This window comes from Myotis yumanensis, unplaced genomic scaffold (genome assembly GCF_028538775.1).
Source record: "Myotis yumanensis isolate MYYU_CA2020_CCGP unplaced genomic scaffold, mMyoYum1.0.hap1 SCAF_10, whole genome shotgun sequence".
Classification (NCBI taxonomy): domain Eukaryota; kingdom Metazoa; phylum Chordata; class Mammalia; order Chiroptera; family Vespertilionidae; genus Myotis; species Myotis yumanensis.
In genome coordinates this window covers 51,577,541-51,706,337 of record NW_027223761.1, presented here as the reverse complement: position 1 = coordinate 51,706,337, position 128,797 = coordinate 51,577,541, and the positions used below count along the sequence as shown (strand labels likewise).

General features: G+C 39.3%; 2 protein-coding genes and 1 pseudogene across 4 annotated transcripts; 1 reads left to right on the top strand and 2 right to left on the bottom strand.

The window, feature by feature from the left end:
• Positions 1-16,658: 16,658 nt before the first annotated feature.
• DDIAS (DNA damage induced apoptosis suppressor) lies at positions 16,659-46,875 on the bottom strand. Its single transcript, XM_070425722.1, has 7 exons — positions 46,837-46,875; positions 46,497-46,726; positions 39,297-39,391; positions 28,576-28,704; positions 23,103-23,264; positions 20,503-20,620; positions 16,659-19,570 (listed from the first exon to the last, which is right to left on the bottom strand). Exons 3-7 carry the CDS (start codon positions 39,314-39,316, stop codon positions 16,949-16,951), a joined length of 3,051 nt encoding a protein of 1,016 aa, XP_070281823.1. The 5' UTR covers positions 39,317-39,391; positions 46,497-46,726; positions 46,837-46,875; the 3' UTR covers positions 16,659-16,948.
• Positions 46,876-46,995: 120 nt separating this feature from the next.
• On the top strand, positions 46,996-114,765 carry PRCP (prolylcarboxypeptidase). Of its 3 annotated transcripts, none has more exons than XM_070425721.1 (10): positions 46,996-47,051; positions 48,322-48,501; positions 83,866-84,006; positions 86,735-86,836; positions 90,299-90,480; positions 90,951-91,108; positions 91,826-91,998; positions 104,506-104,670; positions 105,382-105,569; positions 114,017-114,765. In XM_070425721.1, the coding sequence occupies exons 2-10, from the start codon at positions 48,337-48,339 to the stop codon at positions 114,231-114,233; spliced, it is 1,491 nt and encodes a 496-aa protein (XP_070281822.1). In that variant the 5' UTR covers positions 46,996-47,051; positions 48,322-48,336; the 3' UTR covers positions 114,234-114,765. The 3 variants fall into 3 exon arrangements, with proteins under 3 accessions (XP_070281822.1, XP_070281820.1, XP_070281821.1); XM_070425719.1 differs by having other exon boundaries at positions 47,021-47,086; XM_070425720.1 differs by having other exon boundaries at positions 47,021-47,095.
• A 2,737-nt stretch (positions 114,766-117,502) lies between these two features.
• LOC139019151 (small nucleolar RNA SNORA48) lies at positions 117,503-117,645 on the bottom strand (annotated as a pseudogene).
• Positions 117,646-128,797: the final 11,152 nt, after the last annotated feature.

Below are 128,797 nucleotides of genomic sequence, written 5' to 3'. Positions count from 1 at the left end.
ACAGATGAAAACTCTCATGAACTGTTTTTGTATCTTCAGTGATAACCTTAGAAAGTTTCTGCTTGCGGAAGCAGGTTCAGTTGTCATTTGTCACCTCCTTTGTGTAGTAATGTCACCTTCAGACCATACCTTCTTTCCTGTTTCTTTTCTCTTCTCCTCCCTGTCTTTTCTGGTCTCTCCCTTCTTTTCTTCTTTCTTCCTTCCCTCTTCCGAACTCCCTCCTTTCCTTATATGCATGTGTTACTGCAAATCTCCAATTCAAATGGAGGTGTATATGCCTTTACTTAGCCAATTTTAAACCAGGATTCAAAAATGGAAGACAGGCTGCTGAATATGTATTATGTCTTCAGTGCCATACTTTGATACCTTCCAATTTGTTCACTGATATAAATGCAAATTGGGAAAATAATTAAACCTGTATGTTGTTGATGCTGTCAGATGTTTATGTAGCTTGCTGCTTAGCATAACTGAGGGATGAGTAATGGGATAAGGATATAATATGCAATTCCACTGATTCTGTAAATGGGGCAGTCTCGGTCCTGATAGGTTGATGTTTGAAAGCTAATTTTAAAGAAATGAGTCATGTAGAGATGGTATTGATAAAGCATTTCTAGCATACTCTAGCCTGTTTCAGAGTGACCCACCTCTTGCACATGGGGACTACACATTATTCTTTAAGGGACTGGTACTTTTGGTTGGCCCCACTGTGTTTGTCCTGATTGTATGGGTAAGAGAGATCCCAGAAGTTTGAATGGTTTTTTATTTTAGAATCTCTCTCTACAAGAAAGAAAAATCATTTTAATATACACCAACCAAAATAATTTATAACTGCTGCCTTTCCGTCTCCGTCTTCCCCACTAAGCCAACAACTAAAGGTATTCAGAAAACAAGTTGATCAAGGTGGGCAGAACTTCTGTTTTTAAACTGTACGGAAATGTCCCTATATTTAGATTTATTATCTTTTAATTAGGGCAAACATCCAGTTACCATAGGACATCATGACCCAACTTTGTCTCACAGCAGCAAGTGTATTGAAAATAAAGTTGCTTTGTGAACTAAGAGGATAGGACCTTATTAGATTGGACACATTTATGTAAAATAACAGCTTCTAGTCATTCTAGCATCTGAAATTATTTTTTTCTTTATTGATTAAGGTATTACATATGTGTTCTTATTTCCCCCATTGCCCCCCCACACCCCTGCTCGTGCCCTCACCCCCCCTCAGTGTATGTGTCCATTGGTTATGCTTATATGCATGCATACAAGCCCTTTGGTTGATCTCTCCCCCTTACCCCCACCCTCCCCTGCCTTCCCTCTGGGGTTTGAAGGTCGGATCGATGCTTCTCTGTCTCTGGATCTGTTTTTGTTCATCAGTTTATGTTCATTAGCATCTGCAATTCTTATTCCCCAAAGCTCACCCTCCCCTATCTACCTTTGGCTGCACTTAGAAGGGGAGTAGAAAGCTCTGCTCTTGGCCTCTTTCTTCCCTGTTACACCTTCTAGCCTTTCTGTAATGTACAGTCACCCATCCATGGCCCATCAGCAGGACACATGAGAATGTAGGGCTTTCTTTTTTTTTTTATCTTTAGTTGTGTAAATTCTAGATTAGACCTTATGGACACTTATTCACTGATGTAGTTCAAGTTTGAGAATAATCCTTGATAAAATGGTAGGTGTTTAATAAGTGTAGCTGAATAAATAACTTAGTGCCAAGGGGACCTTTTTTGGTTAAATAGGAACTTCTCAGAAAGACCTTGAGAAAGGACCCTAATTAAATGTGGTCTTCTTAATCCAGGCCAGGGCCTAAACTTACTGGTTTGCCTTCTAGTTCTTACTGTCATGGCAATATTTGCTAAGATGAGTCTTCTTAAATGCAAATGAATTCTCATTTAGTGGTGAATGAAAAAGAGAGTTACTTGCTCATAAATCAGTTTGGCTTACTCGTAATTTGAAGACTATCAGATTCCATGTCTATTTCCATTTTTGGTGTGATCTTTTTCTTTTAATAAAGTTACTAAATACATCGCAATAAAAATGTATCCTATTCATGTCATGAAGTCAGGTTTGGGAACATCTGTGAAATCATACAGCTTACTGATATTAATGATTTATTATGGCTTTGTGTCGACTGCATCCTCAAAGGATTTTGTACTTTCTCTTTTACCTATGCAAGGATTTTTTCCCCTTTATATGCTTTTATTAGATGTATTGAATTATATTAACATTTAATTTTGATTATATAGGGCCAATTACCCTTTCTGTGGATTACTTAGATTAGCCTATTAGCTTTTCCTGGCCTTACTTTTTCCCCTTTAGTCTTTCACGTTCACAGCACTTCTTGAGTAAAGTGGCAAGAAAACGAAAAATGAAAGTCAAATGGATTGATTTGACGTCTTAATTTCTGATTTAGGATTTGGTAAAAGCCACTGGCCAAAGTTAGATATTTGGATTAGGATTATTTTAGCCAATAAAGACTTCTGAGAGGGTGGAGGGGGAATTTAATAGAAAACTGGATGCATTTTCTGTTCATGAATGTATGTCCTTGGAGGACACTGGTGACCTCCAGTGTTAGATTAATGATTTGCCTCGTTTCCCCTTTTAGCCATCTCATAATTCTTCCAGATGCAGCATCCACTTTCAGGTAATGAATCATTCTGAATAAATACCAGTTGTGATTTTGAATTGGTCTTCCAACTAAAACCCAAACATCTTTTTTTTTTTTATAAACCAGCCACATTAGCTCTGGAAGAGCTCCTCTGGGGTTTGCCCTTTCATCTACAATTGGTTACTTATTTTCCTCAACCATAGTCCAGACAGATGTTTATTTATTTTATTTTTATTGATTTCAGAGAGGAAGGGAGAGGGAGAGAGAGAAACATTCACGATGAGAGGGAATCATGGATTGGCTGCCTCCTGCACGCCCCACACTGGGGATTGAGCCCACAGCTGGGCATGTGCCTTGACTGGGAATCAAACTGTGACCTCCTGGTTCATAGATCGATGCTCAACTACTGAGCAACACTGGCCAGGCCAGACAGATGTGTTTTAATGCAAGTCTAATAATACTTCTAACACTTAACTAGAAAATCAAAAGCAGTGAAAAAACCATGTGTGTCCCAACCTTCAGTCATAGCAGTATAGTTGAACACTAATTTGGGGATAAGAGAGGGATGTTTTCTTTTCAGGTCTCATTTCTGTCACATGAGCCCGTGTTTGGAAGGAAAATTGAATTCTCTTATATTCTTCACATTGGGTAGGAAGTATACTGAATTAAGAACTTATCATCCCTTGAGGCAACTAATTAATGTAGTAATGTTAGACCAAGGGAGATGACACTTCATCTCCTTTCCTAAGATGTTGGAGTGTTATAAGCATTCCTGGAAGCCATACTTTGAAATAAGAAACAAATTGAGGCATAACAAAGATGTGAAGGAATTGAAAATTTAAGGCATTTGAATATTTGAAGGATTTTGGGAGATAGCTTGGGAAAGAGGGGGAATACAATTAGTGCATTAGAGCAAGGCTCTGGTTCAAAGGGGTGTATTGAGGCCCATTAAATAGAGGCAATAGGGCCACAGAGTTGGGCTCCATGTCTGAGAACATTCTATATAAGATGTTCACTGTGGAAGGGGCTGCTTCAGTAATAGTCTTTCAAGTAAAGGTTAGATACGAGCTCAGCAAAGATGATGTAGAAAGGATACCAGAAAGATTAGGGGTTGGACCAGATGACCTATTAATTTAAGATTCTATGTTCTAGTACTTTGTCCCTTATAACATGCTCAGTTAAATAACTGTTGACCCACAGCTAACAATTTGAAACAAAAAGGCTTTGCTCTTCTATCAAAAGTGAATCCTACCCTCCAGGAAGAATGTTGGTTACATGTTGTTAGGCCAAGATTACTTGCCATTATGCCCTAGGCTGGGGTTGCTTTGTCAGTCCATCCATTGATGTCCTGTTGAAATCACAAACTGGTTCTTGAATTAGACATTTTTAAAAAGGTATTGTTTTAGTAGAAGTTACATGAAATCATGAAAATTGTGTGTTTGTCACTTGCCAGAAATAAACCAGACTCAGGTTAGTAAATAAATGATGTCTCTACAGGATTTCAGGATAGGCCTTTTTAGTAGAGCAGCATCTTCAGCTGAAGGTCCCCTAAATATACCAACATGAAGTTTTGCATCTCCCATCAGAGATGGGCTGATGGATCACTGGCATAAACAATCCCCAAGTTCTATTTTGGAAAAATCTCAAATGACATTTGGTTTTATTCTCTTGAAAAAAACAACAACCATGATCTGAAAGTGATTTTAACAGAAAGGAGGCCAAATTGCTTCATATAGAATGTAACAAAACACAGTCTTTGAAAATCAGAAATAACTATAAGCAACATTTGCCAATAAATCCCATGACCCAAATAATTCCATCTGCAAAATAATATGCATCCTTGCTACGCTGATAGATTCATTGGCCTTTATTAAAAAGTCATTGGTTTCACCCAGTTGGTGTAGCTCAGTGGTTGAGTGTTGTCGACCTATGAACCAGGAGGTCTTGGTTTGATTCCTGGTCAGGGCACATGCCCAGCTTGCAGGCTCGATCCCCAGTGCAGGAGGCAGCAAACCAATGATTCTCTCTCATCATTGATATTTCTATCCTTCTGTCCCTCTCCCTTTCCCTCTGAAATCAATAAAAACAAATATTGTCTAAAAAAGTCATTGGTCTTGCATCAATAGGAACACTTGAGTTTGGGTGAAACCCTTTGATTACTTTGGCTAAGAGGACAGAACATAAAAGCTAGCCACCTCTTCATTAATTGACTTCCTGAGGTGCATGAGCCAAATTTTACTTTCCCACTGAGTTAAAGCAGATTTTTTGGAAATGTTGTATTCTAGTTCCTGATGGAATCCTTAGTGGGCTGTGATTCTGACACATAAGGGAGTGATGTAGGGAGCTGTATAGAAGGGGAAACACTAGGCTAGGTGTCAGGAGTCCTAGTACTGCCATGAGTTAGCTGTAACTTTATGCAAAGCACAATCTCTTGAGTGTCAGTTTCCTCATTGATGACAGACATATAATACCTGTTAGGATTATTATGAAAATTAGATAAATTGAAAGTATGATGCTTAGTAAACAGTAAGCACTCAAATATTAGGTTTCTCACCTTTGATTAAGAGCAGAATTTGGATGATCTCACGCAAGCATAGATCCTTTGGACAAAATAAGGAAACCTTTATGATTTCAAAGAAAAGAGCTCCATTTCTGAAAGGGTCTTAAAAAGAAGTCACTTATTTGATCCATCAGTTTGCTTTTGGGTATTACTGTTACCCAAGAGACTATTCATTTCTTTACATATTTCAGGAAAGGCATTCTCTCTTTCTCTCTCTCTCCCAATAGGTAATTCCAGGGTTGTAAACTCTTCTATCAGGAAACTTAACCTTATTACTGAAATACCTCACAGTGCAATTTGAACCTGTTTCTTCCTGATCCTATTCATGGGAAGAAAAATGGGTTGATCCTATCTTCTTTTTAAGGGGCCATGTTTGGCATTTATTATTGCCCCTTTGCCTCATTTTTTTAAAATGACAGTCAGAAAAGCTCATCAAGGTGATAATAATTATTCCTTGAGGGAATGTCAGGATAGGTATTTATAAACTCTTAGCTTCTTATTGGTATGATATTTAGATCATAATCTTACTGTTGGTTAACTTGAATTATCCATGTATTTTTCTTATGTAATGTAATTGATAACAAAGTGTGCTTCTGAAGAATTATTTTGGTTGTGTGGCTCTTGTTTCTTCCTCTTGGTAAAAATGGAGTCATAATTCCAGTGGTAATCTGCTTTTAGAATTTAATTTCATAAATGACATTGTTTGATGGATACACATACCAACATCGAAATTTAGCTGGGTTTCTTTCCTTTTTTATGTGTGCACTAAATTCTGAAATAAAAATTGGAATACCAAACGCCTAAATAAGCAAAAATTCATGTACAGAATAACAAAAGATAAGAATCTGGTTTGTTAGGATAATTTGTCACTAGTTGGTTGAATGGTGCATAGCTTTTGTTTAAGGTTACTTATGCCTGAGTTAGATAACAATAGCAAGACTTGATAAGCCTTCTGAAAAACAGCTGCTAAACCCATTGCTTTCTTAACTGTAATCATTAAGAATAAATATTCTCCTCTCCTATACAATTGCCGAATGCTGGTGGAACTTTCTTGTAGGCTATTTGACAATAAATGTTAATTCATTTAAATGAAAATTTTTAAAAAATCCTCTTATCCCTTTAAGGCATGTTGGGGCTTTCATATCCCTGTTGTAGAAAATTTCAAATCATTAGAATGCTGGCTTCTAATTTCTGCTCACTGAAGTGTCCTCTAGACATACCAGATTGTTGGAACTCCTTTGATAATATGTAAGGGAGCTACATAAATGTATTTGTCAATACATTTACATAAAGGTAAGTGTATAAAATTGCACACTTTCAGAAAAACACACACTAATAAACCCTCAAAATTTCAGATAATAAAAGGTTAAGAAGAGATTTTTGATAATCTAAAGGGAAAAGTGTGCCCCATATATATTGTTGCATACACTTTAATGCATGATTTTTTTTAGTACAGGGATGAAATAATATGCAAAATATATCATTCTGGAGGTCTTCTCAGCAGCTAGTAAAAATATTTAGAGAAACTGTTTTATGAAGACTTAAGAAATCCTTGACAGCCCCCCCCCCCCGCCTCCAATTTCCTATCTCGTTTCATTAAAACATGGATCTTAGCACACACACAGTTTGACAAACATGCTAGTCATCAGATCTTATGAACTCAATTCTTATATTTGGCTGTTGGTTTTAAGCATACGCTCTCAGTAATATCTGAATATACCAGTATATGAAATCTAACCATCAGCTTTAATGCAAACATAAGACTTGGTTTTAAATGTTAATATCAGATATTAGCAGTACACTGTACCATGTCTTATGTGATCATGTTCTTTTCCCCTTAATAAAAAGTCTGTTAGAAACATAAGCCTATAATGACCTGAGTACAATTAGCTACAAACATTCTGTAGAAAGGTGATTGTGTACGAAAACTTCAATCAATATTAAAAAGGAGGGATAGGAAACAGGAATCTAAACAAAATATTTTAAATTTTAAAATTAAGATATAATTCACAAACCATATAATTCTATGTATGGCATTTTTGCTGTAGACATCTTTGTTGTAGCATCTTACCTGGAAACATTTTTGCCACAAATGTTTTTGCCACAACTAATTGTTCATAAGGCAATTTTGCTGTAAATGATAAAAAACGTTTGTCTTTTGTTTAGTTTCATTTCTCCATTGATAAATCAGCCACTGTAAAAAAAGATAAAATAACTGGTTGACAGTTTTGTTTTGTTTGGTTGGTTTGGTTTCTTCATTGACGAATCAATTGCCTTAATGTATTTAAGACTTAATGTATTTAAGCTGGTCGTCAGTTTGGTTTTATATTCCCATTGATGAAGTTTTCTCAGTTTTGTATTATATATAAATCGTAGCTAGTCCTTATAAAGGCCTACACAGTGACGAGTAAAGATGCTTATAGTGAAAGTACTTAGAACCATAAAGTTCACCCCCTTAAAGTGTACAGTTCAGTGTTTTTTAGTAGTTTCACAAAGTTGTACAATCATTACCACTATCTCCAGAACCATCATCCCACAAAGAAACTCCATGCTCATTAGCAGTCACTCTCCTCCTCCTCCCCCTCCCAGGCTCCCCCCCCCCCCCCACCTCCCCCGCCAAAGCATCTGGGAAGCACTAATTTACTTTCTGTCTCTACAGATTTGCCTATCAATTTCATATAAATAGAATTATACAATATGTGGTCTTTTGTGTCTGACTTCTTTCTAAATTTAGCATACTGTTTTCAAGTTTCATGTAGCATGAATCAATACATTCATTTTATGTCATAGTCATTTAAAATAATACTTCATTATATGTATATACCACATTTTATTTGCCCATTCATCAGTAGATGGATACTGGGGTTGTTTCCACTTCGGGGCTATTATAGATAATGCTGCTATGGACATCATGTGCAAGTTTCCTGTGTGGGCATATGTTTTTACATCTCTCTTAAAAGCAATTAGTCTAGCAAATCTTGTCGTGTGTTCATTTAAGCAGAACTTCTTAAACTCCTATTTAGGGAATGCAACCTATAATCTTAAATCAATTGTTCAATTAGGAGACCCCTACATATGTCCATAAGAATTTTTTTACGAGCCTAATATTTAGATATGCTAATTTCATGAAGACCACTTCAGTCTTATAGAAACTGAGTTGTCATCATATGGAGAATTTCTAAAATCCTTTGCATTGTTTTAAAGGACAGCTATAGATCACGCCGGAGAGGAAAATACTCATTCAATCTTCTAGGACTCAATGAAGGAGTGCTTTTAACATACAATTTCCTTTATATATCAACTGTCTTTTAAAGTTTGGATTTTCCTTCTTGGAAAAAAAAGATTGTCAAATAGCCAAACCACCCGATTGTCCATTGTAGCTTAAGTGTTTATTATTAAGACATAATTCATACTGAGAGTCAAAGTAAAAAGAATGTATTTTGTGTGCAAAGGATGAATGTATCGGTAACTTATTTGTAACAGATTTTTTAAACAAGATGAATGGAAATTGCTCTCCCATGTACTTGTATATAAATAAACATTTCCTGTTGCCCACATTTGGAGGATGATATGTTATCAAAGTTTGTAAAAAGCAAATAAGCTTTAAGTACACTAATGTCTTTCAGCATGACATGGAATGTGCTCTGGATTTGGCCATCTGGAGGCCTGAGTTTGTCGATTCTCTGACTAACCTGGACAATTCATTTAAAATTTTGCACCATGGATTTCTCCCCTGTAAAACAAGGGGCTAGATGGAATAATCTTTAAGGCCTCTTAGAACACTAAGTAAGACTACTCTGCTATACTCAGGATGTGAAAGTAATGTGCTAATTATTTCTAATGGCGAGAAAGATGCTTTATCTGATGACATACTGGAAGGAGTATTATTACATTGAGAACGAGGAGTCATAAATTCTAGTTTCAGTCTGACACTGAGGAGCAGTGTTAAACTAGATTAGATAACTTTAAGATCCTTTCTAGCTAAAACACATTATATGGTTCTATATTCTCATTTGGGCAATTCCTGGGCAAATTGGAAATCGGTGTTTTGAAAAACCTTGAGGTTCACTATCATTAGTTGACTCAATTATTCCACATCTGCTACCCACAAACTATACCTGATATATGCTATCTCTATACCCTCAAGTACATCTGCAGCTGGAAGATAAAAACTAGAACTATATTTAAACCACACCCTGTGCCTGTGCCTGTGCTTTTGGCCAGGTGCTCACCTCTGAATATTTCAAGAACTGAAATATCTTATTTTCATTACTTGCAGGAAACCACATGTTAGTTACAGAAGATATCCCATCTAAATGTTCATATCTGGAATTTATTCAGGCTTCCCAGAGAATGGTTATGTTTTCACATGTAGGTAAAAATAAGCTTAAAGACACAGGCTAGCCTTTCTGACTTTGATCTTGGAGATGAAAGCATCAGAACTAACAACTGTATGTGGCCTAACATTCTACCAAGTTTATTGATGCTCAGAAGGGGTGAGAGAGCTCCCTGTGACCTTTTTATAACGGCACTAATCCTATTCATGAGGGCTTTGTCCTCATGACCTAAATCCTTCCAAATGGCCTCCCCTCCAAATATGATCATATTGGGGATTAGATTTCAACATAGGAATTTGGGGAGGGGAGCACAAACATTTAGTCAATAGCAGATGGTGTCTGATTAATCGGACCAATTGGCTACTCAGAGTTATAGGTTTAATAGCAGAGTAAGCATATCCACTTTCCCTTTGTTATATCTGAAATACCCCCAGATCAAGGAGTTATAACACACTGTCAACAGCATTTGACTCTAGTTAACTTAATCATGTCCATTTAGCTTGTTCAAATTAATATTTGTCCAAATGCTTTCAACCAATCCCTTCATCTGGTACCAGTTGGACTGCAAGCCTTGAGAAAAGTAATCTGGTTAAGGGTCTGCTGACTTATGACTATTTTGCTAATCACATAAACTTTAAGTTTAGATCTTCAAAGAGTGGAAAATGCTTTTCCAGCCAGTGCTAAATTTTGGGTTTCTGTTTTAACAATCTTGGGCAATATCTATTTTCATATTTCTGGTTGGTTTGTTTTGTAATTATAGATGTTCCTCAACTTACAATGGTAAGTTGGAAATATGCATTAATAAGTCAAAAATGCATTTCATACACTTAATCTATTGAACATCATAGCTTAGCCTAGCCTACTGTAAACATGCTCAGAGCACTTACATTAGCCTATGGTTGGGCAAAATCCTCTAACAGCCCATTTTGTAATAGTGTTGAATATCTCATGTACTTTATTGAATATAGTATCCAGGAAAAGCTGGCAACATAGTGCACGACGGAGTATTGGGCTGTTTACTCTCATGACTGCGGCTGACTAGGAGCTGGGGCTCGCTGCCACTGCTTGTCCTCACAAGAGTATCTTACAGCATATCTCTAGCCCAGGGAAAGATCAAAATTCAAAATTTGAGGTATTGTTTCTACTGAATATGTGTCACTTCCACACCATCTTAAAGTCAAAGTTACAAGTGGAAACATCATAAATAAGGGGTCATATGTATTTTGATAAGCTAAGCATATATGTTGTAATTTCTAGGGTAGAAAACAAAAAGAAACAGCACTTAACTTCCAAACCTAGGAGAAAAAAACCAAATAGAAATGGTAAAAAAATAAAAGGAAAAAAAAGAACAAAAACAACATTGAGTAGACAAGATAAACAGGAAGTATAAAGTACGATAAACCCAAATATATTTTAATCATTACATTAATTGTTAACAGACTAACATTCCAATAAGAGGACAAAGATTGTCAAACTGGACAACAAAACAAAACCCAACTATTCAAGCCTTCCAAGAAGCACATCTAAGACAAAAAAATACACATAGAAAAAGAAATGAACAAAAAAACCAAAAATCTCATGCGAATACTAACCAAAACAAAGCTAATGCAATACAGTGATAATTAGTTTTAAGGACAAAAACATTAATAGTAATGAAACGAGACTTCCATGTTTAAATTTTTAGTCCACTAGGAAGCTACAAGATTGAATTTGTACCTAATAATGGCCTCCAAATAAAATAAAAACTACAAAACTAAAATGAGAAATAATATGCATTCACAATCACAGAGATTTAAAAATTCCTCTTTCAGTAATGAATTGAATGGGGAAAATTAGTACATATATAATTTGAGCAACATGATTAACGTATCGAGTACACATAAAATTCTAGTACACATAAAATACTTAGGTATGTGCCCTGTCAGAGTGCATATGGGAGGCAATCAATCGATCCTTCTCTCTTTCTCTCTCTCTAAAACATCAAGAAAGCACATCCCTGGGTGAGGATTAAAAAAAAATTCTTTGCCCAATAACTGCAGAACACATGTTCTTTTCAAACACATGTGGGACATTTTAAAAAACTGACTACAGATTGGGCCACTAAACAAGTCTCAACAAATTTCAAAGGGCTGAAATAATATAAAATCCTTTTCTGTTTGGAAATTAAGGAGCACATTTGTAAAAAACTCATACATCAAAGAAACCACATGGAAATTATAAAATACTAGAGGCCTGGTGCACGAATTCATGCACCAGTGGGGTCCCTCAGCCTGGCCTACGGGATCGGGCCAAAACCAGCTGACATTCCTCAAGAGGTCCCAGATTGCGAGAGGGCATAGGCTAGGCGGAGGGACCCCACCGGTGCACGATCGGGGCCGGGGAGGGATGTGGGAGATTGAACAGCTGGGGAGGGATTATGGGAGGGCTCCAGGCATGTCTGGCTCTTCTTGCTCAGTCCCAATCATCGGGACCCCAGCTACAAGCTAACCTACCAATCAGCGCGTCTGCCCCTTGGTAGTCAGTGCACGTCATAGCAAGCAGTTGAGCAGCCTTAGCATATCATTAGCATATTATGCTTTGATTGAACAGCTGATTGCATGACCAGACACTTAGCATATTAGGCTTTTATTATATAGGATTTTGAACTGAACAATAACAAACACTAATGTACATGCTTGGTCTCAGGAGAAAGTCTAGGTCAGCGGTTCTCAACCTGTGGGTCACGGCCCCTTTGGGGGTTGAACCACCCTTTAACAGGAGTACATATTGTTTCTGTGATTAATCACTATGCTTTGATTATGTTCAATTTGTAACAATGAAATTGGGAGTCACCACAACATGAGGAACTGTATTAAAGGGTCGCGGCATTAGGAAGGTTGAGAACCACTGCTCTAGATAGAAGAGACTTCAAATTAAACAGCTTATGGGTGGTAAGTATAGATGAGTGAATGAATTCAACCAATGACTATATGTAGAAGGGACAATAATAGAACACTAAGTTAAGGCACCATCTTTTAAAAAGACAGGCAAATAGGAGGCAGTCAAGGATAATGAGGGGGGGAGGTTAGACAGTACATGTGAGATCTGAGTAAGTAGGGATCCTACCCCAGCCCCCCACACGTCAGGAATACTTGTGACTTAGATTGCCTTCTTCAAGATTTTGTAAAACCTCCTCCATTGCCTGGGACTGAGCAAGCCAACCTGAGCCTGGATTTGGTCCCATGGGGGACCTGGTTGTCAGAAGTACCTCTTGAGATTTTCTAAGTTTCACTTTGGTGTGTGAAATAGATGTCGTTTCTCTCCTTTGACCCAAATTTAGTGTGGACTGAATGCCAGGGGGAGCTCTGGGTCTTTTGCCTATAGAATTCTCCTGGGTCTGAAGAGTGGACCATTCTTACTAGCTGAGCAATATTTCTTTCACAGAACAGTACCAACTGTACAAGATTAGGCTGCCAGAATGGTATTGAATAGCTTTTAGGTGACTATTATATTGGAAGTAGTATAAATTCAGGGTTCGGGACTACTGAAGGTCACCTGGACCCCTGGGATTGTATTGTGTGTGTGTGTGTGTGTGTGTGGCGGGGCGGGGGGGGGTGTGTTCATTAGCTCTCACTTTTGTTTCACTTATGATGCTACCTCTAGTCTGTAGACCCCCAGGCTTGTGAGGTGGTGGCAGTGTTCTTTACCCTGTCCATTTGCACCAGGGAGATTACCCTACTCCTCTCAGCCGGTTATACACTGTGTTGGGCCAGACCTCTGTCATCTGAGGTCTTTCAAGGCTGTTGTCCCACAAAGCCAACTGGCCCCTTCCAATTAATGTCCTCTCTCATTTCCAATTGATAGTGACTGTTTTCTCCAGAATTTGGCTTAAGATATGCTGATGAAGGAATGACATCCTTACACAAATAAAACTGTTCTTCTTGTTCCACCCATGAGCCTTTTGCCTTTTCTTCTCAGTGTGGTGAAGAATACAGTAATTACAGCTTAAAACATTCAGGAGGCGACATGGCTGGAGTATGTGTTCTATGCTTATGCTATAAAAGTTCAAATGGTAAATATGACAAAAAAATAAATTACCCACACTTTCCTGCATACTCTGGGTAAGACTTGCATGTTTGGTGATTATCAATGAAGCACAGTAACAACCTTTGAGTCATTGGAAGCCAGTATTCACAGGCACAATGAATGCAGCATAATGAATAATGATGTCACCAGTACTAAAAAATGGTATTAAGGAACTGTAGAGGCAAGGTCTATATGGTTCAATACAAACAGTCATGGCATTGTGAGTAATAGCAGCATTACTACTCTTATTGTAGTGGGAGATTATGAAACTAGCTAGAAATGGCACATTTGATAATAAAGAACATTGAGACTATTTCCAAGGCTTGAAGAAGAAATGGTGCATGTATACTCTAAAAAATATTTACATGCATGGATCAGACAAGAAACATGCACTTTTTCTCTATCCATTATTCTATATCTTCATTGACAAGCCAGTTTTCCTTACTTGGGCTCATAAATTTTATAATAGATTTTAAAAATAAAATTGTTCACATATAGAGAGACAAGGGTCCTACAAAAAACATTTGCCTTGTAGGCAGCCGTGATCAAAGCAGAGCAAAACTAAAAAACCAGAAACCATGAAAATGGTATTTTGAACGTAGAGAAAAATACAGAAATAAAATAAGGAAAGACAAATTCATTAGACTTGAGTTAGAAAACCACTAACACTATAGCCACTAAAGGTGGGGGAGAAAGAACACATGGCAGCAGCTTGAATAATGAATGGTGCTCACATTGATAGGAACTATTTTTTAAAGGAGACTGGCTATGAACAAGAGTATTAGCAGGGAGGCAGCAGGGAGTATTAAAAAAGAACAAGTGTAACTGACTGAATCATTGAAAAAATTTCTTGAGTTAGTGAGAAGGAAAAGAAAACTCATTCAACACTACTGGTAGGAAAGTGTGATACTCTTTACTCTTAAAAAAACAAAAAACCCCACAAATGTACTTTTACAATGGTGAGATCTGATGGGCAACATCTTTTTGTTTTTTACTTTTATTTATGCATCTTTATTGTTGAAAGTATTACAAATGCACCCCTTCCCCCCCACTGCCAATGACCCCCTTCACCCTGCACTCCCTATGCCAGGCTACACTATTGTTTGTCCATGGGTTATGCATACATGCACATAAATTCTTTGGTTAATCTCTTCCCCCTGCCCCACCCTCTTTCCCTGAGATTTATCAATCTGTTCCATACTTCCATGTCTCTGGATCTATTCTGTTGGTCAGTTTATTTTGTTAATTAGATTCCACATAAAAGTTAGATCATGTGGTACTTGTCTTTCTGACTGGCTTATTTCACTTAGCATACTTTCCAGGTCCCTTCATGCTGTCTCAAAGGATAACAGATCCTTCTTTTTTACAGCTGCAAAGTATTCCATGGTATAAATGTACCACATCTTATGTTTTTTATTGATTTTTTACAGAGAGGAAGGGAGAGGGACAGAGAGCCAGAAACATCGATCAGCTGCCTCCTGCACACTCCCTACTGGAGATGTGGCCGCAACCAAGGTACGTGCCTTTGACCGGAATCGAACCTGGACCTTTCAGTCCACAGGCTGATGCTCTAACCACTGAGCAAACCAGTCAGGGCGCTATGAACATATTGTTGCATATATTCTTTTAGATTGGTGTTTTGGGATTCTTAGGATATATTGATGGGCAACATTTTATTTACAGGAAATACTGGGGGAAAGAGAGACAAGGTATGCATACTAAAATGAGGCAAATACGTAAATCTAAAATGTAGGACATTCTACAAAACAATGGTCTAATTTTCTCATAAAGTTAATGTAATAGAGAATAAGAGTTCCAGAAAAAGACAGGAGACATAACCATATATCATGGACAAACTAACAAAATCCTGGTTAAATAATATCAACTACAATTATAAGACAATTTAGGGACAAGTAGAAAAATTTGAATATGAGCTGAATATTAGATACTGGAGAACTATTGCTATTTTTCTTTGGTGTGATAATTATATTGTAGTTATGTAGTTAGTTTTTTTTAAGGAAATTTGTTGACGTACTTAGGGATGAAATGTCCTATCCACAGCTTAAATTCAAATGGCTCAGCAAAAACTATATAGATCTATAGATATATTGAAAGCAAATCCACATACATGCAAAAGGCAAAACATTAAACATAACTGGTTCTAAGTGGTATGTATACATGCTGTATCATTGTACTGTTCTATTCTTTCAACTCTTACGTGTTTGTAAATTTTCCAAAAAAGTGAAAAGTTAGGGAGAGGAAGAGAAACAAGACAGTGAGAAGGTAAAGATGGGTATACTGGTAATTGATTAACAGCCAAACACGAGAAAGATCAGCACTAAATAGAAGGTGTGCATCATTTTCTGAGATTAGAGGGAAGAAGCTGTGATGAGTACAGATATAGATGAGTAGGTATGGATGTGGAAAGGGGGGGAAACAACAGGTGATCTCAATCTTCTCCGTGAAGGAGGAAGCAAGAAGAGGAGCAGTAGGTTGGTGGCGTGAAGAGAATGAAGATTTGGAATAGATGCTGTGGGAAATGGCACAGGGAGCTGAACAGAGTACAGGTTTCACAGCTAAAGGTTTAGCTGAGGGGCTGCTGGGGACTTGAGTGTCTACAAACTTCTCCTGATTTTTGCTCTTATTAGCACTACAAGCTTATCTCCAATCACAGAACTTATCAGAGACTGTTTGTTTACTAAACCATGAGTTTCTTGAGGGAAAGAACTTGGCTTTCACCTTTGCGTTCCCAGTACCTGGAATGAAGCAAGCATATAATGAATATTTATTAAATAAAATAGATTTAACTCTAACTACTCAGTTTTTATTGACCTTTTTTCTTATACCCAGCCCAGATTCTGTTGGGTTAACTGCTTCTCTATCAGGATCCCATAGCAACATGAATGTTTCTAATAGCCATTAAAAACCTCTTTCATTGCATCTGCTGCATTGTAGTGAAACTGCCTGTAATATGTCTGTTACCTAGTGGGACAAAATCTTTTGAAATCAGTGATGTTGTAGGCTTGGTATCACAAACTTGACAGAGTAGTTGGCCTAATACACAACAGGCATTTTCCTGAGCTGAGCTGACCAATTAATAAGGATTTTAAGTTTTGCTTTGAAAAGGCTTTATTTCTGAATGTACATGTGAGTTTAACAAATAATTTTAACAGGCAAAACCAACAATATTACTAACATACAATCAAAAATATAAAGTGCCAAGTTATCCAGATCAGAATATTTTGGATAAAACACAGAAAAACAATTGCTTTATAAACATTTTTAAAAGACAGCACCTCTTTTCTATTTGTGTCTCTTCAAGTGTTCAAAATGGGAAGAATGCTTCCCATGCCAGTGGAGGCAAATTTTCCAAACAAACCTTTAAAGGTTCAGCCACTGGGTTGAGGTGACTTTCTGTGAAAACAATTCAGGAGACCATGCATTTTTAGTTTCAGGCACTGAAGGTGGCCAATTTTCTGAAAACGAAAGGCAACATCTGACTTCTGAACCACAACCAAGTCCCAACACTGACTCTTTGGAAATCCAGCCTGAGTGTGTACTGCTGTAGTTAGGAGTTTTCTGGTTTGCAACTACTGCTGTAAGCGTGTTCTTTAAATTTAACTCTTTCTTAATGAAACGTTTATTGCTTCTTTGTTTGACACGCTTCAGTTTCTTTCTCGGTAATGTGTTCTGATCAGGAGAATTACAGGCAGCAAGGCATTTTCTTAGACCCACGGCTTGGAATCCAAGCATATCGGGAAGAAACGCTTTTTTTGTGGTAGGAGGGACCCATTCATCAATGTCAGATTCAAAGCACTCAGCAATAGAACAGTTGTTGACAACCTCTGGTTGTGTAACACCAGGTATAACAGGGCTTTTGGATTTCTGGCTGGGTGTTTTTATATTTTTTTGAGACCTGGGAGTGGCTTGCTGTGCCTCATTTTCAGAGGAAATCCTTGTTTCTTTATAGTTAGTATCAAGATCCACATAAAAGGAAGGTAGTTTCTTGAAAGCTCCTTTCACCCCATGAATTCTTGTTTGGTGGAATCCTGCAACAGGAGTTGACTGTGAACATGGAACAAAGTCCTGACTATCTTCAACATCACTTTCTGAATCTGATGGAAAATGTGGTGAAGAGCATGTTTTTGGATTCATGGAGGCAGGCATGTTTGGCAAGGATAATTTTTGTGAAGATTGGCTGAAGTTTTCAGGCAGTGACCTCAGTGAAAAATCAGATTCTATATGATGACTTTCTGCCGAAGACTTTCCCCATTGTAACAAAACATCCTGTGACTCTTTGGTGGTTTCTGTTGCCATGTCCATTTCTTTAGCACTATCATCAAAGAGATCAGCAGAAGCATTGTAGCTGCTTTCATGACCAGGAACATAGGTCTGTGTTAAGTTATTTCTGATATGTCCATAAGGCATTTCTTTCAATGCATCTGTACTTCTACTTGGACTGCTGCAAAGAGCTTCTAAGGAATATGTAAGTTTCCTGCAAATTGTAAGACTGTCACCTTGGTTCTTTGGCCATCTCCTACATTGTTTATTTTCTAAGCTGCAAAGGTCAGAAACATCATTATACCTCCTGGAACACGTCATCCACTTTTCACTCATTTCCAAAGGTGATTTTTCTCCACATCCCTTAAAATACTTGCTACTGAGACAAGAATGGTCACTCTCTGAAGTACTGTGTGTATGTGAAATCGTAGCCCTACATGGTAGAATTCTGGTAGACTTCCTAAGAGTAGATGTTGTTCCTATACCCTTTGAAGCTGGAAACAGAGCTGACAGAGAAGCATTTGCTGGAAAACATTCAGAAATATCTCTTCCATTTCTACCTACAGAGACAGCCTCTGCTGTGTTATCTGGTTGTGACTCCTGAACACTAGCAGCTGGATTTGCTTCACAGTTGGAAAGGAAGTTACCTTTGCCAGAGTTTGCTTTGACTGTTGCTTGTGATGCTCTTAACGCTATAGGTGGTGTAAGCAAGGCTCCAGCAGTTCCCTGGGGAGTCACAGATAAACTGCTGAGGTCTGCATGTAATTCATCGATGCCATTATCTAGATGAGGCTTCCTACTGCTGGCATCCACCGGAGTTATAGCAATCTCACGTTCGATAACTGCCAGAAACTTGTTTAAGCTTTCAGAGAGTGGCAGATCATCCCAAATCTTAGGGTCATAATCCTGGGAACCACTAGCTATTTCTTCAAGTCTGAGTGATATAGGTGGACAACACACAGATCTTTCCTGAAGGCTGAAGGGAGTACCGGTATCATGACATGTTAGCTCATGCTGGGAATTTCTCTTTTTAATTTCTACTGCACTGTGGAAGGATTTTGTATTACTTGGCTCATGGGACTCTTGCATTTTCAAGAATAAATTAGAACCAGTAACTCCAATTTCATGATGACTGCTGTGTACTCCACTTGGCTGATTAGCTTGTAAGCCAAGTTCATCACCTAACTTTTGTGCTGTGCTCTTTTTATCCATATATGAAACAAGGCTCCATGAACACTGAATGGCATCATGGCAACCACCTGAACCAGTGGCCTCTGCCAAGGAAATGCACTTTCTGTTCTGGTGAAGAGTATCAAAGGCCTTGCTTTGTTCTGAAGCTGAAAAATTATCCTCATCTGTTAGCTGTGAAACAATGGAAGTGAGTTCAAGTGATGACTGCCAGGGCATTAGAAAGTTATCTCTGCCATGGGATTCCACAAAATCAGAGCTGCTGTCAAGGCTACACATGCTGCTGAGATCACTACTTGAGTGTTCTAAAGCAAGCAGGTGGCTCGTAGGTGCCTGGGAGCCACCATGGAGTTTCCTGAAATTGGAAAGCTGCAAAAGCTGCCGGAAATAGTCAATGACAGTGAAGCCTGTGACACTCGGGTCTGGTAGGACAATCTGGCAAGCTAGTAGCTCTTTCATTTCTCTCCTGCGGCCAAGGCACTGTTCTAAGAAGGTACTGGAATCTGAACCTTGCCCATGTTGTTTTTCAAAATTCTGCGAAAGAAGTTAATACATTTAAATGAGAATAAATTTTTCTTCCTTTGACTGGAATGTGAAACAGATTTAAAATAATTTCAATCATTTAGTGTTATAGACACAGTAGTATAATTAAGAGAAGCAAACCCTGGAGTAAAGAGACTTGTATTCAAATCCCAGTTCTAACATTTACTAGTGTTGTGACTTTGGACAACTTATTTAACCTTTTTGAGCCTTAGTTTTCTCATTTATAAGCTAGAGATTTAAAAAATGCAAGTTTACTGTATTTGCAATAACATGGAAAACTGCACTGCTTAGGAAATAGTAGTTGCTCAATAAATGATAGCTATTATATTTGTCATTAACTTCCATAAACTTTGAGTGCTTAAGGGAATGTTCTAACCTATTAAAAAAAAAAGATAAAGAACTGTCTAAGGTTTTAACAAAGAAAAGCTCTGTAGCTCCTGGCTTCACCTTCCCTTTGGTCTTTCTCACTGTGCAGTTAGGGAGTGCTTTGTTCTTATTTTAAAACCCTAATTCCAATGTGGATAAAATTTATATTTGTTCCCTTTAGCATAGATGAATCAGGAAAGGATTACTCCTTCAGAATTAGTACATTATTTTCAACTTCTATTGTCACTTTTATAATTATTTAAAACCATCCTTTCTAACCTATTAGTTATGAATATGCAGATAAACAAATATCTAACACTTTTGAATTTACATAAAGTTAGATTTTTAAAGCTCTGAAAACATTTAAACTAGACTCTTCTGACTTTTGAAAGAGGAAGTTGTCACACATGGTGTTTAACCTATAGCCTATTTTTACACAGTCTAAAGTGCTTCTACAGGATCTCACATTTATGAATCCTAGAAACTGTTCAGAGAATTAAAATCATTTCATTACAATGGAAACGTTAACAGAACAGAAGAAAGCTAGAAGCAATTACCGTCACTCCAAAAATAAAGCTCTGTCCAACAAAGCAAGTTTCCACTGCTTTAGTTAATAGGTTCTGAGTTGCATCCCTATCCAGTGCTCCTGGAATTTCACTGGAATCCTGAATGTATCTTGATTGGGGAAAAAAAAAAAAGTGTGGAGATAAACTTTGAAATTTTAACTTGCCATAAAGTCAGAATATATGAACAATTAGTTTGAAAATGCAGCATGAACCTTTTGAGTTACATATTTAAAAAAGTGACTTTAGCCCTGGCTGGTTTTGCTCAGTGGATAGAGCGTAGGCCTGCGGACTGAAGAGTCCCAGGTTTGATTCCGGTCAAGGGCACATGCCTGGGTTGTGGGCTTGACCCCAGTATCGGGGGAGGGGTGTAGGAGGCAGCCGATCAATGATTCTCTCTCATCATTGATGTTTCTCTCTCTCTCCCTTCTTCTCTGAATTTTTTTTTAAAAAAGTGACTTTAAAAGCTAGGCATTTTGTTCCCTCTAGTTTCCCATAGCTAGGAAGACAAAAACAATTGATCAAATGTGAATAAAATAGATGCCTGCCAAGAATCAGGCCCAGCAATTATTCTAGAAGCAGCAGTGGAAGTAGTAGTGGGATCTCTAGTCCTCATCAAAGCAGAGGGGAGTCTTTCCTCTTCCCTGGCGATCCTATGGTCCCTCTGCTGTCCCTTTCTTCAAATGAGTCTGTTCTCAACAATAAGGAGACAGACAGACATTTCTTCTGTTAGGGATTAGGGGAGGAGGGTAGAAGACTGCTTAAATATATCCTTGCATTTCAGGACAACATCATAAAAGGTCAAACTATGCAGGTGAAGTTGTAATGAGAGAAATAACAAAATTTCAACTTCTAATATGCAAATATTCCCACAAATGGCTTCTTCTGCCTCAAGGGATGTTGGCCACTTGAATGTAAATATCAACCTGTATAATCCCTCAGTTTGAAACAATTTTACTGCCCTAACCGGTCTGGCTCAGTGGATAGAGCATCAGCCTGCAGACTGAAGGGTCCCAGGTTTGATTCTGGTCAAGGGCATGTACTTTGGTTTCGGCCACATCCCCAGTGGGGGCTGTGCAGGGAGGTAGTTGATTGATGTTCTCTCTCATCGATGTTTCTAACTCTATTCCTCTCCCTTCCTCTCTGTAAAAAATCAACAAAATATGTTTTTAAAAAAAGAAACAATTTTACTTTCTTATTCTATGTCCTCTAACTTGGATTAGAGTTTTGTAATTTAGTATTATAATCACAGCTTAGTTGGCCTGGATAAAAGGAGCTTGGTTTAATATTATCACTATACTAGAGGCCCAGTGCACAAAAATTTGTGCACTTGGGGGGAGGGAGTCCCTCAGCCCGGCCTGTGACCTCTCGCAGTCTGGGACCCCTCGGGGGTGACCACTTGCTGGCTTAGGCCTGCTCCCCGGGGGATTGGGTCTAAGATGGCAATCAGACATGCCTCTGGTAGCCCGGCAGCCCTCGGGGGATGTCCATTTGCCAGTGGGGAGCAGACCTAAGCTGCAGTCAGACATGCTGAGGAGGCAGGAGAGGCTCCCACCACCACTGCTGTACTGGCAGCCATCAGCCTGGCTTGTGGCTGAGCAGAGCTCCCCTCTGTGAGAGCGCACTGACCACCAGAGCTCCTGCATTGAGTGTCTGCCCCTGGTGGTCAGTGTGTGTCATAGTGACCAGTCATTCCCAGTCTTTCTGCTGTAGGGTCAGTTTGCATATTACCCTTTTACTGTATAGGATAGAGGCCTGGTGCACGGGTGGGGGCCGGCTGGTTTGCCCTGAAGGGTGATCCGGATCAGGGTGGGGGCCCCTCTTGGGTGCCTGGCCAGCCTGGATGATGGGCTGATGGCTGTTTGCAGCTGGTCACACCCCCTTCAGGGTGGGGGTCCCCACTGGGGTGCCTGGCCAGTCTGGGTGAGGGGCTGAGGGCCGTTCTCAGGCTGCCGGGCGACTGAAGCGCCAGACTCTTTTTTTTTCTGGGATTTATTTACCTTCTATAGCTGTCACTGGGGCTGAGAGCCGGCTCCAGCTCTGAGGCCTGGCTCCAGCTCTGAGGCTGCGGCTGGCTGAAAGCAGGTATCTGGGTTTGTTTAGCTTCTATAATTGAAACTCTGTTGCCATCACTGGCGCTCTAAGCGCTGAGGCCGCAGCCAGCTGAAAGCAGGTATCTGGGGTTTGTTTAGCTTCTATAATTGAAACGTTGTTGCTTCCGGAGTTCAGAGCTGGGCCGCGGCAGGCGGGGAACCTTGGCTTCCTCCATCACTGGAGCAAGCAAGCCTCATGTTGGCTTCAGCTGCGTGGCTGCTGGCCACCATCTTTGTTGGCAGTTAATTTGCATATCCTGCTGACTAGCCAATGGGAAGCATAGCGGAGGTGTGGTCAATTACCATGTTTGTCTATTATTAGATAGGATATTCAGGAAATAAACATCTATTTCTTGATGATCATTTAAAGAAACTGATGATCTGAGGTTGAGTAGTCAATGAGGTCATCTTTTTTACTAAATGTTTATTACCTTAAAAACACATTATTTTAAAATTCTATTAATATACTAATAGGAAAAGGAATGATTTAAATAATCTTACCTATGCAAATTAGTGGCAGTAAGACCAAAAAATGCGTCTAAACAGCTTCCAAAAACAGTAATGCCAAATAATTTATTTGATTCTGCAACTTTTATGGAAAGTCTGTATCTGTAACTGGCATTTTCAGCTTCACCAATAGAACCACATTTTGGACAATTAGACCTGGAAAAGTGGAAGAAAAAAGTATAGAAATGTTCACTATTTTTTTTTTCATATAGTGAAAAAAAATCTGGAAAAGTAAAAATTAAAGTTTTGTGTACAAATGTTTCTATACAACTTACATTCATCTTAAACTATTTCAAATTAATCTCTTTTAAATTTCTTTACTCATAACAGCTGCTTTCACTGATTTAAATTAAGTAGCACCAAACTGACAGAAAAGTGAAGGGAATGTGTGTGTGTGTTTGGAGGGTTTAGGGGGGCGGTGAGAGAGATGTTCTTATTGGGTAGCTAAATCATCATGAACAAAGTGAGACACATTATAGTCTGGGGTTGGGGGTATGTGAAAACTAAATAATGAAGTAAACACCACACCAACAGAAGACCTGAAAATTAATGTCTATCTTCTATTAAAAAATAATTAATCATCTTGAAACAATTAATAAAAAATGTATATATAGAGAATCCAGTTACATTTTTCTCACCATTATAAAAATAACTTACTTTTTTAATTCTCTGTGATATGCTAAGAATTTATCAGATTACAAAGAGGTACAAAACATTGTATTTAACTTGTTTCTAAGGCAATGTGTAATTATGACCAACGTCTTTCTGGTGAAAAAAAAAAACTGTATTAAGTGTAACTTTACTGTCATGTACTAAATGTCTGGTCTTGGGATATTTTACTAAATAAACTGTGATTTCCTCATCAGTAAAATTCAGGGTTGAAGAAGGATAAAAGGAGACAAAACAGAAGAAAATAAAGTAAAGAAAACATCTATTGCCAATTAATAAGTTAGTCTGCTTCTTTCTAATAATTATATTAAATATTGTAATGATATTGTCACTTCTATGAAATGTTTCCCTCCTTTTTAATTGTTTGCAATAATGTCTTACAACTTACATTCTTAATTTAGCAAACTGACCAATGAAAACATCTTTTGGTAATGGATAACTGTTGTTTTTGTTCTTTTGTTGCTTAGCGATTATCAACCTTTTTTATTTCATGGCACACATAAAATAATTACTAAAATTCTGCAGCACATCAAAAAATATATACTTTGCCAATCTGACAAAAAAATAGGTATAATTTTGATTCATCCACACAAGATGGCTATTGTTGTATTGGGTGTTGCCATTTTTTATTTGACAATCTAAGGAAAAAGAGGTGAGTGCCCCTGACTAAATAGTCAGGCATTACATGTTTTAAAAATTCTTGTGGCACTCCAGTTGAAAATCACTGATCTAGCTTAAAAAAGCAAATAGAAAATAAAGATAAAGTGTAAATATTTGATTGCTGCCATATAGCCACCAGGGGAGCCTAAACTCCACAGGACCAAGGTGACTATTTTGAACAAAGGTTAATCCTTTATATAAGAAGTTACTGATTCAGTATTAGATTTGTGATAATTACTATTTTTTGCTACACTGAGGATGGATCTGTGCCATTCCATTCGTGTAATCCTACCCAAATCTGCTGGAGTTGTGTTGTAATTTGGCTATAAATATACCTTCTTTAAAAATTATATATTAATAATGCATTCAAGTCTAATGTAATATTTTTTTAAAAATATATTTTATTGATTTTTTACAGAGAGAAAAGGAGAGGGATAGAGAGTTAGAAACATCGATGAGAGAAACATCGATCAGCTGCCTCCTGCACACTCCCTACTGGGGATGTGTCCGCAACCAAGCCCTTGGCTGGAATTGAACCTGGGACCCTTGAGTCTGCAGGCCAACGCTCTATCCACTGAGCCAAACCGGTTAGGGCAAATGTAATATTCTTAGCAAATCTTAATAGGCATCAGCATTTTGCAGTTCATAAATGTTTGCAACATACATTCTTTCATTCTGATATGTAAACAAGGCCATTTATTCCCATTTATGTAAGGAACAACTGGGGTGAATTTTTGCCCAAGGTGACAGACAAAGTTAGTGAATTTTATGGCCCAGATCCAAGGCTTTAGATTTCTATCCTGGAGATATTTCTTGTATGATGCCTTATGATAACTATAAGGACAATATGGTTAGTAATGAACTATCTTTCAAGTAGAGTATCAATGATAGCCTAACAAAAACTAGGTTTACTCATATTTGGCAATGATACATCTGATAAAGGGTTAATATCCAAAATATATAAGGAACTCATACAGCTTAACAAAAGAAAGACAAACAATCCAATGAAAAAAATGGGCAAAGGACCTAAATAGACACTTCTCCAAAGAGAACATACTGATGGCCAAGAGACATAAGAAAAATGCTCAAAGTCACTGATCATCCAAGAGATGCAAATCAAAATCACAATGAGGTACCATCTCACACCTGTCAGAATGACTACTATTAACAAATGACAAGTGCTGGCGAGGATGTGGAGAAAAGGGAACCCTAGTACACTGCTGGTGGGAATGCAGACTGGTGCAACCATTATGGAAAACAGTAGGGAGTTTCCTCAAAAAATTAAATATGGAACTGCCATTTGACCCAGTGATCCCACTTCTAGTAATATATCCTAAGAAACCCAAAGTAACAGTCAGAAAAGTTGTATGCTCCCCTATGTTCATAGCAGCACAATTTACAATAGCTAAGATCTGGAAACAGCCCAAGTGCCCATCAGTAGATGAGTGGATAAAAAAGCTGTAGTACATTTATACCATGGAATACTATGCAGCAGCAAAAAAGAAGAATCTCTTACCCTTTGAGTCAGCATGGAGGGACCTGGAGGGTATCATGCTAAGTGAAATAAGTCAATCAAAGAAAGACAAGTATCACATGATCGCACTTATATGTGGAATGTAAGTAACAAAATAAAGTGATGAACAGTGTGGATCCAGAGCATGGAACAGAGTGTGGAATCTCAGAGGGAAGGTGGGGGAGGGTGAGTGGGTGGGAGGGAGGTAATCAACCAAAGATCTTGAATGCATATATATATAACCCATGGACAGAGACAATAGGGTGCTAAAGGCCTGTGGTGGTGGGGGCTGGGGGTGTCCTGGAGGGAGTCAATGGGAGAAGAATGGGGACATGTAATACTTTCAACAATAAAGAATTATTTAAAACAAAACAAAAAACTAAGTTTATTAATATGAATGCATATAAACACTAAATTATATATAGCTTTATACAGGGTGCCCCGAAAATATGTATACACAAAAAAATATAATTATAAAGCCAGTGTTTACATTTCATTTCATTTTAAAAATGTAATAGAATCTATAGACACCCCGTTTACATTTTTTTGGGATGCCCTGTATATGTAGATATTTATGTATATGATTTCCTTTAATCCTTTGGGAATAAGGCTGGATTGAAACAAATAAATGTTAGTGTGGAGTAATACACATCAGAGCTTGAACTTTAATATGTATACAAATCACTTGGAATCTAAGTCTGGGTCAAGGCCCCAAATCCTGCATTTTTAACAAGCTGCCCCGGCTTCTGGCTGAGCGGCACTCCCCCTGTGGGAGCTCACTGACCACCAGGGGGCAGCTCCTGCATTGAGCATCTGCCCCATGGTCAGTGCACGTCATAGTGACCAGTAGTTTGCCGACGGGCTGAAACCGGCTCTCCAACATTCCCAGAGGGGTCCCAGATTGCGAGAGGGCACAGGCCAGGCTGAGGGACCCCAAGGGTGCACGATCCCGAGCAGAGAGGAATGTGGGAGGTTGGCCAGCTGGGGAGGGACCACAGGAAGGCTGCAGGGCGTGTCTGGCCCATCTCACTCAGTCCCGGTTGGCCAGACCCCAGCAGCAACCTAACCTACTGGTCAGAGCGTCTGCCCCGTTGTGGTCAGTGCACATCATAGCGAGCAGTTGAGCAGCCTTAGCATATCATTAGCATATTATGCTTTGATTGGTTGAACGGCCAACTGGATGACTGGACACTTAGCATATTAGGCTTTTATTGTATAGGATACTACTCAGCCATAAAAAAGAATGAAACCTTACCATTTGTGACAGCATGGATGGACCTAGAGGCTATTATGCTAAGTGAAATAAGTCAGTGAGAGAAAGACAAATTCCATAGGATTTCACTTACATGTGGAACCTTAAGAACAATATAAATGAGCAAAGAAAACAGAAACAGGCTTATAGATACAAAAAAACAGACTGATGGTAGCCAGAGGGAAATGGGGTTTGGGTCAAAAAGATGAAAAGATTAAGTAGTACAAATTGGCAGTTACAAAATAGTCACAGGGATGTAAAGTACAGCAAATAGTCAATAATATTGTAATAACTCAGTATGGTGCCAGATGGGTACTAGAAATATAAGGGGAAACACTTTGTAAGGTATATGATTATCTAACTACTATGCTATACACCTGAAACTCTAAAACTAATACAAAATAATACTGAATGTGAACTGTAATTGAAAAAAAAAAGTACTTTAAGGCTTTACATACCACTTCCTCCCAATAGGAGAAAACTATGATCAATATGTGTGAAATTCAATTTGACTTGTTTAAATAAATAAAAACTTTTTGGGTGGCTGAGAAGTGGGGTGGGAAGGGATAGGAGAGAGGATAGATAGTGTCTGAGCTACAATTCATATTTTAAGACAGGAAAAGAAAGTTCTTAGTATCAGAGAAAGATTTCTAGACTAAAGAAACTATGGGTCCCATTAAGTAAGTTAGAAGGGCAATTCACATCTGTTTGGGTTAGGTGAATAGCTTATATGGATAAGTAAGTACCTCTCCTTACTCATAATTTTTGGAAGAGCGCACACATACACATACACAAATAAAGTTAATATGGTCCTTCATATAAAAAGAGTATTATATTCACATACGTGTGTGTGTGTGTGTGTATGTGTATATATGATAATTTTATATGAATGATCAAAAACTTCCCATTCATATATTTTTTTATATCTGTACATCTATGTGCCTGCATCTTTATATACATCATGGAACCTTTTCAAATGAAATCTTGGAACCCTAACAGAAGGATGAGAATGGAGGTCTTGCTGAAATGAAAGTGGGGGCCAGAGCCCATCCTACTTGTTAGCACTATCTATTATTCCTTCTCTAGTCCCCATCTCCCAGTCTAGAAGCATGAACCCTTAAGGCTCTACAGAATGTAATTTGAAAACCACCACTGCTCCAAATCTTGGAGGTTAAAACAAAGAAGAAAGTTAACCTTACTAAATACAAAGTACCTACTATAGTTTTTATCACTAAGGATTTGGAATTCAAAAAAAATCTTTAGGTGGAAATGAAATCTTTAGTGGAGAAATGAAAGTGGGGAATTTCTGTTTCCTGCAGCAGCTTGCAACTGATTTGTATTTCCTCTCTTGTGTTTACAGACTTTACTTTTACCTTTTGGAGACTAAGATTATCCGAGAGAAGCACTTTGGACATGAAGGATATATAAAACTTGAATTTTGGAGAGCAAGAACTGAGGCAAGAAGAAATTTTCTTCTTCTATTCATGTATTCACGTTGTGGCCTGAAAAATAAAATAGTCACTGGGGTGAGTGGCAAATCTTTAATTGTAGGTGCATAATGCATTTCTGAAGAAAAACTCTTAACCTCCACTGCAAAGCCAAGAGATGTCTTTTCTAGTAAATGTAAATGTACTGAAAAACTAATTTTCTTTTCATGCTTATTTAAAAGTATTAATAGAAAGAAAATAAAATTTAAAACAGAATAGTTCAAACAAACATTCTGTTTCTGAGTAAATATTTCATTCTCAATAATTAGCTCCACCTCTTTGACTTCACCTTGACCACTGCACTTCAAGCCACACTAGCCTTCTTTCTGCTCAACTACACCAAATGGTTTCTCTTCTCAGGCTTTTGTGCTTACATTTCTCTGTGCCAAAATGGCACACCTAAAGCTATATAGAACTTTATTGGATCTCAGTGTGTACATTTTTACACAGCTTAAAAAGAAATAAAATTCATATTTTGCAAGCAGAAAAAGCAAAATGTTATATGGTGAAATGAGAGTTCAAAGTGCTTTAAGATACTTGAATAAAGCATATTTGAGAAATCCTATATTATAAAAGCCTAATATGCTAAGTCTGATCATTCGTTTGACCATTAGACCAGTCATTATGATGCACACTAACCACTAGGGGGCAGACACTCCAACCAGTAGGTTAGTTTGCTGCTGGGGTCAGGCCAATTGGGACTGGGCGAGATGGGCTGGACATGCCCTGGAGCCCTCCCACAGTCCTTCCCTGGCCCCAATTGAGCACTGGTGGGGTCCCTCGGCCTGGCCTGCACTCTCTGGCAATCTGGGACCCCTTGGGGGATGTCGGAGAGCTGGTTTTGGTCTGATCCCTGCAGGCCAGGCCGAGAGATGCCACTGGTGCACGAATCCATGCACTAAGCCTCTAGTAAAAAAATAAAATAACAATATTCTACTCTTTTATACTCTTAAAAATTTCAAATGTTGGTTTGTTTACCAACATTTAAAACTGATTAGCTTAATTACAGTATAAAATAAATGTCTCTGCATATGTTCAAAATAAAGCTGTATCAATAAATTTTCATTTGTAAACACATGGCAAAAGCTTTCAATTTCTGAGTATGGGTGGAACTGTATCTGAGACTGGCATCCACAAACTTTGACAAAGTGAAAGTCACAGTTAAAAATCATAATAAAACTTTTAGGCATAACTCTTCAAGGGATAATCAGAAATTTAGAAATGTGGTGATGATGAAGGGAGATCTTAAAGTGATACTAATCTTGCCCATAATCAAAATGACATTGCTATGAAAATAAAATCTTGCCACCGAAGGCAGTAAGAAACTTGAAAAGATGAAAGATAAATCTATAATAATAAAAGTGTAATATGCTAATTAGACTGGACGTCCTCTCGGATGTCCTTCCAAACAAAGCTGGGGCTGCGAGGGAAGCCTGTGCCGGCAGCCAGGGGAAGGAAGGCCTACTCTTGCATGAATTTTGTGCATCGGGCCTCTAGTAGATTTATATAACTCACTGAGCTGCCTTATTAAAGGGAGCAGAAAAAAAGGCTGATATTGCCTAATTCTTTGTTGTTATCCTTACTTTGGGGTCCTTAAATATAAGACTAGTAAGGTCCTACCAAAAGCACATTTGTATTCCTAGATTTGGTTTTTATTTTAGGCCACATGGCAATCTCTAAGGACAAGGTAGAGAAGATGATATCGGATCAAGGGGAAGGCAAAAAGAAGGGTCACAAAAAAAGCATCTGCCTTCTACCTCTCCTCTAAAATCCAGTTTAGGGTATAGGGTGTAACACAATGGCACACCTACCTGTAAGCTATGAGACATAACATAGAGCAAAGCTCCCTCCTGAAAATGTCATCTCCTACCTGTTTAAAATCCTTCTATTTAGAATGAGGCCTCAATTCCTTACAATGGCCTATGAGGCCCTAGATCACTTAGCTCCACCTCCTTGACTTCACCTTGACCACTGCACTTCAAGCCACACTAGCCTTCTTTCTGCTCAACTACACCAAATGGTTTCTCTTCTCAGGCTTTTGTGCTTACATTTCTCTGTGCCTAAAATTTTCTTCCCTTTGTTCTTCAAATAGCTGGTTCATCCTCATCCTTCAATCTTTAACTCTAATGTTAACCCCTTTAGAGAGCCCCACTTTATCTCAAGTACACTTCTTAGTTTCTGTGACATGTATCACCTATCTTATTTCTTCATGGTGCCAATCATGCTCGTGACATAAGCAACCATGAGAATGCATCTATTCTACATATGCATTGTTTACTCATTTTGGTTTGTTCTTCCCCTGCTAGTCTGAAAGTTTCATAAAGACAGGGACCTGGTCTATCCTGTGCTCTACTGTATCCCCAGTGCTTAGCACACAGTGAATTCACTATAAATATTCAGTGAATACATAAAAAACTATAAGCAGAACCATGCAATTTAAGAAACTTTTATATGTCATATAATAGGATTTTCCTCCTTTTCATTAAAAGCTCTCTTCAGAGCCTTTCTTTATTAACAAAAAGAATGACTTTTCTTTTTTCCCACATCTTATACTACTGTACTTCTATAGTCTTACATGTTTTTTTCCTCTCTTTTATTTGGTTTATTCTCCCCAATGTATTCTCTCAAGTCTCTCTTCCTTGTTCTTTATGTGCTAGTAATTTATGCTAGAGAACACAAAATAGCACTATGAGTTGTGTTCCTTATTCCCTTCCCCACCTTCAAACACTCCCCTACTGCAATGTTTCACATTTCTTTGTGTGTGTGTTCTTCCCTCCTCTACCCTGCCCCTGCCCGGACTCCTTCCTCTGTCCAAAATGTTCTTTCACTCTCCCTACTAAGGCTTATTCTTCTTTAAAATTCTTTTCAGGGCTCTTCTTCTCCTGGAAGTTTTCCCAGGTTTAGTAATCCTACTTTATTTATTTAAAAAATATTTTATTGATTTCAGAGAAGAAGGGAGAGGGAGAGAGAGATAGAAACATCAATGATGAGAGAGAATCATTGATCAGCTGCCTCCTGCACACCCCATACTGGGGACTGAGCCCACAACCCGGGCATGTGCCCTTGACTTAAATTGAACCTAGGACCCTTCAATACACAGGCCGACACTCTATCCACTGAGTCAAACCAGCTAGGGTTAATCCTACTTTTTAATTTACCACTTACCAACTTATAGTAAATTTGTGTGCTTTTTAAATGTTTTTTTTTTCTTTTTTTAAATCCTCACCCAAGGACATTTTCATTGGTTTCTAGAGAGAGGGGATGGGAAAGGTGGGAGAAGGGGAGAGAGACACACACACACAGAGACAGAGACAGGGAGAGAGAGAAACTTCAATCCGTTTCCTCTCCCATGAGCTCCAACTGGGGCTGGGGATTGAAGCCACAACCTAGGCATGTGCCTTGACTGGGAATCAAACCCAAGACCTTTCAGTGTATGGGATGACACTCCTACCGACTGAGCCACAGCAAAAACTTGTTTAATATGTGTTTTTCAGGAACCAGAGCAAGGACCATCTTTTTATATCCCCATGCCTAGCTCAAAATTTGTCAATCTGATCTTTAGTTATTAAATTTTTTCCTGATTTTCAGTTTTCCTCTTCTTGAGCCAGTTCCAACAAATACCATTTGACATAAAACACCATTTTACCAAATCACAGAATAATTTTATATGTCTATATACATTACAGTTCACAGAATAGTTTCATATATGGTGCCTTAATTAAGACTTATTTTAACCATTGCTTACATTTTGTCCTCATTTTGGATTTATTTTCTTTAATTGTGGTCATATGAGCAGAGATGATTTTATTTAGAGTTCTAAAATAAAATTTTACATTGTACCAAAACTATATTGGCATGCATCAAATCATATTCTTCACAAAATTATTATCAAATTCAAATTTTAGGAAATGGATTAAACCTGTATGATGACTAGGACACTGTGCCAAGTGTTGTGGGGAAATTTAAAAAAATAAGACACTTCCTGTCCTAAAATGTTCACTGTCTAACTGGGCAGACAACTTACCAATAAATGAAAAACATACAAGCAGAAATATTTGGGAATTAATTTCTAAGTTAAATGTATAAGAACTAATTGCTATATTTTTAAAAGGAAGGTTGGTTAAACTGTCTTTAAGGATTTACTGCACTCTAGTGGATAAAGTAAGTATGTCTAGAAAATTATAACTAACAAATTTGAGAATTGAAATGAAAAAGGTTATCAAATATTTATGTTTTACCTTGTAAACCCCAGAAAATTGCAAAAAAACTTCCCATTGTCTGGTGGACAAAAATGTAATAATATCCTTTTAGATAGTTACTGTTAGTTATTCTTTGCTGTTTCCATAGTGTTTCCTTTATGATACTTGTCATCTAGTTTGCTTTGTCTCTCTCTCTCCTGCTTGACTTGCACTATAGTGAATCCAGGTTTGATGCATAAATGAATGAAGCATTGGGAATGAGTAAATACTAAAGTTAGGCAAGCACAATGATAGACTTAACAATTTCATATGTGGTATTTCTTGAAATTTATCTTTCTTTTTTATTTTATTAGGCAGGTTGGTAATATAGTATTACATTTATTTCAGCTCCATCATAGTCAGCAAACCATATTCCGGTGGGAGGCTAAGTAGGGGTGGTGTGGTGAGAGAGTGGAGCAGGTGCACAGGGGGCTGCAGCATAACAAGGCTAATGTATGGGGCACCTGAATTCTTGGTTTAAAAACCCCTTTATCTTGTTTCAACTATCAACTTATTATCAGGCACAAATCAACTGGGAGAAAGGGAGGCTCAAAGGATGAAAGACAAGTGCTTTCACTGAGCATCAGAGAATAATGCCAGTGTACTGAGGAAACACATCTACATTACTTCCCCTAAGGAACAGAATGTGGTACATTCTGTGGTACAGAATAAAAGCACTAAGAGAAAAAGAAGCTGATCCTGAACCAGAGGAAAAGAATTTCCAATTAAATAAATCTCTAAAGAGCAAGGTATACAATTAAATCTAGTAGAGCTTTATTTTATTATAATCATTCGCTAATTTTGTTACTTTATGAAAAAAAGTAATCAATTAATCCTCAATTTCTTATACCTACTTGTACTTTTAATGTAACTTTGTTCCATTACCATCAGGAAATCCTTTTACCATCTGGGGGAATAAATTCCCATTTACTTAGCAAATTCACAGAAACGGGTAGAGAAAGTTCCAAAGGATAGGCATTGCTTTGGAGAATAAGCTATCTTTCCATGCTGGTCTGTAGCTTTTGACCCTCTCTACCAACTCCCAGGTCTGATGACTTTTACTTATTGATTTCAGAGAGAGAAGAAGAGAGAGAGAGAAACATCAATTTGTTGTTCCACTTATTTATGCATTCAGTGGCTGATTCTTGTTTGTGTTCTGACTGGATAGAACCCGCAATCTTGGTGTATGGGGATGACGCCCTAACCAACTGAGCAACTTGGACAGTCTCGGGTCTGATGAATTTTGATAAAAGAAAAAGCTTGTTCCTCTTCCTAAAATGCTGAAACTTGGTAATTTTTTTCTGACTTTGAGCAAGAAAGGAATGGCAATTCAACTTAATTAAGTAAGCCTAATTGTCTTAAATCTCTTCTATTGTTTATGGCTTTATTTTATTTTTTTAATATATATTTTTTATTGATTTCAGAGAGGAAGGGAGAGGGAGAGAGAGATAGAAACATCAATGATGAGTGAGAATCATTGATCTGCTGCCTCCTGCACGCCCCCTACTGGGGATCGAGCCCGAAACCTGGGCATGTGCCCTAGACTGGAATCAAACCTGGGACCTTTCAGTCCACAGGCCGAAGCTCTATCCACTGAGCCAAACCGGCTAAGGCTATGGCTTTATTTTTAATTATAATTTGTCATTTTGTCTATCTTTCATTTAAACTGCCAAATATGTTCACATGCCTGAATTTTCTACAATATCGTTAACAAAAAGACTTAAAATAATAAGCACTGCATTTAGAAATGTCTTCCTTCCACAGTTTAATGAATGCCCAGTACATAAATATTAATTTATGGTCACACAGCTTTGAAGTTTCTTAGCTCTCTGGGCTGTCAGGAAAAACGTAAAACTTAACAGAGCACCAACTCATCTGGCCCACATGTGAGACTGAAAAAGCCTCAGATTATTTTGAAACAAATAAATTATCAGAAAACCAGTGCATGCCTTAGGAAGAAATGGAATTATTAATTAATTGCATTATCATATGTAATTATATCATTAATGTAACCCCCTTTTCACATGGTCAGTCATTAATTCCAACGCTGATGTATCCATATTTGTAACAGTTAGATCCTGTTTTATGTTAATAAAATGGCCCTATGGCTCTTAACTACTCATTATAAGACATATATTTATTTATTTTTATTGATTGTAGAGAGGGTAAGGGAGAGGGAGGGAAAGAGAAACAGAGATCTGAGAGAAACATCCATGGGTTGCCGTCTCTACCCTCCCCCATTGGGGTCCGAATCTGCAACCTGGGTATGTGCCCCATCCAGGAATCCAACCGGTGACTTTTTGGTGTACAGGATGACCAAGCCATACTGGCCAGGGCTAAGACACATATTTTTCACCCTGGGCCCAGGAATTAGTTCCAGTTTATCACAGGGCTTACTCAAGTTCAAATAGCACTTTGGATTCCCCACAAATTAAAGGGTCATGATACTCAGGACTTTTGCTACTGTAGGGCATTGCTCTGAAATCAGGAAGTCCACACACTGGGTACAAAGGTGTGTGCACCACAGGAAGTGCTATAGCAGCAGGGGACACCAATGTGCCCCACATTTCTAGGGTTTGTACTCCAGTCTGGCCAGGACAATCCCAATTTATGCCTCTTTCCTAATTTAATTCCTAATAGTCCCCTTCTCTCCTACTACCACTTTAAATGGCTCTTGGTTCGGGCTCTGAATTGCACGGTCCCTCAATGGTGTCAGGGTGACTGCTTAGGAGAGGGTATCAGCATCAGCCACACACTCTTCACCTTCCTGCAACAATATGGGTTTTTATGTTGAGTCCAGGTATCTGACCCCTTCCTTACTGTGAAAATCATTTGGGTTTTTTTTCTGTTGTCCTTTTCGGCCTGTTGGCCAGAGTGTTTAATAACTTTAGTCTTCAAAGAGAAATAATCTCTGTCCACTTTTCTATCTAGAAACCTCCCTGAAAAAACCTGATGATTCAAATAAATGAGTAACTGGTAAATATCTGGAACTTCACCTCCAAACAGTATTTAAACCTTTTCCCTGGCTGGGTGGCTCAGTTGGTTGGAGCATCCTCCCATACACCAAAAAGTTTGCAGGTTTGATTCCTGGTAGGGGCACATATCTAGGTTTCGAGTTCAGAAGGCAACTGATTGATGTTTCTCTCTCACATGATGTCTCTCTCTCTCCCTTTCCTCTTTCTCTAAAATCAATAAGCCTATCTCCAGGTCAGGATTAAATAAATAAGTAAATAAATAAACAAATAAATAAACCTTAAATTCTGAAAAGCCAAAAAATAAATTTTGTTTCTCACCCCCTATGCCCATGACAATGTGTGGATACTTCTTTGTTTTCTTTAACCAAAGGGTCCTTATTGCTAGAGGCTAAAACCAACAGTAGTTAGCATATGAATGCAAAAAGACCCACTGGAAGGCCAATGGACTTTGATATTCAGCAGGGCTGAAAGTCAGCATAATGTTGCCCTGCTGTGGGCTCAATGGCTCAAGGCAATTTCCTAACCTGATAATCCTTATACTGTTTACCAAACTTTACCTTTGACCTGCCTGTATGCATTGCTAAAGGACAAATGTTTATTCAAGTAAATAAATAGTGGACCAGACCAGGGAGCCAGGAACCAGTACCCTGATTCCTGGTTCCAGTCCATAGCATGCGTTCCTGAAAAGTGGCCCCACAGAAAGTGCTCATTTAAATTCGGCCAAAAAGGAAAAAAAGTCCCCAGGGAACCCTTCAGGAAGAAGTGCTCATAATTGCTCACTTAAACTGGGCAATGAGGACCTGTGCCCCAAAATCGGTCTGGAGAAAATGCTCAGGAGAAACCAGCCAGGACAAAGTGTGCACAGCACCGCACACCAGCTGGCTGAATTGCACCCCTCACCCAGGGACCCCTCTGCTCCTCAAACACTGGCTACACCTAGAATAGTGAATTTGCATTCAGGTCTCTCCGTGACCCTTAGAGGATCAGCCCTGACCTCACACAGTGCTGTGAAGCCACCAAAAATTAACTGAAAACAAACAAACAAAAATACCCCCCACACAGCAATTTCCCACAGCAATCCCTTCCACCAAAGTTTGCTAGAACCCCTGAAGACCGCCCCTGCCCCCTGAGCAGTCCTTGCATAGGAGACATCCCCTCACCTTTTCCTTCCAGTATGGCACCTCCTGGGATAGACACTGAGGAAAAGCAAGTTCTCTCAGAACAGAAGCAACCAAATGTCTGCAAGTGGCAGCAGGAGGATTCATGTGTTCCTTTTGCTCTGCACTCAGGTAAACTGGGATGGGAAGTAGTGTACTCCCAAATCTGGTCCAGAGGCAGTGCTCACAAAAAGTGGTCCCACAGGAGGTGCTCAATTTGAGCCTGGAGGATGTGCCCCCGGGAGACCAGCCTGGAAGCTGTGCTCACAAAAATGAAGCCGCACTGGAAGTTCTCACTTAAATTTGGGCCAAAGAACATGTCCTTAGTGAACTGGTCCATAAGATGTGCTCACAAAAGATGGTGTCAGGTGAAGTGCTCACTTAAATTGGGCCTGGAGGACATGTTCTAGGGCAGTGGTTCTCAACCTTCTGGCCCTTTAAATACAGTTCCCCATGTTGTGACCCAACCATAAAATTATCTTCGTTGCTACTTCATAACTGTAATGTTGCTACTGTTATGAATTGTAATATAAATATCTGATATGCAGGATAGTCTTAGGCGACCCCTGTGAAAGGGTTGTTCAACCGCCAAAGGGGTCTCAACCCACAGGTTGAGAACCGCTGTTCTAGGGGAAACTGGTCCAGAAAAAATGCTCATGTGAAAAGAGTGGAGAAAGTGTTTACAGAACTCTAGCCAGCTGAGTGCACCCCTTACCACAGGCATCCCCTCTGATCCTCAGATGGATGGAGAAACTGCCTTCAAGTTTCACCTTGCTCCTTACCCCAGGCACCCCCACTACCTCTCACAGGTTGGCTGGAAGTGGATGGAGCAATGCATTTAGGTCTCTTCTCATCCCTTTCCCCAAGCAGCCAGGCCTACTGTCCATCACAGGCTAGGCTAAATCTGAGATGAAGAATTTGACTCCAGGTCCCTCCTCAACCTTGACCTCAGGACACCCTCTGTCCATCAAATACTTGGTGGAGCTAGAAAAAACCCCATCAGCTCCAGGTCTCTCCTCACCTGTTTCCCCAGGCACTCTTCTGCCCATCATATTGAGAAGGCTAAAAAGGGCTAATTCAAATGTAACCCTGATATTTTGGGGGCTAGCAATTGGAATCCATGCCAGCAAGATTCTTGATAACCTATAATTAAGTCATTACCTCCTTCCCAGAAACTGGTCTTGCAGAACCTGTTACAGAGGCCATAAAACTGTGAACAGTGCACTGGCCTGGTGGGAGGGTTATTAACGCTGGTGCCAGGCCAAACCATTAGATATGGCCTGGAGACCCCAAACACTTGGGGGCCTTCTTGAAAGGCCCGTGAAAAGGACCACCGGAAGCATAATCCATATTTTCGGGACAAAAGACCACAGGGAGATATAAAAAGAAGCCCCCTGCATATTTTGGCAATCAGATTTGGAAAGCTATTCCCTGAGTCCGCTGGCGTAAACAGTGTCCCTCCATTTCTTTAAAGCGTCGCTTGGTTTTCTTGGGTCTTCTGCAACAACATGCTGGGCTGGTGTTAGGATGAATTATTTGCCTCTAGGTCTTGCCCTTTTCGCCTGGAAAACCTGGCTAGAGCCAAGATACAGAATTCAGCTTAAGGACTCTCCTGGCCCATTAATCTCAAGACACTCTTGGCCCTTCACACCATGGTTGGAGCCAGGAGAGAAAATTTGCCTCCAGGTTTCTCCTTGTCTTTTAACCTATGAACCCAGGACATAAAGCCATACCCAAAGACTCCAGACCCCAGACACATAGCTAAAAAGATTTGATACCAGACCACATGGCATGGATTCCAATTGCTAGCCCCCAAAATATCAGGGTTACATTTGAATTAGCCCTTTTTAGCCTTCTCAATGTGATGGGCAGAAGAGTGCCTGGGGAAACAGGTGAGGAGAGACCTGGAGCTGATGGGGTTTTTTCTGGCTCCACCAAGTATGTGATGGACAGACCCTGGGGATGGAACCCAGATCCATAACCAAGACGTTATAGCCAGACTCCAGAGTTGGAGGCGGACAATGGACTCCAGTTGCTGCCAGACGCAGAGGCTGAACCAGATCCTCATGATGTAAACAGACTCATGACTCAAAAAGAAAACTCATGACTCTCTAAGTTCATGCAGCTAGCCTCACAAATGCAGAAAAGAGGAAAATAACTCAAAGCACTTCTAAATTCTACCAAACACTGCAGAAATAGAACAGGAAGGTGGACAGAGTGAATAAAATAATGCCTACCTTTGCTGGCAGATGTTCATGATCCTTCAGGTGCAGCAGTTTCCAGAAGTTAGCAGTGTCTTTGCCATTAATTTCATATGGCCCGTTCATCAGTACTGTGGATAAAAAAAAAAATACTTGATTACCCTAGCTGGTTTGGCTCAGCTGGTTAGAGCATTGACCTGCGGACTGAAGGGTCCCAGGCTCAATTCCAGTGAAGGGCACACACCCAGGTTTCGGGTTCGATCCCCAGTGTGGGGGCATGCAGGAGGCAGCCGATCAATGATACTCTCTCATCATTGATGTTTCTATCTCTCTCTCCCTGTCTTTTCCTCTCTGAAATCAATAAAAATATATTTAAAAAAATTTTCCTCACACTTTGTAAGTTCTAACAGCTGGGCTAATAATCAAATTAACAAGCAATTTAAAGTTTAATACATGTTAAGGGGAGTTTGCATGCAAATGAATAGCAAAAACAATGAGGTAATATTGAGTATATAGGACATTTTGGAAAATGGGGGAACAGGGTCTTAGACTATAGGCGAAACGGGTTATAAGCAGGTAATTTTTAAAAAGTGCAAATAGCAAAAACAATGAGGTAATATTGAGTATATAGGACATTTTGGAAAATGGGGGAACAGGGTCTTAGACTATAGGTGAAACAGGCTATAAGCAGGTAATTTTTAAAAAGTGCAACATACGTGGCAGGATACTTTTTTTAAGGCAACCTCCAACGCAATAGTACATGGGGCGGGGGAAGTAAGGAGGTCAACAAACTCCTGCTTGGAGCCTGAATTTCTAAAGCTAAGGTGATATGCTAACATTCTCTTCCTAAACCAGATTTTTCTAACTAAATATCTTAGGAAAAAATGAGATGAGAACCATGGGTTCTTTCTCAGTCTTTTGTTTCCTAACAACCAGCTTAAAATCAACACTCCAGGCACAAAACTTTGGCTCTCTTCATTCCCACCTTTGAAACTTTAAATAAAAGTTTTACATCCACAAGCTAAATTACTAGATTGTTCCATATTTCACTGATATAATCACTCAGTCCTGAGAATAAGTTAGTTTAGTTAAATTGTTAAACCTTATTTCAGGAAACAGTGATGTTGATGTACTCTCAAAATTTACCTACTATGAAATGTCTGATTATTTGCTTATGTGGGAAAAGAACAAACTTCCCTCTAACCTCAAGGTTCTATTTCCTGCTCTAATCAAATATATATGAGACAAATTAGCAACAGAAAATAACCAAATTTAAGATATATATATGTATGAAAACCTCACATACATAAGAGAGTCAGAGACTCCAAATGCATAAGAGGATCAGAGATAGAAAGGAAACTTGGTTATATGACATTCTGAGCTAGGGATGATGTAAGGTACCTTCAAAGTGTCCTTGCAAAATTGTAAAAGCAGAGGCTTAGTAAACGGTGCTATTCCCAAAATGTACACTAGATGGCAGCAAAGAAGAATATTTACTGGCGGTCTCAACTCAGATTTTATTCCTAAAATCACACTAGCTGGCAGTATGCATCAGTTTTGAAAGGGGACCCACTCTGAGAGTAGAGGGTCCACTCACATCAGCTCTGGGCCATATTCATGTTGGGAAAATTATTTAAAGTCCTGTAACATGAGCTCAGTTCTGGATCCTGTGACTGTGGACAGAGGTCCCTGTCTGAGACAATAGTGGTTCCTGTCAAACCAGCTCTTGGTCTTGTTAGTTTGGTAAAAGTCCCACCTGAGAGAATAGTGGATCCTGTCACATGAGCTTTGGATCCTGTTACTATGGGAAGGAGTCCCACCTGAGAGAGTAGTGGGTCCTACCACATACGCTTTGGGACCTACTATTATGTGCAAATGCAACATTCTGAGGTAGGGATAATATAAGGTGCCTTGAGGAATTCATAGGGTCCTTGCAAAATGATAAGAGCAGATGCTTAGTGAATAAGCATCTAGTCCCAAGAAGTACACTAGATGACAGCAGAGAAGAGCACTTCCTGGCAGTGTGCACCTGAGTGTATGGAGCTCTTCCACTCTGAGAGCAGGGAGGGTCCTGACACATCAGCTCTGGATTCTGAGTGTTGGGAGGGGTCCCATCTGAGAGGAGGGAGTCCTGTCATGTCATCTCTGAGTCCTGTGAGTGTGGGGTGAGTTCCCTCATGCAAGAGTTGGGGGATCCTGGGAGCCTCTTAGGGCAGGACTGAGGACCAGCCATAGCTGTTTGCTCCGCCCTGTTGATTCCCTGAGACCCCGCCCCATCCAAGCTCCCAGCAGAGGCTTTTGCATATGAATGGGCTGGCCCTTTGAGATCTACAACTACCTAAAAAACTGCAGCTGGGTCAGAGATAACCAGAATATCCAAAAGAAGGCTCAAGGCCCCACGGCAGCTTGCATTGCTTCACAGCTGGGCCTCATCTGAGCACCTCCAAACCCCAAACAAGGAAGAGGAATCTGAAGATCCTCCATAGCTCCTGCTGGGTAGCCTCAGGCAGAGGCTAAATTAGCACCTCCTTAGAGATCCAAGAGCCAGTGTACCCAATGGTCAGAGTGGGACCATCCAGATTACAACTCCTCAGATCCATAAGGGACACACTCAGGGGGCAGACTCAGTGAGCACCAAAGCCCCACTGAAGCAAGTCTTGCCCCAGAAGGGTGTCTTCAGCACAGAAGTTCTCCCACTGTAGACATAGCTGATTCTCACAGCCAATTGTCCTGGAAGTCAATTCCTCCCAGGGATAACAACAACAATCAAGGCTTAACTACAACAAAACTGTGCACACAGCCCACAAAGGGGTGCACCAAGAGTGTCCACCTCAGGTAATTGGGGAGGCTGAGCCACTGGACCCTATAGGACACCTAGCACACAAAGCCACTCTATCAACACAGGGAAGCAGCCAAAATGCGGAGACAAAGAAACAGATCACAAATGACAGAAATGAAGAAAAGCAAACTATTGGATATAGAGTTCAAAACCACAGTTATAAGGTTTTTCAAGAATTTCTAGAAACCGCTGATAAATTTAGTGAGACCTCGAGGATATGAAAAAGGACCAACTAGAAATTAAGCATACACTGACTGAAATAAAGAATAATATACAGAGATCCAACAGCAGACAAGAAGACCCCAAGAATCAAGTCAAAGATTTGAAATACGAAGAAGCAAAAAATACCCAACCGGAAAAGCAAAAAGCAAAAAGAATCCAAAAATATCAAGATAGTGTAAGGAGCCTCTGGGACAACTTCAAGCAAACCAACATCCGAATTATAGGGGTGCCAGAAGAAGAGAGAGAGCAAGATATTGAAAACCTATTTGAAGAAATAATGACAGAAAACTTCCCCCACCTGGTGAAAGAAATAGACTTCCAAGTCCAGGAAGCGCAGAGAACCCCAAACAAAAGGAATCCAAAGAGGACCACACCAAGACACATCATAATTAAAATGCCAAGAGCAAAAGACAATGAGAGAATCTTAAAAGCAGCAAGAGAAAGAAACTCAGTTACCTACAAGGGAATACCCATACGACTGTCAGCTGATTTCTCAACAGAAACTATGCAGGCCAGAAGGGAGTGGCAAGAAATATTCAAAGTGATGAATACCAAGAACCTACAACCAAGATTACTTTATCCAGCAAAGCTATCATTCAGAATTGAAAGTCAGATAAAGAGCTTCACTGATAAGAAAAAGCTAAAGGACTTCATCACCACCAAACCAGTATTATATGAAATGCTGAAAGGTATCCTTTCAGAAGAGGAAGAAGAAAAAAAGGTAAAGATAAAAATTATGAACAACAATTACATATGTATCAACAAGTGAATCTAAAAATCAAGTGAATAAAAAAATCTTATGAACAGAGTAAACTGGAGAATATAATAGAATCAGGGGCATAGAAAGGGAGTGGACTGACAATTCTCGTGGGGGGGGGGGGTAAGGGCAGAGGGTGGGGTGGGAACTGGGTGGAGGGGAGTTATTGGGGGAAAAAGAGGAACAACTGTAATAATCTGAACAATAAAGACTTATTAAAAAAAAAAAAAAGAGTTGGGGGATCCTTACACATCAACCCTGGGTCTATTTAGTGTGGAACGTGGAGCCACCTGAGAGTATGGGGTCCTCTGACCTGTGAGTCATCTCTGGATCCTGTGAGTGTGAGGAGGAGCCCAACCTGAAAGGGTAGGGGATCTTAAGACATTAGCCCTGAGTTCTGTAAGTGTGGAGAGGGTCATACATGAGAGTGGAGTCCAGTCGCTATAGCTCTTGGTCCTGTGAGTGTTAGGAGGGGTCTCACCCTGTAAGAGTTGTGTGTCCTGTCACATGAGCTCTGTATCCTGTGAGTGTGAGGAAAGGTCTGTTCCTGAGACTTGGGGGTCATGTCACATCACCTCTGGGTCCTGTGAGTGTGGAAATTAGGTCATTTTCTGAAAGACTTGGGAGTCATGTCACATCAGCTCTGGGTCCTATGGGTTAGGGTTAGGGTGGTGGACTGGGGTCATACCTGAGACAGTAGGGAATCTGATAACTTTACAAATAATATTTACAACTATTTTCAAAAATGATCAGAGGGGAGAAATCACATAAGAGTGTTTTATGGAATAAACACTTAACCATGGAATACAAATAGGAATTAAGGTGTTATCTAATGGTTTCTTCAAGGGCACATACTTGGTCTAATTTTTCTAAAGGAAGTCATAAGATGTCCCTGAGAAATGATTTACTAACCTCATATGAAAACTCTAGAATGGGAAGAGAGAGGCAGGCAGGGGATGGAAAATTAAATAAACAAAAAACAAAGAGACAAAACCTCTTGCCTAAAGAGAAATATTGGTGAATAATATTTCGAAACATTATTCAGGAAAATCTTAGTGAGTATAACACACAGTTTGTCCACTGCAATTATGATAGTGTTAACATAAGCATTCAAACCTGTGAAGAATTTTTCTGAGTTTATTTGAGCCAAAGTGTTGACAATTGTTGGGAAGCAGAATCTCAATGGATTGAGATAATGCTCCAGAGAATGGCAGTTTTGGATCTTGTTTTATACATTACCATCAAAAGAGCGGATGTAAGTGGGTTACATGAAATCCACTGGTGATAGATTAGAGAGGTGGGAGAAAGCAAAGCGGGGAAACCTCTGGAATTGGATAAAAAGTAAAATGATAAGACACATACTCCCTTTACTTAGGTGAGTGCAGGATAGTTAATAGTCAACAATTATTAACTCAATAATAACGAGGGGATCTGTGGTCTCCCCAGAGTGGTGTCTGTGCTTTGAGGGGGTCTGGAAAAAGGAAAATTACTTTGACATTCCAACTATATGTTACTGTAAATGCAAAAAGACAGTAGACTCAGTTAAGGTAAAGACTGACCTTTGTCAGGGAAGATACCAGCCTAGGCTATGAGTACTCATCACAAACTGCTTTTTAATTTTAAAAGGTTTAATTTCAGACCATCCTTTGTAGTTACTTTAGGTCTCTGAGTTTGCAAGGCTTCCACACAGTCAGGTTAGCATGTGGCCCCTTTTCGTCCACAATAGGTAAAGTACTATTCTAGGGATAGGGAAGGGAACAGGGTTACAGACAGAAAAAACAGGCTTGTGTTCAAGGAATTTATAATCCATTGGCTAAGGCAATGTATAATTGCCAATGAAGTGACACAAAGGTGCACACAATATTTGCAAGCTCCAGACTTTCATATCTGTACTGCTTATCTGAGAGCCAACAGTATTTGGATGTCTCACAGACATCTCAAGTTTTAATACGCAAAATACCTGAATTCTTAGGGTCCTCTCAAACCTCTTTACTTGTAGTTTTCTCCATTTCAGTAAATGGCACTATTCTCCATCAGTAAGGCGTTAACCTAGGAGTCATCTTTCATTCCTGTTTGCCTCAAGTCCCACAATACACCCGCAGGTAAATGCTTGAGTCTATTTCCTTACCTAAAAACCATCATTCACTCTCCACTGCCCAACCCCATCTTAAGCTGCCACCACCTTAATGCAAACCACCATTATCTCCTGCTTACGTTGCTCCATTAACGTCCTAAGTGGTCTGATCTTTGCCAATCTCTCCAGATTCATCTCATACAACCGTTCTTTCTGAATATATTGCAGCAACACTGGTCATTTCTTAAGTTCTTGAACATGAAGATGCCAGGCTCTTTTTGGCCTCAGGGCCACTGTACAATCTATTCACTCTGGAATGTTCTTCCTTTTCTGTTCAACGCCCAGATTATTCTCATCTCATAGGCCTCGGTGTGTCAACTTCTCAGAGGCCTTCCCAGACCAACCTGATTCAGATAGGTTCCCTTGTTATTCCTCTAAAGTCCATCTACAGAAGGGTTAAGTTCCATGAGGGCAGGAATCTATCTTGTTAACCATTGGAATCCCAGCACCTCGCAGTTCTTGGCACAGAGGAGAGAATCACTTAAAAATTATCCGCAGAATGAATAACTAACTGGAGGTGAGGGAGATGGTGCATCTAAAGAACTCAAAAAGCCATTCTGTATGGCTGGAACTGTGCTAGGGTGAGGGACTGCGGCATGGAAGGGTTACGGAATGTGGGAGGGGGAGGGACTGCGGCCTGGAAAAGGTTACCGATTGTGCCAGGGTCAGGAACGGTGGCAGAGGAAAATTGCTAGATTGTCTTAGAAAACAATGTGTTATGATTAAATTCAGCCAGGTGAGACTCTGTTTACCTCCCCTCCGTTCTCATGAACTTTTTGTGAACTTCTAATGAAATGCTTTGTATTTTTTTAACACTGTTTTGCTATAAAGGATCATACTGTACCCTTGGTCTCTGCCACATGCTCCGAATCTCCCAGAGGGGGAGATAGGTGCTGTGGTCAGCTGGCCAGCTTAATAAAAGGCTTTTAAATTTAAATCCTGAGTCGGTGGTCTATCTCGTTGAGCCAAGCCATAACAGAACCTAGGGCTAGAGTGCTGAAAAACAAAGCTGGAGCGGTGGGCAGAGGCCCGACAAGAAGGGCCCCGTAAGCCATGTTAAGGAGTTCAGATTTCCATCCGAGGGAAGATCGGAGCGACGGGAGTGCTCAGACCAGATCTGGGCGTTACCCGCTTGGCAGTGTGGAGCCTGGCTTGGAAGGAAACAAGATTGAAAGGAGAACCAGCTGGGAGGCTCCGGTCATAGCGACTGGCTAGATGTGAGCGATAGGAAGGAAGCTAGAAAACTCGCACGTTTCTGGTTTGAGCCCACCGCTCATTACTCACTTTTCCCTCTGGGCCATCAGAGCAGTTTGGACAAGACCCCTTTGCAGCACGTATGTATCCCTGAACACCTCCAAAGCCGCAGTGTCCATTGTCCTTCCTGTATGTCCAGTTCCAGATGCTCACCCGTGTCTAGCTCGCTAGCACAGTAGGTAAATGCTCCATAAACGCCGGCCCAGCGACGGCAAGAGCACGGTCTAAAATGACCGCCCTTCCAAAGAAGAGGCGGACTCCTGGGAAAACAACAAGGAATGTTCTGAGTCTCACTCATAGTGAGGTTAAGGGGTTCGTTAGGAGTTTCGGGGCCCCGCCCTCCCGAGACCCTCTCCCCGCAGCCACTCACCGCAGGCCGAGGACGCGGACCCTGCCCGGGCAACACTCCCTGCGGCAGGCAGAGCCGACTCCAATCGAACCTCCCGCGCCTCCTTCCGCCGGAAGTGACGCTCCGGCCGTGGCTTCTGAGAGCCAATCAGCAGACGGCGCCGCCGAGGGTGGAGCTTAACCAGGATATGCTGTGAACGTTTGGGATCGACCCTTTTCGTCAAACTGGGAGTAGAGGTTTGACAAGGTTTTCCCCGGCAGGCGGAGCAGTGGTACTGCCTGTAAAGGGGGCGTGGGGCGGCGCTGAGCCCGCTGGACATGGGGGTGCCGGCGGGGTGGGGGTGGGGGGTGGGGGTGGGTGGAGCCTCCCCTCGGACCGGGCTTCGGCGAGGTGACTGCCGCAGGGTGACCGCTGGGTGAAGAAGGGGTGGGTGGGGCCGCGAAGTCCGGCGGGGGCTCTGCCCGAAGGGATGGCGCGGCCCGAGGACGGGGACAGAAGCGGGTGGCGGCGGGAGGCGGGAGGCGGGAGAGGGGCGTAAACGGAAGAAGGGACCGGGACCGAGCGGGATTCGGGGGCTGTGGGAGCCTCCCGCGACCTCTCTGAAGGGATGGGCGGTGTGGGCTGCCCGGAGGGTCGGGCTGCCCCACGGATAGGGCCCCGCAGGAGGGGGTTGGACTTACTGGGGGTGGAGCCGGGGAGCAGGGCCGAGCGCTCTGCGGAGCCGCGCTCCACTTCTGAGTGACCCAGTGCATCCCGCACCCGTCCGGACCTGTTTCTGTAATGGGAACAGCAGTCACACACACCCGTGATTCCCGTGATAGCCGAGCGAGAGGAGATCATGTGTGCGCTGCGTTATGCCCAGCGACATAGTGACATGTGGTGAACGATCCATAAGTTGCCACGGGAGCTGTTCTTATTACCAGTGCACAGTGGGGCCTTGACTTACGAGTGTCCCACTAACGAGTTTTTTGAGATACTAGCTGTCTCTCCGCCGATTTTTTGCTTTGAGTTGACAGAGTAATTTGATTTAACGAGCTCGGTCTCCGAACGAATTATAAGTCAAGGCCCCACTGTATTGGATTTATGGAGGGCAAGCGGTGTGGCAGTGGAAGTAAGACGGACAGGGTAGGGATGGGAGGTGACGATAAAGGCGAGGATATAGGGTGAGCAGGCGGAAAAGGGGCGATGTAGGTGAGGATGGGAGTCCGCGGCCAGGTAGTTTGGGGGCCCGGGATGATGAGAGCAGATTTGGAGTCACTGAAAGGCGGGTGGACTCTAAAGTGGAGATGGCACAAGAGGGAAATGAAATGTGGTGGCGCCCTTGGGCCGGGGCCGGGGCCAGGGCCAGTGTCAGTGTCTGTGTCTGTGTGACCCGGGTGATCCGGGATTGGGCCGGGCTGCGGAGGGGCGGGGCGGCTGTGGGTTTCCTGGGGGAGGAGCCAATGGGTGGTGGGCGGAGCCCCGGGCTGGGCGCATCTGCCGGTCTACCTCCCACCCGCACTGCAGCCGCCAGCCTGAGCCATGGGGCGCCTCGTCCTGTTTCTACTCCTGGCTTTCCTGATGCCCGGGCTCGCCATCCCCGTGCCGCCAGCACTAAAGGCCCTCAGCAACCTGCACTTGTCCACCAGCTTTACATCCCACCCCTCTGTAGTCATGAAGTACTCGATTCACTACATTGAGCAGAAGGTAAGGCTGGGTAAGGGGCTAGGAAAGACCTGGGGCTTGGCGGTCTCCCGCCCCACCGACGGTGCCCGAGGCACCGGAGCCCGCCCCGGAATTTCAGGCCCCTAATGCCTGTGACTTGCCCCATCTCTGGATCACGTTTTCTAGAGGGTGGCCCCAAGCCCAGTTCTGTTTAAAAATCTCTCCTCCCGGTACCAAGAGTTTACTCTCAGTCCTGGCTCCATACGCTTCTGTAATTGACCAGGACAGTCACTTCGAGTCCTTCTGCTCTCTGAGGATGCTCTAATTCAAATTCCCTTGACCTCCCGCCAAATCCAACTTATTTAATGCCAACTCTGCTCCCTACTCCGCCGTAGCAGTCATCCTTTATCACAAAGCTGCCCTTAAATATAAACTTCCAGTATCTTAATCGGTGATCCTATATAATCAAGAGCTAATATGCTAATTAGACAGAACAGCAGAACCACCCTCCCGACATTTTTCCGGACCACTGTCCAGACGACCTTCCAGTCCAAGCCGGGACTGCAAGGGCTGAGCCCCTTGCACCAGTTTCATGCATCGGACCTCTAGTATCTAATATTTAACCTAAAACACCAGCTTGTTATCCTATGCTCAGCTCAAAGTTGATTTTGTAGCCCTTTCATTAAGAGTTTTTAATCTTCCCCATTCTCCGTAGGAATGAACATATATGTAGCCCCTGCCTCTTCTTTTAAAGTCTTCAAATGTTGATCTAGGAGGGCTATTTCATTTCTTTTATTCAAAATAACTGAATCAGGAGACCAGACAAAGAATAGTTCATCACTTGGGCACATCAAGGCTCCTGGATACATGTGTTGTAAAAGACTCCTTGGGATGTATGACTTGTGGTTACAAGGCTTTCCTGCTTCTCACTACCATCTACCTCCCAGCTAGCTCCTCAAACTGGACTGTGAGTCCTGAGGGCATTTTACTGTGTGATATTGTGAGTAAAGAGAATCGGTCCACCTTGTGGGCATGGCTCAGTAGTTGAGCTTTGACCTGTGAACTAGGAGGTCACTGTTGGATTCCTGGTCAGGGCATGTGCCAGGGTTGTGGCTGGATCCCAAGTAGGGGTCATGCAGAGGCAGCTGATCAGTGATTCTCTCATCGATGTTTCTATCTCTCCCTCATCCTTCTTCTCTGAAATCAATAAAAAAATATATATATTTTTTTTTTAAAAAGAGAGAATGGATTATTTCAGGCTGTCATTTTCATGAGTGGTGACATAAAGAGCAATACCTACTGTATTAATCAGGGTTCTCTAGAGAAACAGAACTAATATTGTGTGTGTGTGTGTGTGTGTGTGTGTCCATAAAGAGAGATTGATTATTTTAAGCAATTGGCTCATATGATTGTGGAGATTTGGTAAGTCCAAAATTTGCAGGGAGAGCCAAGGAAGAGTTGCAGTTTGAGTCCAAAGGAAGTATGCTTGGAGACTTCCTTCTTGCTCAGGACAGGTCAGTCTTTTGTGATATTTAGGCTTTTACATGATTGGATGAGTCCCACCTGTATCATAAAGGGTAGATCTGCTTTACTCAAAAATCTGCTTCACTGATTGAAATGTTAATTCCAAACAAAAAAAAACACCTTCATAGAAACATCCAGAATAATGTTTGACACTGTGGACCAGCCAAGTTGACATGTAAAATTAACCGTCACATCTACCAAGGTTGTTGTGAGACTTAACACATGGAAGCATATGCACAGTGCCTGGAACATGGTAGGAACTTAATAGAGTAGTGCTGGCTCCTTAGCCATCCTGTCCTAAAAGTACACTCTCCATAGTATTACACATTTCAGATTGATCCAAATTCGTGCCAGTTGTGGAAATGCTTATTCTAGAAACCTAGTGGTTAGTCATCTATGCTCAATTGTTCCTATTTAACTACTGACCAGTATTTATGTTAGAATGCTGCAACTTAGCCCAGCATTGAGCTCACGGCCACTGACTCTTGTAGGCCTCTCCACAGCTTCCCCTTGTCTGCTGTGAGGCAGTATCAGTGGGCTTGATACAGTTCTCCTTTCAATTTCTATTGCAGTTCCCCTTTCCTACTCTTGTCACAGTGGCCCAGATGGCTAGTAAAATGTGTCTATGTCAGGCCCCTTGGAAGAGCCTATTGCTCTTGTCTTCTTATTCCCCCACCCCACCTTCTTGTCTTATTATTGGTTTATCTATTGATGGCCTTCTCCTTAGACCTATAGTGGCACAGATATTAGGTGAATTCTGAACTGATTTCTGTTTTTGCTCACAGAATCATTGTCAGAAGGGGTCATAGAGATCATGTAGCCCACCCCTTAGAAATGACGAATTGACCTTGATCTAAATTACTGAGGGTCAGGATTTGATAGAATTTGAATGCCATAGGGTTTGAGAATGAATTCTGTTTTTACCACTACCTGAGTAACTTTAGACAAATTACTCTGAGCTTCCATTTTTATAATCAAAATGGAGATAATTATATTACCCATTCTACCCATTTGTTGTGAAATGAGCTGGTATGTGTAAGGTACTTATTTAGCACAGTTTATGTCATTTAATAAACACTCAATGAATGGTAAATATTAGTTTATCTCATAGATTTTTGTTTGTTTGTTTGTTTTTTGAGAGAGACAGAGAGAGAGAGTGAGTTGTGTTGCTCCACTTATTTATGCATTCATTGGTTGATTCTTGTATGTGCCTTGACCAGGATCAAACCCACAACCGTGGCATATCAGGACAATGCTCTAACCAACTGAGCTACCCAGCCAGGGTCTATCTTGTAGTTTCTTAATGTACGTGGCTTTAACTTACTTCCTCTCCACTTAGAATAAAATATTTAAGTCATCCCTTTTCATGATCTAAAATAGTTACTCTGAAAAATATGAAAATCTGTGAACTCTTTTCTGTTACAAATACAGTACATACCAGTGGGATATAATTTAGTACACTTGTAAATAAGGCATAGAAATTGACATGTTTCCTTGCTTAAAATACTTTTCTTTTTCACAAGATTGATATATAAAGAAAGGCATATGAAACTTTCTATGTTATTTTGAATTTGGTAAATTATAGAGTAGAATATATGATAATGTATTCTTTTAGGTTTTTGCAGGTACCTTCTCTCCTTAATTACACTATCTTTTTGATATCTGAGTTTTGAATATTTTACCAGTTAATGCTAAAATGCACTTTCAGTAAAAATTAATTTTAGGTTTTGCATTGTTATGTTTATATCTCTATGTCAGCATATTATAGGACTTTATGCTTTAGGCACTTAAAGCATTTTCAAGTTTGGGTTCTGGTATCAGCTCATGTTATGACTTTGGGCAAGTTGCTTGACTCTAGATCTCACTGTACTAACATATAAGGAAAGAGGATCTGATGCCTGTAATTCTGTTCATTGTGGGCCTCTTGTCTATAGGGCACTGTATTAGGAGTAGTAAGGATGTGGACACAAGTCTATTTTTTGCCCTAGTATTGATTGCCTTTGGTAAATAAGACCTAAACAAATTTTTCCATCTCAATATTGAATAAAATCCAGACTCATATCATGTTAAGTGTTTGGTTGTTTTTTTAAAATTAACTCTGCCACTGACACTATTTATAACACAGAACATTGTATTTATGTTTATGATTTTAAAATTTGCTTGATTATGAGTGAATTGGAGAAGAAAGAAGAATTATAGGTAAGAAGAATCACTGATGATATGTCTTATCTTACTTGTTTTCATTCCTAATGTTTTGCATAGTGCCCTCTACATCAGTGATGGCGAACCTTTTGAACTCGGCATGCCAGCATTTTGAAAAACCCTAACTTAACTCTGGTGCCATGCCACATATAGAAATTTTTTGATATTTGCAACCATAGTAAAACAAAGACTTATATTTTTGATATTAATTTTATATACTTAAATGCCATTTAACAGAAAAATCAACCAAAAAAATGAGTTCCCGTGTCACCTCTGACACGTATGTCATAGGTTTGCCATCACTGCTCTACATAGTACTTCTTAATAAAGGATTTTTGAATAGAAAAAATTTGTTATAAATTAAAATGAATAAGGAATAAGAGGTGGGAGAGTAAAATGAAATATGCAGAACATAAATATCTAATGTATTAATAATAACAATCTGCTACCATTTATTGAAAGCTTTATATGTCCTAAGTATTCTGCTAAATACTTAATAGACATTCACTTATTTAATCCCTATACCTGCTCTATGAGGTAGATACTATTATTGTCCTACTAGTGGCCTGGTGCACGAAATTCGTGCACATTAAAAGGGAATTAATTAGAGGAAATATTTTAATATTGCTATTTGCTCTTTCTCTATAATAGAAGTATCAGAGATGAAAGAAAATTAGTAAAATGTATATAAAATCTTCCTCCTGTCCCATGGCATGGGACCGAGAGTCAAGTCCCTGCCCACCCGCGTGCACCCTGAAATCGTGCAAGACCCAGACCCAGCTAGCCCCACACCCATTGGGCAAGATTCAGACCCGGCCAACCCCACCCCCATCAAGCCCCGCCGGGCAGGCGGCGCAGCCTCAGGTCCCCCGGCCCAACGCCCGGCAGGGAGAACAGCCTCAGGTCCCCCATCAAGCCCTGCCAGGTGGGAGGGCGCAGCCTCAGGTCCCCCGGCCCAGTGCTGGGCGGGGGAGAGCAGCCTCAGGTCACTTGGCTCAGTGCCAGGGCAGAGGGCGCAGCCTCAGGTTCCCCAGCCTGTTTCCACACAGCCTCAAGTCCCTGCTGATCACACATAACAGCTCATTACGGGAACCCCGCCTCCCACTGTGGGCGCAGCCATCTTGTGATGGTGTGATGGAGTGAGGGTCAATTTGCATATCACCTCTTTATTATATAGGATTTTGTAGGTGAGAGACCTATCATATAGAGAGATTAATTTACATGTTCACAATAAATTGCTAAACTGTACAGTTTGGGTTTTTTGAAAATAAACTCCCACAAATTTCTCGTTTTAAAATAAATACTATCACCTCGGTTATTGCATAAGTCAGAACAGGCTAGATTATATTGCTGTAGCAAAACTCCAAAATTTTCATGACTTACCCCCCAAAAAATTTGATTCATACTGTCTTTTCATTGGGATAAGCAGTGGGTTCTGCTTATTATATTCTTTTGGAGACTGAGGGACTGATAGAAACTTCCTCTCAGTATTTGCTCTCATAATCATTGTAGCAGTGGAAAAAGAACCTGGAAGAATCTGTGGCAGCATATAAATGCTCCAGCATGAAAATGACACATGTCACTTCTTTTGACAATTCATTGGCCAGAACAGGTTATATTACTGCATCTAATCACAGGGTGGGAGACAAAAAGTATTGACTTTGGAGTGCCAAGAAGGAACAACTCAATTAGTCACTTACTCATCCACCTATCCACCTACACAGGATTCATCCAATCCTTTTACATGTCTGATACTGAGCTAGTTCTTAGGGAGGTCTTAGCATATCCTGACTTATATAACAAGGCAGGTTGATTACATCTTGAGAACCTGACATTGTATTTGTTGACCATTCCTGTAGCATATACTCAAACTTGTATCTGAAAAATATGGAAAAGCACTGATAAATGTGTAATGTATAGGCATATACTAGTATATGGCAACAACTTACAGATTTCTTCAAAGAATATTCCTGAAGTGAGGCTGGTCTACTCAATGTTTTCTTGCTCTAATCATTATCATAATTCACTGACCTGATATATATATATATATATATATATATATATATATATATATATATTGAAGCACATGACAAATAAATGAATCCATTTATTAATATTGTTATTTAGTAATTAAAAATAATTGTTTTACCTGTCTTTTTTAATAATAAAAGATACAAAATTGTTACAGATTTTTATTAAAAAATCTCAAGCATGCTTTGTAAGTATTCATTAATTGTTCATCAAAAAGTCAAATTCTGCATTGGTAATCTATATATTATTGGGGGATTTATAAAAATTTTTCTTCTTATGGTTCACAATTTAAGAAAAATCCTAGTTCTTATTTATGAGCAGTGAATAAATGAACATTTATTGATTTTTTAATCTGGGCCAGATATTATGATAAGCCCTTTTACATATTTGTTTTCAATTATCACAATCACGTTTTAAAAATAGATGTTATAATTGAGGTTAATAGAGATTAAGTGTTTTGAGCAAGTCATTAAGGACAATATTGTGAGTTCCATTTTAATCTAGGGTATGTCATTCAATTGACATCTAAGTAGTTGTAACAAAACTGATGTCTCTGTATTTATATTACACATTCAGTCTCTACAATGCTCCTGTGCAGTTGATACTATCCTCATTTTTAGAGATGAAACTACTGAGGTTCAGAAAGATCAAAGGAGGAAATTTCCAAAATTTCCCACTTGCAAATGTTCTGATTTCTCATTTCTAGATTGTAGATGATTTGTGGTCTATCTATAAAATGGAATATATTAGTCTGATACAAAGGATGGACTTGAATAGTCATGAATTGGTGGTAAATGAAAAAAGCAAAATAGAAAATTGATTGAACAATGTGTTCCAAACTCATTTACTCAGTTTTTATTAAGTGTCCACTGTGTGCTATGCACTATTCTAGGCACTGGGAGAAGAGCATTTAAGGCATGAGGAAGAGCAAGTAAAAATAAAAACCCTGAGGTTGGTGTGTGCTAGGCAGGCGCAACTTCACAGTGGTTAGTATGACTGGAGAGACATACCCATGGGAGAGAGTAGTAGGGAATGAGGACAGTGAGGAGGAGAGAGAGCGTAAATACTCCTCTATCAGAGAAGGATGTAAATGGACTAGGGAAATAGAATTTGATTGCAGGGCTGCCTTGAAGTCTCATGAAAGTTAGTAAGACCACTTGAAATGGCTGTACGTTTTTCTAGCTACATTCAGTTTCTTGGGTATGGGTATGAAGTTGGTGGAGTTATTTTTAACCAGTATTGCCCTTTGTTTCACAAAATGACTAAAACAAAATGAGGAAGAGACATGGGGACTGAGGGGTATATGCAAGGGAATGATTATGCTGAGTATGGAATTTAAGCTGAGTAAAGAGGGTATGAGGCTGAAACTGGTTTGGCTCAGTGGATAGAGCGTCGGCCTGCGGACTGAAAGGTCCCAGGTTCGATTCCGGTCAAGGGCATGTACCTGGGTTGCGGGCACATCCCTGGTGGGAGATGTGCAGGAGGCGGCTGATCGATGTTTCTCTCTCATCGATGTTTCTAACTCTCTATCCCTCTCCCTTCCTCTCTGTAAAAAATCAATAAAATATAGAAAAAAAAAAAGAGGGTATGAGGATGAGGTAAGGGACAGGGAAAAGGTGGATTACTGGTACTAATATATGAGATGGGAGGATTTGAGGAATCATAGTAGTAGAGGGAGTGAAGTGAAAAGATATGGGGAAGTAGTAGAATGTCTGCAATTAAGTGTATGGTGGGATTGCAGTTACTGGTAGTGACAGGATCTAGGATTTAACCATGACAGGTCATTGGAGTAGAGGATAAAAAGGAACCAAGAGTCTAGGAAATTGAAATCACTAAGAATTTTGAATGGCTTTATGTTGGAGTGACAGTGAACAGGAGATAAAATCTTCAAGGAATGAGGGAAAGTGAATGGGGGGCGGGTGATGATTCTAGCAAGAGGGGTAGTGGGGTAGTGCAGTTTTATTACATAATATTTAAAGGCAGTGAGTTAGGGAAAGGTGGGAAGAATTAGGAACAAGGAAGATAATCTATTTCACTTTCAGGCCCAGTGGTGGGAAAGGTTTGAGAGAGAAAAATCAGCTATCACTTGCGAGTCAAACATGTTTAAAAATATGTTTTTTTTAAAAATTAAATCTTTATTGTTCAGATTATTACGTTTGTTTCTCTTTTTCCCCCCATAACTCCCCTCCACCCAGTTCCCACCCCACCCTCTGCCCTCACTCCCCACCCACTGTCCTCATCCATAGGTGTACGATTTTTGTCCAGTCTCTTCCTGAATCCCCCACACCCCTTCCCCCCGCCCCAAGAATAGTCAGTCCATTCCCTTTCTATGTCCCTGATTCTATTATAATCACCAGTTCATTCTGTTCATCAGATTATTTATTCACTTGATTTTTAGATTCACTTGTTGATAGATATGTATTTGTTGTTCATAATTTGTATCTTTACCTTTTTCTTCTTCTTCCTCTTTTTAAAGGATACCTTTCAGCATTTCATATAATACTGGTTTGGTGGTGATGAAGTCCTTTAGGTTTTTCTTATCAGTGAAGCTCTTTATCTGACCTTCAATTCTGAATGATAGCTTTGCTGGATAAAGTAATCTTGGTTGTAGGTTCTTGGTATTCATCACTTTGAATATTTCTTGCCACTCCCTTCTGGCCTGCAAAGTTTCTGTTGAGAAATCAGCTGACAGTCGTATGGGTATTCCCTTGTAGGTAACTGAGTTTCTTTCTCTTGCTGCTTTTAAGATTCTCTCTTTGTCTTTTGCTCTTGGCATTTTAATTATGATGTGTCTTGGTGTGGTCCTCTTTGGATTCCTTTTGTTTGGGGTTCTCTGCGCTTCCTGGACTTGGAAGTCTATTTCTTTCACCAGGTGGGGGAAGTTTTCTGTCATTATTTCTTCAAATAGGTTTTCAATATCTTGCTCTCTCTCTTCTTCTGGCACCCCTGTAATTCTGATGTTGGTACGCTTGAAGCTGTCCCAGAGGCTCCTTACACTATCTTCATATTTTTGGATTCTTTTTCATTTTGCTTTTCCAGTTGGGTGTTTTTTGCTTCTTCATATTTCAAATCTTTGACTTGATTCTTGGGATCTTCTTGTCTGCTGTTGGGAGTCTGTATAATATTCTTTATTTCAGTCAGTGTATGCTTAATTTCTAGTTGGTCCTTTATCACAACATCGAGGGTCTCACTAGATTTCTTGAGGGTCTCATTGAGTTTATCAGCGGTTTCTAGAAAATTCTTGAAAAACCTTAAAAGTGTGGTTTTGAACTCTATATCCAGTAGTTTGCTTTCCTCCATTTCTGTCATTTGTGTCCTGTTTCTTTGGGCATTTTTTTATGCTTCGCTGTGTTGATAGAGTGGCTTTCTATGCTAAGTGTCTTATAGGGCCCAGTGCCTCAGCCTCCCCAATTACCTGAGGTAGACACTCTTGGTGCACCCCCTTGTGGGCTTTGTGCACAGTCTTGTTGTAGTTAAGCCTTGATTGTTTTGGGTAACACTGGGAGGATTTGACCTCCAGGCCAATTGGCTGTGAGAATCAGCTGTATCTACGGTGGGAGAACTTCTGTGCTGAAGACACCCTTCTGGGGCAAGATTTGCTTCAGTGGGGCTTTGGTGCTCACTGAGTCTGCCCCCTGAGTGTGTCCCTTATGGATCTGAGTTGTAATCTGGATGGTCCCACTCTGACCACTAGGTACACTGGCTCTTGGATCTAAGGAGGTGCTAATCTAGTCTCTGCCTGAGGCTACCCAGCAGAAGCCAGCTGTAAAGCAATGTAAGTTGCCTTGGGGCCTTGGGGCAGCTGCAGTTTGTTAAGTAATTTTCAGATTACAAAGGGTCAGGCCTTTCATATGCAAAAGCCTCCATGCACGGCTTGGGCGGGCCAGGGTCCCAGGGGATCAACAGGGCAGGCGGAGCAAACAGCTGCTCTCAGTCTTGCCTTCAGAGGCCCCGGCAATCGCTGCAAGTGCCTCCGAGAGAAAGCTGCCCTCGAGTTCCGACCGATGCCAGACAGTCCTGTTTCTCCCGTATGAGTCTGGGTTCCCAGAGACTCGCCCGTAACTGGAGCTCAGAGCCTGAGACTCCCTCCCGATTGAAAAAGACAATCGTGTCCTCAGCTGCCAGCCCTCTCCACATGCACCTCCGCACCTTTGTATTTTACTTCCGCACCGCACCTCCTCTGAGTCTCGGTATGCTTTTCTCTTTCCTTCTAGTTGTAGAATTTCCACTCAGCTAGCCTTCCTGTGGTTCTGGATGATGTCCATTCCATCTTTTAGTTGTATTTTTGAAGTGGTTGTGCAAGGCAGCAATCTCTGGTGTTTACCTATGCCGCCATCTTGGTTTCTCCTTAAAAATATGTTTATAGCTGCACAGAGAAAGAGTGGAAGAAAATATACTAAAATATTAACTGGGTGATGTTTCATTTTATTTTTATACTCTTCTGTATTTTTCAAATGATCTATTACGAACCTACATTACTTTATAATCCATTTTTTAAAAAGTGTTGTTAAAGGAGCATTTGACCTTTCTTGGCTCACATAGGCAGTATGGGCAGCATTTAGAAGCCCGCCTTCGGACTCCAGACTGTGCATCACCTAGCACCATGACTCTCGGTAAACATGTGGACTACGCTTGTTCCTCTTTTGCTTCCTAGCCATGGTTGCTTTGCATCTTTTTCTTAATTTTACACCCTTGTCTTCCATACACAACTGGGGGCAAAGATGAAGAACTCATTTGAGTGGAGATGGAGAGGAAAAAAGGACATTGTTTTTTTTCTACTTCATTTCAACCTGAGGTTTTACTGGATAAGAGAGGAGAAGAGGGGGAGAGGAAATAAAAAAAATGTTTTCCAGAGATATCAGTAGCTGTGTAAAAGAGAGGGGGAGGAATTAAGGTTACCTAAATAGGACTAGGGTGTGTATTTTCATGTCTCCAACCCCTCCTTTCTGTCTGCTTTTCACAGATAGGAGTTCATGGTTCCTCTCAGGGGTGCTTTGTGGATCATTCCCAAATCCATAGTTGTAGATTTCTCTCTATATCATGTGTTTTGACCCATTTCTCTAAGCCTAATCATAACAATAATAATATTTATTGAGCTCTTATTATGAAGTAGGCAGTGTTCTAAACTCTTTACACCTATTACCTCATTAATTCTCACAGTGACCTTATGAACTCTTGGTACTGCTATCCCTAGTTTATAGATGGGGAAACCAAGGCACCAAGTTTTCTGGGTTTTAATCACAACCTCAGTCTGCCTCCTGATATTTCTTCTTGGAGGTTTTGTAGGTCTGACTCAGAATCAGACTTATGATGACTTGCTCCAAGTTTCTCCTGGTGACACTGTTATCATCCTATATAATAAAGAGCTAATATACTAATTAGACTGAACAGCCCAATGACCATCTGGATGGCATTCCAGACGAAACTGGGGCTGCCAGGGTCAGCCGAGGCTGCAAAGGCTAGCTGAGGCTGTGAGGGCGGCCGATGCTGCGAGGGGCTGCGAGGGCCAGTCAATGCTGTGAGGGCTGGCCAAGGCAGCCGGGGCTGCGAGGGCTGTGAGGGACGAACACCTTCCACGAATTTCATGCATTGTGCCTCTAGTTAAAAAATATTTACTGAGGGTCTGTATATATGCCAGGCATGGTACTGGAGACAATAGATGGACTGCTCATGTGGAACTTATTTTCTGATTAGGAAATAAATAGACAATAAGCAAACAAACATTTAATAAGCAAATTATAGATTTGAATGATTGCCTTGAAGGAAATAAGCAAGCTGATATGTGCATGTAAATATGGTATCCAGTGGATGGGAAAGTCTTTATCTTAGGAAGGTTTCTCTCAGGAAGGGACACTAGATCAGAGAAGGATCCGAAAGTATAAAGTTCCTAAAAAGCTTGAAATGTCAGTTATTTTTGGCTCTTTCTTCTGCCATATTTCTTGTAATTATCAAGTTGGGTTGATTCCATCCTCAAAGTACACCTGTTATTTTCACTTCTACCACCCTCACCTTTATTGTGATCTCTATTACTGCCTTCCTGAGTCTTAACAGGTCCTCCTTGGTACCTGTAGTTCTCCTTCCACTGCAGTCTCCATGGGTCACAAATCAGCTCTCCTCTAGGCAAACCATTCTTCTGCTCAGAACTTACAATGGTTCCTTATTGTTTGCTTTATTAAGAACAAAATCCTGAAAGAAAAAAAAGAGAACAAAGTCCTATAGCATTCAAGACCTTCCACCCTACAGCCCCAACCCACCTTTTTAGTTTGCTAATCTATTCTGCACACATGTCCCTTCCTTTGTTTTTTTCTATGCTTTAGCCCACATTGTTCCCTTTGCCTGGAATGACTCTCTCATGCCCTTCCCTTCTTAATCCCATCTCAGACACTGCTTCCTGGGGCCACTTCTTTTTTCTTTTTTTTATTAATGAGTTTATTTGAGCCAAACTGATGACATATTCTGGAGAGCAAGATCTCGAATGCTCCCCTCCTGGAGCCTTTCCTTAATCTCCTAGAAAGTGTGTGATTGATAAGATCTTTCTTTGTCCTTCCCTTTTGGCATAGGTCGTACTCTAGCTTTATGTTAAAACCTTTTGTATCCTTGTTTTAATCCCCTTTTAAAGCAGGAACCCTGTCTTGTAAGTATCCATACTCCTTCATAGCATACTGCACATTGTTTTACTTAACAGTATCATCTTCATGAATGTTTATTGAATCTATATCTTTCCCCCTCTTCCTTTTCCTGCTTCCCTACACATTGAGGTAAGGAGAGTGCATGTGTAAAGAAAGAATATAAAAACTTGATTCCCAACTATTTTATTCCTTAGGGGAATAAAGCAGAATGTCATGTAAATAAAAATAGTGCTGCTTGTTTTCATTCTCTTATTTTGATGATCTGGAAGCTGTGGCTACTTGTCTGTGCTGACTCTTCTCACAAATATCTACAGAGAAAGAGTCATGGGAGGGAGTGCAGCAGTTCCTGTTTATTTGTTTTGTTTCGTGTATGAGTGAGGGTTAAGAGAAGGGTGAAGAATGAACACATTGGGAAAAATGTCTCCTTAAAGGCTACTTCTGTGGTAATTGTGTATGGCCCATATTTTTTAGAGAGAAAAAGTAAAGGCAGTTGTTTTTATGATTTTGGTTTTTCATTCACAAACAGAGGCCAGTTCACTACATATATTTGTAAATCCTTACTATCTATTATGTACACGTCAATTCCAAGTTGCCCTGTGGTCCTGCAACTGGAGAAGTCTTTTTCTTGCTGCTCATATTGGGAGAATTATCCATATGGGTTAGTAAAAGGCAGATTTGTTTGTCAGATTTCTTTAGGAGCTTTCTCTGACCTGTTCTGTAATTTTGTTATATAATAAAATGAAGTATCACTCTATTATAGCAGATGTGATATACATTTATAAAGAAGCATAGTTACATATTTATTTAATAAATATTTATCAAACTCTTCCTATGTGCTGTACATTGTGTTAATAGCTGTGTTAAAACAAAGATAGATTTCACGAAAGTTACAGTTTAGTGGGAAAGAGGATGGGGACAAGTAGTTATAAGAATGATGTGCTTTAAGGAAGTAGTTTGTGGTGGGATCTACAGTGGAGTCTTCAGTTTTGGGTATTAGGGAATATGCTAGGCAGCAGTGGTGTTAAAGCAGAAACCAGAAAGCTGAGCAGGAGTTAGCTAGGAGAAGGGAGATAACTGAAATTTCTGTCCAGGTAGAGGGTATATCATATATAAGATCATGAGTTAGTAAAGAGCAGGTCATGTTGGAGGAACTGAAGGGAGATCAGTAAGACTGAGACAGCAGGCCAGAGATGAGGAAGGAGGCTGAAGCCCTCAACACTGAGATCAGTATTGTCACTTTTTCCATTTGCACACTTGTGGTATGGCTATTCTTCTCTGAAGCATTCATTGACTTTAAGAACATAACTTGGTGTTGAAGTACCCATATGGGTTAGTGGGGCAGAGCATGCTCCACATGTTGAGCAGAGTACATGCATTCACCTTGTGGCAGGTACTGCATAAGTGCTCTTAATATATTTTTTCTTCAGGGAGGTACTACATCCTATATAATAAAGAGCTAATATGCTAATTAGACCGAACAGCAGAATGACCATCCGGATGACCTTCCAGACGAAGCCGGTTCTGTGAGGGCCGGCTGAGGATGACAGAGGCTGCAAGAGCCGGCCGAGGCTGTGAGGGGCTGCGAGGGCCGAGCCCATTGCATGAATTTCGTGCATCAGTCCTCTAGTTGTTTTATAGAGGGATAAAGGGCTCAGAGATGAAGTCATATATCCATAATCACATAGCTGATAAGTGATGGTGATAGCACCAGGGTTTAAACAGAGCTCTGTTGACATTAGAGCTTTTGCTCCATGTTGTCTCTGTACTAGCCATATATTTGGGATAGACAGAAGTTTTGTAATTCATGTCCTGATTTTAAGATAGTCGTGGAAGTCACATTTATTAAGGAAATCCAGATTAGACAATAATAAAGTTGAGGAATCTCAGTTGTCTTTCTAATACCAGGTTGGGTAATTTTGGAGACAGAAAAAAAAGGAGGTTTAAAAAACACAGAATTTTGTTCTCACTTTAGCTTTGTGTTATGGAAAGAAGAGCTTTTAATGAATGGCAACTATGTTAGCAGTCAAAAGGGACTATGAGACCTCAGATAAAACAGACTGAGATATTTTGGGGTGGCTCTGTACATTGTAGAGCAAAAGTTGTTAAGAGATCGCCATTGATGATCAACAAGGCACTCTCCAAGGGAATAAAGGAGGAGACTAAATTGGTGAGGCAGGAGTGATTTTACTACTTTATAACTTTGTCCTCTTAAGCTTACTCAGGGTAGTTTACCTTAATTCCATTAGCATATCCTTCATCTTAAGCTTTCCCTGTGTACAACAGTCTGTGTATAACAATTGGCTAGAATAAGTTAAATAAGAATTCATGTAAATGTCCCTAATCTATGCTGCTATATATTCATCTTTCACTCCACTTACAGAGGTGCTTGCATACCCCACCTTCTGTTCAGTAATTCAAAGGGACAGAGGTCACCTGTTTGGCACTCTGCTTTTGAAAGACTACCATTCCTTGGATTAGTAAATCAAATCCAATTGACTGTGTAGATATTTTGTTTTATTTAAGAGCCTGGATACTGGTCTCATCTTTTAATACCATGTATAGAATAATAGCACTATTCTTCTGTTTAATAAAGTATTATCATTTTACAGGACATTAGACTGAAATTTTAAGCTAATCTCTTTAACTTCTTTGATGAGAGACCTGGTTGTTGAACCATGATTGTAATGATATTATTCTGCCATGTAAGAGAACATAAGTAGTCCCTGAGATGTGGATTTATAATCTTCAGCATATGAAGTGATCAAAGTGTTATCACAAATTGTTTTAAAAATCTTTATAAATAGGATGTCCAAAGCACTCATGTTTTATTTCTGCTATATGTACCTTTCCTCAGAGCTACGTAATTTCTTCAGTGATGAATTTGTATTAATAGTATATTGCACTGTCACAGCACTGGTAATTGGACAGAAAGTCAAAAGCAAAGCATATCACATACCAGGACACATCATATTGGGTGTGTAAGAGAGGTCCTCCCTGTCACCAAGTCACTGCCCTGTCATCAGCTCCATGATAGGTGCGATTTTTTTTTCTTTTTTTTACTTTGCAAGGTCATGGTTTTTTAAGTGAACATTCAGAGCAAATTGTTAAAGTTTATGTCATAATTTCAATATTAAAATACAATATTATTGTATATGCTTGCATGTGTGTTTGGCAGTGATTTCACACTTGTAGTGCATGCTTATAATATGCTTCAAAAGTATATTAGTAATATATCAAGCTTTCTCTTCCAGGCCCTTGCTGGACACTTGCACACATGTATTATCCAACTTCATCATCACAAGACCCCTCTGGGATAGTTATTACTGTTTTCATTGTACATACAAGAAAACAAGCCAAAGACATGAAGTAACTTGTTCAAGTTTAAATAGATCTAATCGATGGCACAATGGACACTCAAACTCAAATCTCTCTTCAAATACCCTTCTCTTTTCACTGTATCACAGAATGTTTGTCGTTTTCAGAAGGAAAAAAACCCCAAAGTTTTTGAAAGATCCCCTTGGTACTGGTTAAATTTTAGTGTGTGTGTGCATATGTGTATTTAAGCTTTGACACAATTTGCATTTGTTCAGTTTTCCTGATGCTGTATAGCTAGCATGTTTGGCCAGTATCCTTGTGATTTAAACAAGGAACTACAGCCCAAACAATGGCTCTGATTCAGCAGATAGGAAAGTGAGGAAGTACTTGTTATTATTTGTCAGTGAATTTTTATTTTTATGCAGTTTGAGCCATGGGTCACACTGCAGACACTGTCTGTTTAAACTGTTGGAAACCTCTGCCACTTCCTGAGCACTAATGGCCTTTTCCTTTAAGGGAGCAGCTCATACAATAACTTTGGGAAGCAGTGGTGATGACTTTGGCATTTGATGTTTTCTTTCTCTTTAACAGTTGGCTTTAAAGACAATGACCAGTACAGCCCCAACAAACCAAAACAGACTTTTTGTTTGCCTTTTTATGTAGTCTAATTTCTAAAAAATGGTCACACTTTATTTATATTTTGAAAAATTTTAAGAGTTTATTTAAGCCAAACTGACAACATATGCCAGGGAGCAAGATCTCAGATGTTACCAGAAAATGACCACACCTTAACAGAGAAGGAATTCATATTTGCCAAGCACTTCTCTATAATCTCCTCAAGGACAGCAATCTTGGGTTTCATGTGTGGACCTGGGAGGCCACAGCACCAAGCTCTGTACATGTGGAGCTGAGATGAGGGGATGGCACTGCATATCATGCATGTCCTGTCTTACCGCAAATGTTAAGTGCAAAAGCCTTTGCTGTTACTTATATGCTCCCAGTGCTTTAGTCCATCTCTGAAGAACGTGAGTGTAACATGATGAAATGAATATTGGCTGAGATGCCAGGGGAGTTATTTGCCACAAAGTATGGGTTATGGTTTCCAGAAGGGCTTTTTGCAGTCAAATTAATATTTACTTAATATGAATTTATAATCATTTATTTATCTATAGTTTCTGTTTCCAGGTGATCATGTTTCTCTGCTTCACACCCTAGCCAAATATATACATCTTTTTACTCTTTTCTCTTGGTCTTCCTGCAATGTTTTATTCTTTAAATATATCTTTGATCTTCAAGGTCTCTGGCTTGTTTAGTGCTTTCTTGTTCTCTTCTGTTAAGAAATGTATAACAAATATTATCACTGATCATGCGGTTTGGGCCCCTGACCTTTCCTTCCTAGATAATATCTAGATCTCAGTTGTATTGCATCTCCAGGCCCAGAAAAGCAGCAAAACCAGATGAGTGATGCATCAGCTGACCTCAGGACCAGCTGCACTGAGTAATGAACCCCTACCCTGGTGCCAACCAGTCAATCAATGAAGACCCCAACCCTGAAAGGACATACCTGAAAAGCTGCTGAACATTCTATTGAGATCTTCCCCTGCGACCTTCCCTAAAATCTCTGCTCTTAAAACCCTTAGGATGAAAGACCCAGGCTGCTGTCTCTTCTGGGAACATGCCTGAAACTTTCTCCTCCCCCCTCCTCCACTCCATTCCCCTAGGTGTGACATCTTTATCGTCCTCACTTCTAAGATCCAAGGGCCCTTCCTTTGCCTCAATTACTTGTTTCCTAAGCCCATTTCTTCTATGAATTACTTCTTGTACCTCTATGATTTTCTAAATAAATGTTCTCTTATATATAAAAAAAAAGAGCCCTGACAGGTATTCTCAGTGGTTAGAGCATCAGCCTGCAGACCAAAAGGTTGCGTGTTTGATTCTTGGTCAAGCGCACATACCTGGGTTGTGGGTTCAATCTCTGGGGCAGTATGCAGGAGGCAACAGATTGATGTGTCTCTCAGGTCGAGTTCTCCCTCTCTCTCCCCCTCTCGCCTTTTCACTTTCTCTAAAAATCAATGGAAAAATATCCTAGAGTGAGGATTAACAACAACAACAAAAAAGAATAGGATGCTGCTTTTACTGCTTAGGATTCCTAATATAGATACCTAAATGCAACCCAGAGGATAAGTGTTCAAAGCAAGTTAAACTTTAATAACAAATATTATATGACACTCCCTTCTAAAACTCTTGATTTATTTCACATTACTCTGTGGTCCCTGAGAAAGAAGAAACCTACCAAGAAGAGCTCCTGGTAACTGACTAACTGGGTTTAAATTTAAAAAGCAGAACCCAGCGGATGTTTCTAATCAGGGGCTTTTCACACAAACCTCAAGCAGAAGCCTTCACTGAATTGCCTGTCTGCACTGTATTCCTGACAGCTGAGCCAACCCATAAAGGAGTTCCTGAAATTGTATTTTAACCCATAGGACTGAGATTTCTCTCAATCTAATCAGAGCTATTCAACTACATCCCCATCAGTATCTTCACTGACCAGAGCAGCTCCATTCTGGCCAATCAGGACAGTGCCTTTTGGGCCAATCAAACTTGGAGGATTTGGAGTCCTCATGTACATGAGGATGGACTAATCAGACCAGGGGTGGGGACTTTCTATATAAGCCAGCTTTCCCTTTCCACTGTGTTTCCTCAGCTGGAGCTGAAACACTGATGTCTCACTGGAGCAGACTGGTGTAGGATGTAGCAGAGCAAGCAGAGCAGAGCAGAGCAGAACTGTCTAGCCAGATAGGGGTCTTGCTTCAGGGCCTCCCCAGAGCTGTGCTTTATCAAAATTGAGCAGTTTGCACTGAACAAAGTTTCCTTCTCCACACCCCAAATTGGAGATTCCTGATGGCATTGGATTGGCACTGATGACTATTGGTTGACAACTGTTAATGATCACTATCTCCTCCTGGTTACCTAGGATAGGGTACTTTAGAATCATCTGATTTCCTCACCTTTACTTCTACACCCAAATCCAATTAATCACCAAGACCTTTTCAGGATTCCTTCCTAATTTCTGTCCCTTCCTTTATATTCCTGGGTTACCACCTAATACAGGCCCATATAATTCCAAGCTAAACTATTAAAATAACCTCTTCCATTGCCTCTGTTCTTTCAGCCTCCATCCAGGCCAGCTGGCACAATGTTTTTCCTCTCCTTTTTTCCAATGCAGGCTTCAGTGGGTCCTGCTTACACCCCACCTCCTCAGGAAACTTTTCCCACTGACGCAGCCTAGCATGAGCTATCCTTTGAGCTCCCCTAGTACTTATTGTCTGTAGCATTCATTTGGCTGTTAACTGTGCCCTGCTTTGTGAAATGGTTCTCGCTGCCCAAACTGTAATTATGTCTTAGTATGATTTCACAGGCACTTATCCTCAAGTAGAAAGCATATGTGTTTCAGAATTAATACACCCACAGGGGATTATGGTTCAGGATGTTTAGAGTTTTTAAATTTCCCGATAGACATAATTTTAAACTTTGTAGTTAGAGAAATACTATGACCCACTAAACTTAGTTTATAACCCACTACCTCCATTTATATAACATTAATCTAGAATATCCGGACCTTACAAAGATGAAAGTTTCTCCTGTAATGGAGAGGTAAGGCTTGGAAGCAAAAATATTTACTGCAGGGGTGAGTTGTAAAGTCTTGCAAGAGAAGTGTATAGCATGAGTTCAGTGGAGGGAGAATTGCATCGTGAAAATTAATTCCTGTTGTAGGAAGATGATTCTGTTTGGGGGAGAAAGGACTTGGGTATCACTTAACAATCATAGATTTTCCCTTGATAGTTAAGTGATTTCAAAGAGTTTTTTTGTTTGTTTATGATAAGGGCAGGTGGGAATAATATACATCCATTTTCTCTTTATTTATTCACTGTTTTGTTTTCTTTCTTGGTGTTTATGTGCTCATAGTAATAGCAGTGCTTGTAGTTGAGGTTTTCTGACTTTGATTGTATTTCTAAACACTAACAGGATACCGTAAGGGAGAAAATTTATTTCTTCTTTAATACTCATTTATTTGGGGGATGAACAAAAGGACTATTTTAAAAATGAGGAGCTCTAAGGGGTACTAGGCTATGGGACAAAAACATTATCACTTGTGAATAGTTATAAATACCTGTCATTGTAGGCTGCCTGGATTATAGTTTTCAAGTCAGGCAATATTCTGTAATAATGTTGGCAAACTTATTTTTTAAATTATTTTTTATTTTTCAATTACCGTTAACATACAATATAATATTAGGGCAGATTATTATTACTCCTGAGTAATTTTCCTCAGAATGTTTACTTTTTATTGATTTTTTTTTTAAAAATTAATTTTTAAGTGAAATGAGCCTTTGAGACAAAGCTCTTCTTCGTTCCATTCTTTGTGGTGGCTCATTTCCTTTATAGAAAATCCTTTATATAAAGGCTACCTTACATTATTTTTACTGCCTTAATGGAAAGAGTATCGTATCTGGGTAAAATGTATCATCAAACTGTGTTTTAGGTTCTCTAGGGTCAGATGCCAAATGTGAAAATATCGGTATAGTTGTAATGCACTTTTGTGCGTGTGCTTTTAATACCACAAGATAAAATTATTGATCAACCATCAGAGGGTATTTGGTATAAATTTTGAGCCTTTACTGAGATCAGGGATTTGTATACATACTACCTTGAATCAAGGAAAATATTAGTAGCCACTTACAGTTACTCAACTGAGGATCAGAGATGTGAAAAAATTGCTGGAATTCACCTAACTTGAAAGCAGCATGATCAGAATTTTAACCTAGAACTGTCAGGCTACAAAGCTGGGCATTTCCACTGGAGAAGGAGCACGTCCCTTGGGACCTGGGCTTGTCCTTGAAAGCTTTACTGAGGGGGCAGTGCTTGAGTGAACACTTGGCTGGATGGAGGGTGAAGTAGGAGTTTTCTGTAATGACATGGGAGGAGGATATTATAGGCAGGGGGAAATTCAAGGGCACCAGCCTGGGGACTTGAGCAAGCATATTATGTCCAGAGGATTTCTGAATTATGAAGTAGGAGAGAGGCAAGTGGTAGAAGATGAGGTTGGAAGAGGTGGGCAGGGTCCTCGTATAGCATTACTAGCTCCTCTGAGTTTGCCTTCACTGCAGCCTCCTGTACTAGCAGTTAATTGGGTTACATCTCCTCTTTGCTGCCATAGCAAACAACCCTGTGCTTACCCACATCCACAATGTGCATGCTTTGTGTGGAAATAGTTTCTGTGCTTGCTTGTCTCCACTGGACTGTGGCCTCTTTGAGAACAAAGACTGTGACTTTTATCCTTGTATCCAGTCACATGCATTAGGCCTTGAGAAATGATGAGTATGAAAGGGCCTTGTCCTTGCTAAGGAGAATCAATAATCATAGTCACCTACGTGTTTACCACTCTTCTACCATTTCAATGTTGAGTTGGATTTAAGTTGATAATTTTAGGATCTGTTTACATTTTCTGAGGTTAAAACACCTGGTAGAAAGGTAAGAGTTTCATTGGTGTCATACTATACTTCTCACCTCTTCAACTCAACTCAACTCAACTCAACTCAACTCAACTCAACTCAGAAGTCTGATGGAACAAGTCCTGTGCCCATTGTGCTTTGGGCTGTGGGATTCAGACATGAACAAGAAAGGGGAGGCAGCTGGCATGGTGGGAAAAATGCAGCTTCTCCACTTCATAGGGTTTCTCTGAAGAGTAAATGAGGGACTGTACATTTACAGTCCTTAGTGCAGCCCTTACGTTATTCAGAGAGGCAGGTGGGAATAATACACATGGTTTGATCAATATATTCTAACATCTTTTATAGGGTTACTAGTGTTGGGGTTTATAATAGTATAGCAGGTATCCTATATGTATATAGATAACTAGTGCAAAGCTATACTGGGTGGGCAAAAGTGTGTTTATGTAGTTCGTATGGAAAATAATACAATAATTAATAAACAATAATACAAGAATAAACTGTTTCATGTACTCCTAACTGTAAGCCTTACTTTTGCCCCACCAGTTAAAAAGTACTATAATAAAACTAAAATTACTGTGGAGCACAAAGAAGGCAGAAAGGCCCAGGAATGCTTCCTGTAAGAAGTGGCATTGAATAATATCCCCTGGACCTTTTCACACAGTTGGTGTACCTAACTAGAAGGCTGTGGAGATTAAAGGCCTAATTAGGTCTACCTCTGTTGTTCTCTGTCAGAGTCAAAGCTGCACAATTACAGTTTCTAAGTGTTTCTTTGTGTACTAGAGGCCCGGTGCATGAATTTGTGCATGAGTGGGGTCCCTTGGCCTGGCCAGCGATCGAGGCCTATCAGGGCCGGCCAGGGGGAGGGGCCGCGGGAGGTTGGTCAGCTGGTCCCCCCAATTGGGGCTGATCGGGGTTGCAGGCCTGGGGGAGGGGCTGTGGAAGGTTGGCTGTGAGAGTGTACTGACCACCAGGGGGCAGCTCCTGCATTGAGCATCTGCCCCCTGGTGGTCTGGTGCATCAGAGTGACTGGTCGTTCTGGTTGTTCGGTTGTAACAGTCGCTTAGGCTTTTATATATATAGATTTGCTTGTTTGTTATCTGTTTCTTTTATTAGACTACTAGTATCCCAGTGCACGAATTTGTGCACATTGAAAGGAAATTAATTGGAAGAAATATTTTAATATTGCTATTCACCCTTTCTCTATAATAGAAGTGTCAACCAAATTCACAATCAACAATGACAGATGGAAGCACATGCATGCAATTGGTGCCAGCGAGAGCTTTATATACTAGGTGTCCCGGTTAATAATGTGGATTTTTAAAAATATATTTTTAATATATTTTATTGATTTCAGAGAGGAAGGGAGAGGGAGAGAAACATCAATGATGAGACATAATCATTGATTGGCTGCCTCCTGCACGCCCCCTACTGGGGATCGAGCCTGCAACCCATGCATGTGCCCTTGGCAGGAATCGAATCTGGGACCCTTCAGTTCGCAGGCCGACGCTCTATCCATTGAGCCAATAGGGCCAGATTTTTTTCAATAGATGGAGTTACACATATGTTGTTGATATATATGTGATTTGATATGTATGCTATTTTGTTGTATTGACAACAAGCTTCAGAACTTCATATGTCAAATTTTCTGAAGGTGTTAACATCATAGATATTTTTACGCTTAAAAATGTCAAGTTTCATGCCAAAAAAGAGCATTTGCGGGAAGTTTTAATTCATTACTTTATTTTGAAAAAAAGTGCTGCTGAATACTTCGGGAAGCTTATGGTGAACATGCTCCATCTCAAGATACTTGTGAATGATGGTTTAAACCAGCCTGGGCAAACTACGGCCCGCGGGCTAGATCCGGCCCGTTTGAAATGAATAAAACTAAAAAAAAAAAGACCGTACCCTTTTATGTAATGATGTTTACTTTGAATTTATATTAGTTCACACAAACACTCCATCCATGTTTTTGTTCTGGCCCTCCAGTCCAGTTTAAGAACCCATTGTGGCCCTTGAGTCAAAAAGTTTGCCCACCCCTGGTTTAAACGCTTTAAAAGTGATGATTTTGATGTGAAAGACAAAGAAGGTCCAGGTTAACTGAGAAAGTTTGAAGACCAACAATTGCAAGCATTATTGGATGAAATGCGTGTCAAACTCAAAACCAACTTGCAGAAAGATTAAATGTTGCTCAGCAAACAATTTCCGATCATTTACAAGCAATGGGAAAGATTTTAAAGGAAGGAAAATGGGTGCCACATCAACTGAACAAAAGACAAATGGAAAACCGAAAAGTCATCAGTAAAATGTTGCTTCAACGGCACGAAAGAAAGTCTTTTTTGCATTGAATTGTGACTGGCGATGAAAAGTGGATTTGTTTTGAGAATCCCATATGCACAAACCATCAACATTGACTGCAAGGCTAAATTGCTTCAGAAAGAAGACAATGCTCTGTGTTTGGTGGGATCAGGAAGGTGTGGTGTATTATGAGCTTCTAAAACCAGGTGAAACCGTTAATACTGATTGCTACAGACAACAAATAACCAATCTGAACCACGCTTTGATCGTGAAATGACCAGAATGTGCCAGAAGACATGGCAAAGTAATTTTGCTTCATAATGATGCACCGTCACACACTTCAAAACCAGTTAAAGACACGTTAAAAGATCTTGCCTGGGAAGTATTAACCCACCAGCTGTATTCACCAGATCTTGCTCCTTCAGATTACCACTTGTTCTGATCGATGGCACATGCACTTTCTGAACAGCACTTCAAAACATACGAAGAAGTGGAAAATTGGGTCTCTGAATGGTTTGCCTCAAAACAAGAAAAGTTCTATTGGGACGTATCCACAAGTTACCTGAAAGATGGGGAAAATGTGTAGCTGGTGATGGACATTACTTTGAATAAAGCACTTTTGATGTTTCTCTTGAAATTATCATATTTTCTTTGATTACAAAATCCGCATTATTAACTGGTACACTTGGTATATAAATAAACTTGCTTAATTAGACCTGCTTTCTGATTTAGCTAAACTTTTTCCAGCCCAGTGAAGCACCCCAACTTCTTTTTCAGGTAATTGTCAGCAACACAGCAGTAAATATCAATAGGAAGCAGATTATGATTGTAGATCACGCAGGGAGAACAAAGGGTGAAATATTTAACTGCAGCAGTGTTTGACTATATTCTGTGCAGTGAGAAAACCTGAAGTCATTTTCAACGTCCACCATTTCTTACTTTCTTTCAGTCGGGTCAGGTTTCTAAACTTTCTAAATGTCTGTTTTCTGGCTAATGAAAAGAAAATAGGATTCCACCGAGTCACCTATCAATCTACTCCAGGACTTCTGTGAGGATCAAATGAGATGAGGCACAGGAAAACGCTTCACAGACATTTGGTTAAAGTGTATAATGTTTTCACCTGGCTATAAAGCAAGTTGTGTTCCTGGGCTGAAGATACTCCAAGGAGGCTAGTCACTAGGGAGAAAAAGCTGGGCGTTGCTATGTGACGTCATTACCCAGAGCCCACAGCAACCATTTCTGGGCTGGGCTGGGCTGGGCTGTGGGCTGTATTTTGCAGCATGGGGTCTTTGCAGTATTGGCTGCGATTTGGTGGGCTGTTGCTCCAGGATGGTGGTGGGGCCTGTGTACCACTTGGGGGGAAGCCGAGTGTTGGTTTGTTGGTCCCAGGTCCGTGGTGCCGTTTCTTTTTAAATGTCAGTGTGCATCATGGCAGCTCCTGCGTTGAGTGTCTGCCCCCTAGTGGTCAGTGCGCATCAGTGCTACTGGTCGGACAGTCAGACAGACACTTACGCTTTTATATATTTAGAAGAGAGTACTAGGAGGGCAGTGACCATATTCAGCTTGTTCACTGTTGTATTTCTAGCATTTATCCCAAGATAGGCACTCAAGAAATATTTGAATAAATGAATGAATGAATGACTTTAATCACTGACTCTCATTTCTCTCTACATCCTATTAGCTCTGGGAAGTTGCTACACAGGATGGTGACGTGGTGGCAAAAGCACCTGAAAGTAATCAAAGAAGCAACTTGGTCCTGTTTGAACTTGCTGCTATTGTTCTGAGCTTTTTGGTTTTAGCTGAGGATATCCTTTTCCCTTCCTTTATCTTTTTTAAGGTGCCCTATAATTCAGACCGGATAAATGCTGAAAACAATGAGTAGTCTATAGAGTTGATGATAAAAATTCTCTAGAGGCCATTGTATAGTGAAACCATGACCAAACATTTGATGTTGGAGTTCCCCAAGAGGAAAAAGCTTAGGCAGCTACTTTTTCAGTTGCTTCCTTTTGTGGATACTCTTCATATGGGGATTTTGTAAAATTTAATTTTTCAGATGCTTAAAGCTTCTAAAATCAGTTATTAGTCATTGTAATAAGAATAATTATTTTTAAAGCAACCTCTAAAAAGAGAATGCTATAGGTTTCTTCCAGTGGTTCTTCCAGTGTGAATCATAGCAGGTCCTCTGTGCAAAAGGAGGAGATGCATTTTGGCATTATGTTGTAATATCTTGTTTGTATGTAATACTTTTTTTAAAAAAGTAGTTTATTAATTTAACAGAGGGAACTAGGTCAAGATTGTGAACCTGATGTCTTGTCTCACCAGAGGGAAGCAGGGACTAAAGTTTGAGAACTATTAGATTCTCATTTTGTAAAGTTTCTTTAAATAGTATCTGGAGGAAAAGAGTGGAAATAGAATCTACTTCGTTAACTTCCATTAAATGTTAGGGGGAACCTAATGGTCTTGGGACTCTCTCACCAGTTTAGTGGGGCTCTTTCTCTTAAAATGCCCACAGTCAGTGTCAGTGCAAAATCAGTTATAAAAGGGCGGTAGAGGTGGTTACAGCTGTTCAAAAGACTTATTTTTGTTGATTGCTATTATGTGAATACTGCTGATGTCATACATTGGGCCTTTTTTCATTGTGATATTTCCCGAGTGTATACTTTCGGAAAGTGAACATTGTTTATGTGTTATATATGTAGCAATTGAAGAGAGACTTGGGTTTGAAATCTGCCTTATTTATTAGTCTTGCCATCATCTCTCACCTGAACCTTTTAGTAGCCTTTTGTTTACACTTTCTCCCTTTCTTTATCATCTTTCTCCAGGCCGTTTTCCACAGAACAGCCTGTCCAAGTCAAATCCCTCCATCTGTGCTATGGACCCCATTCCCTCCTGCTACCTCATAATCTTTTTGCATCATGGAACCCCTCTCTCACTTATAGACTCAACTATTCCCTCTAGTACTTTATTGCCCTTGGACATTATACCCTTCTCAGGTTTCTTCCTTCTTCATGAAACTCAGTTGTTGAAAAAGTGTATTTTACATATTGATCAAATCAACATTTTGCAGCATATTTAGGTTTACTGAACTTGAGTATGCTGCTGAATGGGTCGTTAGGATATACATTTTACAAGAGGCTGTCATTCAGGTTAAATAACTGTGCACTTGCTGAGAGCCACAGCCTTAAATCCTATCAGCCCTAAAAACTGTGAGTAACCCTGTCATAAGATCTGGTATACTTCAGGTTACATACTTTAGTAAAATGCTGATTAGCCCTTTCCTAACCCTCCACCCAGATTCTGGCCTTTGGTCTATATTAATGTGTAGTTATTTATCTTCTCATTTCTACCTCCAGCAGAGGGCATGCAGTTTCTGCTTCCTCAGCAGCCTGGATAAGGCCAAACTGTTATGAACTAGTTTTAAATTTTATGCTTGGATTCTCCCTTAGGCATGTGACTTGTCACTGGGCAAAAGGTACATCCAACTACAGCATTCTGCAACTCTTCCACAGCCAGTAACAGACCCATGCAATAAAAGAACCCCACAAACTTGATCTTGGGAACTTTGATCTCCATTCTCATTATTTTGAATCATGCTGTTCTTTGAAGCTGGGCTTGGTCTATTTTTATATCAATTTTGCAGAGCTAAGATGTATGCGTGCATTTATTCATTCTCTACATATTCACTGATCTAGTATTTGCCAGACATCATTCTAGTCTCCTGGGGATTTGACAAAACTGACTAAAGTCTCAGCCTTATTAGGCTCTATTTCTAGTGGACTGATTTTATTCACTGCTGGTTTATTTAGAGAGGCAATTTCAGATTTCAGTTAGGATTCTCTTTATTGGAAGATTTTCATATCTACATCTAGTGGCAGCGTGATGAATCTAATCTTACCCTCATAAACTACTAGTATATACCTCCTGCCATAAAACAACAACATCTCCTGACTATTTTTGTTCTTTACCATTCATCATGCTCCCTTTGCTTAAAATGCTCTTCTGTACCTGAAAAAAATCTTATTTTTATTTTTATTTATTTTTTAAATTTATTAATTTTTTACAGAGAGGAAGGGAGAGGGATAGACAGTTAGAAACATTGATAAGAGAGAAACATCATCAGCTGCCTCCTACACACCCCCTACTGGGGATGAGCCCGCAACCAAGGTACATGCCCTTGACCAGAATTGAATCTGGGACCCTTTAGTCTGCAGGCCGACACTCTGTCCCCTGAGCCAAACCATTTAGGGCTGAAAAAAAATCTTGTTTCTTGTCAGGGTTCAGCTCAGATGTCACCTCCTTGGTGCAGCATTCCATGATTTTCTCAGGCAGGATAGTAACCTCTACTGAGCTTCTACAGCACTTTGTATATAGAACCTAATCACACCATCATGCAATTGTCTATTAGTATGTTCATTCCTTTTGTTAGATTCAGAACTTGAGAGATGGAATTGTATCTTATTCAGTTCTCTTTCCTTAATGTCTGTCACTTAAGAGTACTCAACACATATTTTTAAATGAAAGAAACATTTAATATAGATGTGACTTGGTGCAATATAATTTACAGTTGACTATAGTGAAATATAAACACCTTATGTACATTATAAAAGAAATCTTAAAATATAAAATATATCTTAAAGGAAAGCTTAAATAGTAACAAAGCTATTTGTTAATTATCTTATTATACATATTGAAAAATGCACTATCTTATTACAGAATCCCTTCATTTTTTTTCTTAGAGTCACTTCCCCCCTACAAGGATAACGACTATCCTGACTTCTAACAGGGTAAATTTTAATCCCTGACTTTAAAAATGATGATGAATGCCATATTTGAATGATGTGAATATATCTTTATTTTAAAAAGAAAGATTTAAAATAATTGGCATTTCTGGATCTCAGTTTTTTCATTTAAGAGTTTGGACTGAATATCTAAATTCCCTCCTGTCCTAAAATATTATGAATCTATTTAAACCTTCATGGTCTCTCCTACTTTATTTCTTATACTACAGCGCCCTCTGATGGCCGAACTTTTATGATGTAATATTTATGTGTTTCATAATCACAGCAGCACGTTATCTCTAATTTGGGAGCTTATGTTGTAACCAGGTAATTCTAGTGGCACAAAAGTCGGAAATTTTTGATCATGTGGTGCTTTCTGGAGTTGTTTAGTCATCAGGTGATACTGGAATCTTTATCTGATGAAACACTTAACTCTTGTTTGACAAAACATGTTGTTTCTTGATTTACTGGAATATTTCAGGGTTCTCGAGGGCATTCTAATTTTGGTAAATTAGAATGTGACTCCCTGTTTGGAACCCACAGTCCTTGGTGAGGGAAAAGGGGGTTAGTGAGTACTGATCAGCTATTGGAGCAGGTGTTTGAATCCATTTCCTACCAAGTACATTTTAAAAATATAATTTGATTTTGTTGTATGATATTAATTTATACTACTATTGAATTTATAATAGCTTCTTATATATTTTCTCAAGCACCAGGTACTAAGATAGAACATGTCTATGAAAATTTTAACATAACAAGAAATGTGGGGAACTACTGATTTGGAAGATTTGAACTGCACTTATCTAATAATTATAAAGTATCTGTCTTGTACAGAAGCACTGTGGTAGCTATTGTGTTCTTGCCTTTCTAACTATCCGTTTATAAGTATAGGAGGCTACACTTAGCCAAAATTTTCGATGGTGGACTCCCCCAAGCCTCTCCTTTTCTTCCTTTCCCCTGGTCATTTCTCTTTAAATAAGAGCCTTCTTTTTATAGTTCGGGGAAGGTTATCAAGAAAGTATAGAAGGAGGGAATATCATTTCCTGGTTAATATGAACATAAGGTGTGTGTAAAGAAGAGCAGTGTCTTACTACATGGAACAATGGCTTTATTTGAAGGGTATATCTGAAGGAACTCTCACCTTCTTTGTGAAAATGGAAACTAGACCTGTTAAGATTGGCAATGAAGAGAGCTTCTCTGTGGGAGGGGAAGGACAATTCTTTTTATATTCACCTTTGTCTTAGAGGGGGACTTGGGACCATTTCCCTTGTCACTATTGCACTGTCCTCAAGGAATACTATCTTCCTTTTCTTTAAAAGTCTCCAGTTCTTCCTGATAGCTTCATAGTAGAGATAAACAAAGGTAAACACTTAAGCAGGACTTTTTAATGGCCCTGACATATGAGGTGGAAATTAATGGGAGTCATCCATGACCTGACTCCTAAGATATGGCTTGCTCTCCCATCTTGTCCCAGCTCTGGGGCTACTACTGTATAAGGGACAACTTAACTTAGTAGGACTCTACTTGTAGATATCTACCCCTTCCAGCTGCAGTGGTTCTCAACCTGTGGGTCGCCTAAGACCATTGGAAAACACATATATAATTACATATTGTTCTTGTGATTAATCACTGCTTTAATTATGTTCAATTTGTAACAATGAAATTGGGGGTCACCACAACATGAGGAACTGTATTAAAGGGTCGCAGCATTAGGAAGGATGAGAACCGCTGAGCTATAGGCTAGGGCAGTGATGGCGAACCTATGACACGCATGTCAGAGGTGACACGCGAACTCATTTTTTTGGTTGATTTTTCTTTGTTAAATGGCATTTAAATATATAAAATAAATATAAAAAATATAAATCTTTGTATTACTATGGTTGCAAATATCAAAAAATTTCTATATGCGACACGGCACCAGAGTTAAGTTAGGGTTTTTCAAAATGCTGACATGCCGAGCTCAAAAGTTTTGCCATCACTGGGCTAGGACTTACCTAAACCTCACCTTCCTTCCAGGTTGTGGTCCCTTCTTTGAAAATTGTGCCCTTCCCTCTCCTTGAAGAGGAGATCAAGCTTACCTAGAAATGGTATCATTCTCTACATTTAGGAACTCTAAATGTAATGCCACAGTTGCAGAATTAATATAAGACACATATCAAATGGAAGAAAAAGGATCTTATTTCATTTTCGCATTTCTGGATTAGAAATGGAAACCAGAGTGCCCTCCTTCAAGGTGCTTTGATTTATTGGAGGAGTGAGTCCATTTCTTTGTCCTGTATATCTCTGAGTATACTTTTCATATCTTTTTTTTTTTTTTAAATATATTTTATTGATTTTTTACAGAGAGGAAGGGAGAGAGATAGAGAGCTAGAAACATCGATGAGAGAGAAACATCGATCAGCCGCCTCCTGCACATCTCCTACTGGGGATGTGCCCGCAACCCAGGTACATGCCCTTGACCGGAATCAAACCTGGGACCCTTCAGTCCGCAGGCCGATGCTCTATCCACTGAGCCAAACCGGTTTTGGCAACTTTTCATATCTTTAGTAAAATTTCACTTAGCTGCTATCATATATCTGTGCCCATAGATAAAACCAATTGTATACTGAGTTTCTAAAACTAAAGGCTACTGAGTGAGAGTCAGTGTGATTCTGTTTCTTATCAGTGGCCCAATTAAATGAGTTAAAAGTAGCAGTATAGTAACAATTACTGAGTCAGGTCACTGAAAACACTGATATTCTACATATTCTTCAGTGTAACCATTAGTAAATGGCTGGGGGATATGTTCTTCATTTTGCAGATTTAGGAGACAGATACCCTAGTGTCCCTTAACAAAGTTTGAACTTTGTACTCAGCCCCTGTCTACAATAGTGTAATACTGACAAAAGCAGGCTTTTGTTGGAGGTAGGATTGGCTAGGGGATAAAAGCACATGAAAAATAATTGTATTTGACTTTTATTTATTAGTTACTAGAGGCCCAGTGCACGACATTATGCCCTTGGCGGCGGGGGGGGGGGGGGGGGGGGGTGGGGGGATCCCCTCAGCCTGGCCTATGCCCTTTAGCAGTCTGGGAGCCCTCGTGGGACACCCTTAGTGCTATGGGAGGCTGGAGAGGCTCTCGCCACCGCCGCTGTGCTCGCCAGCCATCAGCCTGGCTTGTGGCTGAGCGGCAGCTCCTGCGTTGAGCATCTGCCCCCTGTTGGTCAGTGCACATCATAGCTACTGGTCCTTCTGCTGTTTGGTTGATTTGCATATTACCCGTTTATTATATAGGATGTTACCTTGGTCTAGTTATCTGACCTCTTTGAGCTTCAACATCCTTATTGTAATACTGGCATAATGAAAGTGCCCCAGAGGGTGACTGGGAGGATGATAGTGATCTGTGGAAAGCACCAGCATGGTGCCAGGCACATAGTAGATACTCTGTCCCCCTTACCCCTGTTGTTCCGAAATTGCCACCAAAACTGTGTCTACCAGATGTAATGTTCTCATAGGCTTTTCTGTATGTGAACTTCATTTTTGAGTTCTCAAGTCCAGATCATTATTTTTGTCACAATGAACTTTATTTAAAGAATGTTCTTTTTGTACCTTGCTCATCTCATGGATCTTTCCTCTGCAAGGTGAAGGACGGAAGCATCTCTTTAAAATTGCTTAGACCACATAAACCAAATTACAAAAATAATTAAAAGTTACAGCTCTGCTTCTGACTTGTGACAAAGTCACTTGACCTTTGAGCCTAGTTTCTTCAGCTAAACAGCACAGATCAAATAGTTTCGAAGGCCCTTGTCCCCTTTCATGTGATTTATAAAACTCTTCAGGAGGCAGAGTTGGAAGTGGCATGTAGGTCCCAATTATCAACAGCAGAGGGCACAATGCCCCTAGTATTCTAAGCCATTAGGTTTTGGAAAGAAACTATGTTTATGTAGCTTGAAGTTTATATTCTTGGTGACAGAGGGGAAGAAGAGAACCGTCAGGGTATTTGTTTCTCTGGCTTCCTCCCTGCACGCTGACTCAAGCTGCCTGTGTCCCTCATCTGAGGGCAGCTAGCTCTACAGGATCCTCTTCTGGATTTCAGTAGCCATCCCCCCATCCCATTCACCCTTTTAGGCCTAGGAGTGGTAAAAGCTCTGCTGTACCTCCCATAGGTTGCTGCACTATCCTGCTTATCTCCCCTATGCTCTGCCCACACCTTCGTAAATAGTCCCTTTATTAAGTCTCCTGAATTATTCTAATTTGAATGTGCCTTCTGTTTTCTGTTTGGAGTATAACTGACACAAGAACCTATTAAGAGATAGACACAGGAGTGTGGCAGATGGAAATATAAATATTACTCTTATTACCACCACAACTGATACTGGACCACATGGCTGGGGTCTGCTAGGGAAGCAGGTTTGCTGATATTTCACCCCTGAGGTCAGCCTGTGAGGGCTTGCCCCTGTAACACTCATGGTGTGGAGGAACAGAGAAGGATGAGTGCGTTTTCACAGAGAGGACAGAGGATGGGACTGAGCTGAGTGTTTTCGCCAAAGTTTTCAACAAGTCGAGTTGTTCTTTTTCCCTTGAGGAAGACCTAGAAGATGGGGCAAGAGGCCAGGAGCCTTCCACATGGGCAGGTAGACCTCCTTCCACACAGGAACATAACGCTTGATAGAAAGGTGGCCCTCCTCCAATACTTCACACAGCAAATAATACTTTAAATAAAGTCGAGGTAAGCAAAAACAGCCATAGACTTAATATCCATAATTTCTATAAAGAACACCTGCAGCTCTAGCCGGTTTGGCTCAGTAGATAGAGCGTTGGCCTACAGACCCAAGGGTCCCAGGTTCAATTCTGGTCAAGGGCAGGTATAGGCTCCTCCCCACCTGGGCCCCAGTCAGGGCTCATGTGGAGGCAACCAATCAATGTGTTTCTCTCTGTCTTTCCTTCTCTCTTACTCTCTCTCTAAAAGATCAATGGGAAAATATCCTTGGGTGAGGATTTAAAAAACAAACAAACACCTGCAAACTGACTAATTAAAACACCAATATTCCAATTGAGAAGTGGACAAAGGCTACAAATAAGCAATTCACAAAAGAGGGAATATTGCCCTAACCAGTTTGGCTCAGTGGATAGAGCGTCGGCCTGTGGACTCAAAGGTCCCAGGTTCGATTCCTGTCAAGGGCATGTACCTTGGTTGTGGGCACATCCCCAGTGGGGAATGTGCAGGAGGCAGCTGATCGGTGTTTCTCTCTCATCAATGTTTCTAACTCTCTATCCCTCTCCCTTCCTCTCTGTAAAAAATCAATAATATATATATATTTTAAAGGGAATATTAATTGCAAGTAAACATCTGGAAAAATGTTCAAACTCAGTAATTTATCAAGAATTTGCTTTTTAAAATGTTTTTACGCCCTTCAGATTGGCAAAAATCTTAAAGACTAATGTTATCCAGTGTTGATGAAGATGTAGGGAAGCAGGCATTCATAGACTGTTAGTAGAAATGTAAATTGATAAAGTCTTTTGAAGGACAATTTAGCAGAAAAAAACAAAAAAGAATTCATCATAGGTGATTCGTGCTTCGTGTTGTACCATGGGAAGAGATACAAAACCCCTGCCTATCTCACTGTTAGTGGTGCTCACTCACATTGATTACTAGATTAAGGTGATGCTAGCCTGATCCTTCCATTGTGAAGTTACATTTTCTCTTTGTGAAAATGCAGTATTCTCTATGATATTACTTTGGCACTAATATGAACATTCATTTCTCTATCATTCACTCTCCTAATGCTTTTAGCACCATTTGGTAATTTTTACCTGAGTCAGTAACTTCATTAGGGATTACAAAACTATGATTTTTCTGTTTCTGTCATTGCTTCTGCAATGGCTGACATTTGATTGAACAGAGTTCTTTTTCATCAACTGGGACTATTTGGTACACTGAAATATAATTGTTTGGAAAAGGCAGGTTAAATGTTGAGTTCTTTACTCTTTTGTATTCCAATTTCAAAGGAGTTGGTTTAATAGACACCTTAAATGCTAACAAATGCATATTTTTCTTGCTTTCTCTTCTTTGATACCCTTATGGACTAATGAATTTTCATGAATTGAATATTTTGATCAACTACTATTATTCTCTTTATGCTCAGTTTATTTTATATTCAACTTGTTAAAACTTTACCCAGTGATAATCTTTTCTAGTTGGTTCCTATACCTGTTAGACATAACTCCATTAATTTTTGAGCACTTTCTTGCTTTCTTGAACAGCAAGAGACATAGCTTCATTTACTAGCTTCCTTGACCCAAATGTTAGTCAGACACATCACTAACAAGCCCTAGTTCCTTTTAGTGGGGAATGGTATTAGACACTAAAATCCTGGCCCTTGAAATATCAAGTGTTACTGGAGTGACAATGTTTATAGACCTTTTCAGTGGTCTATTTCGTTTTTGAATTTTGATATTTTGAAAGTTTGGATAATGAGATTTTAAAAATTAATGGCCTCACAAAATAGAAACTGAATCATAAATACAAAAACAGACTGACAACAGTCAGAGGGGTGGAGTTTGGGGGTTTGGATGAAAAAGGTGAAGGGATTAAGGGGCTGGGGTGGGAAACAACAACTCATATACACAAACAACAGTATGGTGATTACCAGCGGGAAAGGGGGTGGGGGAGTATGTAGGAGAAGGTACAGGGGGATAAATGGAGACGGGAGACTTACCTTTGGGAGATGGTGTAATATAGAATTGTACACTTGAAACCTATATAATTTTATAACCAGTACCACCCCAATAAAAATTTAGAAAAAATAATGGGTTCACATCAGTATTTCCAATTTAATTTTAACATCAATGTGTTTTAAAGTAGCTATTTGATTTTATAATTGTATCTTTTCCCTTATACTGAAAATCTTGACTACCAACAACATTGCTATCTTGCAATATAAAGAAAATAATTTGTTTCATCTTACAATATAAAAAATAACTCTCAATATTACTACTAATAGTAAAATCAAATGAAGTATAATTTTTGTACCTTAGGTTGATTTTAATAGAAGAATACATTTAATTATTTTTTTGTTTATCTCATTTAATCACTTTTCTTTGAAATATGTGTCTTGTCTGTTTTTGTTTTTGTCATAGATTGATCATTTTGGATTTAAGAATGATAAAACTTTTAATCAGCGGTACCTAATAGCTGATCAACACTGGAGGAAAGAGGGTGGATCAATACTTTTCTACACTGGTAACGAAGGGGACATTATCTGGTTTTGCAACAATACGGTATGTGCAGATTTGTGAAGTTCCTATGCTCTATTTATCATGATAAACTGGAAAAGTATTTTGCAGCATATATGACCAAGTATTATTGTCCTTAATTGTGAAGCTCTTTAAAAAAATAACAAGAAGATAAACTCAATAGAAAAAAATAGAAAAGAAACCCAAAATACCATGAATAGGCAGTTCACAAAAGAATAAATACTGATGTCCACTAAGCCTGCATATTTTGCCTTAAAGAATTTCACATGAAATAATGAAATACTATATTTAGACAGTTGAATTAAAAAAAATTTTTTTTTGAAACCCTACCTTCTTTTTTGAATGAATAAAAATATTAAGAAAATGGGAACAGGAATGTTATGGCATACAGTTATTTTACTTTTATTATGGTCTCTGGAATGTAAATACAAAGGCACATATTTTTGTATATTCAGTATTATATTCTCAGAGTCCAGGACTGCTAGGTATATAGTAGGTGCTAAATAAATATTTGTTAAATGAGTGAATGAATAAAACCTGATCAAAGCAAATAAAAATACAAGTTTAATTGTCAAATAGGAATGGACAAAGGTAAAGTTATAGCTATATTTTAATTTAGCTTCACTGTTTTACCATTTTTCTTATGTTTATGAGGGTCAAAATGGTATAGTTGTTAGCTTGCTTTCCTTTGTATGTTTTGTATTATCTTTTATAATAATACTTAAGTCCATTAACAAAACTTAATTTAGGACACATGAAATTTTCCTTTATAATGTGCCAGAGCTATGACAAGAAAATGTCAACTTTCTACCCAAAACCTAATCTGTGAATTACCTTAAAGTGGGGATGAAATCATGTTTTCTCCACTGCTGTTATCTGGCATGGTGCCTGGTATTCAGGAGGTCTCAGTAAATGTTGAACTGAACTGAATTGAAAGCAAAGGTATGAACCCAATCATACTGTGTTATTTGCACACCACATTTATGATAATTTCCTTAGGAATGTTAAGAGTCTAAATATGTTACTTGAAAATAAAATAATTTTCTGAGAAATGAGATGCTAGGATGTCTGTTTCTCTTAGATCGGAGACAAATGAAATCAGAACTTATTTTCTGTCAGATTCCTGCTCTGGTTTTCTATGAAACAACCGAGTCTGCTTTGTAGCCCTTTCTTTTTCCTGTGTGACTTCCCTTTTATGCCAAGGCCACCACTGCCACCACTTCCCTCACTGACACTGCGGTATGATTGAAGGCTTGCTGGAGAATCTCTGACCTCAGAAGTGGTAGAAAGGAATAGATAGTGTAGGAACAGTTTCAGAGAACTGACTAGAGCCAGATTCTAGAAAGATGGATTCTGGGTCCTTTACTTCCTAAAATGTTCCAGTTGCACATTCACATAGTCTGGTAATTCATTTATGGAGAGACAGTATATCATTGTAGTCAAGAATGAAGACTTCAGCCAGACTGATAAGGCTTGAATTTTGATTTTGCCTCAGTTTTCTCGTCTGTTAAATGGGTATGGTAATAATGTCTGTAAAGTTATTGTGAGAATTAAATAAGAATCAGGCACTTAGAGCAATGCTGCCACATAATTTTATTAAATGTTACTATATTACATAGACCTCTTTTGAAAAATAAAAATACCCCTGAAGTTAAGGCGAATTAATCACTTATTACAGTGTGAATCAGTCCAATTAAATTGTTTCTTTGCAAAGCTTGGGGTTAACTCCACAGAGGGTCCGACTGTTTTGATGGATGGCCCTTACCCTTAAGCAGCTCATAGGCTGGTTGGGTAAGACACACATATAAGCAAATATTGCAACCCAGGTTATTTAAACTCTTGTGCCTCAGTGACCTTGTCTGTAAAATGGCAATAATCAAAATGCATATCTCTAGATCAGCGGTTCTTCAACCTGTGGGTCTTGACCCCTTTGGCAGTGGAACGACCCTTTCACAGGGGTCGCCTAAGACCATCCTGCATATCAGATATTTACATTACAATTCATAACAGTAGCAACATTACAGTTATGAAGTAGCAACGAAGATAATTTTATGGTTGGGTCACAACATGAGGAACTGTATTTAAAGGGCCAGAAAGTTGAGAACCACTGCTCTAGATTGTTGTGCAAATTGAGTGAATTGATACATATAAAGTGTTCAGAACAGTGCCTGACACATTGTAAGCACTCAATTAATATTAGCTATTGCTAGTTACTATTTATTTATTTTTTTAAAATTTCTTTATTGATTAAGGTATTACATTTGTGTCCTTATCCCCCCATTACTCCCGAACTAGTTACTATTTATTTTCAAGTAAATAAGATTAATATAAAATGCAAATGAGTCCAGTATGCTTATTTGTACTCTTTTCTCTTTTATGTTCTAAATGAGTAGGCCGTGGAATGAGACATCCTCAGCTCTTTCTTAGACTATTTGGCACACAGTACAACTTGAAGACTATTTTAGACATAATGTTGATTCTATGACTAGAGTGTCAGAATAAGGAGAGTTGAAATGAGTTGTGGTTGAGCAACTTGGTTTTATTTTTAATTGTTTTACTTTAATACAGTGAGATTGTTGTGCAACAGTGAAACAGCAATGATACCATTTATCTGTAGAACAAACGTAAATTATGTGGTTCTCAGAGAGCTCTTTTTGGTCTATTTAACATCGGTTTCATATGAGTTGCAAAAAGGTTTAATAACTTTTTTCATATCCTGATATTATCCTCTGAATTTGTAATTTCTTTCTAGGGGTTCATGTGGGATGTGGCTGAGGAACTGAAAGCTATGTTGGTGTTTGCTGAACATAGATACTATGGACAGTCTCTACCCTTTGGTGCCGACGCATTCCGGGTAAGTATGCTTTTTTATTTTTAAGTTTAAAAGTTTTTAAAATTTTAGAACATTTTTCTTTTAAGAAAGAAATGAAAGCTTTAACTTGAACTACCTAAAATTTCAATAATTTATACTTAATCTTTCACTTTTATATACAGTTTGAACAGATTGAGACTCTTTAAAACCATATTATTATCATTTCTAATGTTGATCAGCTTTTAACTCAGTGTGATGAGGCTAGCCTTCCTCAGGCAAACCTTAATCTATGGCTCCAGAGACTGTGGAGGGAACTTTTCATTGTTTCAAAAATGTCAGCAAATTATACACTTAAAATATTGGGTCTACCATTGGAAAAAATATAATGGGAACTGAAATGTTTGTTTAATAAGGTGTTTTTCAGTAAAATAAGGACAAACAATCTCTATGATTCAGCGTGGCCAATTGGCCACTTGGATTCCCTTTTGGCCTTTCCTGTTCTCATAAGGAGCTTTGGCCTTGGCCATAGACTCTACACCTAATAAACCAGGGCCCTTTTTCCTCAACTGAGTCATTCCTATAATATCCTGTGATTCTGGCTATATTATTTTGCCATGTGCACTATTATTTATTTCATATTTTTCTTTAAACAGCTCACTTTTCAAAGTTAACACTAACTTAACAAGGGTTTTATGTACCAGTTATTTTTTTCTAAATTATATTAAAACAAGTATTACATTTAAAGTGTTTGTGTAAACCCTAAGATCATCATACATGCCAACAGTATACACATACCATGCTTTTGAGGAACTCTAAGTTAGAAGAACTTGGGGTCAATTATTTTTCTCAGCTGCCTGTTTTGAAAGGAGTATTTTATTTTTGTTCTCAGAGGTTTTATTACCTTGTATTATAAATAAACAAAACGTCTTCATGTTATAAATGAAAAGCAGAACAATTTGTTGATATTTGTTGGTTTGCATGGGAAACTATATATTTTAGCTTATTATTTTGCATAATTATCTGATTAGGGGAGTTGACAGTTCCTGAAGTCATTGGGAAGTAGTCAGCTTGTTGCAGATAGAAACATAACCTCCTCTCTTAGGACCCTATGGTTCATACTTTGTTAGTTAAATGGAGCTAAGAGCTCTCTTTAATAATTTTTTTCTTTTTGTGTGCTCACAGAATTTGTCAATTGCCTGTAGGATATTACAAATATTATGCAAGGATTGGAAAAAAATGTCATATAAATATGTATAATTCCGTGAAAACACGTAAAGAATAGTGCTAAGCAATGAGAGGGGAGGTAAGAAGTCAGAAGGCTAAAGGAGTAGGTGACATACATAGGAAAGATGTACCAAATGATGGAAGGAGTCAGAGTGGTGAGACCAAAGTATGAGGGTCAAATAGCCTAATATAGGTATACAGCTGTATCAGTTATCTTTTGCTATGTACCAATGTACCTCAAACCTTAGTGACTTAAAACAACAATAAACATTATCTCACAGTTCCTGTGGGTAAGGAATTAAGAGTGGCTCAGGTAGGTGGTTCTGTTTCAGGGGGTCTTGTGAAGTTAAGATGTCAGCTGGTGCGTGAGTCACCTGAAGGCTCGACTGGGGTTGGAGGTCCCTCTCCACTTACGGAGGATCACATTAGTGTCAACCTGGTACTGGATGTTAGCAAGAGGCCTCAGTTTATCTTGAGTGGCTCACTCAAGGCCTACTTGAGTGGCTTCATGACATGGCGACTAGCTTCCCTCAAAGTTGACAATCCAAGAGAGCAAGGTGAAACTTACAGTGCTTTTTATGACTTAACATTGGAAGTCACGTATCACTTCTGTCACAATCTATTTCTTTGAAGCAAGTCACTAAGTTCAGCCCAAGTTCAAAGGGAGAGGAATTAGTGTTCAGCTTTTAAAGGGAGATATCTCATTAGTTTCCCTAGTGCCGTGGTCGACAAACTGCGGCTCGCGAGCCACATGCTGCTCTTTGGCCCCTTGAATGTGGCTCTTCCTAAGCCTTAGGAGTACCGTAATTAAGTTAATAACAATGTACCTACCTATATAGTTTAAGTTGAAAAAATTTGGCTCTCAAAAGAAATTTTAATCATTGTACTGTTGATATTTGGCTCTGCTGACTAATGAGTTTGCCAACCACTGCCCTAGTGTAATAAGACTCTAGGCAGAGAGCTAGATGATCATGGCACTTACTTTATGAATATCCTTTTCTGAGGTATCAAGGTCTTGTGTTTCTGTTTTCCAATGCCTGAAAATAGTTGCTCCATAATTGTTGTTGTTGTTTTTTAAAATATTTTATTATTTTTTTACAGAGAGAAAGGGAGAGAGATAGAGAGTCAGAAACATCGATGAGAGAGAAACATCGATCAGCCGCCTCCTGCACACCCCCCACCAGGGATGTGCCTGCAACCAAGGCACATGCCCTTGATGGGAACCGAACCTGGGACCCCTCAGTCCGCAGGCCGACGCTCTATCCACTGAGCCAAACTGGTTTCGGCCATAATTGTTGTTTTTTAACTCTAATTTTATGTTATTGAGATCAGGCAAACTAATTTGTTTCAGTTGTTGGTATATTAGACATAATAATAATTTTTCTTCCCTGGCCAGTATTGCTTAGTTGTTACAGTGTTGGCCTATGCATGGAAGGGTCTCGGGTTCAATTGCAGTCAAGAGCACATACTTGGGTTGCAGGTTCACTCCCCACTCCTGGTCAGGGTGCGTGTGGGAAGCAGCCAGTCAGTGTGTCTCTCTCTTTCTCTCTCCCTGAAAAGCAATGGAAAAATATCCTCAAGTGAGGATTAACAAAACAGCAAACAGCAAACAGCCTGGCCGATGTGGCTCAGTGGTTGAGCATTGATCTATGAACCACATGGTCATGGTTCAATTCTGGGTCAGGGCACATGCCCAGGTTATGAGCTTGATCTCCAGTAGGGGGCATGCAGGAGGCAACTGATCAATGATTCTCTCTCATCATTGATGTTTCAATCTCTCTCTCCTTCTCCCTTCTTCTCTGAAATCAATAAAAATACAGTAAACAAACAAATAATTTTTCTGATAAAGAAGGATGGATTTTATATTTACTAATGATTCTTTAGTTTTCCACAGGATTTAGTTTATGTAAATGTTTGAAGATTTAAAATAAAATTGTAATACAGCAGTTGCCTTAAGTTTAGTATTGTATTCCATCACATTTGTTGTTAAATATTATTTGCAGTTTATTTCTGTTGTTTCTACAACCTCAACAAGGTCTTTGGTAAATAGCATTTAATGGAAATTATATTTGAATGCAAATACATTATGTTCTTGCCACAAACTTAAAATTACTTTACATCAGCATTGCTATGACTTTGACTATGCATTTTAACTCAACTGCCTAGAAATTCTATTTGGAGAAAAGCTTATCTGACTCTGGCTTTTTACTGGATCTGTGCTATGCCTAAGCTGCTATTATGTGCACATTTATACCCATGTTCTTTGTTATTTTTCTTTAGGATTCCAGACACTTGAATTTTCTGACATCGGAACAAGCTCTAGCTGATTTTGCAGAGTTAATCAAACACTTGAAAAGGACAATTCCAGGAGCTGAAAATCAACCTTTCATTGCCCTGGGGGGCTCTTATGGTGGCATGCTTGCAGCCTGGTTCAGGATGAAATATCCTCATATCGTGGTTGGGTAAATGCATTTAGGTTGGGCATGAGTACTTCTTAATGGTTGTCAAGGCAAACTTAGAGATTTGTTTTGGGTAAAACATGTACCATTCTATTGTACTGAGATTCCTAGTTTCTTTCTCATTTACAACTGTTATTTTTTCACTATTTTTGTTCAGAATCAGTTTCAAATTTAAAACTTGAATTTGGCCTGGCAGGGGTGGCTCAGTTGGGTGAGCATCCTCCCATGCACCGAAAGGTTGCCAATTTGGTTCCCGATCAGGGCACATACCTGAGTTTGGGGTTTGATTCCCAGTCAGGGAGCATAGGGAAGGCAACATCACAGATTAGTATTTCTCTTTTCCTCTCTGTCTCCCTTCCTCTCTCTAAACATGTCCTCGGGTGAGAATTAAAACAAAACTAACAAACAAAAACTTGAATTTGATGAGTTTCTTTTTCCCGTCTTTTCTCTTTCATTATTTTATTACCATTTAGAGCTCTTGCAGCCTCTGCCCCTATCTGGCAGTTTGAAGATATAGTACCTTGTGGTGTATTTATGAAAATTGTAACTACGGATTTTAAGAGAAGTGGCCCAAATTGTTCAGAGAGCATCCAAAGGTCCTGGGATGCCATTAATCGACTCACAAGAAATGGTAAGCTTTAATTAAGAGAATGAAATAATGTCGTTTTTTTTTTTTTTTTTGCCTTTCACTTGTTAAATTCAACATTTCCCACATTTTCTAGAAACTTTTAAGTATAACGTACATATTTAAATATAACATTCTGAAAAGCATACAAATCAAAATATATAGCTTGATGAATTTTCACAAAGCAAATATGTTGTGTAATTAGCATCTAGATCAAGAAATCCTCTCAGAAGTCCTCTTGTGCCCTTTCTAGTCACTATCTTGGCATTTCCCAGGCTAATCACTATCCTGACTTCTAAAACCATAACTTGATTTTGCTTGCTCTTGAATTTTTTAGTCATTGGAATTGCATAGTATGTCTTTTTTTTGTGTGTGTGCTGTCTTTTGTCAATGCTATATTTGTCAGACATATCTATTTGTTTTATTTAGTTTTAGTTTGTGCCTTTTCATTGATCTATACTATAGAAAAGTTCCACTTGATTTTTTATTCATTTCCATAGTATCTTTAAAATAGGGACTAATTAAAAGTATGCATTCTGGTAAACTCCAGAGGATAGGCAACTTGTCTATCTGGGATTATGCAGTTGCTCTGAAAACATCTTATGGATGTTGAAAAAATATTCTTGGAGAAGTGGTGTAGAAGGTTGAGTTTTCTAAAATATCAAATGAAGAATCTACAAAACCTTTTGTTGAGCAGTGCTTCTTATGTTTCACCATTCGCAGGTACTGGCTTGGATTGGCTTTCTGAAGCCCTTCACTTATGTACACCATTAAAAAATGCTCATGATGTTCAGCATTTGAAAGATTGGATCTCTGAAACCTGGGTAAATCTGGCAATGGTGGACTACCCTTACGAATCTAACTTTTTACAGCCTTTGCCTGCTTGGCCAATCAAGGTAACAGGAAAATGTCCTTTCCTCAATCACTTTCAATAACATACTTTTCCATTTTTGTGTGTGTGCATTCCCTGACGTCCAGTATCAATGGAAATCTCAGTGACAAAGGGGCTCTGGAGTTACTCAAATCTGGGCAGGAATCCTGGCTTCTGTCACTTTCTGGTTACTCAACCTTGGACATGTGACTGAACTTTTTGGAACCTCAGTTTCTTCATATGAATAATGGAGATAAAATGCATAGATTACAGAGTTATACAAATTAGAAATGAGACCAATAGTTGCTGTTAATGGGATAATTATTATGTGTCAAGTCCTGTGCTATGCACTTAGCGTATTCAATTTATTTAATCTTTGTGATGTATGTGAGACACATAGAGCTATATAATATATGGTCAGTGTTTAATGAGTGGAAGCTGCTCTCATAACAAACTATGATTCAGTTGACTACTTATGTATTCTAAGTGCTACATACATCATAAAGGGGTGATCCACATGCAGCAAGGTAGAGTGGAAAAAACACTGACTGAATCTTTGATAGCAGCTGTGTGATCTTGGGCAAGGCTCTCTTCTTCCGAGCCTCCATGTCTTCCTCTGCAGAACGGAATAATGGTACTTAATTCTCCATGGGACTGTGCTGAGGATCAGATAAAATACTGGATGTGAAAACATTCTGGAAAGTGTAATACATTTTAGGGTTCTTGTATACCAAAATTCATCATTGTATGTGTTATTTTTAAAACATTCATTTGTAGAGAACATTCCTCTTAGTTTTAAAAGCAAAGAGCGGCCAACTTGATGGTTATTAAGTATAGAGAATATGACTGACTCTACAGCCAGAATGAGTGCTGGAAATATGAATAGAATTGGTAATATGAGAACCAGGTTTCAAAGCACTTTTAATATAACTGTCCCTTTAAGCTATTAAATGTACACCTTGCTTAAAACTTTGTAACTGAAATGGAACAAGGTCATTTGCTATTAGAGATATTTATCTTTATCTACAAAGTAGAATAATGATAAATCAATAAATAAGTAAATAAATAATAAAAAGTGGAGTGATTAGTGGGTGTCTTGCACATAGCAGGCCAGAGGTAAATGTGTACAGAATTAAATTGAATTTTGATAATACAAAATTATTTAAAAGAGGAGATCTCTCTCATGAATCAAAATAATGAGAAAAACTAAATCTGAACCAGTCTCCATATATGTCTATGTGGTAATAATGCCTTATCATTTTACTGTTTATAAAGCACTTTCATATACACTATCTCATTTAATCCTCACAAAAAAACTGTGAGAAAAAGAGCTATAATCCCAGTTTTATGGAGAGGAAATTTAAGCTCATCAAAGGGGGTGGTGGATGTGGGATTTGAACTCAGGTCTCCCATTGTTCAGAGCCTAGGATTTAATCTAGCACATTGACTGGAGTAGAAGACTTGACTAAAGGTTTGGGTTGGTTGCTGGCCATAGTGTGACAGCTATCAGATTTAATTCTGTACTCTGTATACAAAGTGAGAATTACATCTGCATCTTTATGCCCACCTGAAGAACAAATGAATTGTTAGATGGTTAGAACATGGGGAATTCTCTTGTTATATCTGTAAAGAACTAGATAGTAAATATTTTAGGCTTTGTGGGCCATATGGTTTCTGTCACAGGTGTAGCAAGAAAGTAGCAGAAAGTAGCCATACACATATGTAAATGAATTATGATGATTGTGTTCCAATATTGCTTAGTATTTATAAAACAGGAATTGGGCTGGATTTGGCCTGGGGGCTGTAGTTTGCCAATCTAATTTAGAAAAATAGGTAGGATACACTTTTTTCGTTTGTTTATGATTTGGAACAGTGAATAGTCTAACTTTGGTTTTTTCCCCATTCCTTTAATGTTCTTTTTGAGATATCTTTCTATTGAGTCTTAAATGTAAATAAATATTCCATTTTTTCTCTCTCTTAAATAATCACTCAAGCTTAACGGAATATATCTCAAATGTTTTGTCATCTGTTTTTGATTTAGCACAATCCTTCTTTTATCTTTTGTATATATACAGTATAAAAATTTATTTTTTAGGGCAAAATAACTTTGTGTCTGTCCCAAATCATCTTTTATTTTTATTTTTTTTATCCAGGACTAGTTCTTGTAATTTTCTTCAATTATTTCTTACTGACTTTATCCTTCTTTTGACATATTAAGAAATTTTTGATTGCTTATGATACATTTATGATTCTGTTTCTTGTCTGAACTGCACCCAAAATAAACTTCTCTCTGTTTCTTGCTTGAGAAACTTCGATTAACTACATCTGTCTTCGGTTTCATCCTGATTTCAGAATCTCTCCACTACTTGTCTTCCTCCCAAACTTTTAGCTTCAGATCACTTTCTTTCACTGTTCATTCTATTTCTCCTTTCTTGACCCCCTTCTCTGTTCTCCCAACCCACTAATCCCTGGAACATTACTCAGTTGGAGACGGCTCTTTCACTTGGATAGTTCCATTTAACCAGGACTCCTCCTCCCTCTGATACACTTCCTCCTTTTTAAAGGGCTGACAAACAGCCATCCTTTTCTTTTCTTTTTTCCTTTAAAGCATCCATTTCATTTTTTAAATTAAATTTATAGGAGTGACACTGATTAATAAGATTATATAGGTTTCTAGTGTACATTTCTATGGCACATTATCTGTATATTGCATTATGTGCCAACCACCCAAAGTCAAATAATCTTTCATCACCATATATTTAGCCCCCTTTACCCTTTACTAACACCTCCCCCTCCCCTCTGATAACCACCTCATATTGTTATCTGTGCCTGTGAGTTTCAGTTTTATATCCCATGCAGGCTTATTATAGTGAGATAATAAGTAACAGTTGAGTTATGGAAAAAAGCAGGTGATTTCCATTTCTGTCTGGACCATGTACAGTTCTGAAGAATCCATAGGCAGCGACTGAATGCAAGTTTTCATCTCAACTCAAGAAATCACTCTTTTTAATTTGTCTTTGGGCTTTGTACATTTAGATTCCATTTGCTTTGTTTACTGCTAACAGAAGCTGCAACATTTATGCAGAAATAATCATGGACTTGGCCAATAGGACACGCGGAAGAAGAGAAAAGGGAAATAGAAAACCCCTCTGTCACTTGACTGTTCTGTCAGCATCAAACTAGCTCTCATCTCAGTTTAAAGAGCAGTTTTAAAGGGTATAGCAGAGTTTGTTTATTTTGGAAATGTTTTTTAGCTGATAACTTGCCAAATCTTTTAGCTTAGCCTTCTGAGCATGCAGATAGATATTGTGAAATAATAAGACATAAAATGGAAAATCTCTTCCATTTGTCTTAGTGTTTGGTAATGTATTCAACCTCTCTGGGTGGTTTAAGCCAGTTTAGGTGCATTCAATGAAAAGGGAGCTTTTAATGACAAAACTAATGTGATTATCTGAGTGAGTGTGAGAGGGGTATTGAAGCCTTAGAGAATAAAAATCTGTTAGAAAAGTTGAATGTAGCTGCTTAATCCTTTCTCTAATGTGGATGGACCATACTCTCTGAGAGGAGATTCGTCTTTTTGTTTGTTTGTTTTAAACCTATCTTCTTTCCTTGCTCTTTTAAAAAATGTTCCTTGCCCCTTTTTTTCTTTCATATTCAAATGCTTACCCTCAGAGGTGGGGACACTTAAAACTTCTGAGCAAATTGTTATCTTTCTTGGGTGTTCACAGGCTCAAAGGGCAGAACCTAGTATTTGGGTGCAGAGCTGATTAGTATGGTACTGAGGGTAGAATGTTCTATCATCTCCACAATTTCTACACTCTTAAAAACCACACATATTAAAATAGATTTCTAATGCTCTTTTAAAGTTTTTCCTGAATGTTTACCTTTGTTTTAGGAAACAGAAAATGAATTTAGTTTGTTCATTTCATGTGATTCTTGAGCCTCACATTATTTTACAGTTTTCTTCTTACTATAGCATAATAAAAAAGTCTTATGATTTTATAGTGACACAGAATCCCTTCTAAGTGTTTACCAAAAACAAATAAACTTAGAAAAATATAGTCTAAGAATAAAAGAAATTTGTTTAAAAATTAAGTGTGAAAATAGTCATGGGGATGTAAAGTACAGCATAGGGAATAGAGTCAATAATGTAATAACTATGTATGGTGCCAGGGGGTACAAGACTTACTGGGGGGAATCATTTCCTAAATTATATAAGTATTTAACTGCTATGTACTATTTAACACCTGAAACAAATATAAAATAATATTGAATGTCAACTGTAATTGGCAAATATAAATAAATAAGCATGAGATTGCAGGTATATTTAGGCACTGTTTATGTTGTTATTTGTCTCAGACACTGTAACTTTAAAGTTGAGTATGTGTAGTGTAGTAGTTAAGCTTCAGAGTGAGTCTGTATTTGAATACCAGTTCTGCCACTCTGGCTGTGTGGGTTTGAGCAATTCTCTCTCTCTTTTTCTCTCCAGCTTTTATTTTCTATTTATTACTATGTATCAAGCCTGTTTAGAAAGTGCTATACTTTGATATACGTCAGCTTTCACAATTTATAGTATTTGAGAAAACATAGACCTATAAATAAGTCTTTAAAAAAATTCTTTATTGTTTAAAGTATTATATATAGTACTATTTTAAAGTATTATATATAGTACTAGAGGCCCGGTGCATGACATTTGTGCACTCGCGAGAGGGGTTCCCTCAACCTGGCCTGCAACCTCTCACAGCCTGGGAGCCCTCGGGGGATGTCTGACTGATGGAGCCGCCCTAAGCTAGCAGAACATCCTTAGTGCTGCCACAGAGGCCAGAGAGGCTCCAGCCACCACCGTTGCGCTCGCCAGCCGTGAGCCTCCCCTCCCCCCTCTCCCCTCTCCCCCTTCCTCTCCTCTCCTCTCCTCTCCTCTCCTCTCCTCTCCTCACCTCTCCTCTCCTCTCCTCTCCTCTCCTCTCCTCTCCTCTCCTCTCCTCTGGATCTATTTTTGCTCATCAGTTTATGTTGTTCGTTATATTCCACAAATGAGTGAGATCATGCGATATTTATTTTTCTCTGACTGGCTTTTTTCACTTAGCATAATGCTCTCCATGTCCATCTATGCTGTTGTGAATGGTAAGAGTTCTTTCTTTTACAGCAGCATAGTATTCCATTTTTAGATGTACCACTATTTTTTAGACCACTCATTTGATGGGCACTTGAACTGTTTCCAAATCTTAGCTATTGTAAATTGTGCTGCTGTAACGTAGGATGCATATGTCCTTTGTGATTGGTATTTCTGATTTCTTGGGATATAGTCCTAGAAGTGGGATTGCTGGGTCAAAGGGCATTTCCATGTTTAATCTTTTGAGGAAACTCCATACTGTTTTCCATTGTGGCTGCACCAGTCTGCATTCCCAAGCAGTGCATGAGGTTTCCTTTTTCTCCACATCCTCGCCAGCACTTGTCGTTTGTTGATTTGTTGATGATAGCCATTCTGACAGGTGTGAGATGGTACCTCATTGTTGTTTTGATTTGCATCTCTCAGATGATTAGTGATTTTGAGCATGTTTTCCTATATCTCTTGGCCTTCTGTATGTCCACTTTTGAAAGAGTCTATTTAAGTCCTTTGCCCATTTTTTGATTGAATTGTTTATCTTCTTTTTGTTAAGTTGTATGAGTTCCCTATAAACTTTGGAGATTAAACCCTTATCAGAGAGAACATTGGCAAATATGTTCTCCCATGCAGTGGGCTTTCTTGTTGTTTTGTTGATGGTTTCTTTAGCTGTGCAGAGGTTTTTTATTTTGATGTAGTCCCATTTGTTTATTTTTTCCTTAGTTTCCATTGCCCTAGGAGCTATATAGGTAAAGATATTGCTACAACATATGTCTGATATTTTGCTGCCTATGGATTCTTCCAAGATTTTTATGGTTTCCCATCTTACATTTAAGTTATTTATCCATTTTGAGTTTATTTTTGTAAGTTGGTGGTCTAGTTTCATTTTTTTTGCATGTATCTGTCCAATTTTCCCACACCATTTATTGAAGAGACTGTCAACTCCATTTTATACTCTTGCCTCCTTTGTCAAATATTAATTAAGCGTAATGGCTTGGGTTGATTTCTGGGTTCTCTGTTCTGTTCCATTGGTCTATATGTCAGTTCTTGTGCCAATACCAGGCAGTTTTGAGAACAGTGGCTTTGTAATATAGCCACTGATATTGTGATCCCTCCAACTTTGTTCTTCTTTCTCAAGATTGCTGCGGCTATTTGGGATCTTTTTTTTATTCCATATGAATTTTTGGAGAGTTTGTTCTAGGTTTGTGAAATATGCTGTTGGTATTTTAATGGGGATTGCATTAAATCTATAGATTGCTTTGGGTAGTATGGACATTTTAATGAAATTGATTCTACCAATCCATGAACACGTTAATTCTTCCATTTGTTTATATCTTCCTCTATCTCTTTTTTCAGTGTCCTATAGTTTTTGAGTACAGGTCTTTTATCTCCTTAGTTAAGTTTATTCCTAGGTATCTTAATTTTTTTGTGTGTGCAATGGTAAATGGGATTGTTTTTGTTGTTTCTCTTTCTGTGAGTTCATTATTGGTGTATAAAAAAGCCATAGATTTCTGGGTGTTAATTTTGTATCCTGCTACATTGCCAAATTCATTTATTAAATCTAGTAGTTTTTTATGGAGTCTTTAGGGCTTTCTATGTATAAAATCATGTCATCTGCGAATAATAACAGTTTTACTTCTTCTTTTCCAATTTGAATGCCTTTTATTTCTTCTTCTTGTCTGATCTGAGCAATTCTCTTAAACCATTGTGTGTTTTAGTTTCTTTATCAGTGAACTGGGGGTAATAGTCATTGTAATGCTTATTAGCGTCATTATGAAGATTTAATAGGACCAGGTGTATAGTAAGCACTAAGTCAATGCTAGTGCAAAGGAACAACTATTTTTATTACTATATCATATCAGGGAGACGGATTGTTATACCAGGATGTTGTGGCCAAAGCCTGGGTTCAGAATTGATTTTTAAAAAAATATATTTTTTAGTTGTTTTCAGAGAGGAAGGGAGAGGGATAGAGAGATAGGAACATCAACGATGAGAGAGAATTATTGATGGGCTGCCTCCTGCGCGCTCCCCAGTGGGGAGTGAGCCACAACCCAGGCATGTGCCCTTGACCGGAATCGAACCTGGGACCATTTAGTCCACAGGCTGACCCTCTATCCACTGAGCCAAACCAGCCATAGCCAGAACTGATTTTTAAATTGTGAGCTTGTTTCTTCCTGCAGACTGTCATTATAGGGAAAGTACTGACCTCAAGAAACATTCAGTAGTTATACTAGCAGCCTCAGCCTCAGTTGCCCCCATATAAATGAGTTTATGGCCTTATGCAGTGTCTCATGTAGAAATTGTTCGGGAGATGGTATTTGTTAGTGTCCATAAAATAAATAGGAAATATGGTACAGGGGCTATATTGGTGTTGAGTATTTTGGATGGCAGTGGTTGGCAGCGACTCTGTCCTTATTGTCTGATTAGATCACAGCCTTCAAGTCAACAATCCACAGACTAAGTGCTTACCCTTATCAAGTGGGTAATATCTACAAATTATCACGCTTAAGTTGAAGTCTTACATGAAATTGAACCAAATATGCCAATATTTGACTGTGTTTGACTAATTAACATGGCAATTTCATAGGGTTCAACCTTCACATAGTGTTTTGTGCGTTCTATAAGTCTTTAATAAAATAAAAGTATATGAATATCTCTTTTTGAATTACTACAGTCTTTGACTAAGTATGGGACTAATGTTGAGGTTTTGCCGGTATGACTTCAGTATTTTTTGGAAAGCTTTATTTATGTTTTGCTACCAAAATTGTTAAGGAAAGGCATAGAGATATGTAGATATTCTGTTTTGTTTTGTTTTTATGCTAGAGAATAATGCTTGAACTTACAGTCTCTTTGAGATAGAAAGGAACTTTTTTGAACCACCTAAAATAACAACATTCCCTTAGTGAATTTGCCAATATTTTTCCAAAAAAATTTTAAGTGATATTATTTTGGCTTCTACTAGCATATTACTATGCCGTGGTTCTTGTTCCAGCATCTAGAAGGGTTCAGCAATCTGGAGAAGGCGCTGTGTGTAACTTAATAAAGAGTCCAGAGACGAAACATAATTTTGAAAGGCATTATGGGGAGTCAGAGAAAACTTAGCTAAAGAAACTAAGTTCTCCTAATCTCAGGACCCCTTGCTTTTTATTAACACAAATTGTCCTAAGGCCAGGCAGAGATATACACATCAAAGGGTAAGGTTTCCGTATACACAAGCATTGTCAGAATGGGGGAATTAGCCTGCGGCTGTTGAGGTGTTTGGCCAGTAGGAGGCAATAACATGCAGATTGAGATGTCCTTAGCTGTCTATCAGCAAGCAATCATCCCTTTTCAGGTTTGGGGAAATGCCCTTCAGCCACTCCAGATTCAGCCCTTGCTGACATGCTGGAATTGGTTTCGGCATTGGTAGACTTATAAATGGGAACTTCCTTTCTATAGGGTAATTTGATAGGATGTGGCAAAGGCCTTAAAGATGTTTATTTCCTTTGAACCAGTACTTTCTTTCAAGAAAAAAATTAAGGATATATGTAAACATTTATCCCCAAGTATGTTTATTGTAGGCTTATTTGTAATAATGAAAGATTGAGAATGATACAGATGCCCAATTGTAGGGTTTCTTTAATTTTCCTCAACTCTCCATCCTGATTGTTCCTCTCTGGACTCTCATGTTAGTCAGCGTCCTTCTTAAAGTGTGGTGCTCAGAAGCAGACTGAATACTTTAAGGGTGCTCTGACATCACAGTGGACAGCAAGCTGGACAAGGAATTTCTACTATCAGAGGCCAAGTTTAAGACGATGATCTTCTTTCTCTTTGTGTAACTGGAGCTGCCCAAACCCTAAGTATTGTCAAGCGGTGCCGGTCCCCAGCCTTTCTTGTGTCTTTTAAGGAGTGATAGTAACTGCTATTTGTAGAGATGGCTATTCATGGGGACTCCTTTTCTTTGCCTGACAGAGGCCCAGCGTTCTAGTGCTGAGAGGGGATCTGATGCCAACATATGAGTCACGCTCACTTGCGACTGTTCTTTTCCAGAGTTTGAGGCCACTTATTGCTGCACGTCAGCACCGCATTCCCTTGCCCAGTTTGCATTGTCACCCTGCCTCATCTACCATGCTGTGCCTGAACATAATGCTCTTCTCTGCATGCCATGTGTTAACTCTGTGGTTTTTTGCTGCATTTTGAAAGCTGAATCCACCATTGGTGTCCACATATAGGAAAGAATGCTGATCAACTGTTGGAAATAGGTAGTTTAATGAATTCTGTGATTGGTTCTTGATTTCCATATTTTCTTGGTTATTTCTGATTGGTATATTTCTTAGGAACATTTTCTGAGAAAAATGCTATACAATTAGGTATTTTTTTTTTTACTTGCCATGAATAATTGAGAATTGTCAGAATAGTAAAACACTGTTTTGCCTTTTTTTCTTTGACTTGCATTTACTTATTACTTTAGGCTCAGTAGTTTTATGAGGCTCTTAGTTTAGCATAACTCATTTCTTTATGTATACCCTAAACCCATGGTTGGCAAACTGTGGCTCGCGAGCCACATGCGGCTCTTTGGCCCCTTGAGTGTGGCTCTTCCACAAAATACCACGTGCGGGCATGCACATACAGTGTGATTGAACTTCATGGCCCATGCGCAGAAGTCGGTTTTCGGCCTGGGCGAGTCTATTTTGAAGAAGTACTGTTGATATTTGGCTCTATTGACTAATGAGTTTGCCGACCACTGCCCTAAACCTTGGTGTATGGCCTCACAGTTAGTTTTTTAAGGTACAGTATGTCCAGTTATTTGTACATCTTAATTTATGACTTTTCTCACACTCAGTATTACCAAAAACTTGGAAAATGCATACTCCATCTCCCTTTTGGCAAGTCACATTGTAATTAAGCATGTTACAGACTCAGAGAAATCCTCCAGTCAAGAAAGCTTCATGTTTGCTAATACATTTCCTAAAATTTCCCAAAACCTTTTATTTCACACAGTATCATTTAACATTGCATAGAAATATTGTTGTGCTGAATACATTTGCGGAGAGGCATTTAATTTTTTCTGTAATTCATTTTCTCTGTCTCAAGTTTCCCTTTTTTCCAGGCAAGTGTTACTGGAAGCTGGTTGTAGGCAGAACTGTGCTGAGAGACTGTGTTTGCTTGTGGCCACTTACTCCTTTCTCAGTGTCCTCCTTTCCTGACTGGGAGCATATGCCCAGACCGGGTCTGGTTGTTCCTCCTGCCCAGAATCTCTCTCTAAAGTGGGGTAACTGAGTTCCTTTTTTCCAGGCTTTTTCTTTTCTGGATTCATCTATTTTTTTTTTTTGTCAGAACTTGGCTATTATATAGATATTTTATCTGAAATGAGAAAGGACCAGATCACTAAATTCATGTGAAGGTGTTAATAGAAGATGGAAACGTAATGTGTTTTCCTTGCCTTTGGGGCTCTTTGCAGTTTTATAGGGGATACAACCTAAGCTGTGTGACATGAGTGAGATGTATATTTTATGACCAGAGACATCTGGTATTGAATCTAGGTTCTACCATTTACTTGCTGGATGACCTTGAATAAAGTGATTTAACCTAAGAATCAGTTTCTTCATGTAAAATAGTGGACAATAATACATCTGATAGGATTGTTTGAGGCTTAAGTGATGTAATGGTTGTAAACTAGGGCTCAGTAATCAGTAGCAATTGTTGTTGTTGTTATTCAGCTTTGATTCCATTGCCTGTGATTTCCCCCCAACATTTTATTGTGAAAAAAAATTCAGTAAAGTTGAAATAATTGGACAGTGAATACATAAGCCTACCACCTAAGTTCTATAAATAATATTTTGCTTTAATTGATATATTATATCAAATAGATTCACCTGTCATCCTTCTTTTCACCTTATTATTAAATGCATTTTGAAATTAAGTTGAAGACATTTACACACTTCCTAAAATCAGGTTTAATGTCATTAACTAGAGTTCACTATTTGTTTGATTTTTTAAGGTGAAATTTACATACAGTAAGATGTACAAGTTGTAAGTCTACTGTTTGTTGTGTAACCCAGACCCCTAGGAAGATATGGAATATTTACATGCCCTCGAAAGCTTTCCATGCCCCTGTCTTAGATAGTCCCTGCCTTCATTTCCAACCCTGAGAATTGTCTTTGATTTTTAGTACTAAATTTCAGGTACTGAGTATAGTCCAGTGATGGGAGTATTTGGGAGCTGGGGAGCTGCCTGATCTGCTTATCACACCAGTGTGGTTCTCAACCTCCCTAATGCCGCTACCCTTTAATACAGTTCCTCATGTTGTGGTGACCCCCAACCATAAAATTATTTTCGTTGCTACTTCATAACTGTAATTTTACTACTATTATGAATCGTAATGTAAATATCTGATATGCAGGATGTATTTTCATTGTTCACGACCCACAGGTTGAGAACTGCTGCTAGACATTGAAGCATGGTATAGTTTTTCCATATGAAATTTTATAAATTTTGTGTTTTTATAAAATTGTAGTCATTCATTCAGCAAACATTTCATTACTAGATATCTTGCTTAAGTAAGTGGTGAGGGAGACACTCTGGAATCAATGAGTGCTGTACAGCATTACAAGGGCTCTGATAAGAAAAGGCACAGGGCATAGTGAAGCCTGAAGGAGGGAGTGACTTAGTTCTCCTGACTTGAGGGACATAGGCAATGATGGCCTCATAGGGGAGGTGATACTTGAGCTGAGAATTGTGGAAGATGAATTGGTGTTTGCCAGCTTAGGTGAATTGGAGAGAGGGAGAAGGGATGTGCAAAAGCAAAGAGGAGGGAAAGAGCTTAGTGGGCTGGAAATGGTTTTTCTAGGCTGCAGCAAAGGTTGCAGGAGTTAAAGCTAGAGTGGTAGGTAGGGAGGACTTTGCATGCTATGCAAATGACTTTGGTTTACTTCTATAGTTTAGGGAGTAGTTAAAAGGTTTATTAATCTGTTAAGGGGATTATACTCAAAAGATAGAAATTGTCAAGTAGTTAAATGCTTACCTTTTATGATCAAATTAAAGTCCTATGTCTTTTGTTTTATTATACTATAACTAGAGGCCTGGTGCATGAAATTTGTGCGGGGGGGGGGGGGGCTCCCCTCAGCCCAGCCTATACCCTCTCTAATCCGGGACATCCCTCTCACAATCCAGGACCGCTGGCTCCTAACTGCTCACCTGCCTGCCTGCCTGGTCGCTCCTTACTGCTCCCCCCCGCCCCCTCGCCCCGGCTGGCCTGATTGCCACATGCAGCCTGCTGTTCATTTGTTTGGTCGTCCCTCACTAAACCCCCTGCCGGCCTTGCCACCCCACGCAGCCTGCTGTTTGGTTGTCCCTCCAGTTGTTTTGGTTGTGATGGCCCCTGGCTTTTTATATATTAGGATTTATATTTATGTTCTGACTCTTCTTTTTATTTCTCTAAAATGACAGGTGGTGTGCCAGTATTTGAAAAATCCCAATTTATCTGATAAAAAGTTGCTGCAGAATATTTTCCAAGCTCTGAATGTATATTACAATTATTCAGGCCAGGCGAGATGCCTGAATATGTCAGAGACATCAACTAGCAGTCTGGGATCCCTGGGTTGGAGCTATCAGGTAAGTGTGTATAATTTCTCCAAGTGGAACTTACTTTTCATTGATATGGCTGGCTGCAACAGAGTTCACAAGATTTTATCACCTAACCTGGGTCTCAGTGTGGTCTCACTCTGAAGCCATGATAAGTTTCCTCATTCATTCATTCACTCATGTATTTAATCATCGCCAAATATATTCTGTGTACTTATCATCCGTTAGGCACCCTTCTAGGCTCCAAAGATACAAAGATAAGTAAGACATGATCGATCTTACCATCAAATGTAGCTTGTTGAAAAAGAAGTGCAACTAATATTATAATAGGTCTTGATAAGTCCTATAAAGGAAACATTTTATGGACACATAAATGAAGGGGAGTCTAACTTGATCCCTCTGAGATTTTGTTCTTTCATCTGTACAATGAGAGTAATAAGAATAAGAATACTTTCCAGAGTTGTTTTGAAGATTCAGTATGATAATAGATGTGAAAAAACAAACAAACCAGTTTACAAAGAAGGAATATATAGCTCTAACTTCTGTGATTTCTCAACTGAGCCTTTCCAGGAGCAATGAGAGGTGGTATGACACAGAGAGGTAAAGAGCAGGAACTCTGAAGCCAGACTGCCTGAGTTCAAACTCTGGCTTTGTTGCTTACTAGTGTATGACTTTGGACAAATTTATTTAATTTCTTTGTGCCTTATTTTTTCACTAGACTCTTATGGGTTGCTTTCTCAGGCCTGCACAGAAATCGTCATGCCCTTTTGTACCAATGGTATTGATGACATGTTTGAACCTCATCCGTGGGACTTGAAGGCATTTTCAGATGAATGTTTTAAACAGTGGGGTGTGAAACCAAGGCCCTCCTGGATCACTTCTATGTATGGAGGCAAAAACATCAGTTCCCACACGAACATCATTTTCAGGTGAGTTATTGCTGTTCCAAAGAAAAACTTTGTTGTTGGAGACATTTGTAGAATAGCTGAGAAAATAGAGCCAGGAAAAATGTTGGACAATAAAATAATATAGAATACAACCAATGGTATCTTGTTTACCTATTACTTGAAAGATAGAGGATGCTGGGAGCATTTGAGATCTTGCTTCCAGGCATGTCACCAGTTTGGCTCAAATAAACTCTTCTAAAAATTCCCTAAAAAGGAAGAGGAGGAGGAAGAGAAGGAGGAGGAGGCGGAGGAGGAGGGGGAGGAGGAGGAGAAGAAGGAGAAGAAGGAGAAGGAGAAGAAAAAGAAGACAGAAAGAGGATGCAGAGTAGAGATATGATTTTACATTCTATTACCACCATGGTTAAAGGCTTAAAAACAGCGCAGCAAGAAAATGAAAATATTCTTAAAAATTCCTCAGCACAAAATGAAGCATCATTTGTTCACAAGTTGCCTTACTTTTGTTACTATTGTTATTAATGGTAATAAAAATTTTTTAGTATCCATTCAACAAATACTTTTAAAGTACCTAATCTGTTCTGTTTCAGAAACTATATCAGGAACTTTAAATAAATTACCAAAATTTGAACCCTTACAACAATCTTGTGAAGTAGTTGTTATAGTTCCTTTTTCCTGAGGAGGAAAGTGAGGGTCACTGTGTTCAGTCACTTGCTAAAGTTCATCCAGCTTTATTTTAGTTACTAATAAAACCAGATTTCAACCTTGGCCTTATTGACCACAAAAATCCTGTTTGTTCGTCTACATAGTACTGCTCTTATGGTGACATATGTGGTATTGGTTCACATCAGAGTTATTTGAGTAGACTCTGAGTGTATCTGATTGCCACTTCAAAATTTCCTTGTTTTGGCTTATACATCAGGCTGACAGCTATTAAGAATAGCAACTAGTTAATAAAAAATGTATTTCCAAATCGATATGGAAATAGTAGAGAGATACCTATACACATCTCTTAACCTGGAGCTATTGTATAAGTACAAATGTCATTCTTTTACAAGCTTTTATAGACAGAGTTAAATTTGATCTTCGGGACATGCTCAATAGCTTTTAGGAATAAGGAGTGCTGTTTTGACCAAAGGATCACTGCTTGGGTTTAGACCCATAACACTGCTCACTTTGCAATCTAGTTTATTGGGTTGATGCTATTTTCTGATCCAGCAGAGTACCTACCCAAAATAAAAGGTGAAACACTTGAATGGAAAACTTAAAGATTCTTTTTGTTTAATTTCCTTAAGTCGTGTTCCTTGTGCTCAATAGGATTCTTCACAGCTATAGTCTTCGGCTCAGCCTTATAAAAGTGGCATTTGTACAAATAAATCTATTTAGAGCATTTAAGGAAATGGTGCCAAGTTTGGGTGTTTGAAATTAGGGAAATGTAAAAGGACTGAGAGGACTGAAGAAAGTTTAAGTAAAACCTAGGGTCTCCAAGCTTATCTTTGTTCCTCAGAGAAGAAAGTACTTTGTCAATTTTTTTGTTTTTCTTTAGGAGCTAATCTCTATGTAGTATTTACATGGATTCCTCTTGCATGATAACATTCCGAGGTCACCCTTCCTTGCTTTGAGCTTACAAAGCTGAAGTTCAAGTTGAATTATAAAGTGGAGTCTGTATGAACATTTTAATATATGAGTTTTGTTCAAATACATTTTCCTTCTTTATTGGGTTCAACTATTACAGATATGTATTTTAGTTATCCATTTGTCCTGTTATATTATTTTCTTCAGGCCATCAAAATAACAATCATCATCATCATCATCACTGGGAGGGGGATAGATTTTTTGTGAGAAAAATTTGGGCGAAAGAACTGAAACACATAGGTGGAAATTATAAAACTTTTAGTTCAGTATAAAAAAGGACTTTCTAACAGTTTATTATAAAAACAGACTTTCTGCCCCCATGAGATTGTGAACTTCTTAATGGCAGAGACTGTCTTGATCATCTCTGTGCCTTTAGCACCTGCTACTGGGACTGGCACATAATGAATGTGCAATAAGTGTATTGATGAGGATGAGGAATGACATATGAAGCTCAGGAAGGCTTCAGAGGCATGTGCAAGTTTAAAAGCAGGACTGTGTGAAGATGCTGGTATATCTTTCTGCCATGGGAAGTCTACGTTTAAAAGAAATATTTTTCCATATGTTGCTAGGTGAAAAATCCAGTGCAAAAAAATTTAGGTTATTTAAAAATTCAGAATTCTCCTGTTTTTCTGAAGGAAGCACATTCCCAAAGTAAAGGAGCAGCCTTAGGTGTTTCTGTTCTGTGTACTTTGTGGCTACCAGCTAGGAAACATTTCTGGTCAATGAGTGAGAAAATGTCCAAGGAACCATGTGAAAATATCTTTATGTTCATGCTTCTCTCCTCAGGTTGCCTCACACAAATCCAAGCATGACTGCTTCTCTGATTGGAAAGTTCAGTCTGTATTTGTTGGATTGATGATTTGCAGGTTAAGAACTTGGGCTTTGAAGTCAGAGAGACCTGGGTGCTATTTTTCCTTTTTCACCAAGTTAGCTGTCTAGCCTCAGGCAGATTGCCAATTTATATAATTAGAAAACTGGTGCATGAATTTGTGCACATTGAAAGGAAATTAATTAGAAGAAATATTTTGGAGGCCAGGGAGGGACTGAGGGAGGGCTCCAGGGCGTGTCCAGCCCGTCTTACCCAGTCCTGATTGGCCGGACCCCAGCAGCAAGCTAACCTACCAGTTGGAGCATCTGCCCTCTGGTGGTCAGTGTGTGTCATAGTGACTGGTCGAGCTGTCGGTTGGTTGACCAATCATTTGGACACTTAGCATATTAGGCTTTTATATATATAGAAAGTGACTTCCTGACAGGTTTATTTCAGGGAGTAGGTAGACTGTTATGGAAGGGAGCACTGTGAGGGCAGAGATTTTTGTCTGTTCACTGCTGAATTCCCTATGCCCAGTCAGTGCTTGCCACAGAGTAGGCACTCCATAAACATTTGCTGAATGAATGAAGAGTCAAGAAATAGTAGCTATTAATGGTTTCATTTCAGCAGTTTTTTTCCATAGTGGTTTTGTTGGAAGGATTAATTTTCCCCCCATCCTTAATTGGTAAGAAATTATGTTACCCCAATGGTCATTCTCAGTTATTTAAATATAAATCTGAAAGGGAATTCCTGAGAAGCTGATTAGTTTAACATAATTTTTCAGGCAAATTAATTGTTGCCAGCAATTAAGTGAGGCTCACTGTTGGAAATTTTATCCAGGCAATTAGATTTTCTCATGAAAGCTATTATTACTTTTTTTTTTTCTTTGTAAATTTCCCAGTGACTGGTTTAGCTTTCTCATGTCTAGGACCAAGAAATTCAAGTCCATGTGCATCTTAGGTCGCTCAGCAACTCCAAACAATGTTGCTATGTCACTAGGCTGATTCAGATGACCTTTTAAATCAAATGCAGTTTGCTTATTATGTGGCTGTTAGGATGGCTTTTTTGTTTTGCAAATAATGGAGAGTTTCCTAATCGGGTTGGTCCTGTCAAATTGAAATAATGATAAAGGCTATTTGTTCACTCAAGAGAATCTAACCCCTTGTGTAGTTTACTTTAAAAATATATTTGGTAGTTGAAAACTAAGGATCCTATTTTGCATGTGAGTTTTGCCTTTTGTTTTTAATAAAACCAAAAAAATACATTTTTGGATTGATTCTCCCCCCCTTCCCCAGCATGATGTTATTAAGTTGAAATTGAAATTTCTTTTTCTTACGAAAAGTGAAAATTTGTGGTGAGAATTTAAAGTTGCATTTCAAACACATATATATTTAATGTACCTAACTGCATATTTTTCATTTAATTTGTACATTTGCCTAGAAAAAACTGATTGCATTAGTTTTCTGACCCAATTTCTATGAGAAATGGTTTCACGTTCCTTTTCATGATTCATATACTTCTCAGAAGTAGTAACACTTCTCAGGCTACAAAATATGATAATAATTATAATGCTGCACATTTATGTGATATTTTATAGTTTATAACTTTCATATATAATATTTAACTTGGACCCTACAATACCTCTATGAGGGAAGGACATTATCTTTAAAAATTTTTTTGGGGGGGTAATGCATGTTGGAATTGAGGGTCATAGGGGTCAGATGACTTACCCCAAATCATGTGGCTAATAAGGGTATAAAAACTTAGACCTGCTGACTTAGTTAATTATTCTTGCCACTGCTGCACACAGGTGAAGTCAGTCTCTATATTTATATTAATCACTTATAATAACTCTGCTTTGTCATGTAAAAAGTACTGAAGTGATTACACGTTCCTGACCTTGTATACATGTATTTGTAGATCTCTTTTGATTAGGGCATCTGGTATCTGGCCAAAGACAACTAGACATTCACATTCTTTTTTCATTCATTCAGTAAACATTTGCATGGCTCCTATGAGTACCAGATGCTGAAGCTACTGTAATAACCAAAGCAGACAAAAATTCCTGCCCTTGGGCAGTTCTAGTTTGAGAGATAGATAATAAACAAAATAGCACCTGTAAGTATGTTAGGAGATACATGCTAAGGAGGAAAAATAAACCAGGGAAGAGGGCTGTGAAATGGGGGTATAAGAGAGGCAGTTTGAAATTTTAGATGGGAATGAGCAAGGAAGACTTGACCAGGGGTGACTTTTGGAAAATGATCTGGCAGGAGTACCTAGATAGCTATGAGTGTGGTGGGGTAGGAACACTCCACAAAGAGGAATTAGCAAGGGCAAAGGCCTTGAGAGGTAAATGTGCTCAGCATGTTCTCCTCCAGGGACAGGAAAGAGGTCAGTGTGGCTGGAGTAGTTAATGAGAGACTTGTAGGTCCTAGTAAGGTCTTTGATTTTTACTTTGAATGAGATGGGAAAACTTGGAATGTTTTGAGCAAAGGAGTGACATAATCTGATTCAGGTTTTAATAGGATCAAATTTAATAGGATCAAAGCCACAATAAGATTCATTTCCTACCCTACCGATAGTAGGGAGATAAGAGTAGTGAGAAAGGTCAGTAAAGGCTAGTCAGGCTAGAGGTAATGGAGACTTGGATCAGAGTGGTGACAGTGAATATGGTGAGAGGTCTTGAAATTCTGGATATATTTGTATATGTAGTTGACAAGATTTGTTGACAGATTGGGTGAGAAATAAATAGATTAAAGAGTGACACCAACTTTTTTGGCCTGAGCAACTAGGACAAGGTGCCATTGACAGAGATGAAAGAACATACATAAAAATGTCCTGTTATTTCAAGTCATAGGGAGATAAAGATTTTCCAAGAGGTGCCATATAAGGGGAAAGTGATCTAATACCTACAATGCCATGGACCAGATACATAAATCCAGGTATTTTGGTCCCTATTTTATATTGAGAATAAGCTTCCATGAGATTAGGAAGATGAGAGGCTGATTTGGGACTGGAACCCAGGTGTGTCTGATCCCAAAGTTCATGCTCTTTTTACTGTGCACCACACAAGTCAAGAAGTTATGTGCTGCTGATTTCCAACAGCAGTCACATGTCCGTGAAATGTAATGTAGTATAAAACAAAGTACTGGATTAGGGCTATAAAAACTATGCTTGTATATCAGATTTGCCATTGCTAGCTCAATGAGTTGGGTGTTAGTTTTCTTACCTATAAAAGAATTATCATTAAACCTACCTCACAAGATTGTTATAAGGGTCAAATGTGAAAGACTTTGTAAACTCTAAACCAGTCTATACATGTGTGGAGTTAATAATACCAGGGAACAATTACGTTTACAATAATGTCAAGAATGAAATATTTAGGAATAAGCTTAACAGAAAAAGTGTGACATGTATATACTGAAAACTACAAAAAAATTGTTGGAAGAAATTAAAGGTCTAAATAATGGAAAGACATTTCATATACTTATGGAAGAAGTAGTATTGCTAAGATGTCAGTACTCCACAAACTGATCTACAGATTCAGTAATCCCTACAAAGATCCCAGCTGTTTCTTTTTTCAGAAATTGACAAACTCAATAAAAAATGCAAGGGACCTAGAATAGCCAAAACAATCTTGTAAAGGAAAAACAAATATGAAGAACTCATACTTTCTGGTTTTGAACTCATACTTTCTGGTTTCAAAGTTGTTATAAAGCTACTATAATCAATACAGTGTGACACTTGCATAAAGAGACATGTAGACCAGTGGAAGATAATTGATAATCCAGAAGTCAACCTTTATATATATGGTCACTTGATTTTCAGACAAGAATGCCAATATAGTTCATTGGGGAAAGAATAGGCTTTTCAAGAAATGGTACTGGGAAAACTGGATATTCACATGCAAAACAATGAAGTTGGATCCCTATTTTGTACCATATCAAAATATTAACTCAGAATGGATCAAATGATTTAATTGATGACCCAGTTTAAAAATTGGGGAGTGCAAATCTAAGCCACAATAAGACTCATTTCCTACCCACATAAGATGGCTGTAATTAGAGGATGAGGGGATAGGTGAAAAAGGTGAAGGGAAGTATAGTCAATAAAACTATTGTGATAAGTTTGCACGGTGATAGGTGATTACCAGAATGAGTGAGGTGATCACTTTGAAAGGTATAGAATGTTGAATTGCTATATGTACACCTGAAACTTATATAACTAATGTAACATTGTATACCAACTATAATTAAGTTTAAAAAAGTAAAAAACAAAAACATAAGTGTTGGCAAGGGTATAAAAAAGTTGGAACCCTCATATGTTGCTAATGGGAAATGTAAAATGGTGCAGTCACTTTGGAAAACAGTTAGGCAGTTCTTCACAAGGTTAAGTCACCATATATACCAGAAATTCCATACTTAGGTCAGCCTGTACCCAAGAGAAATGAAAACATGTATCCATGCAAAAACTTGTATATGAATGTTCATTGGAGCAATATACACAATAGAAAAAAAAAGTGGGGACAACACAAATGTACTTCGGATGAATGGATAAATAAAATGTGGCATATTCATACAATGGAATATTATTTGGCAATAAAAAGGCATAATGTACTGATACATACTGCAACATAGATGAAACCTGAAAACATTATGCCACAGTGAAAGAAGCCAATCATAAAATACCACCTATTATATAATTCCATTTACTAGCATATGAAATGTCCATATTAGACAAATCCATAGATACAAAGAGCAGGTTAGTGGTTGCCTGTAGCTGAGTGAGGGAGTTTGAGGGAGGGGAATAGGGATTATTAGTTACCAATAGCTAATAATGGGTTTCTTTTCAGGATGAAAATGTTCTAAAATTGTGATAATGATTACAAAACTCTGAATATACTAAAAACCATTGAATTCTACATTTAAATGGGTAACTTGTGGTGAAATATATCTCAACAAAGCTGTGAAATATCATTAGGGATGCTGCCTGTGATTGTATTGGATTTTTACTAAGCTAAACTAAATAGCCTGCTTCAGGGATTGATCCTGTTTACAGTGAAAAGTGTTGTATGAACCAGCCAAGATGAATAACTTACTAGCATTTCTGTAGCTTTAAAGCCAATGTAAAATGGGAGTCTTTGAATAATGACCAAATTTTCTGGTTCAGATTTGGAGGAAATTTTTCAGTTCAATCACCCTATTTCCCAAAGTACTGTATTACAAAGAAAGTAGTGTATGAAAAATGAAGGGTTGGCTTTTTTTTTTAAGAGCTAAAAGATAATTATCATTTCAAATATGAGAGTTTTTATTTATCACTTTCATAGTTGGCTCCTGGAAAGTGGCATTAATTGAGGAACTGCAATGTGCCTGACACTTGTGCTTATTAAATATACCCACAGTACTATCTTGTTTAATCCATACAACAACCTTATGAGATCGGCCTTGTTAGCTCTCTTTTATAGAGGAGGAAGGTCATATGGCTTTTGAGTGATGAAACTGGGATTGGAATTTAGGTTTTTAAATTCCACTTTCCAGTACAACCTGGGTTGACTCATGGGGTACCACCTTCATTCTTTGGTCCTATTTCTTTCCTTAAAAAATTATATATATATAAATAATTGATGTCAGAGAGGATAGGAGGAGAGAGAGATAGAAACATTAATGATGAGAGAGAATCATTGGAATCTTTGATGGCTGCCTCCTGTACATCCTCCAGTGGGGATCGAGCCTGCAACCTGGGCATATGCCTTGACTAGTCATCGAACCATGACCTCCTGGTTCACAGATTGACACTCAACTACTAAGCCGTGCCTGCTGGGCTGGTCCTATTTTTTGTACTTGGTTTTAGAAATATTGTAGAACTCCAGTATGAATCACATTTCTATAGACAGATTCAATCAGATCAAATCCCCCATTTATATATAAGCTTGTAATTTTAGTTATTGTGCATAAAGTAGGTTTCTTCTATCTTATCTGGATATAGGTATGAAAAACTAACAATCTTATTTTTTCTTCTTTCCCTCGCATAGCAATGGTGATCTAGACCCCTGGTCAGGAGGTGGAGTAACCAAGAACATCACAAACACCTTGGTTGCCATCATTATCCCAGAAGGGGCCCATCATCTAGATCTCCGAGCCAACAATGCCTTTGACCCTATGACTGTGCTATTAGCCCGCACCTTGGAAGTTAAATACATGAAGCAGTGGATTAGAGATTTCTATGCCTCTCCAAGAAAGAAGCACTGAGCAACTTTTGATCATTTTCAGTTTCTTTTATGTTCATTCCACCCACATTCCCATTCACTTTGGTTTTCTACGCATATCTACTTTCCCTTTTTTATCATTAGATTTGGTGGGGCAAAAATTTGAGATAGAAGAGAGGGTGATGGTGGTGACAGCAGCCACCCCACACCCCAGGTTCTAGCCATCTTTGCACCTCACCTCTTCCAGGAAGAATTTTTTTGTGACAGCTGTCCCTCACCATCAGTGGCCCTCATAACTGGAGCAGAGTTCCTGACTGCCTTTCACAAGAAGTTAGAGTCAGTTCCTTTGTTTCTCTGCAAGCAGGGATTTCTTTTGCTTTTGAGACAAGTCTCTGGCTCATTTATTATTCCAGACCCCTGCCCTCCCAAAAGAAAAAGCAGAAAATAGATAAAAATGATGTAATTGCAGCTGATAGGAAGGGTGTCCGATGCCAATCCAGGATAAAGGAGCTGTTTCTTTTGTAGATTTACAGGCTTTGAACTGTGCTGTAAATAAAGAATAAGGCTGGACCTTATACCTGTGTGTTGCTCCTTAAGCTCAGTCCAGCTGTGGGGAATGCTGTGTGCACTGGGCTTGGCTGTTTTTGGAATGTCCTTTAATTTTCTCTTTTCCATTTGGCAGCTCTTCTTAGTTCTGGGATATTTGCCACTGTGGTACTGCCAGTAAGAAATCTGGCCTGTTTCTGCTCCATTTCTCTTTGTTCCTAAGGTCAGTTTTGTGGTAATTTGGTTCCATGTTGCCAGTTTAGGAAAATAACCCTGTTTTGCTTCATTTTACATCAGAGCAAGCTTTTATATGCTATGGTCACTGATGATACTTCAGTAAGAAGCCTTTAAAAATTGATTAATCAGCTATTCAGAAGGTAGAATGTAGTGATGTTCAGCATTTTTTAAAATTGTATTTTCTGGTAGTCGTTGCAGCTGCCATTCAAGCCAGAAGTGTCAGGACACTAAGAGGCAGGTGCACGAGAACTTTTCTGTATGGCGTGCAAAAGACAAGCTGACTAATTCATGCGGGCAGCATATTTGACATTAATAAATGGCCAAGCCGTTACTACTGCCAAAGGGTTGGCTTCTTTTAAGCAGTTCTTACACTGAAACCTTTCTTCAGAAGAGCTTTTCTAGGATAACAAATAGTGTTGGATCAAAACCTTTTGGGGACACAGAGAGAGAGAGACGAACAGTTTCTACTGTTGAAAGAGTTCTTCCCCCTTGTTTCTTTTTATTTTTCCTCAAAACATTTTTTTCTTCACCTTGCCTTGAGAGCGTTTTCTGCTTTTTAAAAACTGTGCCTTGATCATTTCTAAAGTACTTATTTTTTAAAAGAATGCATGTATAAAGTTTAATTCTTGGGTGAGGGATTGAAATATTTCCCTTATTTTCCCTGGCATCCGGGAGATACAGAAAAATCTTTGTCTGGTTTCAGAAGCCTTCAGTTCTCATTGTAATGAGTTGTCCATCAAAGCATTTGGTCACTACTTTCATTTCAACATCAGAGAAAAGTCTGCTGATGTGGGAATTTAAGAGTCAAAACAATACTAGTTTCTAGTTCTTACTCTTTGTCAACTAACAAGTTATATAATGCAAGGTTTATGGGCTTTCTAGATGATATTCTTACTATTTATTTTAGGATACTGTTGATTTTAGGGTGTTTTCCTCGAAACCTTTTTACTTGTTTAAAATCTTTAAGATACTTTGCCACTTCATATCATATTAATTCTTTGGGTGAATCGAATTTTTGTAAAGAAAATAATTGCCAAAAAAAGAGACTACTTTTCTGCAATTATAATTTGGTCTTCTGTATGTGGTTGTTTTTTTTTTCTATGTACATTTCATGACAGATGGCAACCATAATTGAAGTTAGCCTAATTAGAATATGCTGAAATTTACTTTTAAATTGAAAAAGAATTAGAACATCAAATAAACCTTATTTAAAGCATCCCTCTAATTAATAGATGATGCTTTTGAAAGACCAGGAAAGAGAGACAAAGAGAGATGGGGTAGTTTTTATTTTGTTTTTGTTACTTTAACTACATACAGTCAATGGTTAAAACGAAGGAAAATTAAGGATCTTTCTTAAGGGTTCTGTATAATCAAGAGATTATCCAGAGGAGGCAATGTCTAGTCTAGCGTATTAGCAAAGGCACTTCAGATCCTCAGTCCAATTCCATCATTTGTAGGTAGATGGCATTGTTGCACAGAGAGAAATAACTTGTATAATGTCTCACAGCTCATCTTTGGCGACACTAGGCCACCTTGAATGCAGGTTGGTTTGTTGTTTTCATTTTATTGGTGTAAATTAACCTTTGGATTAAAAAAATAAAACCTCACCAATTTAAGCAAAAGCGGGAATTTATTGAAACCGCAGGAATAGCTCCAGGACTTGGGTAATTAGGAATCGTGAGGGAATGGAACTGGGGTCTTGAAAGTCATTAAAAGTCAAGACTGCTATTTCTCTCTCTCTCTCACTTGGAACAGAGGTCACCAGTTTTCAGCCTGTGGGGGAGATGTGCTCCTCAGATGTTTAGTTTGGCTAGCAGTCTAAAGTGTGCGTGTGCATCAGAGTTACCTGGAGGGCTTCCTAAAACAGTGATTGATAAGCCCCACCCCAGAGTTTGTAGTGAATAAGTCTTAGAGTGGGTCTTCGCAAGTTGCATTTCTAACAATTCCCCAGGTGATGCTGAGTGTTAGGTCACACTTTGAAAATTACTGGTTGAAAGAATTCTGAATTCCAGTTTCTTCAAACAGGGCATGCCCCTTTAGTTCACCTCACTCCTGTTGTCCTGCCTGATCCCATTTGAGTATGGGAGCCCTGCTCATCATTTCTCTTCCCATTGCTCCTCTAGTCTCTCTGCAGACCAATTTCCTCTTCTTTGCTTGCACAGGGCCCATGGTGACTTCCCAAAATGGTATCCTCAGGTACGAGAGGCTACACCACCTCACAAGCCCACAAGTCTCAGGTGGTTAGGAAGGGGCAAGGTCATAAAAACATGGCATTAGAGACACTATTTGGGATGAAAGGGAAGAAGTTCAGTCAACTCAGTATGTATCTATCACACAGTGTTTCTGGGAACACAGGCATCCAACAAAATGCCAATGACTTGTGTAGTAGAAAGATCCCTAGTTAAGCAAGTTTGGAAAATAATGGGTTAAACAAAATTAAATAGTTGGGTTTTTTAAATCTGTAAATATGTATTATAATTCTCCAAAATGATAATTGAGAATGTAACTTTTCCTACTTTTTAAATTTACTTATGTACCCCAGGCATGAAATAGCTCTTGTCACAAATACAGGCATCAAGCTAGGATGAACAAAGACTGTAGTCTGCTTTGCCCCTGACTGATATAAGAGAAGCACCACCAATCATGTGTCTTCTTGCCCATTGCCAAGGGGTTTGTTTTACTCTTATTTACAGAGCTACAAGGCATATGGCATTGTTCTAGAACCTGGAAAATTCAATGGTAAAAAAAGCACAATACAGTAGAACCTAGGTTCTTGAACTTAATTTATTCCAGAAGGTTGTTCAAGAAGCAATTTGTTCAAGAACGGAATCATTTTTTTCTCATTAGAAATAATGTAAATGGAATTAATCTGTTCCAGACCCCCAAATGATTCCCTGTTTTAACCTTTCTTAATTACCCGTGGTTGCTGTTTCATGAGCACTTTCACACCCTTAGCAACATCAGCACTCTTGATGGACTCTTTATGTTTTAAAATTGTGCTAATAGCCATGCCATACTCAGTAGCCAGATCAGACATGCAAACAACTTTATCATGCTTTGCAATTATTTCTTTTTAAAGCTCTATCATTGTTCTCACAACTTTCCCTTTCACTTTGTTGCTATCACTAACCTTCTTAGGATCCATGGTAACTTACTGGTATGTATTTATTAATAACTAGAGGCCTGGTGCACAAAAATTTGTGCACTGGGTGGGGGGGTCCCTCAGCCCAGCCTGTGCCCTCTCGCAGTCTGGGACCCCTCGGGGGATGACCACCTGCTGGCTTAGGCCTGCTCCTCGGGGGATTGGGCCTAAGCTGGCAATCAGACATCCCTCTGACAGCCCGGCAGCCCTCGGGGGATGTCCACTTGCCAGCAGGGAGCAGACCTAAGCTGCAGTCGTACATCCTTAGCGCTGCTGAGGAGGTGGGAGAGGCTCCCACCACCACTGCTGTACTGGCAGCCATCAGCCTGGCTTGTGGCTGAGCAGAGCTCCTCCATGTGGGAGCGCACTGACCACCAGAGGGCAGCTCCTGCATTGAACGTCTGCCCCCTGGTGGTCAGTGTGTGTCATAATGACCAGTCATTCCCAGTCTTTCTGCTGTTAGGGTCAGTTTGCATATTACCCTTTTACTATATAGGATAGAGGCCTGGTGCACAGGTCAGGGCCGGCTTGTTTGCCCTAAAGGGTGGCCCAGATTAGGGTGGGGGTCCCGCTAGGGTGCCTGGCCAGCCTAGGTGAGGGGCTGATGGCTGTTTGCAGCTGGTCACACCCCCTTCAGGGTGGGGGTCCCCACTGGGGTGCCTGGCCAGCCTGGATGAGGGGCTGAGGGCTGTTTTCAGGCTGGCCAAGCTGCCAACTGAAGCTCCCAGCCTCTCATTTTTTTCTTTTTTTTTTTTATTCTGGGATTTATTTACCTTCTATAATTGAAACTTCATTGCCGCTCTAGCTCTGAGGCCATGGCCTGCTGAAAGCAGGTATCTGGGGTTTGTTTAGCTTCTAAAATTGCAACTTTGTTGCTTAGAGTGGAGCTCAGACCCCAGCCGTGGCAGGGAGGAAGCGTGGCTTCCTCCATCACTGGAGCAAGAAAGCCTCCTGCTTGCTTCAGCTGCGTGGCTGCCGGCTGCCATCTTGGTTGGGTTAATTTGCATATCCTGCTGATTAGCCAATGGGAAGTGTAGCGGAGGTATAGTCAATTACCATGTTTGTCTATTATTAGATAGGATAAGCAGCACAAAAGCAAAAACAATGAAAATATTCACAGCACAATTTCCTGAAATATTAACAACAATAGGAGGTTTAGTGGTAAACTGACTCATACTAGCTCATTTTCTCCTTTGTCACCTGAGAGACAGGTGACTATTCATACAGCTATAAGCATGAAAAGGTTGTTAAGTTGAGAACCAAATTTTGTTCAATAACCGAGACATGCCTGCCCCCGCCCCCCCCCCCCCCCCCCCCCCACACACACACACACAACTTGGTTGAGAACTGAATTGTTCAAGATGGGAGACATTGGAGAACTGAGGTTTGATGGTATCTATCTTAATAAAGTTTACATTCTCCTGGGAGAAAGATACAAAGTGTCAAATTATACACTGAATTGCTATAATTATGTGCTATGAAGAATGAGGGCTCTTAAGGTATTTACCAGGGAATCTGAGTTAGTCCGTGGGATGGGAATAGGACTTCTTTTTTGAGATGTGATGTCTTAGCTGTTATCTAAATGATGAATGGGAGCTAACTAGGAAGAGAAGTGGAGAAAACAGCATGTGCAAAATCCTGAGTGTAGCATATTCAAGGAACTGAAAAAAGGCCTCTGTAATGGGATTGCAGATGACCAGAAAGTGACATGAGATGAGTTTGGAGATGTGGCAGGAAAAAGCTCACTAAAGTAGACCATGGTCAGGAGTCATTATAAAGAATTGATGGTCCTTCCATTATAAACTTATGAACAATAATAGATACAGAGGCAGAGCTGCCTCAAACAGATTGTCAAACTGCAGTGGGAAGGCCAGGGAGGGTTGGGGGCAGGAGGGAGGGAGGTAAGAGATCAACTGAAGGACTTGTATGCATGCATATAAGCATAACCAATGGACATAAGACACTGGGGGTAGGGGAGGCCAGAGGATTGTCAAGGGCGGGAAAGAAAAAGGAGACATATGTAATACTTTTTGTAATACTTTAAGCAATAAAAAAAAAAGTGAAGGGACAAAAAAAAAAAAAAGAATTGATGGTCCTTAATCAGGAGAGTGACATGAATATATTTTTATTTAAAATGATCGTTCTGGACAAATGTCTATTAAGGTACTCTGCTCATTTTTTAATTGGATTTTTTTTTTTATGTTGAGTTGTATGAGTTCTTTTTTTTTTTTTTTCTTATCTCTTTTTTTTTTAATATTTTAATAATTTTTATTTCTTAAAGTATTACAAAGAGTATTACATATGTCTCCTTTTTTCCCCCCTTGACATTCCCCCGGCCCCTACCCCCCGCCCTCCCCCGCCCCATGTCTTGTGTCCATTGGTTAATCTTATATGCATGCATATAAGTCCTTCAGTTGGTCTCTTAATCCCCCCCCCAACCCTCCCCAGGCTTCCCACTGTAGTTTAACATTCTGTTATGAGTTCTTTATATATTTTGAATATTAACCCCTAATTGGATATATCATTTGCAAATAACTTCTCCCATTCAGTAGATTGCCTTTTTGTTTTGTCGATCATTTCCCTTGCAGTGCAAAAGCTTTTTAGTTTGATGTAATCCTGTTTGTTTAGCTTTGCTTTTGTTGCCCTTGCCTGGGGAGACAGATTCAAATTTTTTTCTGAGACCTGTGTCAAAGAGTTTATTGACTATGTTTTCTTCTAGGAGCTTTATGGTGTCTAGTCTTAGGAGTGTGGGAAGAAGGGTGAAACAGAGATACAAATTTCCAGTTATAAAATAAGTCATGAGGATGTAATGTATAGCATAGGAAATATCGTCAACAATATTGTCATAAACTAAAAAAATCACTCTGCTGTCAAGTGGAGTGCGCAATATAAGGGGCAAGCATGTGATGTAGGAGGCTGCTGTTGCAGCTGTCCAGGTAAGAGAAGAGATAACTTTGACTAGGGTGGTAGAGGTGAAAATGTGAAGTGGATACATTTGAAAGGGATTTAGTAAGGCATGTCAGTGGGATTTGGTGGTGAATTCTACATGAGATATGAGTTGGGTAGGGGTCAAGGGTGATAATTTCTGGCTTGTGCACTTGAATAGATGGTGGTGTCTTACACTGGAAAGAGAGCACCAGAGGATGGCCAGGTTTGGCAGAAAGATTATGAGTTTAGTTTCATTTTGCTGAGTTTCGTGCACTTTTGAAAAAAACAAGTAGAGTTAGCTGTCAAGTAGGGCTGTTGGGTATAAAGATCTGAAGTCCAGTTCAGGCTGGAAAGCCATGGTGAATAGATAGTAATCAAAGCATGGAATGTGTAGTCAAGGAACTTGTGTTCAGAAAACATACTTCAGGAGCTGCTATGGTATTGTACCTACTATGATACATTCTTTTCTAATTTTTTAAAAAATTTTAAATTTATTTTTAATTCTCACCCGAGGTTATTTTTCCATTGACTTTTAGAGAAAGTGGGAAAGACAGAGAGAAACATCAATGTGAATTGGTTGCCTCCTGCAGTCACCCTGACCAGAGTTGGACCAGGGACGAACCCGAAACCAAGGTACATGTCCTTGACTGGAATCAAACCCATGACCTTTTGGTCCGTGGGCCAACGCTCTATGCACTGAGCCAAACCAGCTAGGGCCTATGATACATCCTTAAGAAATCCCCAAATATCTTTATTCTCCTACAACTTTAGCCCTTATGACTCCACTGCCGACCCACCACTTGATCCCTGGTGCAGCCTTTGTTCAAATTGGGATCTACTTCTCTGCACTCATTTCTCATTCTTACTGCTACCCTTCACGTTCTAACACCCTGGGATTCAGCTACACCAAACTTCCTATGATTTTAAAATGCCACTCCTCTCTCTAAAATATTCCAGTCTCAGCATTACCCTTCAGTGTTTTCATTGGCAAACTTCTGTGTATCTTTCAAGCCCAGATCCAATTGATTACATCCCCTGTGAAGTCTTCCTCAGCTTTCCTAAAAGAAGTGGATTTTGGTTCACACCTACCGTATCAGGGATTGTCTGGCTTGTTCATCTCTGTATCTCCAGTACCTTAAATGCTGCCTGACCACCTCTAATTTAGTACACATACCCCAAATTGTAATATTTTGCTGAATGTTCTTACCCTCTTTTCAGGAAGATCAAGATCTCTGAGAGTAGGGACTGTGTCTTCTTCCTTCTGATCAGCATCCAGCATGGGGCCTGGCAGCCAGGTCTCAGTAGGCCCTCTGCAAATTTATACAAATAGATGCATTTCAGGGTGGAAAGGCCAAGCTTCCCATCCATCTCTGCTCACTTGAGCTCCTTCCCTGGGCCTCCTTGAATTTTGGAAAGGGGATCTCCTAGTACACAAAACCTCTAGAACTTGGACTCACTGGTTTTCCCTCACTTCAATGGCATGTCCCTGGCTCCCTCTCCCATTTCAGTCTGGCAGGCGTTCTTAAGGGGCTGAATGTAGTTGCCTTAATGTTAGGTGAGAAGAGAACACTGACTAGAAATAGCCATTAAAGTGACTGGGTTTCTCCAGAGCCACTTTTCAATGCAAGGGGTCCCAGAGGGAGCTGGTTCCATAAATTTTGCTGTCTAATAGTGCAGATGGGAGGCTAGACGCTTACAACAGCAGCACTGGAAAGCAATCTTGGGATCATTTAGTTTTATGTGTGTGTTTAACATGGCTAGCATCTTCAATAAGAAACAGGCCTGGAGAGTTACTTATACAAGGTCATAGAACTAACATGTTTGTCTATTCATTTAAATTTTTTTGTCACACCTGGTTCTGAAAGTATTTCAGGTGATTTAAAGATATAAATTAAGCATTTACAAGGAATAGAGATGTAACATGGATCTAGGAATGCAAACTACAAAGCAGCATTTATTGAAAAGGCTCCATAGAATGCTAGGAAGGCCAGTTGTAAGTGGGTGTTACATAAAAGGGGGTATCTTTTGGTGTTTGAACATGGTTGAAATAAACATAAGCAGGTATCTTTATTACAGAATCTCTCAAAACTTTGATATGTCACATACATTGTGAATCAACAGGAATGTGACATTTTCCAAACTTATTTGATCTGAAACACTTTTTTTTCAGCATTTAAAGAGCTAGTGCTTTGCCAGACACCTATTGGGAAATGCTGCCATGGAGTTTTCTATATTTTCTGAAGATAGGACCAAAATACTTTGGCTCTAAGCTTTCTAGCAGCCATGTGCAAAGAGGAAACCAAAGTTGGTTAAACAGTTCATGCTGTGGTTGAGATAAAACCAGACCAGTCAGCCTGGAGAAGCACAGGCAGGAACTTCTTAATAGAGCCTCAGAAAGGGGCAAGTGTAATATAATCAATGATATCTTCAACTTCTCTACACATATTGCTAAATTTCACTGTATTCATCCTTATTCGATCCTTCAGTGCAGAGGAAAGTCATAACACCAAACAATTATTTTATTTTATTTATTTATTTTTTAAATATACTTTGATTTTGTTTTTACAGAGAGGAAGGGAGATAGAGAGTTAGAAACATCGATTAGAGAGAAACGTCTATCAGTTGCCTCCTGCACACCTACTGGGGATGTGCCTGCAACCAAGGTACATGCCCTTGATCGGAATCGAACCTGGGACCCTTCAGTCCGCAGGTCGACGCTCTATCCACTGAGCCAAACCGGTTACGGCCCAAACAATTATTTTATAATGAACTAATGAAATATACCACTGGTATATATACTGATCTGGCTTAATCTAGAAATAGATTTTATTGTCTGGATAAAGACTGTCAGCCAAAATTTTGCCAGATAGATAGTTTACTTGCTGTAGTAGACAATTGAACAGAAAAAAAGAATGAAGGATGTTTTATAACACACATGAAATACTAGTTTGAAAAAAATAAGCTCAGACACCTGAATTTACTATCATCCTTCTTGGCTCATGAGTGCACTATTGGATCAACTGTAGCTCACCAGCTTTGTGGAGGCAGAGAGTCAGGTGTTTTGACCACAAAGACGTTTGCATCCGTTACTAAATTTCCTCTGTGGCTTTGGAAAAGTGGTTTTAACCATTTTTCTTTGTTTTATAACTCCTGAAATCTGACATAAATAGCCAAAGAAAGGTTTATAAAAAACTAGCAACCAATAACTCCAAGATAATTAAACTCAAAATGAAACTTTTGCTCAGGTGATATTCAGATACTATGACACTGACAGGTAGACAATAAGCACACTTAAATGAGTGCAATATTGCGAAGTATCCAGATGGTTAGGTAAATGGCTTCCGTCTTTCATCAACAAAGGCCAACGAATTCCTATGGTTCCTTTACAGTTAACAGAGACATTTTATATGTTACTCTGATGTCAGTTCATTAGGTCAATCCACCTACTGTTAGAATGCACGGTACAACATAAACTAGTAAAATATCCATCTGCTTTGTATTGAAGGCACTCAGCAGATTTCCACCATCTCTTTTGTCTCCTTTTCTGAGGTCACAAACCGTCACCTGCAGGAGTTTACTCTTTAAGTCTAAGCCAGTGGTTTTCAACTGGTAGCACTTTTGGCCAGCAGGGGACCTTTGGCAATGTCAGGAGACATTATTATTTTCCACAACTTTGGGAAAGGGGGAGTTGCTTCTGGTGTCTAAGGAGTAGACACCAGAGATTCTGGTAAGAACCAAACTATACAAAGGACAAACTCCCCCAACACAGAACTATGTGGCTGAAAATGGTGATAGTGTTAATGTCTAACCTAAATCTCCATCATAATTTAAGGTCCTTTCCTCAAGGTTTATGTTGCAAAGGAGATGAAAAATTGATTGTTAATTCAATTCATCCAATAATCCTACACTCTAAAAAACACAAAAGCACAATGTGTAGACTGTACAGCCTACAGTCTAAACATTGTAGTACAGATACCCTCTTCTCTAAACTTAATAACCTTTATTTTGGAGACTGGATCTTTTTTTTTTTTTATGATTCTTTTTATTGATTTTTAGGGAGAAAGGATGGGAGAGGGAGATAGAGAAACATCAATCATCTGCCTCCTGCATGCCCCCTACTGGGGATCAAGCCCACAACACAGGCATGTGCCCTGACCGGGAATTGAACCTGCAATCAACCTTTTGGTATAAGGGACAATGCCCAACCATCTGAGCCACACTGGCCAAGGAAAAACTGTTTTTTGTTGTTGTTTTTAAATATATATTTTTATTTCAGAGAGGAAGGGAGAAGAAGAGAAAGATAGAAACATCAATAATGAGAGGGAATCATTGATTGGCTGCCTCCTGCACGTTGGACCGATCTCCCAACCCAGGCATGTTCCTTGACTAGAATCAAACCTGGGACCTTTTAGTCTGCAGACCGACACTCTATCCACTGAGCCAAATTCTTTGAATTTCTCCTCCCCGGGCCAAATAACCCCAATATTTATTGAATGTTAACTCTATGCAGGTACAGTGTAGGTAGTAAGAATAAAAATGCAAGCTCTGTTTTTTTTTCAGAAGCTCAATTTTAATGAGAGATGACCACAATGTCAGATTAAATACACTGGGCTAAGAATTTGTGTGGCATTCAGGATGCTGTTAGCATGAAAGCAGAAATGAGGAATCCATCCTGAAGGTCAGGAATGCTTTAAAGGCGAAGCAACATTTGAACTGGGACTTGAAGGGTGAGAATTTTCAGGTGGATGGGGCTTAGTGAGAAAGGCAATAAAAGCACTATTCATTAATACAATGATTAAGCACCCATTATGTACCAAGGGTTAGGCACCAATCATGTTACTCTGAAAAAAAGACAGCTCCTATCATTTGCGGGTCATAAAAAAGCCCAAGGAAACCTGTCTAATGCTTATATAATACTTATAGGCCTCATAACTCTGCTGCCTGCCTTTCTTATTTGAACCCTTCAATAACCCTGGGTGGGAGGGATGGTAGGTAATATCTCCATTTTATAAAGTAGGACCATGAGGTCAACAGAAATGAAGGAACTCTCTTTCACCCCTAGCCATGGCCACAGACCTAGTTACTGGCAGTTGTCTGACCCCAAATCTTGTGGTTTTTCTCTTTTCCTTGGTTCCAAACGCAATTTCCTGTGGCAGAGAGGCAAGCCCACTTCTTTCTAACCGCTCCTTGCCCTGCTGTCTTCATCTCTGTCTTTTGTTTTCTGCTGGCCCCAGTGCTGAAGGAATGTTTCAGACTTCCCAGTTCAGACTGCTGAGGGACAACCCACGGAAAGGAGTGAGGATGGCTGTCCTGCCACTGTCCAATTGCAAACTCATTTCTACCTTGATTCCCCAATTTTTGAGGAGTAAGGAAAACTGAGATGTGGGACAGAAAATCCCTTTTTGTCTTGGTGTTTGATAATATATGCAACCTCTCTGGGTGGTTTAAGCGGTTTAGGTACTTTCTATAAAAGGGATCTTTTAATGACAAAACTAATGTGATTATCTGAGCGAGTGTGAGAGGCGTATTCAAGGCTTAGAGAAAATCTGTTAGAATAGCTGAATGTATCTGCTTAATCCTTTCTCTAATGTGGCTGAACAATGCTCTGGGAAGCTATTGGTCTGGTCTTTCTTCCAGTAAATGCCTGTCTCCAGAGGTAAGGACTGTTTGCAGCTTTTGATACCCTTGCTTCATCTTCTCAGCTGCACAAAAGCATAGGAAAAGCCTGGAGGAGCCCAAAGCACTTGCAGAAACCAGTGCCTCCTCTGAATGCTGAGGGCAAAACACAGGGCGCATGCATGCTTTCTCCACAGCACGTGGAGAAGCCAGGGCTGCGGTCACCAGTGGGAAGGCATCTCCGAGCAGGGCCCTGTGCCCAGTGATTGATTTCATTGGGTGCTGGGTGAGGGATCATTGGTGGAAGCTTAAAATTTTACACATGAGGTTTTTTGAAAGGCTTTTTATTGATTTTTATTTTTTTAAATATGTTTTTATTGATTTCAGAGAGAGGACGGGAGAGGGAGAGAGAGATAGAAACATTAATAATGAGAAAGAATCATCCATTAGCTATCTCCTGCACACCCCCCTACTGGGAATCGAGCCCTCAGCCCGGGAATGTGCCCTGATCAGGAATGGAACCATGACCTTCTGATTCATGGGTCAACACCCAACCACTGAAAACACTGGCCAGGGCTACACCTGAGGTTTTTATTTTTATTTTTTTTTTATTTATTTATTTTTTTTTTTTTACATTTATTTTTTTTAATTTTCCTCTTAAAGTATTACAAAGGGTATTACATAAGTATCCTTTTCCCCCCCCCGCCCTTGACAAACCCCTACCCTCCCTTACCCCCCAGTGTCTTATGTCCATTAGTTATGCTTATATGCATGCATACAAGTCCTTTGGTTGATCTCTTACTCCCCTCCCTCCTGCCCCCCAACTCTCTCTGGCCTTCCCACTGCAGTTTGACAATCAGTTTGAGGCAGCTCTGCCTCTGTATCTATTATTGTTCAAAAGTTTGTAATGGTCTTTATTATCCATGAATGAGTGAGATCATGTGGTATTTTTCCTTCATTGACTGGCTTGTTTCACTTAGCATAATGCTCTCCAGTTCCATCCATGATGTTGCAAATGGTAGGAGTTCCTTCTTTTTAACAGAAGCATAGTATTCCATCGTGTAGATGTACCACAGTTTTCTAATCCATTCATCTACTGATGGGCACTTAGGCTGTTTCCAGATCTTAGCTATGGTGAATTGTGCTGCTATGAACATCTGGGTGCATATATCCTTTCTGATAGGTGTTTCTGGTTTCTTGGGATATATTCCTAGTAGTGGGATCACAGGGTCAAATGGGAGTTCCATTTCCAATTTTTTGAGGAACCTCCATACTGCCTTCCATAGTGGCTGCACCAGTCTGCATTCCCACCAGCAGTGCACAAGTGTTCCTTTTTCTCCACATCCTCTCCAGCACTTGTCGTTTGTTGATTTGTTGATGATGGCCATTCTGACAGGTGTGAGATGGTACCTCATTGTTGTTTTGATTTGCATCTCTCGGATGATTAGTGACTTTGAGCATGTTTTCATATGTCTCTTGGCTTTCTGAATGTCCTCTTTTGAAAGGTGTCTATTTAGATCCTTTGCCCATTTTTTGATTGGATTGTTTATCTTCTTTTTGTTAAGTTGTATGAGTTCCCTATAAATTTTGGAGATTAAGCCCTTATCAGATATGACGTTGGCAAATATGTTTTCCCACGAGGTGGGTTTTCTTGTTGTTTTGTTGATGGTTTCTTTTGCTGTGCAGAAGCTTTTTATTTTGATGTAGTCCCATTTGTTCAGTTTCTCTTTAGTTTCAACTGCCCTAGGAGCTGTATCAGTGAAGAAATTGTTTTGGCATATGTCTGAGATTTTGTTGCCTTTGTATTCTTCTAGAATTTTTATGGTTTCCTGTCGTACATTTAAGTCCTTTATCCATTTTGAGTTTATTCTTGTGTATGGTGTAAGTTGGTGGTCTAGTTTCATTTTCTTGCATATGTCTGTCCAATTTTCCCAACACCATTTATTGAAGAGACTATCTTGGCTCCATTGTATGTTCATGCCTCCTTTGTCAAAAATTAATTGAGCATATTGGTTCGGGCAAATTTCTGGACTCTCTATTCTATTCCACTGATCTATATGTCTGTTCTTGTGCCAGTACCAGGCAGTTTTGAGAACAGTGGCTTTGTAATACAGCTTGATATCTGGCATTGAGATCCC

Coding starts and splice junctions, on each gene's coding strand:
- DDIAS (XM_070425722.1), bottom strand. CDS start 39,316: ATGAACATCTGCCAGCAAAG. Junction 28,705..39,296: donor ATGAACATCTGCCAGCAAAG/GTAGGCATTATT, acceptor TTTATTTTTCAG/GCCACAACGTGAATACATGA. Junction 19,571..20,502: donor GCTTTATTTTTGGAGTGACG/GTAATTGCTTCT, acceptor CTTCTTTCGCAG/AATTTTGAAAAACAACATGG.
- PRCP (XM_070425721.1), top strand. CDS start 48,337: ATGGGGCGCCTCGTCCTGTTTCTACTCCTGGCTTTCCTGATGCCCGGG. Junction 48,502..83,865: donor TTCACTACATTGAGCAGAAG/GTAAGGCTGGGT, acceptor TTTTTGTCATAG/ATTGATCATTTTGGATTTAA. Junction 90,481..90,950: donor TATCCTCATATCGTGGTTGG/GTAAATGCATTT, acceptor ATTACCATTTAG/AGCTCTTGCAGCCTCTGCCC.